The following is a 124572-nucleotide window of genomic DNA, read 5'->3' as shown; positions in this document are numbered from 1 at the left end:
CACCCCGCGTCCCCCCCCCCGACCCCGGAGCCCGCTCGCGCCGCCTGTCCCGCCGGTAAGGTAGGTGGTTTGATCCACGCTGGCGGGAACAGCATGACAGCAGCGGGACTTCGGCCCTCGCGGGCCGGAGAATCACCGGGGGACCGGCGCGGCGCGATTCCCGCCGCCACCGAATCTCCGGTGCCGGAGACTTCAGGACACGGCGGGGGCGGGATTGACGCCGGACCCGGCGATTCTCCGACCCGGCAGGGTTTGGAGAATCCCGCTCCTGATTCTAATTGTCTCACCGTTGATTATCATCGATTCCTTACAATGCAGAAGGAGGCCATTCAGCCCTCCGAGTCTACACTGCCCCTCCGAAAGATCACCCCACCCAGGCCCAATTTCCTGTCCTATCCCTCTAACTCCACCTAATATTTGGACACTAAGGGCAATTTAGCATGGCTAATCCAACTAACCTGCAGATCTTTGGAGTGTGGGTGGAAACCAGCGCACCTGGAGGAAACCCATGCACACACGGGGAGTACGTGCAAACTCCACACTGTCACCCAAGGCCGGAATTGAAGCGGGGTCCATGGCGCTGTGAGGCAGCAGTGCTAACCACTGTCGGACAACGGCAGGAAAAGGCAAACAGCTCCGTACCTTTGGTCACTTGTCCTATACCTCCTTAAATGTCTCAGTATTAAATGTTGTTTGCAAAGAGGCCATTTTCTCCTTGTTGAAGAGTCTAGAACTAGAGGAAATAGATGTCGAGGCTCTAAAGGTGTCAAAGGGGTATGGGGAGAGCGTCGGAGTATTGCATACAGATAGAGAATCAGCCATGATCATATTGAATGGCGGAGCAAGCTCCAAAGGCGGAATGACATAGACATAGATATAGAACATACAGTGAAGAAGGAGGCCATTCGGCCCATCGAGTCTGCACTGACCCACATTAAACCCTCACTTCCACCCTTTCCCCATAACCCAATAACCCCTCCTAACCTTTTTGGAGACTAAGGGCAATTTAGCACGGCCAATCCACCTAACCTGCACATCTTTGGACTGTGGGAGGAAACCGGAGCCCCCAGAGGAAACCCACGCAGACACTGGGAGAACGTGCAGACTCCGCACAGACAGTGACCCAGTGGGGAATCGAACCTGGGACCTTGGCGCTGTGAAGCCACAGTGCTAGCCACTTGTGCTACCGTGCTGCCCAATAACAAAGGTTTGCTGGACAGCTGACACCGAGATGATGGACTGAATGGCCTGCAGTATTGTACCTGTGATTCATTTTTAAAATGTGTATGTGGGATGTGCTGGGCCAGCATTTATTGCCCATCCCTGGCCTGGAGTCACATGTCGGTAAGGGCAACAGAGTTCCTTCCCTAAAGGGGATTAGTGAACCAGATAGTTGTTTATGACAATCAACTATGAAATGAATGAAAATGAAATGAAATGAAAATCACTTATTGTCACAAGTAGGCTTCAAATGAAGTTACTGTGAAAAGCCCCTAGTCGCCACATTCCGGCGCCTGTTCATGGTTATCTTTAGACTTTTAATTGAATTAATTATTGAATTCAAATTTCACCATCTGCGCGTGATGGGATTTAAACACGGATCCCCAGAAAATGTCTCTGGGTCTCTGGATTAGTGGTTGAGCCACAATACCACTACGCTACCGCCTCCCCTTCTGCTCCTATATTCGACATTTCTAGGAGGTAGCGTCAGATCAGTTGTCAACCACTCAGGACTCAGATAAGGAATAAATTCTTCACTCAGAAGGTTACGGATCCTTGGAATTCTCTATCGCAGAGAACTGTGGACCTTGAGTCATGAAGTACATTCAAGACTGAGGTGGATAAATTCTTGGGATCGAAGGAAATAGATGGGAATGGGAATCAGGCGGAAAATGGAGTTGAGGTTCAAACAGCAGCCATGATCTTATAGACTGACAGAGTGACTCGAGGGCTTGCATGGCCCACTCCTGCCCCTCTTTCTTAGGTTTTAGAAAGAATTGGAGCAGAGATTTATTGTCTTCAGTAAGACATTAATCACATACGAATTACATCTGAACAGGTAGCGGGAGGAGGCCATTCAGCCCTTTCAGTCTCCTCCGCCATTTAATGGCTGATCTGACAGTGACCTCAGATCACCGACCGGCCGACCCCCAACAACCTTTCACCCCTTTGCTTACCAAAATCTATTCTTTAAAACTATTCAATGACTCTGCTTTCACAACCTCAGCAGGAAGAGAGTTCCAAAAACTCGCCACTCTCTGAGTGAAAATATTTCACCTCATCCCCGTTTTCTATGGCAGCCTCTCCCTTTTCAAGCAGTGACCCCTCGTTTTAAAGTATTCTGGAGGAATATATCTCATCAGAATTGTACCAAAGTACAACAAGTGCGAACACTGCGGTAGGGCAAATTCTGATAAATACCTGAGCTTGAATTGTACAGTGTCAGTGGGGTAAATGGACACAGGTGCAAACTAGGCAATTTGGGGTGGAACAGTGGTTAGCACTGCAGCCTCACGGTGCCAGGGGCCCAGGTTCTAATTCTAGCCTTGGGTCACTGTCTGTGTGGAGTCTGCACGTTCTCCCCGTGTCTGCGTGGGTTCCCTCCGGGTGCTCCGGTTTCCTCCCACAGTCCAAAGATGTGCGGGTTAGGTTTGGTCAAGCTAAAATTGCCCCTTAGAGTCCAACGGTGTGCAGGTTATTGGGGGTTAAGGGGATAGGGCGGACGGGTGGGAATAGTTGGGTGCTCTTTCAGAAGGTCGGTGTAGACTCAATGGGCCGAAAGGCCTCCTTCTGCACTGTAGGGATTCTATTGTTCTGTTGTGAAATAATTCTTCAGGCACATTTGGGATAGAATTTCACATAGACTCGGGAAGGCAAAGCCTATGTAATCTTTAGCAAAGGTTTGGATGTTATATAAAATGAGAGAGGAGGTGGGAAGTTGTAGAGCCCTTCAAGCTGCATGAATTACATGAATTCAGATGGAGTGAATGGCCTTTGACTTCAAAAGGCGAAGGACTGGATTGGATTTTACGTGCCTCTACTGGTTGCGTTTTCAGCCCTCAGTCCTGCCCTCAGTCTCGTCCTCGGTCCCATCCTCGGCCCCATTCTCTGTCCCAGCCTTACTCTCGTCCTCGGTCCCACCTTCAACTCCACCCTCAACTCCTTTAGCCCGTCAGTGTTATGACTGCGGAGCAGGTTTCTTCCAGTCATGTCCGACTCTCCTTCCAGCACGAGGGGAAGTGCCCCCTATCCCCCGCCCCTTGCAAAGCGCTGTGCTCCGCGAGAGGACAGGCGAGAGAAGCTGGGATTGTTCCCACTGGGCCAGCGAAGGCGAGAAAGGGAGATTTAATGCAAATTTTATGACGGGATTTGATAGCGCAAATGATGAGAACCCTATTCCTCTGGCAGGAAGTTCAGTAAGCGGTGGATACAGATTCAAAATATTTGGCTAAAGAACCAGGCGAGAGATTTTCTCAGCAAATCTCTGAAAATACATTGGAAGCAAATTGAGCTGCATCTTTCAGAAGAAAATTAGATAAATGCCGGAACAGACAAAACTTGCAGAGCTTTGTGGAAAGAGAAGGGGAGTTGGACCAATTGGATTGCTCGTTCAAAGAGCTAGCATAGGCACGGTGGGCCGAATGGCCTCCTGTAATGTACAACTAGTGGAATTCCAGTTGAACTATTCTTTGATGTGTTGGGCAGGCTGGGTCGATGTGGACTGCGTTTGATGCAGTGTAGCGAGAGACAGACTTCCAACACTTGATGAGATGCAACACGATTTTATTTAACATCTAAACTATCATACATGTTCAACTGTGAGTTGACACTATGTTGACTTGACTGGAGACCTGATGCTAGCCTGACCAGACTAACTGACTACCACATGGTGTTTGTACTGGCTGCTGCTCACGAGCTCTGACTGTCTCAGAGGCTGGGTCCCGAGAGAGCGGGAAAACTGGTGCCCTCTGGCTTTATAGTGGTCGTGTCCTGTCTGGTGATTGGCTGCTCTGTTCTGTGTGTTCATTGGTCATCCTGTGTGTCAATCACTGCCTGTCTGCACTCCATCATATACATAGATGTATATTATGACATTCTTGGCTGTCTCTCTTGTCCTATCACTTTTTGATAGCTAACAGAGTTTATTCTGCTGCAGTATAAAGTTGAAGATTGTGCTTGGATCAAAAACTCGGCGAAGAAGGAAACCTTTTCATCACAGTCCAGTTAGTAATTAATTCCGCAATCCCTTTTGAAGTCAGGTGACAGAAAGCATTTCAGAAAGGATTGTTATGCCCGACAGTTATTAGATTTCTGCACACTCGCTGCTCTCTTGGGTGGTCACGAGATATCAGGGAGGGCACTTGAATAATCCTTGCTCAGTCAGTAAAATAAAGCTACAGTCCCCCAGACATTTCCGTGAGTACATACCAGACTTTTAAAAAACATAAATTTAGAGTACCCAATTATCTTTTTCCAATTAAGAGGAAATTTAGGGCGGCCAATTCACCTACGCTGCACATCTTTTGGGTTGTGGGGGTGAGACCCACGCAGACATGGGGAGAATGTGCACACAGAGAGTGGCCCTGGATTGAACCCGGGTCCTTGATGCCATGAGGCAACAGTGCTAGCCACTGCACCACCATGCTGCCCCTCTTGGATCAGATCCCGGACAAGCCCTTTAATGTTGGGGTGGCACAGTGGTTAGCACTACTGCCTCACAACACTAGGGACCCGGGCTCGATCGCAGCCTCGGGTGACTGTGTGTAGTTTGCACATTTCCCTTGTCTGCGTGGGTTTCCTCCGGGTGCTCCGGTTTCCTCCCACAGTCCAAAGATGTGCTGGTTAGGTGGATTAGCCGCATTGAATTGCCCTTAAGGGTGGGGTTGCAGGAATATGGCGGGGGATTGGGCCAAGGTAGGATGGTCTTTCGAAGGGTCGGTGCAGACTCAATGGGCCGAATGGCCTTCTTCTGCACTGTCAGGATTCTATGATTCCATGAAATGCAAGTTGTTGTTTTGGAAATATTCCGCTCTGTGCACAGTGTGCTCTTCGCTGTTTGCAATGCATGTTCTGCTTTGTTGTCACTTCATCAGGTCAGTACCTCATTTTCAGGTTGTCTTGGCGTTGGTCCCAAAATGCAGTTCTGATCTCACTGAACCATCTGGCTTGTTGGTGATGAAGGAATGAAGGCTTTACCGAGCCATGACCATACGAACATGTGAATTGGGAACAGGTGGAGGCCACTCGGCCCCTCGAGTCTTCTCCGCCATTTCATAAGATCAAGGCTAATCAGATTACAACCTCAACCCCACATACCAGCCTACCCCCAATAACCTTTCACCCTTGTTGATCAAGAATCTATCCAGCTGTGCCTGAAAACTATTCAAAGATTCTGCTCCCACTGTCTTTCGAGGAAGGGAGTTCCAGAGGGTCACCACTTTCTGAGAGAGAAATTCCTCCTCATCTCCGTCTTAAATGGGCGACCCTTATTTTTAAACAGTTACCCCTAGTTCTAGATTCTCCAACAAGAGGAAACATCCTCCCCATATTCACCCTGTCAACGCCCCTCAGGATCTTAAAGATTTCAATCAAGTTGTCTCTTACTCTTCTGAACTTGAGTGGATACAAACTTAATCTCTCCAACGTTTCCTCATAAGAAAACCCACCCATTCCTGGTATTAGTCTAGTAAACCTTGATGGATCTTAGAATTCCTAAAGTACAGGAGGAGGCCATTTGGCCCATTGAGTCTGCACCGATGCTCTGAAAAAGCACCCTACCCAGGCCCAGAGCGGTATCCCTGTAACTTGCACATTATTTGACCGTGGGAGGAAACCAGAGCACCCGGAGAAAAGAGACAGATAGACAGACACTCAAGGCAAGAATTGATCCCTGGCCCTTGGTGCTGTGATGCAGCAGTGCTAACCACTGTGCCACTGTGATGCCCCTTCTCTGCAACGCAGTTACCGACGGGATTCTCCGATCGCTGACGGCGAAATCGCACTTGGAGATCGGGAGCGGCGCCGTTCTTCCGATGCTTCACCCCCAAAAACGGCGTGCTGAAGGAGTAGGCCCCACGCCGTCGAGACGGCCTCAGGACGGCACCTGAGGCCCTCTCCCGATGCTCCGCCCCCAATGGGGGGGGGGGGGGTGGGGTGCGTGTCCCCTCACTTTTCAGGGACCTGATGAGGCGGCTGCAATCTGTGTCCAGCGCCGCCATAGTCGGCGGGGGGGGGGGGGGGGGGGGGGGGGGGAACGTTCCACTGGCAGGGTTGCGAGGGGGGTTACAGGGGGACAGTTTTTGGCAGGCCGGCCAACGCCATGTTGTACGGCGGATCCGCCGCAGGCCGTCGCCATGCGCGTGCGCGATAATAGACCCAGCAATACAGCATCCGTATCAGCAGGTAAAGTCAGGGGCTTTATGGAGCGCAGCAGCTAGCCCCCCACCGCAAAATTGGAGAATCCAGTCCTACATCTTTACTTAAATAAGGAGACTAATACTGTACACAATGTACAGATTTTACATTTGAGTGTACATTCTGCTGCGGCTGATGGCCTTACTGATGCTCAGTTTGAACTGCAAAGACTGTTCTTAGCCCATCTTACTCAGTACATCGTTAGTGCTGCAAGACTCGATGGAGGGTATCTTCAGTTTGAAAAAGGCCTATACAACGTTTGTGCAGTGGTTCCTCCTACTAATGCTGTCATTGGCAGATGCATCTGCAAACGGTAAATTGATAATCGTGTGTTAGTTCTCTCAGTAACTACTCCAGACATTGCGCAGTGGCTATATCATTCAGGACTGAACCAGTTTGATCAGCAGTGTTACTAACAAGCGCCTCTTGGACTTGAAACCTCCCAAAAAAAAGAACAATCTGCCCTTGCTATCTTCAGTCCATGTTGACTATGGAGCGATACTGATTTAACATCTTAGAAAGGTATTATTCAGCAAGAGGCTTCTTTGTTTATGTTTGACAGCCACTGAATGGCAAGTTGTCTTTTTAAACCCCACTGCTTAACATTATTCAATTGTTCGTACAACATTTAAAACTGTTCGTAACTGACCATTGTTAATAATTATCGGTGTACTGTTTATTTGGCAGTCGATTCAAATTCATCGGTAGCAACAGGCGGTGTGTGAACTTTTCCCTCCGTTGCCCTTTTACTCTTCATGCTGTGGACAATAATCTTGCTTTTTCTCTACAATGTTCACTGGGGTCTACGGGGACTTTTCAAGACTAAAGTGTACTGCCAGTCCAATTGCCAGGATGAGTGGGCCTGAAAGGAAGGCCAGGCCACGACGAATGATCAGTTGTTTTGTGGTCAAGATTTCTCCAACCGTGATGACTCCAGCGTTCACAATGGAAGTCTCTTCTGTCACCCGGTCATTGGTTAACCGTTGTTCCAAATCACAAACATTGGGCAGCAAAACCATTGCATTGGGCTCTGTGTCCTCCTCTGTGAAGGAAAGTCACATTGAAAAGTTGTAAGTACATGATGGTACCAGGGATTCAATACTTTACACGAGGACTGGTGATCAGGCCAATGATCTCCTCCATGACCATCAACCATTGGCAAAACCACATGATCTACACACAGGAGATCGATCATGTCAAAAGCATGGTGATCAATCGGAGCTCTTGAACTCCTAGCTTTACATCATTTCAATGCAGAGGTTCACTACTGACTGAATACAGAAGGTTGACTATGTAGTCCTGACAAGGTTTAAAGGATCACCTCAACATATCACTTCACAGTAGTTTAACCTGGACATTGTCCTTTCTTTTCTTTTTGAATTTCTACCTACTGTTCAGAACCCTCCACAACCCAACTCAAAGTTGAGCTACTAGTTGGCTGCCAGCTGAGAACCATTATCACAAAACCAAAGCATCACACAGTCAGCAATCCGACAAAAGGTTGGAAAAAGACCAATGACCATATCATTGATAGATTTGACCATCAATGACCACAGGCCAATCTGAGTTTGCTTTATTCATTGAAGAGATGTCAATGTCATTGTCTCGACCAGCATTCATTGCCCATCCCTAATTGCCCTCGAGAAGGTGGTGATGAGCTGCCTTCTTGAACCCTGCAGTCCATATGGTGTAGGTACACCCACAGTGCTGTTAGGGAGGGAGTTCCAGGATTTTAATCCTGCGACAGTGAAGGAACGGACGATATTTCTCCAGGTTGGGGTGTGGAGTGACTTGGAGGGGAACCTCCAGGTGGTGGTGTTCCCATGTTCCTACTGCCCTTGTCCTCTGGATAGTCGTGGTCATAGATTCGAAAGGTGCTATCTAAGGAGACTTGTTGAGTTCCTGCAGTGCATCTCGTAGATGGCACACACTCTGCTACCATTTGTGGTGGTGGAGGGATTGAATGTCTGTGGAAAGGGCAACAATCAAGCGGGGCTGCTTTGTCCTGGATGACGTGGAGCTTTTGGAGTGTTGTTGGAGCTGCACACATCCAGGCAAATGGAGAGTATTCAATCACACACCTGGCAACAGAACTATCCCTAGCTGTCCTGAGAAATACTGGTGGGCCATCTAGTTGCACCCATGCTGTCCTTGTAAAGATGGTGTTCGCTGGAGAATTCTGGAATACTGAGCGGAATTCTCCATTTTTTTGGTAAGCGTGGTGGTGGGCCGTTCTGGTGGCCACATCCCCGCTGGCCAAAACGACGAGAAATCGCGCACGATTCTCCGCTGGCAGCCTCATTAATTATGCATCAGCGAGTATCTCTCTGAATCGCCTGGCGGGCTGAGAGTTGATTAATTTAGTCGCTGCTAGCTAGGGGTTCGTATTTAAAACACCGGTCCAGCCTAAACATCACTCTCTCCAGCCCACAAGACCTTGGAGGATGTCCAAAACTCAGAGGCAAAACGCCAGCTGCCTCAGGAAGGAGTGTGTACCCTACTCCAGCCACCATGCCCGCAAGGCCTTGATTTGAGGAGTCTCAGTGCAGAGGCTCGTCCTCTACCCAAGGGAAGGGTCCAGGAAGCATAGAAACCTCATCTCTCTGGCCTGGGAGGCCGTGGTCCAGGAGGTCAGCATGACTGGCATCCGCGCAACAAGAATTGAGCAGTGCAGGAAGAAGATGAATTATCTCATCTGTTTCATCAAGGTAAGTTCTCTCCCAGCTCCCTCCCTACCAAACTCTCATAATTGCATCATGTACTAAACAACTTTCCTAACGGATCTCACACATCCATTACGGACGTTCATTCTCTTATGGGCATTTCCATCTCTTCTCCCACTTTGCTCAGTTCCATACTCTGGTCCTTCTGGGGGGGATCACCTCTTTGCATAGCCAGACCGAAGAGCACAGCAAACTGTGATTGTAGAACCATAAAATCCCGACAGTGCGGAAGGAGGCCATTCGGCCCATCCAGTCTGCTCCAACACACTGAAATGAGCACCCTACCTAGGCCCACCTCAGCTTACCCCCTTAACCACACCTAGCCTGCACAGCCCTGGACACTAAGGCGCAATGTATCATGGCCTAACCTGCACATATTTGGATTGTGGGAGGAAACCAGAGCACCCGGAGGAAATTCCGCAGACAGAGGGAGAACCTGCAAACTCCGCACACACACAGTCACCCAAGGCCGCGATCGAACTCAGGTCCTTGGTGCTGTGAGGAAGCAGCGCTAAGCACTGTCGGACAATGCAGGAAAACACAAACAGCCTCTTCCCTCTCTCATATGTCTTATAAGTTGCCGATGCCTTCAGTGACCTCCAGCAAGGTTTGGACTTTAAACTAAGAGGATTAATGAGAGGATGACTGGCTCCGTTGTAGCAGATTTCCAGAACATTTTTGACAGGGAGAACTTTGCGTAGCACAATTTACGTTGACAGATTAACTAAGTTATAACTTTGAATGATTTCATAAAAATGGTCCAAATCTTCCAGTCTGTGGATCATCAGAGACTGGACTTGTGGCCAAAGATGTGTGTCAGGATCTTGCAGAAACCCTGACATACTGACCTTTGTGGAAATTGCCGGGAAGCTTCAACTTCCAATGGGAAATCCCATTGCTACTTGGGCCTCTACTCGAATATCTTTGACTCAGAGTTAGAGTTGGAGACTTAGTTCAGTTCAAGTGTACTTACCTGGATAGTTTCCCAAGAAAATGTTACACAGATTAAAACCTCGTCCTAGAGTAACTCCAGAACTGATTCCCATCCCGCCCACAAATACACACACTGACACCCCCCCCCCCCCCCCCGACATGGGGAGGCAGTGGTAATGTCTCTGGACCAGTAACCCAGCCACAAAGGGTGATGCTCTGGGGCCCAGGTTCAAATCCCACCAGGTGAAATTTGAATCAATAAAAAATCTGGAATTAAAAATCTAATGATGACCATTGTCGATTGTCATAAAAACCCATCTGGTTCACTAATGTCCTTTCCTTACCTGGTCCGGCCTACACGCGAATCCAGACCCACAGCAATGTGGCTGACTCTTACAAAATGGCCTCAGGGTTGGACAATAAATGCCGTCCCAGCCAGCGACACCCACCTCCCATGAACACATTTTTTTTTAAATGGCAACCCCCGACTTGACTAGCAACCTGACTACCCTTCTGAGCTCGCAACTACACAATCCATCCAATCACCCTTAGACTACACCCCCCCCCCCCCCCAAATCACCCTGGTTCCTTTCCGCAATCAACCAACTAAACCCTCGGTCAGATTGCCAATCTGATTACACTCTGCCCCACCCACTCATCCACCTCACCCACTGGCCTGTCTCCCCATCCTACCCAATTGCAAACTCACCCACTTGAGAACCTTACCAGCCCACCCACTGTTGTGTTTACATAGATTTACATAGAATTTACAGTGCAGAAGGAGGCCATTCGGCCCATCGAGCCCGCACCGGCTCTTGGAAAGAGCACTCTACCCAAGGTCAACACCTCCACCCTATCCCCATAACTCAGTAACCCCAACCAACACTAAGGGCAATTTGGGCACTAAGGGCAATTTATCATGGCCAATCCACCTAATCCGCACATCTTTGGACTGTGGGAGGAAACCAGAGCACCCGGAGGAAACCCACGCACACATGGGGAGGATGTGCTGACTCCGCACAGACAGCGACCCAAGCAGGAATTGAACCTGGGACCCTGGAGCTGTGAAGCGATTGTGCTATCCACAATGCTACCGTGCTATATGTTATGCTGCTTCGTGTAGCATAAGCTGCTTCCTTGATGTATGCTTTGACAAAGGATGCTCCAGACTATGAAATGAGTCCAACGTGTTTATTGAACTATTAGCACAGTTCTTAAATGAGTTTGACTCTCTGCTAATCTAGCTGCAGTAACCCAGTCAATCTTTACCAGCATGCTCTAAGCCACGTGCTGGGTGTGATGATGTTGATCAACCCTGATGTACTCTCCAGATGACTTTCTGTGGAAAGAGGCAGAGCATGTTTGCCCTGTCCTTTTATATGGGTCGTGTAGTGCCCCCTTGTGGTAATGCCACCTCTGGGTGTCCTGATTACTCATTGGTTGTGTCCTGTTGTAATGACCCATTGGCTGCATGTCATGACATCTCTGGTGCTCCCTCTAGTGGTTACACAGTTGTAGTTTATTTACATTAACCCCTAGTGTATATACAGAGATGTATATCACCACACCCACCTAACCACCCTACCCACCTACCCCCTTGTCCATTTGTTCATTCATTTACAGTGAACGTTTGAACTTCTTACATGTTAACAGCTCTTTTTACCTGTTGCAATATCCTTGCTTTGGCCACCAGGGGTGCTGCTTGTGATGTCCATTTTATCTCTCACCATACCCGCATTAACCTGGGCCTTTCAATAAAGGACAAAATCATCATGAAAGATGAAGCAAGAGAACAGCACCCTCAGCCCTCTCTGGAGATCTGGCATTTCAAGTCTTCCTTCATGAGATCGCCCAGTGATATATTGAGTAGAATTCCAAGGTATGGTGGGAGGGAAGAATTTTGTTGGGAAATGACCATTCAGACCAGTCTGAGGACCAACGTTACAGCTGAGGTCTGTTCAAAAGCAAGTCACTGAGGTGAACAAGGATTATGAGGGTCAGATCTTACCCGAAAAGGAAAATTGATTGGGACTCCCCTCTTTGAGGCTGTTAGCAGAAGTCAGGAAAATTCACATGCTGTCCCACCCGTCTTGGGGGGGGGGGGGGGGGGGGGGGGAAGTGCCGGTAAAGATGGGATCTTCATTGCCGGGGGGAGGGGGGGGGGGGGGCTGGAGTCAGGCCGGCCGATCTGGGGAAAAGTTTGGAGGCAGTCACAGGGGCTGGCAAGTGCAGAACCCAGCTGTTTGAAGGTCAATCTTGGTGCTGTGGGACCCTGTCCCAGTTGAAATGAAAACACAATGGCCCTCCAGCCCTCACCAGCCTCGCCCTCCAAATATTCCCAATGCCACACTAATGCAACATCATGTCCACATCCATCCCTATGGTCCCTCATGCCCTTACACCAAATCCTGCCCTTCCACCCAACCCCCATGGGCCCTCGAGACCCCATGCCAGGTTCCGCCCTTCCACCCATCCCTCCATGACCCCCCCCCCCCCATGCCAAGTTCTGCCTTTCTGTGCCCCAGATTTACAGCTGTTTGATTAACAGCTCAGGTCCCCTGATCTCTCTGTCAATTTCACAATGTTTATTGACACAGTGAAGTGATTTCAAGAGCTTGCGATTTTTGTGATTGATACTTTAAAGGGTCTGGATGAGCAACATTTTTAATTGCTGGTACTGAAATGGCTTACTTTTCAAAATAAGAGAAAGTTATGAATGAATGACTTTTCATAAAAGCTTATTTTTACACCTACCCTCTATACACTACAGCTTTCATTGATTGTAGACAATGTATAGTAGGCCAATGGGCATGGAGTAGCCATAGCTAGGCATAAGAAGCATGATCGGACATAGGAGGTGGGTAGAATGCAGAGTTTGGCATAGGGGGCAGGAGGAGGACCTTTTGAACTTATCTTTTAAAAGCTCCCCTCATGCGAAGAGGATTCAGGTCTCCTCTGAGGGACTATAAACATTACGTTTCACAAGATGGTCCAACATCATGAAAACTGCGGCGGAGTAGAACGTGCCAATCGTAGGCGCAGGGGGGCACTGAAGTGTGGCATCAACAGAAGGGACCAAATTTTCATTAATTTTAATTCATAGTACTTTTCTCTTATTTAAAAGTTTATCGGTTCTTCCCTTCTCAAAAGGGGGCCATTGTGAACTCTTAAAGTTGATGCCAGATTGGGAATTTACATCAAAGAATTTACATTTTCATCATGGGCGGCAAAATAACCAAGGGACTCTCTACCCCCTCCTGGTGGCCAGATGAGGAATGATGTTGGGGGATTTACTAATCGTTCACTCTGCCAATGGACTGCAGTGCAAGGTGTGAGGAGACAAGGGAGTTGGAAGAAAATAAATACTTCTTTAGAAAACGATTGAATAAATCATCACCACCAGACTGATTCATGGGAGGGCAGGTCTAATCTGTAAGGAAAGATTCAGTCAGTCTCTCTCTCTTTTCCTTTATTGTCAGAAGTAGGCTTCAAATGAAGTTACTGTGAAAAGCCCCTAGTCGCCACATTCCGGCGCCTGTTCGGGAAGGCTGTTACGGGAATTGAACTGTGCTGCTGGCCTGCTTGGTTAACAAGCACATCTTTCGGGATTTGTGGGAGGAAACCGGAGCGCTGGGAGGAAACCCACGCAGACACGGGGAGAATGTGCAGACTCCGCACAGACAGTGACCCAAGCGGGAATCGAACCTGGGACTCTGGCGTTGTGAAGCAATAGTGCTAACCACTGTACTACTGTGCCGCCTCGTTAGGATTGTATTCACTGGCGTTCAGAAGAATGAGGGGGGGGGAATCTCATAGAAACCTATAAAATACTAACAGGACTAGACAGGGCAGATGCAAGAAGGTATGTTCACGATGGTGGGGGAGTCCAGAACCAGAGGGTCACAGTCTGAGGATACGGGTCAGACCATTTAATACTGAGATGAGGAGAAATGTCTTCACCCAGAGAGTGGTGAGCCTGTGGAATTCGTTACCACAGGAAGCAGTTGAGTCCGAAACATTGTATGGTTTCAAGAAGCAGTGAGATGGGCAGCACGGTGGCGCAGTGGTTAGCACTGGTGCCTCACGGAGCTGAGGTCCCAGGTTCAATCCTGGCCCCGGATCACTGTCCGTATGGAGTTTGCACTTTCTCCCCGGGTCTGCTTGGGTCTCACCCTCACAGCCCAGTGGATTGGCCAGGCTCAATTGCCCCTTAATTGGAAAAAAAAATAATTGGGTAATCTAAATTTATTTAAAAAAAGAAAACAAAAAGAAGCAGTTCGATATAGCACTTCGGGCGAAGGGGATCAAAGGATATGGAGGGGAAGCGGGATCAGGTTATTATGTTGAATGATCGGATATGATCATAATAAATGGTGGAGCGGGCTTGAAGGGCCGTATTTTCTATGTTCTCCTATTTTTCTATGTTTCAATTTTTCTATTTTTATCATCTATTCTTACCTGATTGGATGTTTCTTTCCAATTGATTCTGTAAATCACTGTCAGAAAAAAAGTTACTTGTACAATCACGCAAATGAGCATTCCGGACCAGAAACCTGCAAAATAGTAACGGTGCAGTGAGTACGGAGACAAATGAAGTTGAGTTTTCCTTCCGCCTCTTTTCCTCTGTGGAATATCTCATCTTTATCAGATAGCTGGTGTCAGCCTGCACAGAGCGACTTGTCCCCATTTGGCCTCCGCACCCCTGGAATCCATAGTGAAGAGTTAAGAGAGGGGTCCCATGCCTGATTAGCATGTAACGATCTGTGTTGGAAATGATGTGGAGATGCCGGCGTTGGACTGGGGTGGGCACAGTAAGAAGTCTTACAACACCAGGTTAAAGTCCAGCAGGTTCATTTCAAATCACTAGCTTTCGGAGCACTGCTCCTTCCTCAGGTGAATGAAGAGGTAGGTTCCAGAAACATATATATATATATATATATAGACAAAGTCAATGATGCAAGATGATACTTTGAATGCGAGCATTTGCAGGTAATTAAGTCTTTACAGATCCAGAGAGAAGGGTAATCCCAGGTTACAGAGGTGCGAATTGTCTCAAACTAGGACTGTTGGTAGGATTTTGCAAGCCCAGGCCAGATGGTGGGGGGTAAATATAATGCAACATGAATCCAAGGTCCCGGTTCAGGCCGTACTCTTGTGTGTGTAATTTGGCTATAAGTTTCTGTTCGACGGTTCTGCTTTGCCGCGAGTCCTTAAGACCGCTTTGGAGAACGTTTACCCGGAGATCAGAGGCTGAATGACTTCTTCCTGTGTTGGAAATGTACGTGTGTGAAAGTTGGACGAGACCCTTGACTCGTTTCAGCTGTGATAACTCACTTCCAACATCTATGGTTAGGTGAGAGGTGGCCATGAAATCAAGGTACCCTCTCTAATTGTTCAATTATCAATGTGTTAGCAACTGCATCCTTTGGCAATGACATTATTAAGCCAATTGCATTGTTAAAGGCAGGTGATGATCATTGGCAGAGCTAAACAGTTGGGTGTGGGGAAGTAGACTGTTACTGTGGGGGACATTGAAAAGAGCGCGAGGTAGAGACAGCCGGGACCTTGAAACAGCGCGAGAGGTAGACAGTCGGGACATTGAAAACAGCGCGAGAGGATAGACAGCAGGGGACATTGAAAACAGCGCGATAGGAGAACAGCCGGGACATTGGAAAACAGCGCGAGAGGAAGACAGCTCGGGACATTGAAAACAGCGCGAGAGGAGAGACAGCCGGGACATTGAAAAAGCGCGAGAGGTAAGACAGCCGGGACATTGAAAAGACGCGAGAGGAAGACAGCCGGACATTGAAAAGAGCGCGAGAGGAGACAGCCGGGACATTGAAAACAGCGCGAAGGAGACAGCCGGGACATTGAAAAGCGCGAGAGGAAGACAGCCGGGACATTGAAAACAGCGCGAGAGGTAGAGACAGCCGGGACATTGAAAACAGCGCGAGAGGAGAGACAGCCGGGACATTGAAAACAGCGCGAAGAGAGACAGCCGGGACATTGAAAACAGCGCGAGAGGTAAGACAGCCGGGACATTGAAGAACGCGAGAGGAGACAGCCGGGACATTGAAAACAGCGCGAGAGGAGAGACAGCCGGGACATTGAAAACAGCGCGAGAGGTAAGACAGCGGGACATTGAAAACAGCGCGAGAGGAGAGACAGCCGGGACATTGAAAACAGCGCGAGAGGTAAGACAGCCGGGACATTGAAAACAGCGCGAGAGGTAAGACAGCCGGGACATTGAAAACAGCGCGAGAGGAGAGACAGCCGGGACATTGAAAACAGCGCGAGAGGAGAGACAGCCGGGACATTGAAAACAGCGCGAGAGGAGAGACAGCCGGGACATTGAAAAGCGCGAGAGGAGAGACAGCCGGGACATTGAAAACAGCGCGAGAGGAAGACAGCCGGGACATTGAAAAGACGCGAGAGGAGACAGCCGGACATTGAAAACAGCGCGAGAGGAGAGACAGCCGGGACATTGAAAACAGCGCGAGAGGAGACAGCCGGGACATTGAAAAGAACGCGAGAGGAGAGACAGCCGGGACATTGAAAACGCGAGAGGAGAGACAGCCGGGACATTGAAAGAGCGCGAGAGGAAGACAGCCGGACATTGAAAAGAGCGCGAGAGGAAGACAGCCGGACATTGAAAACAGCGCGAGAGGAAGACAGCCGGACATTGAAACAGCGCGAGAGGAGAGACAGCCGGGACATTGAAAGAGCGCGAGAGGAAGACAGCCGGGACATTGAAAACAGCGAGGAGGGAGGGGACATCATGAAAGCGCGAGAGGTAAGACAGCCGGGACATTGAAAACAGCGCGAGAGGAGACACAGCGGGACATTGAAAACAGCCGAGAGGAGAGACAGCCGGGACATTGAAAACAGCGCGAGAGGAAGACAGCCGGGACATTGAAAACAGCGCGAGAGAGAGACAGCCGGACATTGAAAACAGCGCGAGAGGAGAGACAGCCGGGACATTGAAAACAGCGCGAGAGGAAGACAGCCGGGACATTGAAAACAGCGCGAGAGGAAGACAGCCGGGACATTGAAAACAGCGCGAGAGAGACAGCCGGGACATTGAAAACAGCGCGAGAGGTAAGACAGCCGGGACATTGAAAAGACGCGAGAGGAGAGACAGCCGGGACATTGAAAACAGCGCGAGAGGAGACAGCCGGGACATTGAAAAGCGCGAGAGGAGACAGCCGGGACATTGAAAACAGCGCGAGAGGAGACAGCCGGGACATTGAAAACAGCGCGAGAGGAAGACAGCCGGGACATTGAAAACAGCGCGAGAGGAGAGACAGCGGGACATTGAAAAGCGCGAGGAGAGACAGCCACATTGAAAACAGCGCGAGAGGAAGACAGCCGGGACATTGAAAAGACGCGAGAGGAGAGACAGCCGGGACATTGAAAAGAACGCGAGAGGAGAGACAGCCGGGACATTGAAAACAGCGCGAGAGGAGAGACAGCCGGGACATTGAAAAGCGCGAGAGGAGAGACAGCCGGGACATTGAAAACAGCGCGAGAGGTAAGACAGCCGGGACATTGAAAAGCGCGCGAGAGGAGACAGCGGGACATTGAAAAGCGCGAGAGGTAGACAGCCGGGACATTGAAAACAGCGCGAGAGGAGAGACAGCCGGGACATTGAAAACAGCGCGAGAGGAGAGACAGCCGGGACATTGAAAACAGCGCGAGAGGAGAGACAGCGGGACATTGAAAACAGCGGGAGAGGTAAGACAGCCGGGACATTGCAAACAGCGCGAGAGGTAAGACAGCCGGACATTGAAAAGAGCGCGAGAGGTAAGACAGTCGGGACATTGAAAAGCGCGAGAGGAGAGACAGCCGGGACATTGAAAAGAGCGCGAGAGGAGAGACAGCCGGGACATTGAAAAGCGCGAGAGGAGACAGCCGGGACATTGAAAAGAGCGGAGAAGACAGCCGGGACATTGAAAAGAGCGCGAGAGGAGAGACAGCCGGGACATTGAAAACAGCGCGAGAGGTAGACAGCGGACATTGAAAAGAGCGCGAGAGGAAGACAGCCGGGACATTGAAAACAGCGCGAGAGGTAAGACAGCCGGGACATTGAAAACAGCGCGAGAGGTAAGACAGCCGGGACATTGAAAACAGCGCGAGAGGAGAGACAGCCGGGACATTGAAAAGAGCGCGAGAGGAGAGACAGCCGGGACATTGAAAACAGCGCGAGAGGAGAGACAGTCGGGACATTGAAAAGCGCGAGAGGTAAGACAGCGGGACATTGAAAACAGCGCGAGAGGAAGACAGCCGGGACATTGAAAACAGCGCGAGAGGTAAGACAGCCGGGACATTGAAAACAGCGCGAGAGGAGAGACAGCCGGACATTGAAAAGCGCGAGAGGAGAGACAGCCGGGACATTGAAAACAGCGCGAGAGGAGAGACAGCCGGGACATTGAAACAGCGCGAGAGAGACAGCCGGGACATTGAAAACAGCGCGAGAGGAGAGACAGCCGGGACATTGAAAACAGCGCGAGAGGTGAGACAGCCGGGACATTGAAAACAGCGCGAGAGGGAAGACAGCCACATTGAAAACAGCGCGAGAGGTAAGACAGCCACATTGAAAACAGCGCGAGAGGAGAGACAGCCGGGACATTGAAACAGCGCGAGAGGAGAGACAGCCGGGACATTGAAAACAGCGCGAGAGGAGAGACAGCCGGGACATTGAAAACAGCGCGAGAGGAGACAGCCGGGACATTGAAAACAGCGCGAGAGGAGAGACAGCCACATTGAAAAGCGCGAGAGGTAGACAGCCGGGACATTGAAAACAGCGCGAGAGGAAGACAGCCGGGACATTGAAAACAGCGCGAGAGGAGACAGCCGGACATTGAAACAGCGCGAGAGGAAGACAGCCGGGACATTGAAAACAGCGCGAGAGGTAAGACAGCCGGGACATTGAAAACAGCGCGAGAGGAGACAGCCGGGACATTGAAAACAGCGCGAGAGGAGAGACAGCCGGGACATTGAAACAGCGCGAGAGGAGAGACAGCCGGGACATTGAAAACAGCCGAGAGGAGAGACAGCCGGGACATTGAAAACAGCGCGAGAGGTAAGACAGCCGGGACATTGAAAAGCGCGAGAGGAGAGACAGCCGGGACATTGAAAACAGCGCGAGGAGAGACAGCCGGGACATTGAAAACAGCGCGAGAGGAAGACAGCCGGGACATTGAAAACAGCGCGAGAGGAGAGACAGCCGGGACATTGAAAACAGCGCGAGAGGTAAGACAGCGGGACATTGAAAACAGCGCGAGAGGTAGACAGCCGGGACATTGAAAACAGCGCGAGAGGAGAGACAGCCGGGACATTGAAAACAGCGCGAGAGGAGAGACAGCCGGGACATTGAAAACGCGAGAGGAGAGACAGCCGGGACATTGAAAACAGCGCGAGAGGAAGACAGCCGGGACATTGAAAACAGCGCGAGGAGAGACAGCCGGACATTGAAAACAGCGCGAGAGGTAAGACAGCCGGGACATTGAAAACAGCGCGAGAGGTAAGACAGCGGGACATTGAAAACAGCGCGAGAGGAGAGACAGCGGGACATTGAAAACAGCGCGAGAGGAAGACAGCGGGACATTGAAAACAGCGCGAGAGGAGAGACAGCCGGGACATTGAAAACAGCGCGAGAGGAGAGACAGCCGGGACATTGAAAACAGCGCGAGAGGTAAGACAGCCGGGACATTGAAAACAGCGCGAGAGGAGAGACAGCCGGACATTGAAAACAGCGCGAGAGGAGAGACAGCCAGGACATTGAAAAGCGCGAGAGTAAGACAGCCGGGACATTGAAAAGCGCGAGAGGAGACAGCCGGGACATTGAAAACAGCGCGAGAGGAGAGACAGCCGGGACATTGAAAACGCGAGAGGAGACAGCCGGGACATTGAAACAGCGCGAGAGGAGAGACAGCCGGGACATTGAAAACAGCGCGAGAGAAGACAGCCGGACATTGAAAACAGCGCGAGAGGAAGACAGCCGGGACATTGAAAAGACGCGAGAGGAGAGACAGCCGGGACATTGAAAACAGCGCGAGAGGTAAGACAGCCGGGACATTGAAAAGCGCGAGAGGAGGACGCCGGGACATTGAAAAGCGCGAGAGGAGACAGCCGGGACATTGAAAACAGCGCGAGAGGTAGACAGCCGGGACATTGAAAACAGCGCGAGAGGAAGACAGCGGGACATTGAAAACAGCGCGAGAGGAGAGACAGCCGGGACATTGAAAAGAGCGCGAGAGGAAGACAGCGGGACATTGAAAAGCGCGAGAGAGAGACAGCCGGACATTGAAACAGCGCGAGAGGAGACAGGGGACATTGAAAACAGCGCGAGAGGAAGACAGCCGGGACATTGAAAACAGCGCGAGAGGAGAGACAGCGGGACATTGAAAACAGCGCGAGAGGAAGACAGCCGGGACATTGAAAACAGCGCGAGAGAGACAGCCGGGACATTGAAAAGAGCGCGAGAGGTAAGACAGTCGGGACATTGAAAACAGCGCGAGAGGAGAGACAGCCGGGACATTGAAAACAGCGCGAGAGGAGAGACAGCCGGGACATTGAAAAGAGCGCGAGAGGAGAGACAGCCGGGACATTGAAAAGAGCGGGAGAGGTAAGACAGCCGGGACATTGAAAAGAGCGCGAGAGGTAAGACAGCCGGGACATTGAAAACGCGAGAGGTAAGACAGTCGGACATTGAAAAGAGCGCGAGAGGAAGACAGCCGGGACATTGAAAACAGTAGCGAGAGGAGAGACAGCGGGACATTGAAAACAGCGCGAGAGGTAAGACAGCCGGGACATTGAAAACAGCGCGAGAGGTAAGACAGCCGGGACATTGAAAACAGCGCGAGAGGAGAGACAGCCGGGACATTGAAAACAGCGCGAGAGGAGAGACAGCCGGGACATTGAAAACAGCGCGAGAGGTAAGACAGCTGGGACATTGAAAACAGCGCGAGAGGTAAGACAGCCGGGACATTGAAAACAGCGCGAGAGGAGAGACAGCCAGGGACATTGAAAACAGCGCGAGAGGAGAGACAGCCGGGACATTGAAAAGAGCGCGAGAGGGAGAGACAGCCGGGACATTGAAAAGAGCGCGAGAGGTAGAGACAGCTCGGGACATTGAAAACAGCGCGAGGAGGTAAGACAGCCGGGACATTGAAAACAGCGCGAGAGGTAGAGACAGCCGGGACATTGAAAACAGCGCGAGAGGAGAGACAGCCGGGACATTGAAAACAGCGCGAAGGAGGTAAGACAGCCGGGGACATTGAAAACAGCGCGAGAGGTAGACAGCGGGACATTGAAAACAGACGCTAGAGGAGAGACAGCCGGACATTGAAAACAGCGCGAGAGGAGAGCAGCCGGGACATTGAAAACAGAAGCGCGAGAGGTAGACAGCGGGACATTGAAAACAGCGGGAGAGGAGAGGACCCGTGACATTGAAAAACAGCGCGAGAGGATAGACAGCCGGGACATTGAAAACAGCGCGAGAGAAGACAGCCGGGACATTGAAAAACAGCGCGAGAGGAGAGACAGCCGGGAACATTGAAAACAGCGCGGAGGAGAGACAGCCGGACAATTGAAAAGAGCGCGAGAGGTAAGACAGCTGGACATTGAAAAACAGCGCGAGAGGTAGAACAGCGGGACATTGAAAACAGCGCGAGAGGTAGAGACAGTCCGGGACTTGAAAACAAGCGGGAGAGGTAGAGACAGCCGGGACTTGAAAAGAGCGCGAGAGGAGAGACAGCCGGACATTGAAACAGCGCGAGAGGTAAGACAGCCGGGACATTGAAAACAGCGCGAGAGTAAGACAGCCGGGACATTGAAAACAGCGCGAGAGGTAAGACAGCCGGGAACATTGAAAACAGCGCGAGAGGAAGACAGCCGAGACATTGAAAACAGCGCTGAGAGGTAGAGACAGCCTGGGACATTTAAAAAGCGCGAGAGGAGAGACAGCCGGGACATTGAAAAAGAGGCGAGAGGTAAGACAGCCGGGACATTGAAAACAGCGCGAGAGAGAGACAGCCGGGACATTGAAAAGAGCGCGAGAGGAAGACAGCCGGGACATTGAAAACAGCGCGAGAGGTAAGACAGCCGGGACATTGAAACAGCGCGAGAGGAGAGAGACAGCGGACATTGAAAACAGCGCGAGAGGATAGACAGCCGGGACATTGAAAACAGCGCGAGAGGGAGAGACAGCCGGGACATTGAAAACAGCGCGAGAGGTAAGACAGCTGGGACATTGTAAAAGAGCGCGAGAGGAGAGACAGCCGGGACATTGAAAACAGCGCGAGAGGTAAGACAGTCCGGGACATTGAAAACAGCGCGAGAGGTAAGACAGCCGGGACATTGAAAACAGCGCGAGAGGTAAGACAGCCGGGACATTGAAAACAGCGCGAGAGGAGAGACAGCCGGGACATTGAAAACAGCGCGAGAGGAGAGACAGCCGGGACATTGAAAACAGCGCGAGAGGTAAGACAGCCGGGACATTGAAACAGCGCGAGAGGAGAGACAGCCGGGACATTGAAACAGCGCGAGAGGAGAGACAGCCGGGACATTGAAAACAGCGCGAGAGGAGAGACAGCCGGGACATTGAAAACAGCGCGAGAGGAGAGACAGCCGGGACATTGAAAAGAGCGCGAGAGGTAAGACAGCCGGGACATTGAAAACAGCGCGAGAGGAGAGACAGCCGGGACATTGAAAACAGCGCGAGAGGAGAGACAGCCGGGACATTGAAAACAGCGCGAGAGGAGAGACAGCCGGGACATTGAAAAGAGCGCGAGAGGTAAGACAGCTGGGACATTGAAAACAGCGCGAGAGGTAAGACAGCCGGGACATTGAAAACAGCGCGAGAGGAGAGACAGCCGGGACATTGAAAAACAGCGCGGAGAGGAGAGACAGCCGGGACATGAAAACAGCGCGAGAGGAGAGACAGCCGGGACATTGAAAACAGCGCGAGAGAGAGACAGCCGGGACATTGAAAAGAGCGCGAGAGGTAAGACAGCCGGGACATTGAAAACAGCGCGAGAGGTAGAGACAGTCGGACATTGAAAACAGCGCGAGAGGAGAGACAGCGGGACATGAAAACAGCGCGAGAGGAGAGACAGCCGGGACATTGAAAAGAGCGCGAGAGGTAAGACAGCCGGGACATTGAAAACAGCGCGAGAGGAGAGACAGCCGGGACATTGAAAACAGCGCGAGAGGAGAGACAGCCGGGACATTGAAAAGAGCGCGAGAGGTAAGACAGCCGGGACATTGAAAACAGCGTGAGAGGTAAGACAGTCGGGACATTGAAAACAGCGCGAGAGGAGAGACAGCCGGGACATTGAAAAGAGCGCGAGAGGTAAGACAGCTGGGACATTGAAAACAGCGCGAGAGGTAAGACAGCCGGGACATTGAAAACAGCGCGAGAGGGAGAGACAGCCAGGACTTTGAAAACAGCGCGAGAGGTAAGACAGCCGGGACATTGAAAAGAGCGCGAGAGGTAAGACAGTCGGGACATTGAAAACAGCGTGAGAGGTAAGACAGTCGGGACATTGAAAACAGCGCGATAGGAGAGACAGCCGGGACATTGAAAACAGCGCGAGAGGTAAGACAGTCGGGACATTGAAAACAGCGCGAGAGGAGAGACAGCCGGGACATTGAAACAGCGCGAGAGGTAAGACAGTCGGGACTTTGAAAACAGCGCGAGAGGAGAGACAGCCGGGACATTGAAAACAGCGCGAGAGGAGAGACAGCCGGGACATTGAAAACAGCGCGATAGGAGAGACAGCTGGGACATTGAAAACAGCGCGAGAGGTAAGACAGCCGGGACATTGAAAAGAGCGCGAGAGGTAAGACAGTCGGGACATTGAAAAGAGCGGGAGGGGACACATTGAGAGCGGCGGGGTGCCAGCGGGAGCAAAGATAATATAAGGCGGGAACCGGAAGTACGGCCCGCGGACTTCTGGGAAGGATTTTCTCCTAGCCAATAAATTGTGGTGGAGAGGATACCCGAGACACTACACGTGTAGTGTCTCCCACCCGGCCTCCTCCTCTAACCTAATAATAAGACCCATTGGGGTGAGCAGGTAAGTGCTATATTATATTATTATTTTTTTTATTTGTTTTATATTTGTTTACTAGAACTTGGTTGAAATTAAGTGGGATGGCAGGGAAGGTAGTGCAATGTTCCTCCTGCAGGATGTTTGAGGTGAGGGATGCCGTTAGTGTCCCTGCTGATTTTACCTGCAGGAAGTGCAGCCAGCCCCAGCTCCTACAAGACCGGGTTATGGTACTGGAGCTGGAGTTGGATGAACTTCGGATCATTCGGGAGGCAGAGGTGGTCATAGATAGGAGCTTCAGGGAAGTAGTTACACCAAAGACTGGAGATGGATGGGTAACTGTAAGAGGGACTGGGAAGAAGCAGACAGTACAGGGACCCCCTGCGGTCGTTCCCCTGAGTAACAAGTATACCGTTTTGGATACTTGTGGGGGGGGGGGGACTTACCAGGGGTAAGCCATGGGGTGCGGGACTCTAGCACGGAGTCTGTCCCTGTTGCTCAGAAGGGAAGGGGGGAGAGGAGCAGAGCATTAGTAATTGGGGACTCAATAGTCAGGGGCACAGATAGGAGATTTTGTGGGAGCGAGAGAGACTCACGTTTGGTATGTTGCCTCCCAGGTGCAAGGGTAAGTGATGTCTCGGATCGTGTTTTTCGGGTCCTTAAGGGGGAGGGGGAGCAGCCCCAAGTCGTAGTCCACATTGGCACTAACGACATAGGTAGGAAAGGGGACAAGGATGTCAGGCAGGCCTTTAGGGAGCTAGGATGGAAGCTCAGAGCGAGAACAAACAGAGTTGTTATCTCTGGGTTGTTGCCCGTGCCACGTGATAGTGAGACGAGGAATAGGGAGAGAGAGCAATTAAACACGTGGCTACAGGGATGGTGCAGGCGGGAGGGATTCAGATTTCTGGATAACTGGGGCTCTTTCTGGGGAAGGTGGGACCTCTATAGACAGGATGGTCTACATCTGAACCTAAGGGGCACCAATATCCTGGGGGGGAGATTTGTTAGTACTCTTTGGGGGGTTTAAACTAATTCAGCAGGGGCATGGGAACCTGGATTGTAGTTTTGGGGTGCGAGAGATTGAGAGTAGAGAGCTCAGGAGCACAGATTTGACTTCGCAGGAGGGCGGCAGTGTTCAGGTAGGTGGTTTGAAGTGTGTCTACTTCAATGCCAGGAGTATACGAAATAAGGTAGGGGAACTGGCAGCATGGGTTGGTACCTGGGACTTCGATGTTGTGGCCATTTCAGAGACATGGATAGAGCAGGGACAGGAATGGTTGTTGCAGGTTCCGGGGTTTAGGTGCTTTAGTAAAGTCAGAGAAGGGGGCAAAAGAGGGGGAGGTGTGGCGCTGCTAGTCAAGGACAGTATTACGGTGGCAGAAAGGGTGCAAGATGGGGACTCTTCTTCCGAGGTAGTATGGGCTGAGGTTAGAAACAGGAAAGGAGAGGTCACCCTGCTGGGAGTTTTCTATAGGCCACCTAATAGTTCTAGAGATGTAGAGGAAAGGATGGCGAAGATGATTCTGGAAAAGAGCGAAAGTAACAGGGCAGTTGTTATGGGAGACTTTAACTTTCCTAATATTGACTGGAAAAGATATAGTTCGAGTACATTGGATGGGTCGTTCTTTGTACAATGTGTGCAGGAGGGTTTTCTGACACAATATGTTGACAGGCCAACAAGAGGTGAGGCCACTTTGGATTTGGTTTTGGGTAATGAACCAGGCCAGGTGTTAGATCTGGAGGTAAGTGAACACTTTGGAGACAGTGACCACAATTCGGTGACCTTTACATTAGTGATGGAAAGGGATAAGTATACCCTGCAGGGCAAGAGTTATAGCTGGGGAAGGGCAATTATGATGCCATTAGACATGACTTAGGATGTGTAGGTTGGAGAAGTAGGCTGCAAGGGTTGGGCACACTGGATATGTGGAGCTTGTTCAAGGAACAGCTATTGCGTGTTCTTGATCAGTACGTACCAGTCAGACAGGGAGGAAAGGGTAGAGCGAGGGAACCGTGGTTTACCAAAGAAGTGGAATCTCTTGTTAAGAGGAAAAAGGAGGCCTATGTGAAGATGAGGCGTGAAGTTTCAGTTGGGGCGCTTGATAGTTACAGGGAAGCGAGGAAGGATCTAAAGAGAGAGCTAAGACGAGCAAGGAGGGGACATGAGAAGTCTTTGGCAGGTAGGATCAAGGAAAACCCAAAAGCTTTCTATAGGTATGTCAGGAATAAAAGAATGACTAGGGTAAGAGTAGGGCCAGTCAAGGACAGTGGTGGGAAGTTGTGTGTGGAGGCTGAGGAGATAAGCGAGATACTAAATGAATACTTTTTGTCAGTATTCACTCAGGAAAAAGATAATATTGTGGAGGAGAATGCTGAGACCCAGGCTATTAGAATAGATGGCATTGAGGTGAGTAGGGAAGAAGTGTTGGCAATTCTGGACAAGGTGAAAATAGATAAGTCCCCGGGGCCTGATGGGATTTATCCTAGGATTCTCTGGGAAGCCAGGGAAGAGATTGCTGAGCCTTTGGCTTTGATTTTTAGGTCATCATTGGCTACAGGAATAGTGCCAGAGGACTGGAGGATAGCAAATGTGGTCCCTTTGTTCAAGAAGGGGAGTAGAGATAACCCCGGTAACTATAGGCCGGTGAGCCTAACATCTGTGGTGGGTAAAGTCTTGGAGAGGATTATAAAAGATACGATTTATAATCATCTAGATAGGAATAATATGATTAGGGATAGTCAGCATGGTTTTGTGAAGGGTAGGTCATGCCTCACAAACCTTATCGAGTTCTTTGAGAAGGTGACTGAACAGGTAGACGAGGGTAAAGCAGTTGATGTGGTGTATATGGATTTCAGTAAAGCGTTTGATAAGGTTCCCCACGGTCGGCTATTGCAGAAAATACGGAGGCTGGGGATTGAGGGTGATTTAGAGATGTGGATCAGAAATTGGCTAGTTGAAAGAAGACAGAGAGTGGTGGTTGATGGGAAATGTTCAGAATGGAGTTCAGTTACGAGTGGCGTACCACAAGGATCTGTTCTGGGGCCGTTGCTGTTTGTCATTTTTATAAATGACCTAGAGGAGGGAGCAGAAGGATGGGTAAGTAAATTTGCAGACGACACTAAAGTCGGTGGAGTTGTAGACAGTGCGGAAGGATGTTGCAGGTTACAGAGGGACATAGATAAGCTACGGAGCTGGGCTGAGAGGTGGCAAATGGAGTTTAATGTGGAGAAGTGTGAGGTGATTCACTTTGGAAAGAATAACAGGAATGCGGAATATTTGGCTAATGGTAAAATTCTTGGTAGTGTGGATGAGCAGAGGGATCTCGGTGTCCATGTACATAGATCCCTGAAAGTTACCACCCAGGTTGATAGGGTCGTGAAGAAGGCCTATGGTGTGTTGGCCTTTATTGGTAGAGGGATTGAGTTCCGGAGCCATGAGGTCATGTTGCAGTTGTACAAAACTCTAGTACGGCCGCATTTGGAGTATTGCGTACAGTTCTGGTCGCCTCATTATAGGAAGGACGTGGAAGCTTTGGAACGGGTGCAGAGGAGATTTACCAGGATGTTGCCTGGTATGGAGGGAAAATCTTATGAGGAAAGGCTGATGGACTTGAGGTTGTTTTCGTTAGAGAGAAGAAGGTTAAGAGGTGACCTAATAGAGGCATACAAAATGATCAGAGGGTTAGATAGGGTGGACAGCGAGAGCCTTCTCCCGCGGATGGAGGTGGCTATCACGAGGGGACATAGCCTTAAATTGAGGGGTAATAGATATAGGACAGAGGTCAGAGGTGGGTTTTTTACGCAAAGAGTGGTGAGGCCGTGGAATGCCCTACCTGCAACAGTAGTGAACTCGCCAACATTGAGGGCATTTAAAAGTTTATTGGATAAGCATATGGATGATAAGGGCATAGTGTAGGTTAGATGGCCTTTAGTTTTTTTTCCATGTCGGTTAAACATTGAGGGCCGAAGGGCCTGTACTGCGCTGTATCGTTCTATGTTCTATGTTCTGAGAATAAACGTCAAGCTTCAGACTCATTGCTTCACCATATACAATTATTGGTGAACTAGTTTTAATGGACACGGGCTGTAAGATTACAGAGGGCTGGTTAAACCCTAAAGACAGCACTTCCATCTGATTGGATCCTCCAGTACTGATCGGGAGATGGAATGAACGCCTCCGCACTTCAAAGAAAATGGATGGTGGGTGATAATTGCCAATAAAGGGGAAAAAATTTAAATTCCTACCAAAGGCACCAAGTTTGGCAGCAAACATCAGTGCGATTCCAATGGGGAACCCAGTGAGGTAATATCCCACCAGGTTACCGATCGCCCCCAGTTTCTGCTTGCCAGCTCCTCTCAGCACTCCACCGCTTACACTCTGTAGAGTAGACAAACAGAATATATTACAGAGATTACACAACAACTTGCTGTGGTTTGCACCAAAACCTAGTGTCTTAACAGGTCCTCCAATAATTCAGAGTCAGTGGATTACACTTTGAAAAAAATGAAATGAAAATCGCTTATTGTCACGAGTAGGCTTCAATGAAGTTACTGTGAAAAGCCCCTAGTCGCCACATTCCGGCCGCTGTCCGGGGAGGCTGGTACGGGAATCGAACCGTGCTGCTGGCCTGCCTCGGTCTGCTTTCAAAGCCAGCGATTTAGCCCAGTGTGCTAAACCAGCTCCTGTGGGCTGGTCACCGGTGTTAAGTTGGGAATAGCTCGCGTGGTCAAATCACTTTCTTGGACTGTTGACAGTAAAGGACATTAAGATAATATAAAACAGGACAAGAGGCATGTGCAGGATGGACACAGGTATAGATCACTTGTTTCTGCAGGTGAAAACTTCTGGGTAAAATTGGATTGCATCGGTAACAAAGTGAGAAATGAAAGTCCAGGTGTGATGTCAGGAAGTGTGACCAATAGAATCCGACAGCTGTGTGGCTGTGAGTAAGAATTTATTGATATGATACAGATCATTTAAAATAAAAGAGTTAACAGTTAACAATAGTGAACAACTGAGATGCCATGTATAAGCTTGCTGCAAGACCGCGTGTGTGCAGGTTTTTGTCACCAACTTTGATTTCAAGGCCTGTATTTATTGAGACATTCCCTAACTGCAGGAGAAGTCAAAATTCCAGGTTTCGGGGTAGGGAAAGGGGATTGTACTTTGGAATGCTGCCTACGGTGACTGACGTCTTGGGAAATTAGACTATGATCCCAGGTTGCTAAAGGGGTGAACGTTTTTTGATTTTAAAATTTTTTTTCTCTTCTTTTAGGAAATTTAGTGGACCCAATTAATTTTTTTCCAATTAAGGGGCAATTTAACGTGGCCAATTAACCTACTGTGCACAATTTTGGGTTGTGGAGGTGAGACCCACGCAGATACGGGGAGAATGTGCAAACTCCTCACGGACAGTGACCCAGAGCCGGGATCAAACCTGGGACCTCAAAGAACAAAGAACAAAGAAAAGTACAGCATAGGAACAGGCCCTTTGGCTCTCCAAGCCTGTGCTGACCATGCTGCCCGTCTAAACTAAAATCTTCTCACTTCCGGGGACCGTAACCCTCTATCCCTCTATTCCCATCCTATTCATGTATTTGTCAAGATGCCCCTGAAATGTCACTATCGTCCCTGCTTCCACCACCTCCTCTGGCAGCGAGTTCCAGGCACCCACTACCTCGTACATCTCCTCTAAACCTTGCTTCTCGCACCTTAAACCTATGCCCCCTAGTAATTGACCCCTCTACCCTGGGAAAAAGTCTCTGATTATCCACTCTGTCTATGTCCCTCATAATTTTGTAGACCTCTATCAGGTCGCCCCTTAATCTCCGCCGTTCCAGTGAGAACAAACCAAGTTTATTCAACCTCTCCTCATAGCTAATGCCCTCCATACCAGGCAACATCCATACCAGGTAAATCTCTTCTGCACCCTCTCTAAAGCCTCCACATCCTTCTGTTACTGTGGCGACCAGAATTGAATACTATACTCCAAGTGTGGCCTAACTAAGTTCTATACAGCTGCAACATGACTTGCCAATTTTTATACTCAATGCCCCGGCCAATGAAGGCAAGCATGCCGTATGCCTTCTTGACTACATTCCCCACCTGTGTTGCCCCTTTCAGTGACCTGTGGACCTGTACACCTAGATCTCTCTGACTGTCAATACGCATGAGGGTTCTACCATTCACTGTATATTCCCTACCTGCATTAGACCTTCCAAAATGCATTACCTCACATTTGTCCAGATTAAACTCCATCTGCCATCTCCTCGCCCAAGTCTCCAAACAATCTAAATCTTGCTGTATCCTCTGACAGTCCTTATCGCTATCCGCAATTCCACCAACATTTGTGTCATCTACAAACTTATTAATCAGACCAGTTCATTTTCAAAGAAGAACAAAGAACAAAGAAAAGTTACAGCACAGGAACAAGCCCTTCGGCCCTCCAAGCCTGCACCAATCCAGATCCTCTATCTAAAACTGTTGCCTATTTTCTAAGGAACAAAGAAATTCCTCCAAATCATTTATATGTACTACGAACAGCAAAAGTCCCAGCACTGATCCCTGCGGAACACCACTAGTCACAGCCCTCCAATTAGAAAAGCACATTTCCATTGCTACTCTCTGCCTTCTATGGCCGAGCCAGTTCTGTATCCACCTTGCCAGCCCACCCCTGATTCCGTGTGATTTCACCTTTTGTACCAGTCTGCCATGATGGACCTTGTCAAAGGCCTTACTGAAGTCCATATAGACAACATCCACTGCCCTACCTGCATCAATCATCTTTGTGACCTCCTTGAAAAACTCTATCTAGTTAGTGAGACACGACTTCCCCTTCAAAAAACTGTGCTGCCTCTCGCTAATACGTCCATTTGCTTCCAAATGGGAGTAGATCCTGTCTCGAAGAATTCTCTCCAGTAATTTCCCTACCACTGACATAAGGCTCACCAGCCTGTAGTTTCCCTGGATTATCCTTGCTACCCTTCTTAAACAAAGGAACAACATTGGCTATTCTCCAGTCCTCTGGGGCATCACCTGAAGACAGTGAGGATCCAAAGATTTCTGTCAAGGCCTCAGCAATTTCCTCTCTAGCCTCCTTCAGTATTCTGGGGTAGATCCCACCAGGCCCTGGGGACTTACCTACCTTAATATTTTTCAAGACGCCCAACACCTCGTCTTTTTGGATCTCAATGTGACCCAGGCTATCTACACACCCTTCTCCAGACTCAACATCCACCAATTCCTTCTCTTTGGTGAATACTGATGCAAAGTATTCATTTAGTCCCTCAGCCATTTCCTCTGGCTCCACACATAGATCCCCTCACCTGTTCTTCAGTGGGCCAACCCTTTCCCTGGCTACCCTCTTGCTTTTTATGTATGTGTAAAAAGCCTTGGGATTTTCCTTAACCCTATTTGCCAATGACTTTTCGTGACCCCTTTTAGCCCTCCTGACTCCTTGCTTAAGTTCCTTCCTACTTTCCTTATATTCCACACAGGCTTTGTCTGTTCTCAGCCTTCGAGCCCTGACAAATGCCTCCTTTTTCTTTTTGACGAGGCCTACAATATCTCCCGTTATTCAAGGTTCCCGAAATTTGCCTTATTTATCCTTCTTCCGCACAGGAACATGCCGGTCCTGAATTCCTTTCAACTGACATTTGAAAATCTCCCACATGTCAGATGTTGATTTACCCTCAAACATCCGCCCCCAATCTAGGTTCTTCAGTTCCTGTCTAATATTGTTATAATTAGCCTTCCCCCAATTTAGTACATTCACCCTAGGACCACTCTTATCCTTGTCCATCAGCACTTTAAAACTTACTGAATTGTGGTCACTGTTCCTGAAATGCTCCCCTACTGAAACTTCTACCACCTGGCCGGGCTCATTCCCCAATACCAGGTCCAGTATAGCCCCTTCCCTAGTTGGACTATCAACTTATTGTTTTAAGAAGCCCTCCTGGATGCTCCTTACAAACTCTGCCCCGTTCATGCCCCTAGCACTAAGTGAGTCCCAGTCAATATTGGGGAAGTTAAAGTCTCCCATCACAACAACCCTGTTGCTTTTGCTCCTTTCCAAAATCTGTCTACCTATCTGCTCCTCTATCTCCCGCTGGCTGTTGGGTGGCCTGTAGTAAACCCCCAACATTGTGACTGCACCCTTCTTATTCCTGATCTCTACCCATATAGCCTCGCTGCCCGCTGATGTGTCCTCCCGTAGTACAGCTGTGATATTCTCCCTAATCAGTCGCGCAACTCCACCACCCCTTTGACATCCCCCTCTGTCCCGCCTGAAACATCTAAATCCTGGAACGTTTAACTGCCAATCCTGTCCTTCCCTGAACCAGGTCTCTGTAATGGCAATAACATCATAGTTCCAAGTACTAATCCAAGCTCTAAGTTCATCTGCCTTATCTGTTATACTTCCTGCATTAAAACATATGCACTTCAGGCCACCAGTCCCGCTGTTTTCAGCAACATCTCCCTGTCTGCGCTTCCTCAGAGCCATACTGGCCCTATTCCCTAGTTCTCCCTCAATGTTTTCACCTTCTGACCTATTGCTCCGGTACCCACCCCCCTGCCACTTCCGGTACCCGCCTCGGTGCCACGAAGCAGCAAGTCTAACCATTGTGCCATTGTTCCGGCCCAAAGAGATGAAAGTTGATTCGAGGAAAAAAATAAAAAGTTCACAGAGTTTCAGCAAGAGGTTAAAGGCAGGATATCTATGTGTGTGTCAGGTGTGTATACATTTGTGAAGCTAAGGGTGGAGTAAAGGAGTATTGCGTCACCGTCAAACTTTCCGTGTTTAATAAATGTCGTTTCTCTTGTTGCTAAAATTAGTTAGCGGTCCTGTGACTCTGTTCCTCACTGTCTTATGAGCTCGGGTTCCAGTCCATTCCATTCTTCCCACCGCTCTATAAGACCAACTGGGATTGGAACATAGAAAACAGGTGCAGGTGGAGGCCAATCGGCCCATCAAGCCTGCTCCGCCATTCATTATGATCATGGCTGATCATCCAATTCAGTAACCTGTTCCCGCTTGCTCCCCATATCCCTTTAGCCACAAGAGCCATAAGTAACTCCTTCTTGAAAACATACACTGTCTTGACCACAACTGCTTTCTTTGGGAGAGAATTCCACAGGCTCACCACTGTCTGGGTGAAGACATTTCTCCTCATCTTAGTCCTAAATGGTCCACCCCCATAATCACAGACCGTGACTTCTGGGCCGGGATTCTCCCCTACCCGGGGGGGCGGGGGGTCCCGGCGTAGCGGAGTGGCGCCAACCACTCCGGCGTCAGGCCTCCCCAAAGGTGCGGAATGCTCCGCACCTTCGGGGGCTAGGTCCGTGCCGGAGTGGTTGGCGCCACGCCGACTGGTGCCAAAACTGGCGCCAACGGCCTTTGACGCCCGCCCCCCGACGTCGGGGCTGGCCGAAAGGCCTTCGCCGGTTCGCGCATGCGCCGGTGCGTCAGTGGCCGCTGACGTCACCACCGGCGCATGCGTGGTAGGGGTGTTCTCTTCCGCCTCTGCTATGGTGGAGGCCGTGGCAGCGGCGGAAGAAAAAGAGTGCCCCCACGGCACTGGCCCGCCCGCCGATCGGTGGGCCCCGATCGCGGGCCAGGCCACCGTGGGGGCACCCCTCTGGGTCCGATCGCCCCGCGCCCCCCCCAGGACCCCGTGGGCCCGCTCACGCCGCCAATCCCACCGCCACCAGAGGTGGTTGAAACCACGGCAGCGGGATTGGCCTATCAGCGGCGGGACTTCAGCCCATCACGGGCCAGAGAATCGCCGCGGGGGGCCCGCCGATCGGCACGGCGCGATTCCCACCCCCGCCAATTCCCGGGTGGTGGAGAATTCCGGCCACGGCGGGGGCGGGATTTCCGCTGGCCCCGGGCGATTCTCCGACCCTGCGGGGGGGTCAGAGAATTTTGCCCATGGTTCTGGGCTCCCCCGCCATCGTGAACATCCTTCCTGTATCTACCCTCTCCAGACCTGTTCATATTTTATAGGCTTCCATGAGATCACCCTTCATTCTTCTGAACTCCAGTGAATATAATCCTAACTGACTCAATCTCTCCTCATGTGTCAGCCCGCCAGTCCAGGAAACAGTCTGGTAAACATTCGCTGTACCCTCTTGGTTAACCTTTATATACGTTCATCTGAAACTAAATCTGGTCAGTTGTCAAAAGCCATGATAACAATTATTCACCTGTCGCAATGTGATGACACTGATAACACTGCAATAATAATGCACAAATAATAAAATACTCACCGCTATGGAATCAAACAAATGAGCAATAATGCAGATTGGAAATATTTCTGCAGCTAACTGAACAAGTTCACTGGAAAGTGAAAAAAAGGGACATTAGACAGGTTTCACGTGATTTTGAATCCATTTTGTAAATGTGTCTTGTTGAGCTTGTGCGCTTGTCGGAGGTGTTCCTTCACTAACTTGTCATTGGTGAAGATATAGCCCAACACGTCTTTTAATGATCCAAGTAAGATAGAATTTACTAAGGAGAAAAACCCTGGGGGAAAGAAAAAGAGTAAAATATGAGGTACTCTCGTTAAATAGTCCAGTTGAAGTTCCAAGTAACATTTTATTTAAGGACGTTACTGTTCACTGCTTCTGTTTACCCTCCCTTGTCCCATCAGATGACATCCCCCCCCCCCCCCCCCCCCCCCCCCCCCCGCTGTACTGGGTCAGCTCCCTGTCTGGGTACAGTCTGATGGACCCTTGCCCCTAACCAAACCATTCCCGTGATCTGCTCCAGGATATCTCTCCCTGCTGAAGATTAGCCGGTGAATGTGACCACCATTTGACTGTGGTGTTGGGTTATCACTGTTGGGTCTGATCTGGTCTTAACCATCAGGAACTGCTTCCGTGACCAACCTTCCTCTCACTGATTCAGATTGCGGGGGCCAATCATAGAACAGTAACTGGCATCCTAGCTAACACGGCACAGATCAAGCACCAAACATGGGATCGCAATATATAGATGAAATGTAAAATAAAGCCCAGCATATGTGGAGGAAGAAACAGAGTTAGTGGGCAATATTTTCTCAGTTGAGGAGAAGTGGGTCAAATTCGGATCATGTGACCAAAGGTGGCGTGGTAGCACAGTGGTTAGCACTGTTGTGCCACAGCGCCAGGATCCCGGGTTCGATTCCCGGCTTGGGTCACTGTCTGTGCGGAGCCTGCACGTTCTCACCCTGCCTGCGTGGGTTTCCTCCGGCTGCTCCGGTTTCCTCCCACAAGTCCCGAAAGATGCGCTGTTAGGTGAATTGGACATTCTGAATTCTCCCTCCGTGTACCCGAACAGGCTGCCAGAATGTGGCGACTAGGGGATTTTCACAGTAACTTCATTGCAGTGTTAATGTAAGCCTACTTGTGACTCTAATAAAGGTTATTATAATGGGCCATGGTGCGACATTGTCAGAGATCTTCTCTTCCTGAACAAATTAATATAAGCAATATACTATGGATGTGGGGGGTTGGCAGGGGGTTGGGGGAAGGACTGCCACTACTCTTTGCAGAAGAAAGTTCTTCTGCCACATATCTTGAATCTTATGTCCCCTGGTTCTGGAATTCTCCACCAAGGGAAACTATTTTATTCTGTCCACTCTTTCTTTTCCCCTCACCTCTTCCCAACTTCTGGCTCACAGACAGGGACACTATCCACGTGCCAAAAGACCTCCACAAAGAATGCATTGCAAGTTCTTCAATAAAAGTAAATATAGTTTAAAACCATAGCCGAAGTGCCTTGTAGAACCATAAAGCCATTGAACCATTGTGTGTAGGCATGAGACCAGGACAGAATCAGTCTCAACTGAGATTACGGCATCAATTACTGCCCAGGCTCATACCCAAAGAATGTCCACTTGGGAAGGCTATGGATACTGTGAACACTTAAGGAGCTGTGTCTGAATGAGGAGCCAAGAGAACATTGGAGAGATTGTGAGGGCTCCATAATTCGAAAAATCACAGGTTTAGTCAGTGAGTTTAAACTGTTGGACTCACCAATGCAGCACAGAGCAACTTTAGCAGAGTTGACAGCCTGCTCTGGGTCATTGGCTCCCAGAGCGTTACCCACATGAACAGTTGCAGCCACACTGTATCCCAGAGGAACCTACAGGACAAAAAATTATCAATAATTACTTGCACTTCATTTTCCATTTCCTTCCCCCTATTTAATCTGTTGCTGATGGTAACTGCCCCATGAAATATAGCTGTGGTTGGAGTTATCGGCAAGCAGGTCAGGAATGTCAGAGGTCCACTGTCTCCTTTGTTGCCTGACCTCAGTTGGGAAGTGGTTGGTTTAACAATTAACCTCATTAACCCCCACCCCTTTCATCACCCTCCGGGTTTCTGAAAGGAATAAAAATCAGTTGGAGTTTCTGTTCCTAATTACTAACTGTTAATGGTCTTGCAATATGTGTCTTCAGCCATGCATTGGAGGCTTCCAGTCGTTAATAAAGAGTTTTATTGATGAAAGACAAAGGCAGTGAAGTAACAGGCACAGAACATGATACAACAGGTCTTAACACGTCTGTGTCCTGTTCCCAGGACTCCGTGCAAACTCCCCATTGGCCGGGGTGCATGCGCTCCTGTATGATTGGCCCCAAGCTGGTCACATGGTCCATGGAGCCCACACCCTTAAAGGAGGTGCGCTCTCACTCAATATTTCCAATAAATGACTGCCAAATGGGTGCAGGGCCTGTCCTGGTTGTGGCGCTGTTCTTTTCATCTTTGCATCCCACCTTCAAACCACCTTGTGAAACTCAATATAATCCCTCCATGGCTACCTCTGTTCTTCACCCTTACAACCAACCAAGAACTCTGTGCACCTTCACTTCTGACCTCTTTTGAATCGTCCAAGTGTATCACACCAACACTGCCGGTCATTACTTCAGTTGCCTTGGCTCTAATCTCTGCAATTCCCTCCCCGTACCGTGTGGGAAAGCCAACAGTTCAATTTGGCTGACACAATTTATTCCGCACATGAGGAGGCAGAGGTGGAAAGCAGCATCACAGTATAATATTGCAGTTTACTTTCGATACCAAGTTGAGATGCATGGCAAATAGAGAGAGGATACAGGAGATTGCAACGAGTGTAGGCAGGTTACCCGAGTGGGCAGGTAGATGGCAAATGAAGGTTAATGAGGGCAAAACTGGTAGCTGTACATTTTGAAACAAACATCAGGGAAAGGATATGTAATCAGATTGTTAACGCACGAGAGAACCAGAGACGTACAGAGTCTGGATAAATAGGTTTTAAAGTGTGGGAGCACATGAGAAATGACTGGAGAAAAACAAATGAGAATTTTTTAACAGCGACATATTGAACGTTAATTGATGTGGAAATTGGTTGGGTCACAACTAAAATATTGCATCCACCTGAAACATTGAATTAAAATTGAGATTTTCATTCCTGGAACAGAAAGGTTAGAGGAGAATCAGACCAAGGATTCTAAAAGTATGAAATGCCTTGAGACACTGGATGATGCAAATCCCTTGTTTCCAGTAACAATGAGGTGTGACTCATGATGAACCTTCCAAGAAGCGTTTTCAAAGGAAATGGTTATGAGAACAGAAGATACTGCTGAGGGAGAGACCATCACCTGAATCGGAATGGAATTGTGTAAGTATTAGAAAAACAACATCAAACCATGTGACAAAATGAGATGAGAGAAGATAGTTCCAGTTGTAGCATGGTAGCCTTGTGGATAGCACAATTGCTTCACAGCTGCAGGGTTCCGGGTTCAATTCCGGCTTGGGTCACTGTCTGTGTGGAGTCTGCACATTCTCCCCGTGTCTCCGTGGGTTTCCTCCGGGTGCTCCGGTTTCCTCCCACAGTCCAAAGATGTGCAGGTTAGGTGGATTGGCCATGATAAATTGCCCTTAGTGTCCAAAATTGCCCTTAGTGTTGGGTGGGGTTACTGGTTTATGGGGATAAGGTGGAGGTGTTGACCTTGGGTAGGGTGCTCTTTCCAAGAGCTGGTGCAGACTCGATGGGACGAATGGCCTCCTTCTGCACTGTAAATTCTATGATATCTATGAAGAGCTAACTAGCTCACAAATGGGCTGAATGGCCTCTTTCTATGCTTGAGTTTGAATGATCCTTTAAAGGTCTGATTAACAACTTAACAAATTGATTTGTAGTATTATTGCAGGGACATTTCGATTGCACGCCTGAGTTGTAAAGGGCCCGATCACATAGAACGGATGAATCCATTATTGTAAGTGCAGTGAAATAAGGAAAGATACAGGGGCAGGTTTAGCTCGGTTGGCTGGTCAGCTGGTTTGTGATGCAGAGCGAGGCCAGCAGTGCGGGTTCAATTCCTGCATTGGCTGAGGTTATTCATGAAGACCCCGTCTTCTCAACCCTGCCCCATGCCTGAGGGGTGGTGATCCTCCGGTTAAATCAACACCAATCAGCTCTCCCCCTCAAAGGGGAAAGCAGCCGATGGTCACCTGGCAACTTTACTTTAAAATGAGGAGAATATTTCATGTCATGTATGTGATGATATGCATAAACAATCATGTATATAACGATGTAAATGACTCCTGACCAGAAGCAAGTCTGTGCCTCGAGGAGTTGGGAGATAGTCGTGTTAGTGGATTGTCATACTTGCAGTAGCTCTTGGATCATGAAAATCGCTTATTGTCACAAGTAGGCTTCAAATGAAGTTACTGTGAAAAGCCCCTAGTCGCCACAGTCCGGTGCCTGTTTGGGGAGGCTGGTACAGGAATTGAACCGTGCTGCTGGCCTGCCTTGGTCTGCTTTCAAAGCCAGCGATTTAGCCCAGTGTGCTAATTTATCAGTATTAGCAGTTTGTAATAGATCTCTCATCGTTACCTCAACCACGCATTTATTTTATAATAAAACACTTTAACTAGTCAAGAACTAGACGTTTGATTTTGCATCATTCCTATTGGCCAAGCAGCAGAACATAACAATGTAATGTTCTTGGTGTTGAGACTAAAACTTTGCTCCCTTGTTGAGTTAAAATCGCTATGCCTCTGTAAACATGCATTAAGCAGGCAGTACTATATTTGAAACTACAGAAACTAGCCTTACCATGTAAGCCACTGTTACAATCATATAAAGAATAGAGTGTGCTCCAAGTTGAACTTCACTGATTGACCCTGTGAACAGGAAGGGAACAAACAGGAAATTAAAAGCAAACTAATATTAATAGAGAAAAATACACTTTGTGAAATTAACTTTTAATAAAGCCCAAACCAATTTTGTGTTCTTTAATGTTGTTGGAGAAGGGCAGGAGTTGCCAACCTCTGATAGCCCTCCCCTCAACTTTCTCCTCTCCTGGGACCTGCATGTGAGAGGGTGGGGAGCTGCCAGGGTTCCAGCTCTCTGCCAGTGTCGCTGTGAAGTCACTTCCAGGCTGCAATAAGAATGATCTGACAATGGCTTTCCCTCCAGTATCCTCCACCCAGCCCCCGGGGAGCGTTGTTTGATCTCCAAGCTGTTACTCCCAAGGGCAGTCTACACGTGAGTTCTTTAGTCCACCAAATTATAGCATTAATCCTTTAGGTGCCACATGCTAAAATAAATAATTTAGTTAATCATAGAACCCTACAGTGCAGAAGGAGGCTATTCGGCCCATCTAGTTAGCACTGACCCTCTGAAAGAGCACCCTACGTAGATCTACTCCCCCGCCCTGTCCCCATAACCCCGAAAATCCCACCTAAGCTTTGGACACTCAGCGGCAATTTATCACGGCCAATCCACCGAACCTGCACATCGTTGGACTATGGCAGGAAACTGGAGTACCCGGAGGAAACCCACGCAGACATGGGGAGAACATGCAGACTCTGCACAGTCACAGGCAACAGTGCTGACCACTGTGTTATTTCTGTCGGTTTATGTATGTGGATTTGTAACCCATTGTCAACGTCACTGTTATAAGAGGGTAAGGATGTCCTTGCTTGACTCCCTCGAGTCAATCCTGTTAAGTAATGGATTAAGAGACATTCCAATTAGTTGCCTCATTTATGTCAAGTGTCCAATAATTGACATTGATGTGTAAAGGGGCTTCAGGTGGCCTTTGTGTCAGGTGATGTGATGAGAGAGTTTTGTGCAGAGTCTGTTGAAGTGAAATAAAGATGTTTGTGAAAAGGAGCAGAATATTTGACTCTTGATACAACAGCAGCTAAACGTCTAACAAACCCATTTGCTTTACATTTTGTTAGCTGACACCAGTCGCCGTCTCATCCACTTCCCAAAAGTGAAAGGAGTGTTTTTCCTTGCCCCGGGGGGGTGGTTTATTTACCTAGAAGCAGAATTCCAATTTGATACGGCCACCATTCAGCACACACCATGCACAGGCTAGGAATCGCCAATCGTAGAAAGTTTCCCCACTCCTGCAGGCAGTCAGTTGACCATCCTACACAGCAAAAAAAAAATGGAGTTACAAGTTATAGAAAGTATTGGGGAAGCACATGAGGAGCAAGGAAGGTAGGAGAGACAGACAAAAACATCTATATGAACCAGCTCACTGCAGCTTGCACACTGGCCCCTGGGGGTTTCTCTGGCTGCTTCTGTCATGGAATGTGTCTACGTTAGGGGTGATCTTGTAATCTGTGGGAAACAGCACTCACAGAAAGCATTGCTCTGCTGGCTGGCCCAAGTTATGTGAGGATACATTTGCCTGAGATGTCTGTACTGGTTGCTCTTGAGTACCCTTGTCTAGACAGACAAAAATATTGCTATTCATGCAAGCATCCATAGGAATATGACATAGTATGTTTTGGCAGAAGGAGGCCATTTGGCCCATCGAGTCTGCACCAGCCCTTCGAAAGGGCACCCAACTTTTTTTTACAAATTTAGAGTACCCAATTCATTTTTTTCCAATTAAGGGGCAATTTAGTGTGGCCAATCCTATCCGGCTGCATCACAGCTTGGTATGACAACTGCTCGGCCCAAGATCGCAACTGCAGAGTGCGGTGAACTCAGCCCGACGCATCACACTAGCTTGCCACCCCCACATTGATTCTGTGTACACCTCCCGCTGCCTCCGGAAGGCAGACAGCATTGTCAGAGACCCCCTCCCACCCAGGCATTGCCTTCTTCCACACCCTTCCATCAGGCAGAAGATACAGAAGTCTGAAGACCCGAACATCCAGACATAGGAACAGCTTCTTCCCCACAGCTACATGACTCCTCAACGACTCCCCCCTTGGACTGATCTGTTCCCTGTAAGAACACTATTCACGACGCCCTATGCTGCTCTTGCTCATGTATTTGCTTTGTTTGGCCCCTTGTTCTCACTATAATCAATCACTGTTTGTCGATGTACCATTTGTCATTGTACTCTGTTGATTATTCTTTTTGTCTGCAATGTATGTACTGTGTACGTTCCCTTGGCCGCAGAAAAATACTTTCCACTGTACTTCAGTACATGTGACAATAAATCAAATCAAATCAATCCACCTAGCCTGCACATCTTTGGGTTGTGGGGGGTCAAACTCCACATGGACAGTTCTGAGGCGGGAATTGAACCCGGGTCCCTGGAGCTGTGAGGTAACAGTGCTAACCACTGTGTCACCATGCCACATGATTCATTGATGTCCGGCAGGAACTTAGGAACAGGAAGGCAGGAAGGATGGAAATGGAGGTGGATTTACATTTAATGTGGCCCTGTGCTCAGCTTCTTTTCTGAAGCCCACCAACCCGGAACCTGAAAACAGAAGCCCACCCCAGTAACACTCTCTCTACCCCCACCACCCTCACGGACACTCTCTCCACCCACCTTTGATGGTGCAGTGGGAAATTCTGAGGTGAAGGAGCTGGAAGAAAATGTGTTGGCCATATAATTTCTCAATATCATATTACGTTGTTTTTCTATGCATTAATCATTTGAGTCCACAAACGTCAGTCAAAGTATGCTTCTTAATTTAAAAATATTAGCTCCGGTTGGCATTTAATTTTGGTCCATGGATCATTAATCTTTAGTATGGCTAGAATTTCACTATGCAAATGCTTAATTATGCAAATCAAGCCTATTAGAATTTTACTTACTAGCTATGAAACAAAACTGGATGAATAGAGTTAATATACAAATCAGCCATAATGACAGAGCACACACAAAGTACTGGGCAGCACGGTAGCATGGTGGTTAGCATAAATGCTTCACAGCTCCAGGGTCCCAGGTTCAGTTCCCGGCTTGGGTCACTGTCTGTGCGGAGTCTGCACGTCCTTCCCGTGTGTGCGTGGGTTTCCTCCGGGTGCTCCGGTTTCCCCCCACAGTCCAAAGATGTGCGGGTTAGGTGGATTGGCCATGCTAAATTGCCCGTAGTGTCCTAAAAAGTAAGGTATGGGGGGGGGGGGGGGTTGTTGGGTTACGGGTATAGGGTGGATACGTGGGTTTGAGTAGGGTGATCATTGCTCGGCACAACATCGAGGGCCGAAGGGCCTGTTCTGTGCTGTACTGTTCTATGACTGAGTGGACTACTCCTGTTCCTAAGTTCCTGGTAGATATCAATGAATGATGCTTGGCACATTTGTGCATGCGTTCCGGAATCTAGCCCTTTCAACAGTCAATTCAAAGTAATCCAGATCTCAAAAAACTATTAGTCAGCTAAATTAATGGTTTATACAGTACCTTTATGATTTTCCACAGCATTCTAAGTTGAATATTACCAGGCCCAGCAACCTGATCAATTTTCAGTGCCTCAAACCAAGCTAAGGCCATTTATGCATTTACACCCGAGGAGTCAATATCTAAAGCATTTCTACCTACCACTGTATAATCTTCAATACTGAAAATGGACAATCACAGATTCCCCCCAGCCATGCTAGATACCACCTTCAAGAGATGGAGGCGGGATGGGGACACATTGACGGTCAGGGACATCTACATAGGGCAAGACTGGACAAACTGACGAGGAAGTGGAAACTAGCAAAAGGACAGGAATTGACACATCTTCAAATAAAGCACTTCCTCCGCAAAGAGACAGTGGGGTACCCCGGGGCCCCAGAAAGCACACTACTAGAGGACCTGATAGGCACAAGCAGCGAGAAGGGGGGGGCTATGTGTGAAAATATACGGACAGCTACTGGACAGAGCCCGAACACCACTGGATGGGACCAGACAAAAATGGGAGGGTGAACTGGGGACAGAGGTAGGATGGGGACTCTGGAGCAAAGCATTGAGCAGGGTGAGCCCACTTCCTCCTGCGCAAGGCTTAGCCTAATGCAACTCACAAGAGAAGAGGAAGGGTGCTGAAGGGCTAAAGTGGGGGTCCTGTTTTCAAGGGCCGGTGCAGACTCGATGGGCCGAATGGCCTCCTTCTGCACTGTAAATTCTAAGATTCTGTAGAACATAGAACATTGTGTTTCTCTCTCCGGTGAGCTGGCGCACACCACTGCTGTAGGCCACAATGGCAATGGCGGCTGCCCCTTGAAAACTTGCAACAGTCAGCTTCGTCACAATGCCAGGATCGGCACACTCCTGAAAGAGCTGGACCACTTCTTGGATGCAAATGGGTCTCCCATACACACATACCCGAATTAACTCTCTTACTCCCACACACACACACAGATGGCAATGAGCCGTTTTCTACTGGGGTGATTGGGGGGGGGGGGGGAGAGATGGGGGGGGTGAAGGAGAGGTATGGGGTGAGGCAGGTATGGTGGTGGGAGCTGAGGAGAAGGTGGTTGGAGTCAAGAGTGTTAAATGCCTGAAATCCCACTTCCCACTGCCTGGGGAAGGGATTTACAGTTGCGCACCTCGAATTCCACCCCACCCATGTGACCCGTGTCCCGCTCGCACTTTCTCAGATTCACATTCCTGAATGCTGGACACCATCCCCCACTGTGCTCCCATCAGACACTCAGGGCTGGGTTCTCCCCCCCCCCCCCCCCATTCCCCAACCCGGGGTTCCATACTGACGTCCTCGCAGGGCAGAAGCTCGGCCACAGGCATACCGTTCTGAATGAGTGAATGGCTCCATGGGGCCTGTGCGGAACTGAGAGACACAGCAGATCAGACGAGCCCAGCCCTCTCACATTTACTCGGAAGAGACTTTCGAATTGTGGCCGTGTTTACAATTTCTGTCTCTACCCGAATGATTATGAAAAACATCAATCAGAGGGCTCGCGTTTTGCAGCCCCCCCCCCCCCCCCCAAACCTCGGTGTTTATTCCCTGTGCTAGGGCACAGTGTGTTTCATTGTAAATCCATTAGCACCGTGGTTAGCACTGTTGTTTCACAGCGCCAGGGTCCCAGGTTCGATTCCCTGCTTGGGTCACTGTCTGTGGGGAGTCTGCACGTTCTCCCCGTGTCTGCGTGGGTTTCCTCCGGGTGCTCCGGTTTCCTCCCACAAGTCCCGAAAGACGTGCTTGTTATGTGAATTGGACATTCTGAATTCTCCCTCTGTGTACCCGAACAGGCGCCGGAATGTGGCGACTAGGGGCCTTTCACAGTAACTTCATTGCAGTGTTAATGTAAGCCTACTTGTGACAATAAAGATTATTATGATTATTATTATTATAAATCCGCCCTTGGTAGGAAATACAGCAATAAATGAGGGCCCTCAAAAGAAGTTGGTGTTTTACACAGAGAGGGGACTGAATAAGACTGTCCAATATTTCTTTCCGTGAATTTCACTAGAATGGGGAATTGGATACTACAGTATTTTCATTTCACAACATTGCCCAAGGTGTGAATGACCCCCTCTGAAACCTACCTGGCCAGGTGTTAACGTGCAGCTTTTTCCATCGAATGTATCCAAACAGGAGAATAGCCTGACAGTACTGAGAGATAACATTGGCAGCGGCCGAGCCTCTGAGAAATATCAAATTGTCACATTAAAGATGGTTTCAAATGAAGACAGTGTCATCATTCAGCGAAAATGTCATTCATCAGACCTTTTGAAAATGTTAATGGTGTTTTCTACTTACTCCACTCCCAGTGTCAACACATAGAGGAAGAGATAATTGATTCCAGCATTGATGATGTTGGCTATGAAGCCAGTGACAATCTGGGGCATGGTGATCCCCTGGGAACAAAACGATAAAGTCATTGCTGGAATTACTCTTCAATAAACCAACATGGTGCATAGCATGGTGCCTGGATAGAGGGAAGATGGAGTACAACTGCTCCCCCAATGTCCATGTTTGGAGTAGAACGTCCACCCGATCTAAGATCCTTTTATCCTCACTTGCATCAGGTGCTTTGTTGGAACTTAAGTTTGTAGAATTGGACAACATTCCCGCGTTTGCAGTTAGCTCATCAAATTCATAGTCCCTGTGTTCCAGGGAGCCACTCCATCTCTCACTGCGCTTCCCCAGGGAGCCACTCCATCTCTCACTGCGCTTCCCCAGGGAGCCATTCCATCTCTCACTGCGCTTCCCCAGGGAGCCATTCCATCTCTCACTGTGCTTCCCCAGGGAGCCATTCCATCTCTCACTGCGCTTCCCCAGGGAGCCATTCCATCTCTCACTGCGCTTCCCCATGGAGCCATTCCATCTCTCACTGCGCTTCCCCAGGGAGCCATTCCATCTCTCACTGCGCTTCCCCAGGGAGCCATTCCATCTCTCACTGCGCTTCCCCAGGGAGCCATTCCATCTCTCACTGTGCGTCCCCAGGGAGCCATTCCATCTCTCACTGCGCTTCCCCAGGGAGCCATTCCATCTCTCACTGCGCTTCCCCAGGGAGCCATTCCATCTCTCACTGCGCTTCCCCAGGGAGCCATTCCATCTCTCACTGCGCTTCCCCAGGGAGCCATTCCATCTCTCACTGCGCTTCCCCAGGGAGCCATTCCATCTCTCACTGCGCTTCCCCAGGGAGCCATTCCATCTCTCACTGCGCTTCCCCAGGGAGCCATTCCATCTCTCACTGCGCTTCCCCAGGGAGCCATTCCATCTCTCACTGCGCTTCCCCAGGGAGCCATTCCATCTCTCACTGCGCTTCCCCAGGGAGCCATTCCATCTCTCACTGCGCTTCCCCAGGGAGCCATTCCATCTCTCACTGCGCTTCCCCAGGGAGCCATTCCATCTCTCACTGCGCTTCCCCAGGGAGCCATTCCATCTCTCACTGCGCTTCCCCAGGGAGCCATTCCATCTCTCACTGCGCTTCCCCAGGGAGCCATTCCATCTCTCACTGCGCTTCCCCAGGGAGCCATTCCATCTCTCACTGCGCTTCCCCAGGGAGCCATTCCATCTCTCACTGCGCTTCCCCAGGGAGCCATTCCATCTCTCACTGCGCTTCCCCAGGGAGCCATTCCATCTCTCACTGCGCTTCCCCAGGGAGCCATTCCATCTCTCACTGCGCTTCCCCAGGGAGCCATTCCATCTCTCACTGCGCTTCCCCAGGGAGCCATTCCATCTCTCACTGCACTTCCCCAGGGAGCCATTCCATCTCTCACTGCGCTTCCCCAGGGAGCCATTCCATCTCTCACTGCGCTTCTCCATGGAGCCATTCCATCTCTCACTGCGCTTCCCCAGGGAGCCATTCCATCTCTCACTGCGCTTCCCCAGGGAGCCATTCCATCTCTCACTGCGCTTCCCCAGGGAGCCATTCCATCTCTCACTGTGCTTCCCCAGGGAGCCATTCCATCTCTCACTGCGCTTCCCCCAGAGTGCAGGAGATTTGAATTCACTGGTTTGTTCAAGAGCCTGCTGTCTCTGCGTTAAGTGAATCATTCAGCCAGTGCCCTCGATATGCTGCTATTCCACACTCTGAGCTGGGCTCAACAACGGAGCAATAGATAAGCAAAGAAAGGCAAGGGATCCTCCTTCGATAACTGGCTCCCAAATGGATGTGTGCACAGATCCAGTGGTATCAACTCTGAGTATACCCGGAGAGTAACGTACTGTCATGAAAAACAAAATGGCAAAGCGGGTCGCCTGCTCAGTGCCGAAGCCACCTGATTTTATCGTTTTGGTTTCAATGGCGTGAAAACTGGGTGACATTTGCATTGATGATCGAATCCACTCGCTTACTGTCCAGGTTGTGAAGGTGGAAATGATCCCTATGGGCTGAGAAACTGGTTCTGTTTCTTTACTTACAAGGAATAGTTGAGGTGAATAAAACAGACCCAATTCATGGGAAGCTAAAAAAAAATGCACGAGGGAGAAAGAAATAGAAAGAGGTCGAGCGGTATTCGACAGACAAAGGTTAGTCTGCTTTTGGGTGTGTTTGGGGAGGGAGGGGGGTGTTTCTCAGAGGCTGCAGCCTTGAGAATCGTCCCGCTATTCAACAGCACTTTGCCATTTCTTTTAGCCTCGGGGAGTTCCTTCCGGCCGAGGCCGCACTCAGAGAGTTTCCAGCCAGAGGACTGATTTTGCCAGCAGGAATGGCTGCTCGCAGATGGGAGACACCATTTGGATCGGCAGGCCTGATCTCCCCCCCCCCCCCCCCCCCCCCCCGCTTTATTGTCCCTTCCCACCCACCCCCTCCCAATGGGTAAGGCCCTCCCCGGCCCAAACCCTGACACTGCGAACCTGCAACCTGGGTGGCATTGCCAGACTGCCAAGACGACACTGCCAGTGTTCCAGGCTGGCAGGGCCAAGGTGCCAGGAGGAGTGCCAGGGTACTACCCTGCCCTGTCCCCAATCACCCCGGGGGATCTCTAATGGCCATGGGAGAGCCACCGAGATGCCATCACGTTTGTGACGACCAGCAGGAAAGGGCGCCCTGGCGAGCTATCGCCTGTTCAGCCACCCAGCGAGGGTGTGATCCAGATCGTGCCAGGCAGAGCGGGTCAGGTGACTTGCAATTGGCCTAGCACCCGGCCGTGGAGGCCTATTTGGGGCTCTCCCATCAGTCAACCGGCCCACCCGAGTCCACACCGAGCACCAAGCGCAACACAATTGCTGAATCGTGCCCATGCTGTATCAGGTTAGAGAAAGGATGGTGGGAGGGAGCTCATTTGGAGCATAAAACCTCAGCCAGGATCTATTGGGCCTAATGCCTGTGTTGTAAATCGGATACAAGTAAACTTGTAAACTTTCTAAACTAGCTTCTGAATTGTTTCGATTCATTTTCCTGAATGCAGTTGGCCATTGAAATATCCCTACTGAAATAATTATTGAATTTAATTCACACGCCATCACTCAGGGACTTTACCTGACTCTGAAGGTATCGGATCTCTAAGTCATAAAGAAACGCTGCCTAAGAAAGAATATTGACAATAATTAGTAGCAGACAGTGTATCAATCACTAGTGAAATAGAAAAGAAAGTTACATTCAGGCATTCTCCTCAAGTTTCAGGCAGACGCGTGTTGGGATTCCGTTTGGAATTATTGAGTATCTGCTTCACAGGTTCTAAGGTCCACGCTTTAGTTGCCGAGAAATCGCAAAGACCGAGCTCTGCCTGACCGTGTCAGTCAGGAGTCACACTTCCTTCTGAGTCAGATGGTGTGTGTTCATGTCCCATCCCAAAGCAGTGCCTGACACTCCCGTTTCAGGATCGAGGGAACGGCTGCATTGTTGGAGGTGCCAACTTTCAGATAAGATGTTAAAGCGAGGTGCCATCTGCTCCATTAGCTGGGTGTAAATAATCCCAGGGCAGTGATAGGCAAGTTCACTCGAGTGTCCTGGCCAACATTCATCCCTCAATCAACTCGATTAAGAAACCACACAGGGCGGAATCTGACGAAGTGCCAGAGTCAGACCAAAATCCGGCGTGTAGCTCTCCAGTTGCCCAGTTTTCTCTCCTAATATTGAGCCACTTGAAAGAAAAGAAGCAAAAATGAGTGGCGTGGTTTATGTCGTCACTCTGGCAGGGCGGGGCCTGATAGAGCTGGCAACCGGCCTCACAGATACTGGGGCTCGATCGTTAGAGGACGCCTCGATCAGCACTGCAAACTAACGGTTCCCAGCCCCTGCCGTGGAAGTACCGGGGGGCTCGACCCTGCCCACGGCAATCATCGCTAGCATTTCCCACCCCCCCTGCCCCCACCACACAGTGGAAGTATCACCATCACTCAGATTGGCACTATGCCTAGATATGTCCCATCGTGGGCGTGAACCCTGTTGCGTCGCTGACGAAGGACGGGAAATGCGGGAAACGCGATTCCTCCGGAAAGAATCGTGTTTCCCGATTCTCTCTGGATTTTCCGCCCACGTCGCCAATCGTGTGCATGGCTGGTCCGGGCTCACAATCACCCCAATAACCTTGTCACTTATCAAATTGCTGTTGGCGAGAGCTTGTAATGCCCAGATTGACTGTTTATTTATTTATTTATTATTACAAAAGTTGTAAAACCTCACTGTCAGCAAAATGCTTTGACATGTTCTGATGTCTGAGGTGCGATAGAAATTCATGTTTTTCTTCCTTTGTTTTATCTAGATTTAAGGAGCTTCCCAAATGGCTCAGTTGAAAAGTATATCAACCAGGAAGGCTGAGGTTTGGAGGGGACCACGGAAGACACATGGAACATTGTTTTAATTAGGACACGGCTGTTCAAACCGATAAATGTAAGAACAAAGTGTTATTTACAAACGGTATATTTACACTCCCCGTTAGACCCCTGCTGGGTCTTCACTGCTTGGTGCCTTGCTGGCCGACATGGCTCGCTGTAGGGTGGGTGGGTGAAAGACTATACGTAAGCGGCCACAATCAGAGTCCAGCGCTGGATCCTCGCAGACGCTACGGCGGGGACCACCTTGTCCTCACGGAAGATGCTGAGCAATGGCTTGTGATCGGTGATGATAAAACAATGGCGAATGTAGACGTATTGGTGAAATCACTTTACACCAAGTACGACCGCCAGGCCCTCCTTTTCGATCTGGGCATATTTTCCTTCAGCCGCAGCCAGCGTCTGGGAGACAGAAGTGATCAGAGGGTCACTGCTGTCGTCCATTCTATGGTACATAACTGCCCCAATGCCATAGGGCGAAGCATCGCGCATGACGTACACCGGTTTAGAAGAGTCAAACTGTGTCAATACTCCTGAAGAAGACAATCGCAGCTTCACCTCGCTAAAGGCCGAATCCTGGACCCAATCCCAAGGTTGGCGCTTTTTCAACAGCAAGCGGAGTGGGGCAAATTTGGGAGCCAAATCCGGAATAAAGCCCATAATCATAGTATCATAGAATTTAGGAGGCCATTCAGCCCATCGAGTCTGCACCGGCTCTCGGAAAGAGCACCCTACCCAAGGTCAACACCTCCACCCTATCCCCATAACCCAGTAACCCCACCCAACACTAAGGGCAATTTTGGACACTAAGGGCAATTTATCATGGCCAATCCACCTAACCTGCACATCTTTGGACTGTGGGAGGAAATCGGAGTACCCGGAGGAAACCCACGCACACACGGGGAGGATGTGCAGACTCCGCACAGACAGTGACCCAAGCCGGAATCGAACCTGGGACCCTGGAGCTGTGAAGCGATTGTGCTATCCACAATGCTACCGTGCTGCCCATAATGATTCACTAATCCATGAAAAGAGCGAAGTTCCGTGACGTCTCATGGAGCGGCGCCATTCTGATCACCCGCACCTTCTCAGCAACCGGGTGCAGGTCATCCCGGTCCACCTGATATCCTAAATATCCTAAATACCACTCCTTCTGCATGAAACATGCCTTTTGTGCAGCGCAGGTGGACCCCATATTCGGAAAACCGTTTCAACACCGCCTCAAGGTTTCGCAAATGTACATGTTCTGTTGCCCCTGTGACTAACATATCGTCGAAGTAAATCGCAACACGCGGAAATCCAGGCAGGATGTTTTCCATGATGCGCAGAAAGACTGCGTACGCCAAGGAGAAGCCGAATGTACTCATCCAGTCCCTTGTGCGTTTAATGGTGAAGTTATTCCAGCTCCAGCTGTAGATAAACATTGCTCATGTCCAATGTCGTGAATGTACATCCATCGGCCAATGTTGCATATAAATCCTTGATGCGAGTTAAAGGTTAACGGTCCAATCGTGGAACCATTTTCACTGTCAATTTATAGTCTCCTCAGAGGCGAACTGTCTTACCTGGCTTCATTACGGGGACCACCAATGCCGACCAATCAGCGAAGCGCACTGGCCGAATAATGCCCAGACTTTCAAAACGCTGAAGTTGGGTCTCAACCCCCTCCGCTATAGCGTAGGGAACCAAGTGGGTACGAAAATATCAGGACTGGGCTTCCCGGTCCACCTGGACTTTGCACACAGCCCTTTTAATGGTACCAAAACCAGGCTGGAAAACCTCCAGGAATTTGCTCAGTACCGTACAAAAACTCACTTGGAGGATATGCTGCCAATCCAATCATGGCCCAACAGGCGAGGGAGGTTTCCTTGCACAGCAATGTGGATATTGTTGATACCGCAGACCAAGCGATCGCGGAGCATCTCGGGCAAAGCAGTTCCATACTTACAAAGCTCTGCTATCTTCTGTAGCCAAGACACAAACTTCGTGACGGACTCACCGGAGGACCTCTCCGCTGTATTAAACCGCTATCTTTGATTATCGATGAACTTGGGTTAAAGTATTCTGCCACAAGTGTGACGAGCTGGTCGAATGTTCACGCATCCGGGATTGCCGGGTACGTGAGACTCCGGGTCACTCCTAACGTGTGCGGTCCACAGGCCGTCAGCAGCATGACCGTCTGCCGCTCGTTCTCTCACTCTCCTTGGGTAACAATGGTTACTTTGCAATCAAGACCGAATTAATCATTGATATAGACAGGCCAACCAAATGTGCAATAATAGTGCAGGGGACAAGTTAATGGAATACATTCAAAATAGTTTTCTAGGTCAGTGTGTAAAGGAACCAACAAGGTCAGTGGTTATTAAACGTTGTCACCCGTGGTCCTCTTAGCTGGGGAGAAAGTCCCCACGAACTGCCCAAATGGTCCTGAGCTGCCGGCTTTTTCTCGCTGTCTCAAAAAACTAAGAATTGTTTTCTGCTAAATGTAATAAATGTATATGGAGTCACAAAGGTCTGGAGCACATAAAAAGCCCTTTGGCCCATCGCACCTGTGCTGGTCAAAAACCACCACCCGGGGGCAGCATGTGGCGCAGTGGGTTATCCCTGTTGCCTCACGGCGCAGAGGTCCCAGGTTCGATCCCGGCTCTGGGTCACTGTCCTTGTGGAGTTTGCACATTCTCCCTGTGGTTGCGTGGGTTTCGCCCCCACAACCTGATGGAACCATCAATTCACTAGACACGTGCTTTCAGATATGAACAGTGGTTTTAATCTACTTACAACAGAGCCAGCCTGTTCCGCGTTGAACTCTCGATGAACTGAACGCCTGGCTCTGAGCATTGGTATTTATACAGCAGTCCAGGGGGAGGAGTCGTGGGCGGAGCCAATGGTGGAGCCCTGTACAAACTCCTAAGCATTCCCAGCGCTACTCCCCCTAGTGGTCGGGCAACGCAACTGCGCTTACAAATGCATGGTCTCATGTATATACAATACAGTGTGAATTACGGAGTTACATTCACCACACAACCCAAAGATATGCAGGTTAGGTGGATTGGCCACATTAAATTGCCCCTTAATTGGAAAAAATGAATTGGGTACTCTAAAAAAAATTTAAAACAAAAGAAAAAAAAACACCACCTAACCATTCTAATCTCATTTTCCAGCACTTAGCCCATAGCTTTGTCTGCTTTGGGATCGCACATCTAAAAACTTCTTCAATGTTACGAGGGTCTCTGCCTCCACCACCCTTTCAGGCAGCGAGTTCCAGACTCCCACCCCCCTCTGGGTGAAAAGGTTTTTCCTCACACCCCCTCTAAAACTCCTGCCCCCACCTTAAATCTATGCTCCCTATCATTGATCCCTCCACCAAGGGGAAAAGTTTCTTCCTGTCCACTCTATCTATGCCCCTCATAATTTTATCCATTTCAATCATGTCCCCCCTCAGTCTCCTCTGCTCTAAGGAAAGTCCATCCAATCTCTCTTCACAGCTAAAACTATCCAGTCTGGGAAAAGGGGAGACAGTGGCCTAGCAGGATTGTCACTGGACTAGTAATCCAGATACCTAGGGTCATGCTCTGGGGAGCTGTGTTCGAATCCCGCCAGGGCAGATGGTGAAATTTGAATTCAACAAAAATCTGGAATTAAAATCTAATAATGACCATGAAACCAATGTAGATTGTCACAAAAGCCCACCAGGTTCACTAATGTCCTTGAGGGAAGGAAATTTGTCATCCTTTTTGTTTTATAAATTTGGAGTACCCAATTATTATTTTTTCCAATTAAGGGGCAATTTAACGTGGCCAATCCACCTAACCTGCAAATCTTGGGGTTTTGGGGGCGAAACCCACGCAGACATGGGAGAATGTGCAAACACCACACGGACAGTGACCCAGGGCCGGGATTCGAACCCAGGTCCTCAGCGCCGCAGTCCCAGTGCTGTCCACTGCGCCACCGTGCTGCCCTGGAAATCTGTCATCCTTACCTGGCCTGGCCTACATGTGACTCCAGCCTCACAGCAATGTGATTGACTCTTAAATGCCCTCAGGGATGGGCAATGAATGCTGACCCAGCCAGCGACGCCCGCAGCCCATGAACAAATTAAGAAAAAACCATCCTGGTAAGTCATTCATATTTATTACAAATCTAAAGTCAATTATCGATTCATGTCAGAAATTAATGTACCACAAAAGAGCACATTTTAATTTGTATTATAAAATCAGCACAATAATCTTCTTCCAAGGAACAGATACTTATCTCACAGCCATATTAATCAGAAACTATCTAGAGCAACATAAACCTTGCTTATAAAACTGCATTGCTCGTGACGACTTGTGTCACGCACGTGGGAGCCTGTCTGGGTTGTGACACGCGCTACCTGGAATAATTTACTTACAGGCAGACCAGGAATATATATCTTCATGTAGAGTTGTGTTAACCTGCAAGAGAAGTAGAAAAAGCAGGTAACAGCAGGGAAACCATGGTGCATCACCACCTGGAACTAAAGGTAAACCCAAACTGAGGTGGCAATGTGCGCCATTTACGAGATGCATTTCAACGACTCCAGGTTTCTCCCAACTCATCTTCTAAACCTGGGACAGCTAGCATCTTGAAGCACAAGGGAAAATATGAACACGGTGCAGGAGCAAGCCATTCAGTCCCTCGGACCAGCTCCGTCATTTACTATGATAAATAAATTCTCCTTAAATGGGCAACCGCTTATTTTTAAGCAGTGACCCCGAGTTCTATATTCTCCCACAAGAGGAAACATTTTCTCCAAATCCACCCTGTCAATAACCCTCAGGATCTTATACATTTCAATCAAGTCGCCTCTTACTCCAGCGGATACCAGCTTAGCTTGTCCAACCTTTCCTCATACGACAGCCCACTCATTCCTGGTATTAGTCTGTTCAACCTTCTCTGAACTGCTTCCAACGCATTTATACCCTGCCTCAAATAGGATGACCAATACAGTGCACAGTACTCTAAATGTGGCCTCACTCTGTATGGTCTTGCTTTTCTTACATTCAATTTCTCTCGCAATAAATTATAACATTCTGTTAGCTTTTCTAATGACTTGCATTCAAACCTTTTGCAACTCATGTACTAAGACCAAATCCCTCTGCATCTCAGCGCTCTGCAATGCCTCACCATTTAGATAATATGCTTCTCTTTTATTCCATCTACCAAAATGGATAATGTCAGATTTTCCCACATTATATGTGATTTTCTCCCTCACTTAACCAGGATGTATTTTTGCAGCCTCTTTATGTCTTCTTCGCAACTTACTTTCTTAATTATCTTTGTGTCACTAGTTACTTTGCCAACTATCCCATGTATTCCTTCATCCAAGTCATTTATATAAGTCTCCCAACACCAATCCCTACGGCACGCCACTCATTATCATAGAATTTACAGTGCCGAAGGAGGCCATTCGGCCCATCGAGTCTGCACCAGCCCTTGGAAAGAATCATCCTTCCCAAGCCCACACCTCCACCCGATCCCCGTAACCCAGTAACCCCACCCCGCCTTTTTGGACACTAAGGGCTATTTAGCATGGCCAATCCACCTAACCGGCACTGTGGGAGGAAACCGGAGCACCCGGAGGAAACCCACGCAGTCACGGGGAGAACGTGCAGACTCCGCACAGACAGTGACCCAAGCCAGGAATCGAACCTGGGACCCTGGAGCTGTGAAGCAACTATGCTAATCACTGTGCTACCGTGCTGCCCCACCAACCTGTAAAAGACCACTTTATGTGTACTATCAGCTTCCTGTTAGCCAGCCAATCTTCTATCTATGCCAATATTTTATCTCCATATTATGAAACATTCTATAATAACCTTTGAAGTGACAGTTTCTCAAATGCCTTCTGGAAATCTAAGTATAGTACATCCACCAGTTCCCCTTTATCTACAGCGTTTGCTACTTCCTCAAAGAAAGTTGGTTAACCATGATTTCCCTTTCACTAAACCACATTGACCATGCCTCATTAGCTTAAAGTTATCCAAATATCCTGCTAGAATCCTTAATAATGGCTTCTAACATTTTCCCTGTGACATACGTTAAGCTAACTGGCCTGAAGTTACCTGCTTTCTGTCCCCATCCTTTTGGAATAAGAGTTACATTTGCTTCCAATCTGTTGGGACCTTTCCCAAATCTATTGAGCTTCCGAAAATTAAAACCAATGCATCAACTATCTCACTAGCAACTTCTAGAAGAAAGTGCCTTGTAATATAATTTACTCCAAGTTGCCCGCCAAATTACACACCGCCCTGACCTGGAAATATATTTCTTTCACTGTCGCTGGGTCAAAATCCTGGAACCCACGATCTAACAGAACTGTTGACGTACCAGTGCCACACAGGGGGGCAACAGTTCAACAAGGTGTCTCAGCACCATCATCTCAAGGGAACTTAGGGATGAGCAATAAATGTTGACCGTGGTCATAACACCCGCATCCCATGAACGAATAATACAATACACACGCAATCTATGAGAATGGTTTTAGGAACATGGAACTACACTTCAGTGGCCAGATTGGAGAAGCTGGAGTTGTGATCCTTAGAGCAAAGGTCAAAAGGAAATTGAGTAAATGATTGGGTAAGAAAAGAAAATACCATCCTTTTGGGGAATGGTCAGACAGGAGGGATAAGATTGCCCTCTTTTTGTGCTGTACTGACCCTAATCCAATGATCTGATTTATTTTCTAAATAGACAACAATCAGGTGCTCATCTCAACTTTGTATTGAATTCCCAATAAGGCATGAGTTTGAATCACAGGATCACTCCGTCGCAATTTCTCCATTTTCAGTCAGGCTGCAAAGGATTCTGGGAGAGAGAACAGTAAGTTGACCTCGTTCATGAACTCCACCCTGTCACACAGTGACCCTGGCAGAGTTTGCGGAGAGGTTGGGACGTCACAGGAACCCTCCTGGAATCCCCCCTGTCCCAAGGTCTGAAATCCACTTTCTTAAACCTGTCGTGTTTCTCACCCTGGGGTAACACGGACTGCAACAGGATGCAGTTGGACTGTAAAGCATACACCAAACGTAGGCGTTGGTTCAATACGATTAATTGAACTTCTGTAACAATGCACACAGCTGGCTGTGGGTTGACTCTCTACGGCTCTAAGTGTACTAACTCTAACTCTAACTATCTAGACCAGGCTAGCTCTGATCCACGTGTAGAAGGTGCTGACTGATATATACACCCTGACTGTCACTACAGTTGTCACCAGTGGAAAGCGGCAGAGTGCTGATGCCTCATGTGTTTTATAGTTGGAAGCCCCCCTCTGATGTTCTATATTGATTGGCTAACCTGGGTGTCTGTCACTGCCTGTTTTTACATCATGATGTGCATGGGTGCATATTATGACAAAACCTACAACTGGGCTTTTTGATGGCATTATTTTGAATTTTTAAGTTCATTTTCACACCCATCACGCCGGGTGGTGGCCACTGTAAGATGGTTCTCACTATTTCTTTGGCTTTCTCCCTATTGAAAGGACCAACTGATCTCTGCTTGCCACCGAGATTAGCCCCTCACTAGCTGTAAATATGCAAATTGGCACCTCCTTCCTGATATTCCTTGACCCAACGCTAACACACTCTGCCATTGGGTCAAATCTTTCACTCAAATCTCGTTATTTTAATCTCTTAGTAATTAGAAAATTAAACAAGGTTCTCACTTGGCCAATGCCGGAGACTGTTTGAAAGCCAGTAAAATGTGCTCGATGTTGATGAAGAGGGCCCAGCAGGGAAAGCAGGTTATCATGAGAATGAGGATCCCCCTTTGGAGAATCACTCCGATTCGCTTCAAGTTCTTGCTGCCAAATGTCTGAAAAATCAGAATAAATATTAAAGTGAATTCTGATGAACACCATGGCCAGAATTTTACAGAGAGAAACTTTCAGTCGGCGAGGGCGGGTACCAACGACATAGGTAGAATGAGGAAAAGTGGTTTGACCGAGGGATTCTGAGCTACGGGGCTACATTGAAAAGAAGAACCTCAAAGATAATGGGCGCGCTTCTCCGTTTCACTTTCACAGACTAGAGACGACGGGACAGAATCGGTGGACTTCTACGAAAGCAAAATTGGTGCTGCTCCCAGAACAATTTAGTTAAGGGGCTAGCGCCAGCGCCACATGGAACACGCTCGACTCCAATAAAAAACGCTGTCGGATTCACCAGGGTCGGGATTGGCACTCGAGAGGCTGACGAGCCACATATTAACACTCCACTCCCCGCACACACACCCATCCCAGCCAACAAGATGGCACTGATTGCGCTGGAGCGCTCCCATCCTGTTGATGGATCAGCTCGGGCCAGGGGGTACTGAAGGGGTGGCCTGGGGGGCACCCATATGGCACGTGGCACAAGGTCCGCAGCGCGCAGGCCGCGGCAATGGTGTTCCGTGCCGTCCACCCTAACCCAACGGCCCACATCCTGCAGCAACCCCCCCCCCCCCCCCCCCCACTCCCCACCCCCGCTACTCCATCCAGCCCTAGCAGAAGCACCCGGCCAGCGGCACAATTGCCAGCACACTATGGCGATGATCACTTACGGTGCCCTCCTCCCTCTCCCACTCAGCAGCCACGATGCCTGTTTCCTGGTTTTTGAAACCGTAAATGAACCTCACCATCAGTAAACCCTCCCGGCAGAGGCAGAGTATCACGGAGACCCCCCAGAGAATACCGGATCACGGATCAGGCTCGCTAATGATATGCCAATGGCATTTACTATACGTGCGGAGTAGAACGCATTGACGCTGCTGCCGAGGTACGGGAGCATGACATTCTGCCCGGCGCCCGGCGCCAGCCATCACTCTGGCCTCACGACAGATTTTCCACCCAATCGGGAGCCTTTCCCGCTTTCGGCGTTGGCCGACGGAGAATCCTGCCCAATAATCCTTGAATGACTCCTTGAGCCAGAAGCAACTTGGCGTAGGATAACTAAGATTAGAGGGTTAAATACTTGGCTCAAAGACTGATATGGGTCAAAAGGGTTTTAATTTATGAGGCAGTGGTACCAGTTCTGTGGAACAGGAAAGCTGCACTGTTGGAACAGTCGTCAAATAGACAATGTTGGGACCAATGTTAAAGTGAGTCACATTACTAGGGCAGTACAGACGGCTTTAAACTAAATATCGGGCGATCAAGTTTGGGAAGATGTGTCAAATTACTCAGAGAAGAAAAGGTAACAATAAGAGAAATGATGAGCAGAGGATGGCAGGAACGGTTAAGTTTACGTCATTGGTTGGGCGGGGCGGGGGGGGGTGAAATCCCACCAATGTGAAAGCCGGTCTGTCACTCATCCTTGATTCTCCGCTCCTCCTGCCACTCCCTTCTGCCAAAAACGGGAGATGCAAACTCCCCTCTTAGTCAAAAAATGGCAAAGTTGCGCCCACAGTTTTAGGTAATTCATCAAATCTGTTAGAATTCTTGGAGGAGGTATCAAGGAGGCTAGACAAAGGAGAACCAGTGGATGTGATCTATTTAGACTTCCAGAAGGCCTTTGGCAAGATGCCATGTAGGAGGCTGTTAAATAAGTTAAGAGCCCATGGTGTTCAGGGTAAGATCCTGGCATGGATAGAGGATTGGCTGACTGGCAGAAGGCAGAGAGTGGGGATCGAGGGGTCTTTTTCAGGATGGCAGCCGGTGACTAGTGGCGTGCTTCAAGGGTCGTTGTTGGGACCACAGCATTTCACAATGTACATTAATGATCTGGAAGAAGGAACTGTTGCTATGTTTGCAGATGATAACAGAGATATGCAGAGGGACAGGTAGTACTGAGGAAGCAGGGGGGGGGCTGCAGAATGACTTGGACAGGCTAGGAGAGTGGGCGATGAAGGGGCAGATGGAATACAATGTGGAAAAGTGTCAGGTCATGCACTTGGATAGGAAGAATGGAAACATAGACTATTTTCTAAATAGGAAAAGGCTTAGGAAATCAGAAGCACAAAGGGACTTAGGAGTCCTAGTTCAAGATTCTCATACGGTTAACTTGCAAGCTCAGTTGGCAGTTAGGAAGGCAAATGCAGTGTTAGCATTCATGACTAGAGGACTAGTATACAAGAGCAGGGATGTACTTCTGAGACTGTACAAGGCCCTGGTCAGATCCCATTTGGAGTATTGTGAGCAGTTTTGGGCCCCGTATCTAAGGAAGTTGTGCTGGCTTTGGAAAGGGTTCAGAGGAGGTTCACAGGAATGATCCCTGTAATGAAGATATTTTTAAAGAAGAGCAGTTGAAGACTCTGGGCCTGTACTTATTGGAATTTAGAAGGATGAGGGGGGATGGTATTGAAATTTACAGGATACTGAGAGGCCTGGGTAGAGTGGACGTGGAGAGGATGCTTCCACTGGTAGGAAAAACTAGAACCAAAGGACACAGTCTCAGACTGAAAGGGACGATCCTTTAAAACTAAGATGAGGAGGAATTTCTTCAGCCAGAGGGTGGTGAATCTGTGGAACTCTTTGCTGCAGGAGACTGTGGGGGCCAATTCACTGAGTGTATTTAAGACAGAGATAGATAGGTTCATGATTAATAAGGGGATCGGGGGTTCTGGGGAGAAGGCAGGAGAATGGGGATGAGAAGAATATCAGTGACGATTGAGTGGCGGAGCAGACCCGATGGGCCGAATGGCCCAAATCTGCTCCTATACCTTATAATCTAACCTCTACTTGTGTTTCCGTGTGTTGGGCCTGAATTACAGCTTTAAATTTAAGTTTTCTACAGTTGTGTGTCAGGGAGGCTTGAGTTTTAGTTTCATTGCCTGCCATTTGATGAGGTTTTACATCATAAATGGGGGAAAATTGCTGTTGCCAAGAAACCTGGGGCCCACAGAGGCAGTTTCCGTTCAGCTGGGGGTAATGCTCCATGGTGAAGGGAGCAGTTGCAGTCTCTCTCTCTAGCTGGACATGCTAGCAGATTGCTGGGGAAAGTAAGTCTAAGAATGTTAGATGAGTTGCTCTCGAGTGAAAGTAATAGTGAATGTCGAGTCAGTTCTGGATCTCAAGGGAGATACCAAGTGTTGTCAAGCTCCTGGGAATGTTTCTCAAGAAACAGCGGAAGTCTCAAGACGACTTTCGAGTCAAAAGGGAAGAACAGGAGTTTGGGAAAGGCCCTGTTAATTGAAGTTAAGAGTGAAAAACAGAGGCTTCGAGTTAAAGAACAGGGCTGCGGGTTTGCAGACCTGGAAAAACATAGGCTTATGCGAGGCCAGAGTTCCAAGGAGCCAACTGAAGGCCTGTGACTCCTAAATAATAATATTTATTACTGTCACAAGTAGGCTTACATTAACAGTGCAATTAAGTTACTGTGAAAAGCCGCTAGTCGCCACATTCCAACGCTTGTTCGGGTGCACAGAGGGAGAATTCAGCATGTCCAATTCACCTAACAACACGTCTTTCGGGACTTGTGGGAGGAAACCGGAGCACCCGGAGGAAACCCACGGAGACAGGGGGAGAACGTGCAGAGTCCGCACAGACAGTGACCCAAGCCAGGAATTGAACTGAGACCCTGATGCTGTGAGGCAACAGTGCTAACCACTCTGCTACCACGCCGCCGAGATCGGGCCATGTGAAGCAACGACGTTCTGTTGACACGGCTGGGTAGCTGAGAGATTGCGTAGGAGCCAATGCTTGAATGCATGTGGCAATCCAGGGGAGAAGAACACTGGAAGGAGAGGTTGAAACCCTGGAGCTGGATTCTTGGTGAAGACATCCGCGAGAAAACATCGTTTGGGAAAAGATTCCAAGGCGTGTTCTTCGAGAGTGGGCTTGGAAATCTTCGAGTGAAAGGCAGAGGCTGGAATTTGCTGTTTCCTTTCTCACCAGGCGGGTTCAACAACAGAAGCAGAAAATATCACAAGGTGTGCAAAGTCATGTTTTATGTTGACATAAACGCATGACATAATTTCCCTTCCCCCCTCCCCGTCAGTGACGTCAGCGTTTCCTGATGTTCAATGTCTGGAATATTATTTAAATATATCACCGTGCAAGTATCGGGGTCCAACGCTGGCGTTATCCTCTCCCCCGTCAAAAATATCTGTCCACAGCGGGGTGACGGCAGCACGGCGTAAGGACCAACAGGTCTCCGAAGGTGTGAATCTGGCGAACATACATGCCAAAGCAGTTCAGGTGAGTGCAGTGCGATGGCGAGGGTGGGGGGGGGGGATGAGAGAGGGTCATGGCCAGGCCTGAGAGCTGACACTACCCAGGCAACTTACCTGGCATTGCCCAGGTACCCCTCTGGCACTGCTTGGGTGGTTCCCGGACAGTGCCTGGGGGTGCCTGCGGGGGGAGAGGAGTGCCAGCGGGTATTTCCAGGGTGAACTGGTTTGGTCGCTGGGGAGGCCTTTAAAAATGGCGCACCCATCCTCGCTTCTCTAAGTTACTGGCGGGCAGGGCAGACCGGGGGCGGGGTGGTATATTGTGGGACCGATTCTCAAAGTTTTTCTTTCTCCGTCCCGGACTATATGGCGGAGAAAACCACCATTGCCGTCGGTGGCTTCAACTCCGCTTTTGCCGCCCAAAATCGGGTTTTGCCGTTTTCCAGGAGTTCCAGTGAGACCAGTTGACGCACAGTGCGACAAGCCTCTGAAATCCGTAGAGGTTGTTTTGAGTGGCCTCTGCCACTTGATTTCAGGGTGTGTATGTTTGATCACAGATCGCCGATAGGGTTTGCATGGGCCTTGTGAATGAGATAGATTTTGTAACTTGTATTATCCTTACAGATTTGTATTTATCTGTATAGGTATAGTTGGGATGAAGGAGTAGTTAATTATGTTTCATCTTTTCTCGTTTAATAAATGTTTAGTGGGCCCACTCGCGATTCTCTACCTCCGATAGGCCAGGTTTCCGACGGCGCAGTCCACGGTGTGCTCACAAATCGTAAACCTGGCGTGGTGTCTGCTGAAAGAGAGAGAGTGGCCATACTTCGTCGACAGTCATGCCGCTGGCTGGGGGGGGGGCTTCTGCAATAGCCGGGGGGAGTTGTGGAGGGTGGCCAGGAGGTGGGCTGTGGGGTCGGGATGAACGGGTACGCAACACCATTACCACAGCTGGCAAGGCAGCCATGCAGCTGCGCATGCCGCTGACAGCCCGCTTTAAACCTGGTCCCAGGATCGCATAGGTGACTCCCCCCAGGGCACCCCCCTAAGTACCCTCTGGCCCCAGCTGACCCATCAGCTGTATGGGCGCGCCCCAGCACAACCAGTGCCAGCTTGTTGGCTGGGATGAGTGTGTGTGGGGGGGGGGGGGATGGTAATGTGTATGTGCGGCTGCAGCTTGTCAGCCTCCCGAGTGTCAATCACGGACCCGGCGAATCCCACACCCTTTTTTATTGGAATCGATTGTGTTCCATGCGGGACCGGTGCTAGCCCCTTAATAGTAGCGGAATTGATCCAGGTGCAGCGCCAGTTTTGCTGTCATGAAAGTCCGCGCATTCTGCGTTGGCATCAACACTTAGTCTCAGAAACGGAGAATCCCGCCCACAGTCTTTTATAAAAAGTGTCTCCTATTTAAGACAGCGATGGGAAGAATTCTTATCTCTCAGAGGGTGAACAGTGTTTGGAATTCTCTTTCCCAGCGAGTGATGGAGGGAGTGTCATTGAATATTTTCAATGAGGTTGACAGTTTCTTGACTCATAACAGAGTCAGTGGCTACTGGGGTCAGTGGGAATGTGAGGCCACAATCTGGTCAGCCTTATTGAATGGCAGTGCAGAGTTAGTGCTTGGTATTCTCTCCTCACAGTGAACAGCTGAGGCTGGGGTAATGAATATACTCAAGGCTGACTGGGCTGAGCTTTCATCTACGAAGGAGTCAAGAGTTATGGGGGCGGGGGGGGGGGGGGGGGGGGGGGGGGAGGCGATGGGGGGCAGACAGGAAAGTGGGGAAGCGACCACATCAGATCAGCCATGACTTTTTTGACTGGCAGTAGATGCTCAAGGGGCCAAATGGCCTCCTCCTGCCACTAATTTGTACGTCTGTAGCAGGGACAACAGAACTCTGGACAAATAAGAATTGCACTGGGATCTTCACTAAACGCATCAAACAACTCAAGTATCTGCCCATTGTATTCACTTGATACATTCAATTACATCACCAATTGCAGTAGTCAGACAGTCCAACTTTGTGTTTTTGAGATCAACAACCCCCATAAAATATCCTTGTCCATGTACCCCAAACTTAGGTTAAATGTATTACCATATAAAGAGCGGTGCTTAGAATGGGAATAGTGTATGAAGGTGACTAAGACACTCAACCTTACGCAACCTGGAGTTAGCTTCACCTACCTGAGATACGAGTGTGTCACATGCTGTAGACAACCCGACATATATGGAGGTAGCTGATAGAGTTACCACCTGTCCAAATTAAGGGAAAAGAAGCACTTAGCAATATCATTCTCAATGCTACCAAGGTGTGCAAGTTAATACAAATGAGGATTCTTTAATGTAAATGAATAAAATATCTTTGTGAATATCTTTACAGCTCCGTATCCTTCCTTTTTCTCTCCTTCTTCTCATTGGCTGCCAACTCTTGATACTCCCAGACCTGTTAATTCCAATACTTTCCTGTCAGCCTCCAATCTTCCAAACTCCGTAAACTGGAGTTCATTAAAAACCCTGCTGCCCACATCCTAATTCCACCCAACCCTTCTTCGCACATCTCCATGTGCTCATTAACGTACAATGGCCTTCTGCCCTCTTCTGTCTCAAAGTTAGAACTCTGCTCCGAGGGTTCAAATCCTTGCCATTCCCTATCTCTATTACATGTTCCATCCCTACAGTCCTGCAGGAACTCTTGGGATTCTCCAATTCGGGCCTGTGGGTGCCCAGTTCCTTAGGGGGGTGCCCAGTTCCTTTTCCCCCACCATTGACAGCCATGCTTTTAGCTTCCGGGATCCTAACATAGAACAGTACAGCACAGAACAGGCCCTTCGGCCCTCAATGTTGTGCCGAGCCATGATCACCCTACTCAAACCCACGTATCCACCCTATACCCGTAACCCAACAACACCCCCCTTAACCTTACTTTCATTAGGACGCTACGGGCAATTTAGCATGGCCAATCCACCTAACCCGCACATCTTTGGACTGTGGGAGGAAACCGGAGCACCCGGAGGAAACCCACGCACACAGGGGGAGGACGTGCAGACTCCACACAGACAGTGACCCAGCCGGGAATCGAACCTGGGACCCTGGAGCTGTGAAGCATTTATGCTAACCACCATGCTACCCTGCTGCCCCCTAACCTCTGGAACTTGCATCCTAAACATCTCTGCCTCGTTAACTCGTTCCCGTCTCTGTCGTCAGTAAAATTGTCAGACACTCCGACCAGTTTATTACTCAATCATTTTACCCAGGTGCCCTTAGCTGCACGATGTACAAAGGACAAATACAAGGTTGTGATTCAACCAAACTTATTATTGAACACAGTAAAACAGTCACCTTCCTTAAATTATCCCAAACAATAATAATAATCCCAAGACTCTTAATACTACCCTTGCCGATTAACTCAAGTGGAGCTGGGGATCCGATTCGCTGAGTCTCGATTTCCTCAGAGCCTTCGTCCGCGAAGGTGGGTCCTGCCCCCTGTGTCCTTCCCTCTAATCTTCTCCGCTACCTCTGCGAGTCTTCACTGTGGAGGGTTCTTATGGTTGATATTTAATACCCCTCTTCTCATCTTGTCAGAAAGTTCTCTGGCCCTCAGCCAGCGAGGTCTCAGGATGGAGCTGGCAATACTCAATGATATTGCCGATTGCAACTCTGCAGAAACCCAAACCCAGGGGTCCATTCCGAGGTGTATTATTCGCATTCAACCTGATTCCATATAGGGTAACTGGGTGCCAAAAAGTCTAGCTTTATCTACTCGATCCAAAACAATCAATCTATATGCATCGGACCGATTGTCTCCTGATGGATGTTTGACAGGACAGGTCCAGACATGTCCTGGTAGTTTTTATGTGTTTAGTGTATTCGAACTTGGCCAATTTAGAATTCCCATCAGGCCTGCCTGTGGTTCTGACTATGATTTGATTTCAAATGTCCAATTCTTAATTTGAAGTGTCTGATTTTATCGGGCTTAAAATACAGGCCGCTGTCCATTTTACCACAGCTCCTACAGAGACTCCCCTTAAAACCTACCTCTCTGACCAAGTATTTGATCACCTAACCTGATAGCTCGTTCTTTCCCCACGCCAAGTTCTTTTGCCTGCTTATTCTCCGGTGGAAATCTGACTTTGTTTATGTTAAAGGTGCTACATTATTGGTGTCGATACAGTCCTTTGGGCCTCAGCAGCCCATGAATAACTTGCACAAGTGACCAGCCCTCATGTGTGAGCCAGCTGCCTGCCAGAGGATTGATTATCTGTCCGTGAAGAGTATTGAGGCTGAGCCCAGTCTCATTCCCACCTAATGTCCGCACACATCGGCCTTCCAGGACGGCTCATTGACAATGGTGATGAGCTGGAATTCCGAGCTGGCATTCCTGTTCTTTAGCCGAGAGCCACTGAAGTATCTCTTGCTCTCTAGTTGCCCCTCCCCTGACAGCAGCAGGTAAAGGCCAGACTTCTTTACAAGGAGCATTTCATCAGCTGATAAAGGCACTGAGCGCGAAACTGATTGGAAGCAATCCAATTCCACCATTATTTAATCATAGAGTCATAGAATCCCGCCAGTGCGGAAGGAGACCATTCAGCCCATCGAGTCTGCACCAATCCTCCAAAAGAGCACCCTATCCAGGCCCACTTCCCTACCCACACCACCCTAACCCCGTAGCCCCGTAACCTAACCAGCACATCCCCAGGCACCAATTGGCAATTTGGCGCGGACTACGCACCTAACCCGCCCACCTTTGGACTGTATCTTTGGTCTAATACAGGATGCATAAAGTTGAATAAATGTGCACATTCCGACGGAAAACTCACCGCTGTGGCAAGGCTAACTGCGTCCAATTCAACTTTTCCCAAATGCCCACAGAACGCGGAGCTGACAACATTTATAAGGAATATCATCAGCTGTGTTAAACACTGTGAAAGGAAAATGAATAAATATTATACGCTTAATTTCAATCAAACTTTTTTATATCCAAAAAATAATCAAACTAAAATGAGTATCTTTCTTACACAGTTGTTTTTTCTTTTCTTCAAGAAAGGTGAGCCTAGGCACATAAGAAGCAGGAATGGGAATAGATTTTTCAGCCCAATGCTGATCTGATGGCTGATCTGATATGGCCTTAACTCCACTTTCCTGCCCCCCCCCCCCCCCCGTCCCCCATCCCCCCGTCCCCCACTCCCTTACCCCATTACCCTTGACTCCCTCATAAAAAAAGCCACTTTGGCTTCTTATGTTTTTCTATAAATTAAACCTCACATTCTTTGAGGTTGGAGGACAGGTGGCGGGTGACAAGGGTCACCAGGAGGACCGGAGAGGACCTCATCGTCTCCAGATTCTCATGGCACGAGGCTGCTTCCATCAGCTCAACACCTCCCCCCCCCCACCCTCCAATCGCCCCCTGCCCTCAAGTCCCTCTTTTCACCAATCCCCCTGCTCCCTATTTACCTCCTTCACCCTCTCACAATCCCCCTCTCCTTCCCAATTTCCTTCCTTTCCTCCCTCCCCTCCGATCCCACCTCCCCCATTTCCACCTTCCCCCCCACCCATTTCTCTCCTCCCTCACTCCCCCCAAGTCCCCCTCCCATTCCCCTCCTTCACCCCACCCCCCAATATCTCCTCCCTTCCTATTTCCCCTCCCCAGCCCCCATCACACTGGCTCCTCCCCGACCACCCTGCACCACCCTCCAAGGGTCAGTGGAACATCACCCCAGGGTGATGGGCCTGTGTTGGCACTGACAGCGGGGTCACTCTACAAGGCAGGAGGGTGTGTCATGTGAGAGTACCTTTAAGAAATGGATGGTTAAGCAATGTACCTTTAAGAAATGGAGCAGCTCATGTTACTGAAGTGATGTCAGAGTGGGGAGCTGAGCTGAGATCAATTCTGCTTTTTCTGCTTTTAGTTTCAGTTTGAGAAAGCAGCTGAAAAGTGCCTGGCTGGTTTGCTGTGAGCTGTTTTGAAAGGAGAAAGCCGGTTTGGAGAAAAGAGCTTGGGTGTGTCTGCGTTTGCAGTGAGCTGGCTCTGCTGTGATCTCTGCCATGAAAGACTATCTCTGAATCATTTGGGTGATTTAAACTCATAATAGTAATGTCTTTATAACCTGATGTGTTTCTGTTTAAAGGTGTTAAGTCTTTTGGAGGTTTGAAGGAACATTTTGAGGGATTATTTAGTGCTGTATTATTTTCGGTCTTACCTTTGAAGGGGTGTTAAGGGATCCAATGTTTATTTAAGAAGGTTAAGTTGACTTCATGGAATAAACATTGTTTTGTGTTTAAAAACCCACGTGTCCATAATTGTAATACCACGCCTGGAGAACAAGCCGTGTGCTTCAAAAGCAACAATACATTAAAGTGGGGGTTGGTTGAACTCCATGATACATTTTGGGGTTCTGAAAATGCCGCTCCCATAACAGGTGATGATCTCTCGCTGTGAGGAAAGCTCTGTTGCTGCTCAGTATCTGCTGAAGTCTGATCCTGTCTTTCTGCTGACAGCGCGCTGACACCCACCCCCATGAAGGGGTTGTGCTGGTGTGTGCTGAGGAGCATGCATGAAGTTTGGATGTGGGGAGGATGCGGGGTGTCAGCCAGTGATTTGTAGGGGTGGCGATGGGGGGGGCGGGGTTTGAGAATTTGAGAATGGCAGGCGGACCTGATGCCAGGAGAGAGGTGGTAACCCACCCTTGCAGCTCGGTGGACGTCATTGGCCCTCTTCCGACATTGGATGGCGGTCCTCCTGGTCATGTTGCCTGGACTGACAGCCGCAGCAATTGCCTCCCTGCTGCGGGTCCTCCGACACCCTCGGGGGAACAGGGTGGCCCGTCTCTCACCACAACGTTGAGAAACTTGGTCAGGCGGGCATCGTCAATGCGAGGAGCAGGGCTGCGGGCTGCCATGCTTGTGTGTTGGCCGGGATTGAGTGATGAAGGAGCGTTTAAAAGCAGCTCCCCCTTGTTAGCAGTGAGATGCTGAGGCTCCAGTCAGGCGAATCAGATAGTGAGACAGCCAGTACAGTCAAGAACCGCGTGGGGGGCTCTTTCTTGGCACTAAGTGCCGTTGAATACGGGCCGTCATCTCGAGAATGCGGACATGAAGAAACATCCCGCCAAACACGCCCAAAATTACATTTTAAAATGTTTCCGTTAAATCTTGCCCACAATCTTTGAAGCATTAATTCAAAGTCAAGTTGAAGATTTTCACCTTTCGGCTGGGGGTAGGATGTTGGGGGCGGGGGAGTGGGTTAGGTTCACAGGGAAGTGGGTGGATGGACCCTTTCAAACTAGATTCCATGAATCAAATACTACAAATGGATTTAGTGCGAGACATTCTATATACAGGCACGTGAAGACAGTTGTATAAATGGATTTACCGAAGGGTGTGATACAAATGGGGCCCGGGAAGTGAATTATACCAATGAGTTTGTTGAAAGAGAATTTCTGAATGGGTGTGGTAGACAATTAGACATGTTGAAATTGAAAGAGGATTGTTGGAAAACCCCCCTCACTTCCCATATATTTAAAACTATCAATCCCAAAGAGCTGACATTGATGGAAAGGTGCGCCATTAACACCAGCGTGCCAACTCAGTCTATGGTAAATTACGCATTCGTGTTTTTGAGAAATCAAACTCGGCCCGAAATTGAAAATGTATCTGACAGTGTAGCTCCTCACACCTCTCCAGAGCGCTGAAACTTAGACAACTTCCGGACAAATGGGATTGGATCTATTGGGCTCCGATGTCAACGGAGTTTCTCGTTGAATGCAGCCCTCACCACTGGGAAACCTGCGGTGGGGATACACTTGTGGCGGGACCGGAAGACCCCGCCAGCGTAAACACCTGGAACCCCCCCCCCCCCCCCCCCCCCCCCCCCCCCCGCCAAATCGAGACCCTGCAGTAAGTGACCTCACCAAACTGCCCCAGGAGGATCTGGTGAATGAAATCGGAGGACAAAATAACAAACGTGATCATTCTCCAAGACCCAGAAATGCCAAGTACAGAGGCCATGATCACCACGGAAGCTGGAATGGAGGGGGTTGTCTTCAGAATAACTCCAAATAGATGCTCTACTTTGACCACACTGGGGCCAAAGGAAACATTGCAAAAACAATGGTCAAACGGCCCATATGGTCCGCTCTATTAATGTCGACACATGGGAAGCAAATGACCATTTGATACCAAAACGGTGATTTGTCTTTAAAAATGATGTTGAGGCCTTCCAATCACCAAGGGGACCCACAGAGAGGGAAACGTGAGAGAGATATGGGAAGAGAGAACAGCTGCCTGAACCAACAGTATACCATCACCTCTACTGGCCGACAACCAATATCATCACTGTGGGAGAGTTTGGAAGGCGAAGATAGCGTTCATAAGCCATCTGTGAATCCATAGCCAATACTGACATCTCACATCTACCCAGTCGTCCACATGGATCACTCTTTTTTTCGACAGGAGGGATAGATAGCTGGATTGGTTCGATGGACAGGCGGATGAACGGACCCTTTGATGAATGGACGGACAGATGGATAGAATTATGAAGAGGGTGGGTTTGAAGGATATTATGGGATATTAGGCGGGTTTAAACTCACCACTGGCCCAGCCAGTTTGGAAATGCGTTTCGTTTCCTGCCAGAAGTTGATGGGTTTCCATCTCCTTATTTTCCTCAGGAACTGGCTACCACAGCTTCCAGGGGTCTGGGCAACATTTTCAGAATTTGGTTTCTTTGTATTCTCCATTTTTTCAATTCTTCACCACAAAGGAGAAATAGACCAGTTACTATACATCCCTCCTTGAGATATCTCCCTCCCTCACAGATCCATCCAATCCCAAGCATGTTCCCCACTCCATTGGGTTCTATTACCCCCTTCTGATAGAACAAATGGTTACAATCCTAAATCTACTGCACCACCAGTCATGGTTAATTTTTGACAATGGTCCTTTAAAAGCTGAAGGAGTTGCACCATCTACGCTCTATCTTACAGGCTTTCTACGTATAAGTAATTAATTATTAATAATCTCAAGTTTAGAAACTTCCAACAGAGCTAACAATAAAGCTTAATGAATAAGTAATTCTTTAAAGTTGCAATGTTGACTGGCGTGCACGATGAGGTAGAATAAAGTTGAAGACCATGGTCAATGTCCTCCATAGCCTGTGAACTACACTGAGGAGATCTATTTATGTATAATGAAGTGGCTTAAAGTTCAAAGGTAATTTTTCATAAATTTTGACAGAGCTAAATCTTTGTTTCTATGGTAAAGTCACTGTCATAATATACATCCATGTATATGATGGAGTGCAGACAGGCAGTGATTGACACACAGGATGACCAGTGAACACACAGAACACAGCAGCCAATCATCAGACAGGACACGACCACTATAAAGCCAGAGGGCACCAGTTTTCCCGTTCTAGAACATAGAACATAGAACAGTACAGCACAGAACAGGCCCTTCGGCCCTCGATGTTGTGCCGAACAATGATCACCCCACTTAAACCCACGTAACCCGTATACCCGTAACCCAACAATCCCCCCATTAACCTTACACTACAGGCAATTTAGCATGGCCAATCCACCTAACCCGCACATCTTTGGACTGTGGGAGGAAACCGGAGCACCCGGAGGAAACCCACGCGCACACGGGGAGGACGTGCAGACTCCACACAGACAGTGACCCAGCCGGGAATCGAACCTGGGAACCTGGAGCTGTGAAGCATTGATGCTAACCACCATGCTACCGTGAGGCCCCAAGTTCTCTCGAGGTCCAGCCTCTGAGACAGTCAGAGCTTGTGAGCAGCAACTAGAACAAACACCATGTGGTAGTAAAATAGTCTGGTCAGGTTAGCCTCAGGTCTCCAGTCAAGTCAGCATAGTGTCAACCCACAGTTAAAGCATGTATGATAGTTAAGAGTTCAATAAAATCGAGTTGCATTTCTTCAAGTGTTGGAAGCCTGTCTCTCTCACCACTGCAGTCAACGCAGTCCTCGCAGACCCAGCTTATCCAACATATGATGGTACCAGGAGTGCGGTTTTGCTGTGCCGTTTCTGCCGCCTTGATATGGGAGTACCGGTTGTTAGCATTCTCGTGGAGGATGCAGGTCTCGATGGCGATGGTAAGGGTGAGCTGCTTAAATTGTAGGAGCTGCTGGCGGAGGGGATCGGAGTGGACCCCGAAAACGTTCTGATCCCGGATCATGGAATCGGAAGTGGAGCCATGGTTGCAGGACTGCGCGAGGATGCAGAGATGGGTTAAAAAGGACTGAAAAGGTTAATCCTTACCCTGAAACCTCTGTTGGAACACATAGCATTCAAAGCTCTCATTGACTTCGATGTCACAGTGGCTGTCGAACTTCAGCAGGACTGTTTTAAACTTTGTCTTGTCCTCGCCTTCAGCAAAGGTGAGGGAGTTGAAGATGTGGATAGCGTGGTCCCCAGCTATAGAAAGGAAGAGAGTGATCTTCCTGGCATCCGATGCGGCTTCGAGGTCAGTGGCTTCAAGATACAGCTGAAACTTCTGCTTGAAAATCTTCCAGTTAGCACCGAGGTTGCCAGCGATGTGGAGCTGCGGGGGAGGGCGGACGCTGTCATTGTTACCAGATGCAGATTATCTCAAGTAGGTCCATCAAACTCGAGCATAACTCACTGGTACCATGATGTATTTGTGTTCAGTGGCATTTGTTTATTTGCTTTTTATTAATTCTCATGATATGGGCACGGCTGACAAAGTCCATCAGTTTCAAATCCTACTTTTATCCAACGGTTCAATTTATTTGGGAAAAGAAATGAAAGGGAGTGAGAGTTTGAATAAGACCTTAAAGCCATAGACGTGAGCCATTCAAGGCCATCGCGTCCGCTCCACCATTCAATGAGATTGTGATTGATCTGATGTGATAATCCTGATCTCCACTTTCCCGCTTTATCCCATTACTCTTGATTCCCTTACTGATAGAAAATCTGTCTATCTCAGCCGTGAACATAATTAATGATCCATCTTCTACAGCTCTCTGCGGTAAAGAACTCCACAGATCCACTATCCTCTGAAGGAACAAATTCCCCCTCATCCCTGTCTCAAAGGGGCAACCCTCACTCTGGTCCTAGACTCTCTCACAAGGTGAAACAGCCTCTCAGCATCTCTCCTGTCAGGGCCCCTGAGAATCCTGCATGGCTCAATAAGGTCACCTTCATTCTTCTAAACTCCAATGAGTACAGCCCCAATCTACTCAACCTCTCCTCATAAGAAAGTTCCTCCATAACCGGGATCAGCCGAGTGAACCTTCTCTGGACTGCCTCCATTGCCAGTAAATCTTACAGGTATCCGGTATCATTGTAATATGGCCAATAGAGGTAAGGGGCTGGATTCTCTGATTTGGAGACTATGTCCCCACCACCGGCGGGGGAATGGTAGCGTTTTACGGCAGGTAACGGCCACCGATTCCCTGTTTTGCTGGGGGCCAGCAGGGAGTCAGCGTAGAGCACACGGTTCTAGCTGCTGATACGCCCCGGAGAATTGCCGGGTCCGTGGCCATGCACAGTGCCCCCAGCCCCGAAAATGTCCGACTGTGGCGGCGCTGGACTGAGTCTGCAGCCACCACGCCAAGTTCCCGGCGGGTGAGACCACACGTGTCCCACGCCATCGGGAACTCGGGGGAGGAGCATCGAGGGATGGGCCTCAGGCAATGGCATGATGCCATGGTTACGTGGAGGGGGTGGAGCATCGGGGGATGGGCCTCAGGCAATGGCCTGATGCCATGGTTACGTGGAGGGGGTGGAGCATCGGGGGATGGGCCTCAGGCAATGGCCTGATGCCATGGTTACATGGAGGGGGTGGAGCATCGGGGGATGGGCCTCAGGCAATGGCATGATGCCATGGTTACGTGGAGGGGGTGGAGCATCGAGGGATGAGCCTCAGGCAATGGCCTGATGCCATGGTTATGTGGAAGGGGTGGAGCATCGAGGGATGGGCCTCAGGCAATGGGCTGATGCCATGGTTACGTGGAAGGGGTGGAGCATCGCGGGAGCGGAGCCGGCCCCGATTCCGTCGGGAATTTGGATTCTCCGACCCGTTGCCGAACGCGGTTGGAGAATCCAGCCCAAAAATTGTATTTGCTCATATGACAACCCAGGCGTCCCTTGTAGGTGAATAAATGCGAGTTTATTGCAGACATGGAAAACGGCTGCTACGGCAGCTCACATTCTAGAAACCCCTGTCAGGACTGACCAGAAGGCCAGTCCCTGACCAGGCCGGCTTTTGCATAGCCCGCTAATGAGCTCCAGCTGGGCGGGCGCACTAACGGGGAAGCTCGCATTCCACGAGTCCCACGGGGAGATCGATTAACGCATCTCCCTGGGCCTTGTGAGGGTTATTGCAACTAAAAACAAAAATAAAAAGATGTGGAAGATGTTTTAGGGAGGGTCAGCCTTGGAGAAAGCCACCTGGAAAGAATCACCCAATCACAGTTAACTGTGAAGAATCGTATTGCGCCAGTGCACCATTTGGTATGGGGTGGCGCACCCCGAAAGTTACAATCACAGCTCGCTGTGATAAATAGGAAGTCATAAATCTCAGATGCCAAGAAGTGTCACATTCAAGTCCAAACCTTAAGCTCTGTTTCTCTCTGCACAGAAGCTGCCAGTCGTTGCTGCTGAATCTTTCCGGCATTTTCTGTTTTTAATCCAGATTTCCAGCCCCTGCCGCATTTTGCTTTTATTTCAGGGACATTGAAACTTGCAACCAAAGTGTTATACAAGCAGCATGGCCAAAAATAGTCACACGTGTAATGTAACAGAAAGTCACGGCAATTTAGCCAACGGTTTCTGATGTGTTAGGCAGGTTGGTTCGACGTTGACTGCAACTGGATGCAGGGAAGCTAGAAACAAACGTCTGACACCGGAGATGATCCAACACTGTTTTACTTAACTAGTGGACTGCTGTACATGTTCAGCTGTGGGTTGACACTCTACTAATCCAACTGATGATCTCTTACCGGCTCGACCAGACTTACTAGCTACCGCATGATGATAGTGCTCACGAACTTGTCGACTCTGACTGTCTCAGTAACTGGGTCCTGAGAGAGGGAGAGCCTTAATGCCCTGTGGGCTTGATAGTGGTGGTGTCCTGTCTGGTGATTGGTTGTTCTGTGTTCATTGGTCATCCAGTGTGTCAATCACTGCCTGTCTGCATCTCATTATATACATGGGTGGATATTATGACAGTTTCTAAGGGGGTTTTTAACTGTAGACCTTTTCCATTTTCAAATCTGTCATTTTGTAGCGCTAACGTGTGTAAATGCGGATGGAATCATATATATGCAATAATACACATGACGACAATTCAACGCTCTTGCATTTTCCCCAAAGCCTGAATGCTATGTTAGTTTATCCTAATCTGCATCAATTATGGCTTGTTTGCCGACTCCAGAAGCGCAGGCAGTTTTGGCTGCCAATTTCCGCTTGTCCCCCACAAGTCAAATGCAGTAAGTTCCTGTTTGCACGGTGGGATTGGGGGGGGGGGGGGGGAGCAGCGCTCGTCAGCGATCCAAGAGTGGGACGAGAAACGCCAAGGAGAGCCGAGTGTGGCTTATCCTTGCCCACGGTGTAGTTCCGCGGTTCCCCCTGCCCAGTCCGACCCCCCCCCCCCCCCCCCTTCCCAGTGCAACCGACCTTTTCCTTGATACGAAGTTGAGCAGTCTTCTGTGTCCCTCTGCCACAATGCGTGCGGATCGGAGATCGTTGACCGCTGGAGTTCGATCTCCAAAACCGTGTGCACACAAGACAAGACCAGTAAGGGTACCTGTTCATTTACGATCCGTGCCTTCTCGGCCTTAATTAACTTGGTTGACTTATTAGGAGCGGAGGCTTTCCAGGTAAAAGGAGCTGTGGTGGTATGCACGCCCAAGCCCTCTCTTGGGTATTTGTGGGTAAAACTGTTTCAAGGCAGACAAAAGGCTACTTGCGGGTTGCTTTGTACTTTGAAACTTGCCCGTTATTTATTACATCGTAGGAAGTTCAGTTCACAAATGCATAACCTGTCAATTGATATTTAAATTCTTTTAAGTTAGAAAGAAGATAAGAAAAAGGAACAATCAGCTATATTTGAGAGGAAGACACTTGTATAAAGCCAACCTGCGCTTCTCCGGCAAGGTAATGATGACCGACTCCTCGGGCGGGATTCCTGGGTCCCTGAGACTGAATGTTGACGCCAGGGCAGGATTCGTGGGCTTTCACGACAGCAGCGACCCTGGACTGATTCAGCAGTTATGGAGGGGCTAGCACCGGTGTACCACGTGGAACACGATCGACTCCAGGTGCGAGATTCGCCAGGTCCGTGATTGACACTCGAGTGGCTGACAAGCTGCAGCCGCATATACACATTACACTTCTTCCACACAAACTCACCACAGCCAACAAGATTCCACTGGTCGTGCTGGAGCGCGCCCATACAACTGATGGGTCGGCTGGGGCCAGAGGGCACTGAGGGGTGTGGCCTGAGGGGGGGGTGGGGAAAACCTGTACGACCCATGGCCCTAAGTTCACAGTGGGCTGTCAACTGCATTGCTGCCTTGCCGTCTGCGGCAATGGTGTGCCGTGTCCACCCCGATCCCACAGCCCACCTCTTGGCCACTCCCCCCCCCCCCCCCGCTTTCTCCCCCAGCCCTGGCAGGTGCCCCCCGGGCCAGCGGCACAGCTGTCAGCAAACTATGGTGATGTTGGACACTTTCCCTACCCCTCTCTCCCTCAGCAGCCACAAAGCTAGTTTCACGACTTTTAAAAGCACAGGTGAACCCCGGCATTGGGAACGCGGTCCATCCGGGGTGGAGAATCGCGGAGAATATTGTCTCAAGCCCGCAAACGATATGGAAACGATGTATACTGTACGTGCATTCCGGTACGCATTGACACCGCTGTCAAGGTGACGGAGAAATGCGATTCGGTGTCAAAGCGATTTTGCCATCGGAACCTATTCTCCGGCCAATCGTGTTTCCTGGCTTCGGTGCCAGCCAACGGAGAATCACGCCCCTCCAATTCCGATTCGGCAAATCCAAGCCTTCCGGACACAACTTTAGACAGTAAACTCCCCATACTAAATTGCCCACCCCCTCATTTGTAGTTTGTTAATTGTGTTGCAGCTCCCTGGCCTGCCCCACCACAACCCCACCCCGCCCCCACTTGGCCACCTGTCCCTTACTGTTCAGTCGCCCCCATTAACACGTTCTGTTATTTCACTTTTTGCCACTATTAGAAGTCTTTATCCCGTAATGGCAACATGAATACTCCCCTTTGTCTTATGCCCATGGCAAAATTTGGCAATAGCCTTTCAGCAGCCGCATTACCCGCGGATGGCAGTGCCGTAATGGTCAATACACCTCGTGAGCAGCCAAAAAACAGGAATTGCACCGGCGAGATCTCAGTTTGAGACCTTCCCCAACCCCCCCCTGCCAATAATTTTGAATACATTTTAATCTAATTAATGGGATTGACACCATAATGTCTGCCCACAACGTCACTTCCCCTGCCTGCCCGGTGGCACGATGTCACACCAGCGCGAATCACTACAGGTTTTCAGGCCGGGAATATGTGGGCCCTGGGGTTGGGGGACGTGCCTGGGCATTTCCCGCTGGCACCCTGGCATATACCCCCTGGCATGAGGCACTGCCAAGGGGGCACTGCTAAACGGACACATGAAGGAGACACTGGCATGAGGCACTGCCAAGGTGGCACATGAAGGGAGTCTTATTGGATTGGATTGGATTTGTTTATTGTCACGTGTACCGAGGTACAGTGAAAAGTATTTTTCGGCAAGCAGATCAACAGATCATTCAGTACATGGAAGAAAAAAGAATTAAACAAAATTCAAGAAAATACATGAGAATACATAATAGGGCAACACAAGATATACAATGTAACTACATAAGCATTGGCATCGGTTGAAGCATACAGGGTGTAGTGTTAATGAGGTCAGTCAATAAGAGGGTAATTTAGGAGTCTGGTGACAGTGGGGAAGAAGCTGTTTTTGAGTCTGTTCGTGCGTGTTCTCAGACTTCTGTATCTCCTGCCCGATGGAAGAAGTTGGAAAAGTGAGTAAGCTGGGTGGGAGGGATCCTTGATTATGCTGCCCGCTATCCCCCGGCAGTGGGAGGTGTAGATGGAGTCCATGGATGGGAGGCAGGTTCGTGTGATGGACTGGGCGGTATTCACGACTCTGAAGTTCCTTGCGGTCCTGGGCCGAGCAGTTGCCATACCAGGCTATGATGCAGCCCGATAGGATGCTTTCTATAGTGCATCTGTAAAAGTTGATAAGGGTTCATGTGGACATGATAAATTTCCTTAGTTTCCTGAGGAAGTATAGGCGCTATTGTGCTTTCTTGGTGATAGCGTCTCCATTGGGGGGTTCCCATTCTGCATGTGGGTTGGATTGCCTTATCTATGGGGCTGTTGAGGGTCTCCTACTGCAGTAGGGGTTGGTGCATTTTCCACTTGCTCATGGTGGGGGTTGGGGGGGGCGGTTCCCTGATGTCCATGGTGGGGTAGACCCTCATGTCTGTGCGGCAATGGCGGGGGGGGGGGGGGGGGGGGGGGGGGCTGATATCCTTGGGGTTCAGCCTTAAATTTAACTTTGAGATCCGGGCGCCCTTTAACAATGGTATCCCGATCTCAGATTCCCAGCATTGCCAGTCTGTTTATACCCTGCCTCTGCAGCTGGCTGTGTGATCCTCGCCAGCACTTTGAAATTACACAGAAAACCGTTTAATCAGGCGAGAGAAGGTGGCTGTGATGCCGATGGATTTCACACAGCTTTTCTCGCCTGATCCAACACTCTGTGCCATTTTGGGAAGATTGCAACCAATATTCCCTTTGCCCAGGCCTATCTCTGGTCTTCCATCCTGCCCCACCTCCTCTACCCCCTTTCCAACTATATAATTCTGTACCGTTCAGACGGAGGCCATTCGGCCCATTGAGTCTGCACCAACCCTCCGAAAGAGCACTCTATCCAGGACCATTCCCCCACCCTATCCCCATACCCTCTCAGCTCCCACCTAACCTTTGGACATGAAGGGGTAATTTTAGCATGGCCAATCCACCTAACCTGCACATGTTTGGCTTTCAGTTCTGTCGGAGGATCATTTAGATCCAAAATGTTCGGTGCGATTAAACGGCCCCGTCAGGCTCCAACGTGGTGTCGAGACGAGGCTGTTGAACCTTTCGGAAGGACTGTCACAAGATTTGCAACGCTTGAAACGTCTCACAAGATTTAACGGAATCCTGCGAGACATCGCGACCTGGATCTTTCCCTCAAATGTGGACCAGTCGTAATGGCACCTGGCGGGGGTGGGTGGGTGGGGGGTGGGGGTGAGTCTCCCAGGCCTTTAGACGCTTTTGAGTGGTCGGGGATAGAGGAGCGTGGAATCCTGGGTGCCCGGATGGCAGGTTGGCACTGCCAGTGACCGAGCCTGGGGAAGGTGGGGGGGGCCTTACCAGATGGAAGGGGTGGGGGGTTCTTGAGAGCCTCCCAAAGTTTGGAAGGATCGAAAACCCGGGTGAGGGGCCTGAAAGGGGGAGATTGGGGAATCAGGGATATCTCCCTTGATTCACTTTGAAATCATGGGTTGTGGTGTTCTTTGTGTTGCTTATTTAGGATGGTTGGCGTAGTGTTCCACAAAGACCACAGTTTAGCTTTTACTTAAACAAAGCTATGATTTTATTTACACTACTGGGTTTCGACACTTAGTCCCAGAAGGGGCTGGTTTAGCTCACAAGGCTAAATCGCTGGCTTTTAAAGCAGACCAAGCAGGCCAGCAGCACAGTTGGATTCCCGTACCAGCCTCCCCGGACAGGCGCCGTAATGTGGCGACTAGGGGCTTTTCACAGTAACTTCATTGAAGCCTACTCGTGGCAATAAGCGATTTTCATTTCATTTTTTCATTTTTAGAATGCAGAACTGATCAATAACATCTCACTACGCTCACCTACTGCTAATTTCACTCACTGGGATAAACTATAGTCTAACCTTCTTACACTATCTGCTGTTATGAACTTCATTAGCTGTCTCCTGCATACACTCCTCCCCTAAGGTCTAGCATCACTGCTTTGTAGAGAAGTATCTGCAGCTCCCTCTAGTGGCTATTCGCGGTACTACATTAACCCTTGTAATGCTGATGGTTATGATAATACCACATTCCCCTTTCTTTGAGAAAGAACATTTTATTACAGCGGTTACAATATTTCCGTTTACTTCTGACCTTGTAGGCGAATTGCTGTCTTAATAACTAGTAACTACCACAATCTCATTACAGTATCATATAATACAGTATTTATGTGATGGCAGTTCTATCACTTCGATGAGTATAGGTTAAATTACAATCACAAGTTCAGTCTCTCTGGGGGTCGTATTCTTCTGGTAGAATGCTTAAGTGGAATGTTCAAGACCTTGGTTGCTCTATCCCATCTTCTAGCGGTGTTAGTGCTAAACTTGAATCTGGTAAGGCAATGTCTTTGAATATGTTGTCATGTGGAACAAATTTTTCCCGTTGAGTTTGAACCTTGTGCTTGACACATAGTAAAGCTCGTCTGTTTCTCCTCAACAGCGATCTTTATTATGTTTGTACTAAGTAGAAACTAGGTGTTACCTGTCTCAGAACTTTGGCAAGATTTGGCCAACCACCTTCTGGATTTCGAATCCTCACAAATTCCCCTTTGTGAAGCTCAACTAGAGTCTTGGTATTTCTTGTTGCTTACTCTCTGCGTTCGTGATTCTTTCACATGTCTTATTATCAGTTTCTGGACTGGTGATTTGTGGTGAAGTGGTTCGTAGTCTTCTCCCCATCAACATATGTGCAGGTGAGAGACCCGTCGATAACGGTGTTGCTCGGTATGCTGACAAAGCTAATGACATGTCTTGACCATCCTGACTCGCCTTGCGGAATAATCTCTTAATTATCCCTACTCCTCTCTCTGCTTTTCCGTTAGACTGTGGATAACATGGGCTAGATGCCACATGGTTGAAATTATATTGCTGTGCAAACTGGGTCCACTCCCAACTCGAGAAACACGGACCATTGTCAGAAACAACGTTCAGCGGAATACCATGGAGTGCAAAATCAATTTTGTTGCCTTTATCACTGAATCTGGCAGTCGAATCTTTCAACAACATCACCTCTGGAAAGTTGGAGTCATAGTCTATGACTATCAAGTAGTCATGACCCTGGGATTGAAATAGATCCGTGCCCACTTTGTTCCATGGACTGGTCACAATTCCCATCCGTTGCATGGTTTCTTTGCTCTGTACAGGCTGATGCATCTGACAAATTGGTCATGCTTCAAGATGCTGAGCGGTCTCTCCGTTTATTCCCAGCCAATACCTCTCTATGCTTAAATGTTCCCTCATAAAATGGGTTGCAGGAAAATAACTTATTTATGGAAGGGTTAACAGTACAGGTCAATAACTATGTTCTGCTGACTGTCTTGGTTTACATGAAAAATGGACATTTATGGAAAGTACTACTCTCGGAACAGTGACAGACCCAGCTCCTCTGCAGGGTGCTGGTCATGGCCACATGTAGGCGCACGTTCATGTCGCTGTTGCTGCAGAATGCCTAGATGTAAACTGGCAAGTATGACAACCCTGTCTCCCTTTAGCAGGACACAATCAATTGTAGTCAGATTGTCTCTAATGTTTTGAAAGGGTGATTTGCATCCAGCAGGCCATCCTTCTCTGAGGTATTGATTTACCTTCTGAAGCATCGGGTCCTTTTCAGTTTCAGATTTTATGGTCTGTAGTTTGCGATCAGAAACTGGTAGTAGCTCAGAAATTAAATGAGCTTGCAATTCCACTATTCGGACCAACTCGGGTTCTGATGATTCAGCATCAGTAGTAGCTATGTAGTCTGATGTTTCAGCATCATCGAAGCTTTGTTGACTGATGGTCCATCATCAGTGTTGGGCTGTGGAGAGGTCGTTCACATCAGCTAGGTCTTCCCTGGACTCTTCACCTGTGTCATCTGAAGTACCAGTTGAGTGAGTCCTTTCAACTATCTGCAATCTTTCACAAGCAGCAACACCAATCAATGAACATTTCTGACCCTCTACTACCTCAAATTCGATGGGTATCTCTATTTTCCCATTTTTCACAATGAGACAGCATGACCCCTTTGTAGCTATCGTGTTACCTTTGGAATCTTTGAACTCACAGGCGGACTGCTATAACGGAGGCTTTCTGATTACTTGCTTTAAAGATCAAAACGTGATAATATTTGCGTGCGCTCCTGTGTCAATCTTGAATGGGATTAATTCACCATTTATTTCAAGTGAGACAGTCACTTGACCTATACTTTATTATCTTTGAGAGTGTTTATTGCTCTTTCTTCTCGATCCAATAAATCAATCTTGGTAATAGCTTCTGTCATGAAGGTTTCTGAAAGTGAATAGGATGAGCAATCCTGTCTATCCTTCATGATTTTGGACTTTATCTCAACACTGTGCACACTTTGGATCTCTCTGCCATCACTATAATGCTGTTTAAATTTGGACACTGGAAGAGTTGGTTCTAAACGACAATGTGCTGCGAAGTGATTCAGTCTACCACTCGTTGGACAATTTTCTGTTTCCCTCTCGTTGGACAATTTTCTTTTACTGTGGGCGTGTCCACAGCTTGTGCACGCCATCACATTCATGATGTCACAATCAAAATGGCCACTGGCCGTTGTATGCAGTTTCCTGTGCTGCGATGCAGCATTAATGGCATCGGCCACGTTTATCGATTTCATGCTTTTTTCTTAGCCACAAATTCGGCATATTCGCTGGGTGCCTGCTCGCTGGCCTTACACATATTTATTACGTCTTCAATCGACAACACAGGCTTTCTCAACATTTTCTCGCGCAACCCTTCACAGTTTATTCCGAACTCAACTGGGTTCCCGCAGCATAGATTCGGAGGCTGAAGCTAAATTACAGGACTGCGCTCGGAGCTTGAGAGCTGTGACAAAAGAATCCACTGACTCTCTCCTCAGCTGCAGCCTTTTCCGAAGCGTGCAGTGCTCATAGGTCTCATTTACCTGTTTCTTACAGTGTGTGTCAAACTTTTGGAGCACATGCTGTATTTATTTCAGTCCTCATCTGCACTGAGTTCAAACAAATTGGATAACTCCAATGCTTCAGGTCCAGCCACATTTTGTAGGAGAGCTACCTTACCTTGACCTGATGCATTTTCTAGAGTGGAGGCTAGAAATAAAGACTTTGAACTGTCGCTTAAAGAAAGTCCAGTTCTAGCATAGTTTACCATGTGTCTTGAAGTGGTCAGGCTTCTTGAGACCTTCCATCTTCTGCTCAGTCTTTATGCAGATTTGTTCTGAGTTGTAGCCTCTGGATTGCTTTCTTCAATCTCCAATGCTATTTTACACTAATCTAATTACTGTTTCTTTCAAGGAATAGACTCCTGGTACCATGTGGAGTTCTTTGTGTTGCTTATTTAGGGTGGTTGGCGTAGTGTTCCACAAAGACCACAGTATAGCTTTTACTGAAACAAAGCTATGATTTTATTTACACCACTAAACTGGGTTTCAACACTTAGTCCTTTTGGAATACAGAATTGATCAATAACATCAAACTACACTTACCTACTGCTAATTTCACTACTGGTATAACCTATAATCTAACCTTCTCACACTAACTGCTTTCATGACCTTCACTTGCTGTGTACTGCTTACTCCGCCCCTGAAGTCCAGCATCACTGCTTTGTGGAGTAGCATCTGCAGCTCCCTCTAGTGGCTATTCATGGTACTACATTAATCTTTGCCATGCTGATAGTTATAATACCACAGATCTTTTACATCCATATCAGAGAGCAAACAGACCTTATCTGAAAGACAGCGGGTGAGACTCTCCATTAGCCATTGCTGAAATCGGAAATGCCAATTGGGCAGAGAATGGCTTCCGACGCCAATATGGCGGCAGGAGCCGGTTTGATGCCAAATCGCGAGTTTTCATCACCTCGAAAATGGCATCAATGCGTTGCACTTTGCGCGTACTTTAAACACCGTTTGCATATCATTAGCGGGCCCACCCGCGATTCTCCGCCTCCGACGGGCCGGGTTCCCGACGGCACGGTCCACGTGTGGCTCTCAGAAACCGTGAACTCGGCACGGTGACTGCTGAGAGAGAGAGAGAGAGGGCGTACAGACAGTGTCCAACACCGCCATACTTCTGTCTTTCAGATAAGGTCTGTTTGCTCTCTGATATGGATGTAAAAGATCTGTGGTATTATAACTATCAGCATGGCAAAGATTAATGTAGTACCATGAATAGCCACTAGAGGGAGCTGCAGATGCTACTCCACAAAGCAGTGATGCTGGACTTCAGGGGCGGAGTAAGCAGTACACAGCAAGTGAAGGTCATGAAAGCAGTTAGTGTGAGAAGGTTAGATTATAGGTTATACCAGTAGTGAAATTAGCAGTAGATAAGTGTAGTTTGATGTCATTGATCAATTCTGTATTCCAAAAGGACTAAGTGTTGAAACCCAGTCGTGCCGCTTGCCGGGGGGGGGGGAGGGGGGGTGCCTTCTTCCAGGACCCGGGGGGGGGGGGGGGGGGGGTGGCCAGGAGGTGGGCTGTGGGGTCGGGGTGCACGGGTACACAACACCATTACCACAGCCGGAAAACAGCCAAGCCACTGACCGGCCGCTTTAAGTTCAGTGAATTCAGCGATGTCCGAAAGCTCTCTCGACACCGTCCTCTCCCACTGATGAGAAACTACTCACCCAGTTTTGGATCTATGAACGTTAATCAGGACTAACCAATTGGTTGGCTCCTCGGCTGAGAGTATATCAACAAAACCATTCAGAGTTGATAGAAATTGTTGTTGCTCGATATTAAGACTGTTGGGGAGATTTTCTCCTTTCATTGCAGTCTGTAGCCAAGGGCTTTATTTAAACAACACCTGGTTTATCATTGTGCAAATTCAGATTAAGAGATTTTATTTGTTCCTTTAAAATATACTCAGTAAAATTAATCAAACAGTGAAGAGAGCCAACTGGCTACAGGAAGCTTCGTACTGTGGAAACCATAACGATCTTGTGGCAAGGTTGCCATCATTGATGCTGGATTTAGATTCCAGATTCACTCATTGAATTGAAGTTCCACCAGCTGCTGCAATGGGATTTGAACCTCTGCCCGCAGGACATTACCTGGGCCTCTGGATTACTAATCCAGTGACATTAGCACTATGTCAACGTGTCGCTGACAAACTCTGGCCCGCATGGCTAAAAATCACAGGACGCAAAGGTAGCTGTGCACCCGTTCCACGAAGCACACTTCGAAGGCTAAGGGGTGATCTGATCGAGGTATTCAAGATATTAACAGGGAAAGACAGGGTAGATAAAGATGAACTATTTCCACTGGTTGGAGATTCTAAAACTAGGGTGCATAGCATAAATATTAGGGCCAGACCGTTCAGGAGAGATGTTGGGGAAGAACCTCTTAATTCAAAGGTCGAGGTTTAGAACTCTCTCCCAAACAGCAGCAGAAGCTGGATCAGTTGTTAAATTAAAATCTGAACTTATTGTCACAAGTAGGCTTCAATGAAGTTACTGTGAAAAGCCCCGAGTCACCATATTCTGGTGCCTGTTTGGGGAGGCCAGTACGAGAATTGAACCCGCACTGCTGGCCTTGTTCTGCATGACAAGTCAGCTGTTTAGCCCACTGTGCTAAACCAGCCCCGCTATTATGCAAAAATAATAAGGGAGATGGGTCAAAAGCAGGTATATGGAGTTAGCCCACAGATCAGCCATCATCTCATTGAATGGAAGGACAGGCTTGAAGGGCTGAATGGCCTAGTCCTGTCCCTATGCTCCTAAGTGAGGACTTGCAGTGCTGTGCATGGAGAGCCTATCCTTCCGACCTAATGAAGGCTTTGTGTGTCCTGTTTAAAGGTCATGCAGCTGTGATGAAAGATGTGGATACCTCCCCACAGCACTTCAAACCGACGATATTTTAGCAAGAGTAACAATTGTATGACAGCCTTTAACACGGCACAGTAGTTGGCATGTTGCTTCACAGCACCAGGGACCCTGGTTCGATTCCTGGCTTGGGTCACTGTCTGTGCGGAGTCTGCACGTTCTCCCCGTGTCGGCATGGGTTTCCTCCGGGTGCTCCGGTTTCCTCCCACAGGTTCCAAATGTTGATGGGTAATTTGGACATTCTGAATTCTCCCTCTTGTGTACCTGAACAGGTGCCGGAATGTGGTGACTAGGGGATTTTCACAGTAACTTCATTGCAGTGTTAATGTAAGCCTACTTGTGACACTAATAAAGATTATTATAATTAGATTATTAACTTAAAAAATATAGAGAATTCAGTTTTTCCAGTGGTGTGGAAGTGCAGGGAGGATGATGGGTATAATTGAAATGGCCAATTTCCACAAAATTGCAAACTTTTCAACTTCACTTCATGGCCCCATCTTGTTGATGGTGTTAATAGTTCACTCTCCTCAGCTTCCATTCCCCTCCCTTTTAAATCTGACATCAACACCTGTCTCCTCAAAAATAAAATGCCAACTACCCCATGTGCATCCCACCTTTCCCCTCCAGCCTTTGACCATGTTGTCATCTCCCAGATCCTCGCCCGGTTCTATTCTTACGTATCCAGTTGTGACAAGAGAAGCTTCCTACTCCTGCACCATTATCTCGGGTGGCCCACAAGGGTCTATTCATGGATTGTCCTATTTCTCATCTTGTTGCCCCGCAGTGTCATCACCACAAAGCACAATGCCTGTTTTCATACCGGCACTGGTGCCTCCCAGGGTCTCTCCTATGCTGCAACTTGGCGACAACTTAGAATAGAATAGAATAGAACAGTACAGCACAGAACAGGCCCTTCGGCCCTCGATGTTGTGCCGAGCAATGATCACCCTACTTAAACCCACGTAACCCGTATACCCGTAACCCAACAATCCCCCCATTAACCTTACACTACAGGCAATTTCGGATGGCCAATCCACCTAACCCGCACATCTTTGGACTGTGGGAGGAAACCGGAGCACCCGGAGGAAACCCACGCACACACGGGGAGGACGTGCAGACTCCACACAGACAGTGACCCAGCCGGGAATCGAACCTGGGACCCTGGAGCTGTGAAGCATTGATGCTAACCACTATGCTACCGTGAGGCCCCGTCTTGATACCATTTTCTACACGTACTCTGCTGGCGCCCAGCTCCAACTCAGCATCACCTCTCTGGACCCAGCCACTGTCGCTGAATTGTCAGACTGCAACTCCAATACTGGAAGAGCAGGGATTTCTCCCAATGAATATTTGGCAGACTGAATCCACCGTCTTTAGTCCCCGCCACCAGCTCCATCTGTCTCACTGTTCACAACGTCATTGTCACATGCTTTTCATCACATATCTGCGCCATCAGTAAGACGACTATTTCCACCTCTGTAACATAGCCCGACACCACCTCTGCCTCTGTAAAAATCCTCATCCACCCTTTTGTCATCTCTAGACTTGAATATTACACTGCACGTCTGGTCAGCCTCCAATGATTTACCCTCCAGAAACTTGAGGGCATCAAAAGTTTCCCATGTCCAATCTCACACCAAGACCCGTTTATCCATCCCCCTGTGCTCACTGACCTACATCGGCCCGCAATTAAACAATGTCTTGAGTTTAAAAAATCTCACCCTCGCTTCTAAATCCCACCACGTACTCACTCTGCCCCGTCTGCCTAATCTCCTCCAGCCCGACAATGCTTCAGATTATCTTCATTCCAACAACTATTGAAGATCCCCCATTTTAATCCTGGTGCTTTGAGCGAACCGCTCCCGGTGATGGACATAGAAACCTCTCAGACAAAGTACATTTTGTGCCCTTCCTTCCCTCAGTGTTCCTCCGCACGGTACTCGCCATGGAACATTCCAGATTCATTAGCTAAGCTGGGGTAGTAGATTGCCATCTACGGGAGGTTCCCTTGCTTCTACAGGACCTGAAGCTATAAGCCTGCATGGGGTCCGGCGTCTCGTTGAAGACTCACCTCTCTACTGGGCCGTTCACTATTGTGTCACTAACTTTGGGTGTCTGTCCTGTTACGTGACAAAAATATATCCAGGGAATGAGATGAGCCAGCGGGGACGTTGATTAAATAGCTAAAGCAGGCAATTGCTATCTCGTCGGAGACACGGAAGGGAAAATAGTTTTTTCAAATCCAAAAATTAAAATGAATCGGCTGAGATGACAACTATGTGGTTGGAAAAGGTCAAGTTTGTTTTGTGGCGCTTGGAGGATGGGTTCACCTGTGTTTTAAGCTTCTGGGTTGCCGTAAAAGAGACAAGAGTTCTGCTTCTCCACAAAACACCATTATTTCTTTAATCCACCTTCACACACAAATATCCATCGCGGGGCAGCACGATGGCACAGTGGTTAGCACTGTTGCTTCACAGCTCCAGGGACCCATGTTCGATTCCCGGCTTGGGTCACTGTCTGTGTGGAGTCTGCACGCTCTCCCCGTGTCTGCGTGGGTTTCCTCCGGGTGCTCCGGTTTCCTCCCACAGTCCAAAGATGTGCAGGTTAGGTGGATTGGCCGTGCTAAATTGCCCATAGTATCCAAAAGGTTGGATGGGTTGGAGGTGTGGCCTGAAGTAGGGTGCTCTTTTCCAGGGTCTGGTGCAGACTCGATGGGCCGAATGGCCGCCTTCTGCACTGTGAATTCTATGATTCTGAGACATATGGAAATCTGTTAACAATTTCACAATTCTTTCTTTATAATTTTTTTTGACAGTTGATTGGAGTTCATCAGTAGCAATAGGTTTTGCTGTTAACTTTTCCCTCTATTAAGGCGGCACGGTGGCGCAGTGGGTTAGCACTGCTGCCTCACAGGGCTGAGGTTCCAGGTTCGATCCTGGCTCTGGGTCACTGTCCGTGTGGAGTTTGCACATTCTCCCCGTGTCTGTGTGGGTTTCACCCCTACAACCCAAAGATGTGCGGGGTAGGTGGATTGGCCACGCTAAATTGTCCCTTAATTGGAAAAATGAATTGGGTACTTTAAATTTAGAAAACAAAACTTTGCCCTCTGTTGTCCTTTGAACACAGCCTGACTGTTAATGATGCAGACAATAATCTGGCTTTGTCTCTACAACGTTCACTGGGGTCTACAGGTCCTTTTCAAGACTAAAGTGTATCGCCAGTCCAATTGCCAGGATGAGTGGGCCTGAAAGGAAGGCCAGGCCACGACGAATGATCAGTTGTTTTGTGGTCAAAACTTCTCCAACCGTGGTGACTCCAGCGTCCACAATGGAAGTCTCATCTGTCACCCGGCCATTGTTTATCTTTGATTCCAATTTACAACCATTGGGAATGGGATTCGCTGCACTGTTTCCTGTGACACCTGTGAAATAAAGTCACATTGAAAAGTTGTGAGAATATGATGGTATCTGTTAATCCAAATAATTTTAGGAGGGCTGTTGATCAGGCCAATGATCTCCTCCAGAAGAATCAGCCATGGGCCATACCACATGATTTATAGACAGGTGGTTGATCTTCTCATAAGCACCATGACCACGAAGCCAGGGAGATAAAAGAGCAAGAAACACAGTGCGACTGGGAGCGGAGTGCTGACTTGGAGTTTGGAGTGACTGAGGTGATGCCGGATTCAGAAGTGACACGAGGGGTGGGATTCTCGCCTATCTGCGGGGGGTCCCGGCGGGACGGAGTGGCATGAACCACTCCGGCGTCAGCCCGCCCCAAAGGTGCAGAATCCTCCGCACCTTCAGGGGCTAGGCCGGCGCTGGAGTGGTTTGCGCCACGCCAGCCGGGGCCGAAACAACTCCGCCGGCCGGCGCGAGTCCATGCATGCGCAGGAGCATCAACGGCTGCTGATGTTATCCCCTCGCATGCACGGGGGGGGGGTTCACCTGCGCCTCAGCCATCGTGGAGGCTGACACGGCCGACGCGTAGGAAAAGAGTGCACCCACGGCACAGGCCCGCCCGCGGATCGGTAGGCCCCGATCGCGGGCCAGGCCACCATGGGGGCACCCCCGGGGCCAGATCACCCCGCGGCCCCCCCAGGACCCCGGAGCCCGCCTGCGCCACCAGGTCCCGCCGGTAAGTCTAATCTACGCCGGCGGGACTGGCATAGAACCAGCGAGACTTCTGCCCATCGCGGGCCGGAGAATCACCCGGGGGGGCCACTGTGAGCGGCCGCCGACTGGCGCGGCGCGATTCCCGCCCCCTCCGAATCTCCGGTGTCGTTCACACCGCCCCCCCCCCCCCCCCCCCCCCCCCCCCGGCGATTCACTGAATCGGCGGGGGGTCGGGTAAGTGGAAGCAGCTTGTAGGTCTACAATTTGTGGTATATAGTTTGTAACGGCTATATTCTGCAGTAATGAGGACCAGGGAAGACCACCCTGAGAGTAATTGATGGTATTTGATTTAAGTATCTTCCAAAAGGTTTAATTAATTAATTAAGTTCTAATTTTTTAAATTAAGGGGCAATTTAACATCGCCAATCCACCTATCCTGCACATCTTTTGGGTTGTGGAGGTAAAACCCACGCAGACAGGGGGTGAACATGCAAACTCCACGCAGACAGTGACCCCGGGCCGGGTTCGATCCTGGTTCCTCGGCTCCGTGAGGCATCAGTGCTAACCACTGTGTTACCCTGCCACCACCAAAAGGTTTAATTCAAAGGTCTAACTCGCGCAAGAGAATGCAAAGCCAGGGTGTGCTCCTCCTGCTCTGCGTGGGAAGCTAAGAACACCTCCAGAATGGAACGTGAGGAGCCAGCAAGTGTGCTGGAAGTGCCTCAAGTTGAAGCTTTTAATTTTTATCCTGGACTTTGGAGCTGGGGCAGCGACTGGAGTCATACCGCAGCAACATCTACATGGAGAATATCCTGGATAGCAATGGTCACACCACAGGCTAAGACTCCACAGGCAGGCAGTGCAGGGTTCTGCTGTGGCCAATCCTCTTCATGGATCAGTGACCCTAAATGGTGAAACACCAATCTTCACGAGCAGGGACCACATCAAAGATCATTCCAAGCACTAAGTAAGCATGTGATTGCGCTGCACCAATTTCCCTTTGATGTGGTCAATGTTTGTAAACATTGGCATTTCCCCCACATAGAATCACTGATCCAAGAAGGGAGATGAATGAATCAAGGCTGCGGCTGGTTTGTGGAAGCTGTCAATCACAGCCAAGTGGAAGTTATGAATTGCTTGCAGCTAATGGATCTGTGGGTTCCAGACGCAGGTACCTGCTCCCCTTCCACGAATGGACAGATGGAGATCCAAGGTATGTGCTGCAGCTGTAAATCTTTTCAGTGCCCCTGCCTGGACTACTTTCTAGCTTCCAGACAGGGCTCTCTTGTTTGGGGGGGGGGTGGGGCTGTGTGGCGGATACCTTTAGTCAGAGCGGGGATCCTATAGCCGGGGGTTCCTTTAGTCATGTGGTCCCTTTCGTCAGGGTATCCTTTGGGGGGGGGGGGGGGGGTCTGCCTAACACAGGGATCGCTGGACGGGTCTCTCTATTGCAGGGGTCCCTAGTTGGGGGGGGGGGGAGAGAGTCTCCCTATAACAGGGGTCCCTGAGGGGGAGGGGTCTCCCTATAACAGGGGCCCATGGGGGATGTCTTCCGATTAGGTAGAGAAGGTGTAGAAGCCCGGTATTTCTAATACACCTAATATAGGTAGAAGATAGATGTTTAAGCGTAAATATTAAGAACCAGTTTTAAATTAAAGATTAAAAACACATATTCTGCAAATTAATTTAATCATTTTCTCCAACACAACTTTTAGGTAAGTTAGTTTTAGGTAGGTTTTGTTGGTAGGTTTTGTTAGTAGGGTAGGGTAGGTAGGTTTCAAATTGTAATCAATAGAAGACAAATAAAACAATTCTTATTTGCACCTGAGAAGTTTTAACTTAAATTTCGCATGAGTTCCAGTAATCGCAAAGTGCTGCTGGTAACCGAATGGTTTAAAATCGAGCAGGAGGGCTGGGCAGGCAGGGCATTGTGGGTCAGGGGTGGCCCTCGGATGGACTTGGGGGCAACCCCCCTCAGGGGCCATGCTGGCAGAAACCACAAGTGATCTGCGTCTACGTGATTCCCGGTCCCGAGGACCGGTGAATAATGGTAGGCCGCAGCATAGGGTGCCGGGCCCGCTAAATGAACGCAAGTCATTTATAGGGGGCAGCACGGTAGCATGGTGGTTAGCATAATTGCTTCACAGCTCCAGGGTCCCAGGTTCGATTCCTGGCTGGGTCACTGTCTGTGTGGAGTCTGCACGTCCTCCCCGTGTGTGTGTGGGTTTCCTCCGGGTGCTCTGGTTTCCTCCCACAGTCCAAAGATGTGCGGGTTAGGTGGATTGGCCATGCTAAATTGCCCGTAGTGTTCTAAAAAGTAAAGTTAAGGGGGGGGGGGGGGTTGTTGGGTTACGGGTATAGGGTGGATACGTGGGTTTGAGTAGGGTGGTCATTGCTCGGCACAACATCGAGGGCCGAAGGGCCTGTTCTGTGCTGTACTGTTCTATGTTCTAAGTCGGTCATTAAGTCCCATCTGCATTAATTTACTTCCCTCCACCGCCTCGCAGACGTGGACTTCAAGACAGCCCCCAGCACGGCGTCGGGGCTGAGTCAGCGCGGCTTTGTCAAGGGGAGGTCATGTCTGACAAATCTGTTATAGAGTTCTTTGATGAGGTAACAAGCAAGTTAGACAAAGGAGAACCAGTGGATGTGATTTCTTTAGATTTCCAGAAGGCCTTTGACAAAGTGCCGCATAGGAGACTGTTAAATAAATTAAGAGCCCATGATGTTTAGGGTAAGATCCTGGCATGGATAGAGGATTGGCTGACTGGCAGAAAGCAGAGAGTGGGGATAAAGGGGTCTTTTTCAGAATGGCAGCCGGTGCCTCACGGTGCGCCTCAAGGGTCGGAGTTGGGAACACAACATTTCACAATGTACATTAATGATTCGGAAGAAGGAACTGAAGGCACTGTTGCTAAGTTTTCAGATGATACAAAGATAGGTAGAGGGACAGGTAGTATTGAGGAAGCGGGGGGGGGGGGGGGCTGCAGAAGGACTTGGACAGGCTAGGAGAGTGGGCTAAGAAGTGGCAGATGGAATACAATGTGGAAAAGTGTAAGGTTACACTTTGGAAGGAGAAATGGAGGCATAGACTATTTTCTAAATGGGGAAATGCTTAGGAAATCAGAAGCATAAAGGGACTTGGGAGGCCTAGTTCAAGATTGTCTTCAGGTTGATGTGCAGGTTCAGTCGGCAGTTAGGAAGGCAAATGTAATGTTTGCATTCATGTCAAGAGGGCTACAATACACGACTAGGGATGTACATCCGAGGCTGTATAAGGCTCTGTTTGGGCCCTGTTTCTAAGGAAGGATGTGCTGGTCTTGGAAGGATCCAGAGGAGGTTCACAAGAATGATCCCTGGAATGAAGAGCTTGTCATATAAAGAACGGTTGAAAACTCTGGGCCTGCACTTTTTGGAGTTTAGAAGGATGAGGGGGGGGATCTTATTGAAACTTACAGGATACCGCGAGACCTAAATAGAGTGGGCGTGGAGAGGATGTTGCCACAAGTAGGAAAAACTAGAACCAGAGGACACCATCTCAGATTAAATGGACGATCCTTTAAAACTGAGATGAGGAGGAATTTTTTCAGCCAGAGGGTGGTGAATCTGTGGAATTCTTTGCCGCAGAAGGCTGTGGGGGCCAAATTACTGAGTGTCTTTAAGACAGAGACAGATAGGTTCTTGATTAATAAGGAGATCAGGGGTTATGGGGAGAAGGCAGGAGAATGGAGATGAGAAAAATATCAGCCATGACTGAATGGTAGAGCAGACTCGATGGGCCGAGTGGCCTACTGTTGCTCCTATTTTCTGCGATTCATGTTTTTATCCTATAAACTACTTCAATACACAAGTTCTATAATCCTTGTCTGCACAGGATACAGTCTGCAGCCTCTTCAACAACGTTAAGAGGCTCAAATGAACACAACATGGGATCGGAAATTGACCTGTACCACATCCGTTGTTCATTTTTCTCCTTTTCCATTCCTATTTATTGGGATGGAAATTGTGATGAACTAAATTACAACTTGGAATAAACTCCTTATGGGGAATGGTTTAAAGTCAGCAAAACTTCCTCCTTTACCTGTTGACAGATATTGGGTTTGACCAGCCGAGGTTCCGGTCGAAGTGTCCACATCTCTCATCACACCTGCGTTAACCAGAGCCTTAAACAAAACCCCACAAAAACCATCATTAAAGCAGTGGAGGGACATAACAGAGGAAACGCTTTCTGCACAAAACAATCTCCAGACCGTGTTGTAGTGCATTTTTAAACCCTCATCCGTCATCCCGTACCAGCCTCCCCGAACAGGCGCCGGAATGTGGTGACTAGGGGCTTTTCGCAGTAACTTCATTTGAAGCCTACTTGTGACAATAGGCGATTTTCATATATTTTTCATTTCACATCCAGAACGGATACTCAGATCAAAGAGTTTACGCATTCCTATTGGGTGGCAAAATAACTAGGAGATTACCCGACTGTTCATTCTGCCAACGAGGAGCTGGGTGGGGACAAAAGAATATTTTATACAAAAACTTGGTGTAATAAATAATCTCTACTATCTGCTTTTACCTCATCAGATACTTTGTTCCAGTTCATCCTGGAAATCGCTATCAAATAAAATACTAATTGGACAAACACGCTAACGAGCATTCCGGACACGATAGCTGCAAAATAACAATGGTGCAGTGAATATGGAGACAAGGATGTTGTGTTCCTCTTCCACTTCTATTCCTCTGTCAAACCCTTTCATCTATATCAGATGGCTGGTGTCCACCTGCGTGGAGGTGCCTGTCCAATTTTGGTCTGCATTCAGGCGATGAAGAATTCTGCCAGGGATGCTGTTGTTGGTGAATATCCAATGATCCGTTCATGCATGAAAGTTGGACATGACCCTTGGGCAGCTCGCCTCCCGCTAATATCCCAGTGTCTCTGGTTCGCCATGAAAAATGACCAGGGGAGGAAGGTTGCCCTGTCTAACAGTGCAGAGTGAGGATGGGTCATCATTGGCCCCAAAATTGCACACGGACTGGTCAGACCCGAGTTGGGCCCCAGAGACGAAGTTTCCACCCAAGTACACATTTCTTTTTCCGGTGATCTCGAGAGGGAATGGGATCTTCAATGCTTTGAAAGAGAGCAACTGGGGCAGAGGGGTCATAGTTGTCAGTAAAGAAGAAAGGAAGGTATTTAAATTCCTACCCAATACACCAAGTTTGGCAGCAAACATCAGTGAGATTCCAATGGGGAACCCAATGAGGTAATATCCCACCAGGTTGCTGATAGCCCCCAGTTTCTGCTTGCCAGCTCCTCTTAGCACTCCACCGCATACACACTGAGGAATAGACAAACAGAATATATGACAGAGATTACACAACAAATTGTTGTAACTTCTACAGGAAGGAAACAAAACCTGGTGTCTTAACATGTCCTCGAATAATTCAGAGCCAGTGGATAACACTCTGAACACAGCCACCGATGTTCTGTTGGGAATAGGTGATGTGGTCAATTCACCTCCGTGTTTTGCCAAGTCCTTATCGCTGTGTCTGTATGTCGTTGAACGTCATTGTTGTTCGCAGTAAACCACTTTGTTATATAAAGTGATGCCACGCACTTTAACAGTATCAAAAAAATCTATTGAATACTGTCTGGAAAGCTCCAATTGTCCCTCCACATTTGTAGCATTTTGGGGGAGATCCCATCAGTGGCTGGGATTTCCTGTTCGTATCAGTGGCGGGGACTATCGTGGGTGGGACTGGAAAATTTGGAGAGAGACCGAAAGCCAATTGGGTTTCCCATCCCGCCTGTGACGATGCCCATCGTTGGCTGGGCTGGAAAATCCAACCAAATGTGTCTGTTTCGATTCTGAAAAGAGTTACCTTTGATGATGGCAAGTTTTGGCCCACTCACCTAACCTATCTATATCCATTTGTAATTGTTTTATTTCCTCATTGCAACTTACTGTCCCACCTGTTTTGGTGTCACCTACAAATGTGGCTATAGAACCTTCTATTCCTACATCCAAATCGTTAATATAGATTGTAAATAGTTGGGGCCTGAGGACCAAACCCTGTGGCACCCGACAAGTTACATCTTGCCATCCAGAAAAAGATCCATTTATCCCTTCTCTGTCTTCTGTCAGTTCGCCAGTCTTCTATCCAAGAAAATAAATTACCCCTAACCCCATGTTATCTTATCTTGGGCATTTACCTTTTATGGGGCACCGAATCAAATACTTTGTTGAAGCCCAGATATACTACATCTACAGGATCCCCATTATCTACTTGGTTTGAGACATCTTCAAAGAGCTCTAGCAAATTAGTCACACATGATTTACCCTTCAGAAAACCATGCTGACTCTGATGGATTGCATTTTGACTTTCAAAATATTCTGCTTTTACTTCCTTAATAATGGATTCTAACAATTTTACAATGACAGATGTTAAACTAACTGGTCTATAGTTTCCTATTTTCCCTCCCTTTTGGAATAAGGGCAACATTAGCATTTTCCCAATCCACTGGAACCTTTCCCGTATCCAGGGAATTTAGGAATATTATAACCAATGGATCCACTATCTCCCCTGCCGCTTCCAATGAGACCCTGGGATCTAGCCCATCAGGCCCTGGGGACTTGTCAGCCTTCGATCCTAATAGTCTGTTTAGTACTTTTTCCCTATTGATGATTTTTCCAGATTACTCCCTTTCTATTATCTCTGTATTACCTGTTACTGTTGGAATGGTAAGAGAGTCCTCCACCCTGTAAACCGAGGCAATAAAGATTATTATTATGGTCAGGGAGTAGTGGGGTGGTCAGGGTGTAGTGGGGTGGTCAGGGTGTAGTGGGGTTGTCAAGGTGTTAGTGGGGTGGTTAGGGTGTAGCAGGGTGGTCAAGGTGTAGTGGGGTGGTCAGGGTGTAGTGGGGTTGTCAGGGTGTAGTGGGATGGTCAGGGTGTAGTGGGGTGGTCAAGGTGTAGTGGGGTGTCAGGGTGTAGCGGGGTGGTCAAGGTGTAGCGGGGTGGTCAAGGTGTAGCAGGGTGGTCAAGGTGTAGCGGGGTGGTCAAGGTGTAGCGGGGTGGTCAAGGTGCAGCGGGGTGGTCAGTGTGTAGTGGGGTGGGCAAGGTGTAGGGGGGTGGTCAGGGTGTAGGGGGGTGGTCAGGGTGTAGTGGGGTGTCAGGGTGTAGTGGGGTGTCAGGGTGTAACGGGGTGGTCAAGGTGTCGTGGGGTGGTCAAGGTGTAGTGGGGTGGTCAGGGTGCAGAGAGGTAGGGTAGTCCTGTGGTCAGGGTGTAGTGGGGTGGTCAAGGTGTAGTGGGGTGTCAGGGTATAGTGGGGTGGTCAAGGTGTAGTGGGGTGTCAGGGTATAGTGGGGTGGTCAGGGTATAGTGGGGTGGTCAGGGTATAGTGGGGTGGTCAGGGTATAGTGGGGTGGTCAAGGTGTAGTGGGGTGGTCAGGGTGTAGTGGGGTTGTCAGGGTATAGTGGGGTGGTCAGGGTATAGTGGGGTGGTCAGGGTATAGTGGGGTGGTCAGGGTATAGTGGGGTGGTCAGGGTATAGTGGGGTCGTCAGGGTGTAGTGGGGTTGTCAGGGTGTAGTGGGGTCGTCAGGGTGTAGTGGGGTTGTCAGGGTGCAGTTGGGTCATCAGGTTGCAGTCAGGGTGTAGTGCGGTGGTCAAGGTGTAGCCGGATGGTTAAGGTGTAGTGGGGTTGTCAGGGTGTAGTGGGATGGTCAGGGTGTAGTGGGGTGGTCAGGGTGTAGTGGGGTGGTCAGGGTGTAGTGGGGTGTCAGGGTGTAGTGGGGTTGTCAGGGTGTAGTGGGGTTGTCAGGGTGTAGTGGGGTTGTCAGGGTGTAGTGGGATGGTCAGGGTGTAGTGGGGTGGTCAGGGTGTAGTGGGGTGGTCAGGGTGTAGTGGGATGGTCAGGGTGTAGTGGGGTGGTCAGGGTGTAGTGGGGTGGTCAGTGTGTAGTGGGGTGGTCAGGGTGTAGTGGGATGGTCAGGGTGTAGTGGGGTGGTCAGGGTGTAGTGGGGTGGTCAGGGTGTAGTGGGGTGGTCAGGGTGTAGTGGGGTGGTCAGGGTGTAGTGGGGTTGTCAAGGTGTAGCCGGGTGGTTAAGGTGTAGTGGGGTTGTCAAGGTGTTGTGGGGTGGTCAAGGTGTAGTCAGGGTGTAGTGGGGTGGTCAAGGTGTAGGGTGGTCAGGGTGTAGTGGGGTGGTCAGGGTGTAGTGGGGTGGTCAGGGTGTAGTGGGGTGGTCAGGGTGTAGGGTGGTCAGGGTGTAGTGGGGTGGTCAGGGTGTAGTGGGGTGGTCAGGGTGTAGTGGGGTGGTCAAGGTGTAGGGTGGTCAGGGTGTAGTGGGGTGGTCAAGGTGTAGCCGGGTGGTTAAGGTGTAGTGGGGTTGTCAGGGTGTAGTGGGATGGTCAGGGTGTAGTGGGGTGGTCAGGGTGTAGTGGGGTGGTCAGGGTGTAGTGGGGTGTCAGGGTGTAGTGGGGTTGTCAGGGTGTAGTGGGGTTGTCAGGGTGTAGTGGGGTTGGCAGGGTGTAGTGGGATGGTCAGGGTGTAGTGGGGTGGTCAGGGTGTAGTGGGGTGGTCAGGGTGTAGTGGGATGGTCAGGGTGTAGTGGGGTGGTCAGGGTGTAGTGGGGTGGTCAGGGTGTAGTGGGGTGGTCAGGGTGTAGTGGGATGGTCAGGGTGTAGTGGGGTGGTCAGGGTGTAGTGGGGTGGTCAGGGTGTAGTGGGGTGGTCAGGATGTAGTGGGGTGGTCAGGGTGTAGTGGGGTTGTCAAGGTGTAGCCGGGTGGTTAAGGTGTAGTGGGGTTGTCAAGGTGTTGTGGGGTGGTCAAGGTGTAGTCAGGGTGTAGTGGGGTGGTCAAGGTGTAGGGTGGTCAGGGTGTAGTGGGGTGGTCAGGGTGTAGTGGGGTGGTCAGGGTGTAGTGGGGTGGTCAGGGTGTAGGGTGGTCAGGGTGTAGTGGGGTGGTCAGGGTGTAGTGGGGTGGTCAGGGTGTAGTGGGGTGGTCAAGGTGTAGGGTGGTCAGGGTGTAGTGGGGTGGTCAAGGTGTAGGGTGGTCAGGGTGTAGTGGGGTGGTCAAGGTGTAGGGTGGTCAGGGTGTAGTGGGGTGGTCAGGGTGTAGTGGGGTGGTCAGGGTGTAGTGGGGTGGTCAGGGTGTAGTGGGGTGGTCAAGGTGTAGGGTGGTCAGGGTGTAGTGGGGTGGTCAGGGTGTAGTGGGGTGTCAGGGTGTAACGGGGTGGTCAAGGTGTCGTGGGGTGGTCAGGGTGTAGCGGGGTGGTCAGGGTGTAGTGGGGTGGTCAGGGTGTAGTGGGGTGGTCAGGGTGTAGTGGGGTGGTCAAGGTGTAGCAGGGTGGTCAGGGTGTAGTGGGGTGGTCAGGGTATAGTGGGGTGGTCAGGGTGTAGTGGGATGGGGTAGTCCTGTGGTCAGGGTGTAGTGGGGTTGTCAGGGTGTAGTGGGGTGTCAGGGTGTAGTGGGATGGTCAGGGTGTAGTGGGATGGTCAGGGTGTAGCCGGGTGGTTAAGGTGTAGTGGGATGGTCAGGGTGTAGGGGGGTGGTCAGGGTGTAGTGGGATGGTCAGGGTGTAGGGGGGTGGTCAGGGTGTAGTGGGGTGGTCAGGGTGTAGTGGGGTGGTCAGGGTGTAGTGGGGTGGTCAGGGTGTAGTGGGGTTGTCAAGGTGTAGCCGGGTGGTTAAGGTGTAGTGGGGTTGTCAAGGTGTTGTGGGGTGGTCAAGGTGTAGTCAGGGTGTAGTGGGGTGGTCAAGGTGTAGGGTGGTCAGGGTGTAGTGGGGTGGTCAGGGTGTAGAGGGGTGGTCAGGGTGTAGTGGGGTGGTCAGGGTGTAGGGTGGTCAGGGTGTAGTGGGGTGGTCAGGGTGTAGGGTGGTCAGGGTGTAGTGGGGTTGTCAGGGTGTAGCGGGGTGGTCAGGGTGCAGTGGGGTGGTCAGGGTGTAGTGGGGTGGTCGGGGTGTAGTGGGGTGGTCAGGGTGTAGTGGGGTGGTCAGGGTGTAGTGGGGTGGTCAAGGTGTAGTGGGGTGGTCAGGGTGTAGTGGGGTGGTCAAGGTGTAGGGTGGTCAGGGTGTAGTGGGGTGGTCAAGGTGTAGGGTGGTCAGGGTGTAGTGGGATGGTCAGGGTGTAGTGGGGTGGTCAGGGTGTAGTGGGGTGTCAGGGTGTAACGGGGTGGTCAAGGTGTCGTGGGGTGGTCAGGGTGTAGTGGGGTGGTCAGGGTGCAGAGAGGTAGGGTAGTCCTGTGGTCAGGGTGTAGTGGGGTGGTCAGGGTGTAGTGGGATGGTCAGGGTGTAGTGGGGTGGTCAAGGTGTAGTGGGGTGGTCAGGGTGTAGCGGGGTGGTCAGGGTGTAGTGGGGTGGTCAGGGTGTAGTGGGGTGGTCAGGGTGTAGTGGGGTGGTCAGGGTGTAGTGGGGTGGTCAGGGTATAGTGGGGTGGTCAGGGTGTAGTGGGGTGGTCAGGGTGTAGTGGGATGGTCAGGGTGTAGTGGGATGGTCAGGGTGTAGTGGGATGGGGTAGTCCTGTGGTCAGGGTGTAGTGGGGTTGTCAGGGTGTAGTGGGGTTGTCAGGGTGTAGTGGGGTGGTCAGGGTGTAGTGGGGTGGTCAGGGTGTAGTGGGATGGTCAGGGTGTAGTGGGGTGGTCAGGGTGTAGTGGGGTGGTCAGGGTGTAGTGGGGTGGTCAGGGTGTAGTGGGATGGTCAGGGTGTAGTGGGATGGGGTAGTCCTGTGGTCAGGGTGTAGTGGGGTTGTCAGGGTGTAGTGGGGTGGTCAGGGTGTAGTGGGATGGTCAGGGTGTAGTGGGGTTGTCAGGGTGTAGTGGGATGGTCAGGGTGTAGTGGGGTGGTCAGGGTGTAGTGGGGTGGTCAGGGTGCAGAGAGGTCGGGTAGTCCTGTGGTCAGGGTGTAGTGGGGTGGTCAGGGTGTAGTGGGATGGTCAGGGTGTAGTGGGGTGGTCAAGGTGTAGTGGGGTGGTCAGGGTGTAGCGGGGTGGTCAGGGTGTAGTGGGGTGGTCAGGGTGTAGTGGGGTGGTCAGGGTGTAGTGGGGTGGTCAGGGTGTAGTGGGGTGGTCAGGGTATAGTGGGGTGGTCAGGGTGTAGTGGGGTGGTCAGGGTGTAGTGGGATGGTCAGGGTGTAGTGGGATGGGGTAGTCCTGTGGTCAGGGTGTAGTGGGGTTGTCAGGGTGTAGTGGGGTTGTCAGGGTGTAGTGGGGTGGTCAGGGTGTAGTGGGGTGGTCAGGGTGTAGTGGGATGGTCGGTGTAGTGGGGTGGTCAGGGTGTAGTGGGGTGGTCAGGGTGTAGTGGGGTGGTCAGGGTGTAGTGGGATGGTCAGGGTGTAGTGGGATGGGGTAGTCCTGTGGTCAGGGTGTAGTGGGGTTGTCAGGGTGTAGTGGGGTGGTCAGGGTGTAGTGGGATGGTCAGGGTGTAGTGGGGTTGTCAGGGTGTAGTGGGATGGTCAGGGTGTAGTGGGGTGGTCAGGGTGTAGTGGGGTGGTCAGGGTGTAGGGGGGTGGTCAGGGTGTAGTGGGATGGTCAGGGTGTAGTGGGATGGTCAGGGTGTAGTGGGATGGGGTAGTCCTGTGGTCAGGGTGTAGTGGGGTTGTCAGGGTGTAGTGGGGTGGTCAGGGTGTAGTGGGATGGTCAGGGTGTAGTGGGGTGGTCAGGGTGTAGTGGGATGGTCAGGGTGTAGTGGGGTGGTCAGGGTGTAGTGGGGATGGTCAGGGTGTAGTGGGGTGGTCAGGGTGTAGTGGGATGGTCAGGGTGTAGTGGGGTGGTCAGGGTGTAGTGGGTGTCAGGGTGTAGTGGGGTGTCAGGGTGTAGTGGGGTGGTCAGGGCGTAGTGGGGTGGTCAGGGTGTAGTGGGATGGTCAGGGTGTAGTGGGGTGGTCAGGGTGTAGTGGGGTGGTCAGGGTGTAGTGGGGTGGTCAGGGTGTAGTGGGGTGGTCAGGGTGTAGTGGGGTGGTCAGGGTGTAGTGGGGTGGTCAGGGTGTAGTGGGGTGGTCAGGGTGTAGTGGGGTGGTCAGGGTGTAGTGGGGTGGTCAGGGTGTAGTGGGGTGGTCAGGGTGTAGTGGGGTGGTCAGGGTGTAGTGGGGTTGTCAGGGTGTAGTGGGGTGGTCAGGGTGTAGTGGGGTGGGTGTAGTCCTGTGGTCGGGGTGTAGTCAGCGTCAAGGCTGTAGTTGGGCTGGAACACGCCGTCAAGTGACGGGATAGTTGTTTGGGGGGAGAGAGTAGTCGGGTTGGGGAGCAGTGGGTTATGGCTGGTCAGTGGGTTATGGCTGGTCAGTTGGTTAAGGCGCCCAGTTAAGTTAATCTTGTCTGTAGCCATTTAAGATGGCCACCTGCAAAGGACCATGGGAATTATGGTGAACCCAGGACTCAGACAGATACACAGCCTATGTGTATCTGAAACACAGGTAACCAGACCTGATCGAAACCCCCGCTCATTTGCATTTTAATGGCCCATTTTCCCAGGACAATAGAACTCCAATCAAGCAACCGGTACAGTCACAGACTGATCGGCGCCACTCCACTTACTCAGAAAGCCCAACTGCCAAGGTCAATGACCGCTAAGGACCTGCCCAGCCACCAAGGCACCCGCCCCTTTATTGGCCGAAATCGCAGACAGTGATCAGAGCCCTGTCGAACTCTTGGGTCCAAGGTTAAGGACCGCCCCAAAGAGCGCAAAATCCCAGAGGGATAAAAGAGGACACAGCCATGTGTTCTGTCTCTTTTGGATCCGACCTGTGCCAACCCAACTGTAGCAGGAACAGCCAGTCAAGTTCAAGACCAACCATCGCTACCTGGCGGATAAGCCCAGCAGAGACAGAGCCACTTTCTTCGAACCAGCCAAGTGAAATCCAGATAAAGGCCTTATCCATTTGCACAGTGCCGGTCGCCCTAAAGATAAGTGTAGGTTATTGTAGCTCATAGGTGTAGTTTAACTGGTAGTAGATATTGTGTTTGCATGTCGACATTGTCATGATATGCAAACATGCAACCAATGAACAATGAAGGAATCGATGGGCACTGCGAAAAGTTGCTTGCCCACAACCACTTTCCCCTCCATTTCCACATGTCGAATTGCCTCCTTCAGACACCTCGAACCATGAGGCCACCAGCCGTGCCTCCCACTCGCCTGTCAAGACACCGTCATCCCCTCCGCCACCTCTCCGGCGGTCGACGAGGATCAGACGCAAGCCTCAGAGACTGGACTTATGAGGAATGGTTTTGTTTGTTCTGTTCAGTATTCCTTACTCAGTCACATTAGACAGACACATTCACATATGTATACATCTAAAAAAAACAAAAAAAGGGGAGATGTCATGATATGCAAACCTGCAACCAATGAACACTCAGAAAAGGACACAACCAATGGGCAGTTAGGACACTCAGAGGTGGCATCACCACAAGGGGGCATGACATAAATACTATAAAAGGGATGAGGCACTCACACCCTGCCTCTTTCCACAGACAGACATCTAGAGAGTTAGACAGGGTTGATCAGCAGCATCACACCCCAGCACGTGGCTTAGAGCAAGCTGCTACAGTTAGACTGAGTTACTACAGTTAGATTAGCAGAGAGTCGAACTCATTTGAGAACTGTGTTAATAGTTCAATAAAAACTAATTTCAGAGTCTGGAGCATCCTTTAATGAAGACTGCATCAAGTAGCAGCCTGTGTTATCCGAAGCAGCAGAACACAACAGGCTCTTGTGTATGTAAATAAACCATCTTTTGAACTAACTAACTGGTTGTGTGTTCATTTGATCGATATAAGGGAAGGCTTGTGGTCACCAACATTATAAATAGAGCAACAGGTCAATCACTAATGTATTTTTAAATTTAGAGTACCTAATTATTGTTTTCCAATTAAGGGGCAATTTAGTGTGGCCAATCCACCTAGCCTGCACATCTTTGGGTTGTGGGAGTGAAATCCACACAGACACGGGGAGAAAGTGCAAACCCCACACGGACAGTGACCCATTTGGAGAGGGCCCTGGGCAGTGGAAGGTTCTTACTTTCCAGGCAATCTCAGCACAGATGTACGTCAGGATCTCCTTCGGGCCCTGATGTGTATCCCCCATCATAAATCCAATCCCCAAGGGCAGCACGGTGGCCTAGTGGTTAGCACAGCTGCCTCACGGCGCTGAGGTCCCAGGTTCGAATCCCGGCTCTGGGTCACTGTCCGTGTGGAGTTTGCACATTCTCCCCGTGTCTGCGTGGGTTTCACCCCCACAACCCAAATATGTGCAGAGTAGGTGGATTGGCCATGCTAAATTGCCCCTTAATTGGAAAAAATAATTGGGTACTCTAAATTTATAAAATAAATAAATAAATAAATCCAATCCCTGACAGTCTGGATACCGGAAGGTTTGGATCTATACATTTTGAAGAAGGGCATTGAATTTCCCCCTGGCCAATGTTTATTCCTGTAACCAATAGCACTAAAAAAAAATGATCTGGTCAATCTCGTATCACAGCCAATGTTGTTGTATTGAACTGAGTAAAGCTGTCACCTGCTCAACTGCAGGCAATCCTTACTGAACTAACGTCATTTACAGCAGGGAGGACGGGAGACATGAATCACAACACACTGCAGACATTTGTACCCCCTCCGATTCACTTTTCTACAAGCTGCAGAATGTACTGGCATCTGCAAAGATTCAGCACGCCCTGGCAGTGCTGAAGGCCAGTGCACCAGAGATAACTGCTCTCCAACCCAAGCATTTCAGTACCACTCTGCCAGTGGCTTCAACCAATAATTTGGGGGCGCTGCTACCCCCCCCCCCCCCACCCCCCGCATTCATAACACAGAGAAAAGCAACCCACAACCAGCCCAGCTGTGGCCTTCACAGCTGCCTCGCACTCTTTGTATTGGCTGGAAGATTCTATGTAAAATTGGATTTCATCTGGGAAACGAAGGTTCAACACGATGGAGCGTGGTACTCAGTACCTGATGAATGGGTGCTGTAGCAAAGAATCGTAGAATTTACAGTGCAGAAGGAGGCCATTTCGGCCCATCGTGTCTGCACCAGCCCACACCTCCACCCTATCCCCGTAACTCAGTAACTCCACCCAAACCTTTGGGAGACTCAGGGGAAATTTAGCATTGCCAATTGAAATAAACCAGCTATTTCCAATAGGTTAAAGGATTATTGATTTAGCCATTTTGATGTAAATACTAAAGCCCATGTCAAAACTCATTTTAAAAATGAATTCCATCATAAGACTGCAAACACAACCTCAGATTTCAAAGCATACGGCTTGCAATAATCAAAGCGTGGATTTGAAACATTTTCAGTCTAACTAGAAGCAAACAAAACAATTCAATGAAGGTCAAAAAGTGAACCATAAGTTAACATGACTCAACCGTTGTTCAAAATGTGAATAAGTATAGCAGTCAGCAGAAACCAGATCTGATTAAAAGTGTAAGTCACATTCCAACACATAGCAAACAATCAAAGATGCAACATATTCACATCTACGTTGCACATTGATGATTGACAACTAACCATCCAAGCCAATCAACACATTACAGGGGTAGGAACTGATGGGGTCAGACTGATAATATTTTCCTTAAAGATAGAGGTCCAGGCAGCCATTTTCATTCCAGGGTCACTCTATATCTTTTACCTAACTACTCGCTATCCTTATTTCGTATTTTCATATTTCTACTCTAACTCTTGAGTCTGCGCAAGCAGTTTGCTTTGAGCAAGAAACCATTACAGTATTTTGAAAGTTCAATTTGTTTGCAAGCCACTAAGTTAATTATATCTCTTCAGGCCTTCTGCAGGGGCTTTCTTGAGAACATTTGATTTGTAACCACAAGAAGATTTCAAACTCTCAATTATAATCAATAGACACAATAAAAGATTTAATTTTGCATCCAAGACGTGGAGCTTAAATTTCTACTGAGTTAAAGTGTATACGAGACTACACTTAACCGCATGGTAGATTTCAACACCAATCCACCTAACCTGCACATCTTTGGACTGCGGGAGGAAACCGGAGCACCCGGAGGAAACCCATGCAGACGCTGGGAAAACGTGCAGACTCCGCACAGACAGTGACCCAAGCCGGGAATTTAACCGGGGACCCTGGAGCTGTGTAGCCACTGAGCTAACCACTGTGCTACCGTGCTGTATCCTATTGGTACCATAGGACAAGTCTAAAATAATGAAGTTAACATTTAGAAATAGCAAACAAAAGAAAGGTCACATGGACACCTGCATGTACTGAAATACTCACTGCCATGGATTGAAATATGTGACAAAACGTACATAATGAAATTCCTTTCGCAGCTAAGTGGACAATCTCTCTGGAAAATAAAAAGAAGGCTCTTAGGGAGCTGTCACATGATTGTGAACCCATTTTGTCAACGTATGGCGATCCGTTTGCCACTTGCAAAAGGTTTTGTTCCACTAACCGATCATTGGTGAAGATATAGCCCACCACATCTTTTGCCGCTCCGAGCAGCACTGCAATTATTAAGGAGATACACCCTGTGGGAATAAGAGGAAAACATGAGGAATTCTCATCAAATACCCCAGCAGAAATTCCAGATAACGGGCAGGGTTCCCCCATCGAGTCAATTCCAGCTCCCCGCCCGGCGTAATGGGAAAATCACGGGAAGGGGCCCCCCCCCCCCCCCCCCCCAAGGGGCTGTTTAGCACACTGGGCTAAATCGCTGGCTTTGAAAGCAGACCAAGCAGGCCAGCAGCACGGTTCGATTCCCGTAACAGCCTCCCCGATCAGGCGCCGGAATGTGGCGACTAGGGGCTTTTCACAGTAACTTCATTGAAGTCTACTCGTGACAATAAGCGAATTTCGTTTTTTTCATTTTTCAATTGACTCCACATCACGGAGCACAGTGCGACCTGGAATAAGCCCTCGCTAGGCACGATCCAGATAATGATATTCAAATGAGCCATGAGTTAAATATCCCGATGCTCCATTAACATAACGCCCAGGGGTCAAAGGCGCCTCGTCTCATTCACAAATAATGTCCAATTGGGAAGGTTACGGAGGATGTTGACATCCAGGGAGCTCTATCACAATGAGGAGTCAAACCCTTCAGGAGGGTTTAACATGGGAGAATATTGGAGAGATTGTGAGGGTTCCATTGTTTGAATAACCACAGGTTTAGTCAGTGAGTTTAAACTGTTGGACTCACCAATGCAGCACACAGCAACTTTAGCAGAGTTGACAGCCTGCTCTGGGTCACTGGCTCCCAGAGCGTTACCCACAAGAACAGTTGCAGCCACACTGTATCCCAGAGGAAACTGCAGGAGAAAGAATATAAACAGGTATTAACCAATTTCTTCTGCCCATTTGATGTGTTGCCGAAGGTATCTGCCCTTGCAATACAGCATCACCAACCAGACCAGGAAGGTCAGAGGTCCGCTCTCTCCTTTGTGCTGAGTTACCTGGAGCGCGATTCAGCAGGACAAATGTTGTCAGGTTTTGGGAGTATTTGGTGGGATGTTTCTTGACGGCTGCAGTGCCGAGATTGACACTACTATTCAAAGGCACTTTGACGACTTTCGTGCCTCGGGAGTTTCTCCCCGTCCTGCGGAACTGAGCTCGCCAGCAGGACCGGCTCCTGACAGACTGGGGCACCATTTTGAATGGGGTGCCATTTTGAAATGGGCACCATTTTGAATGGAGCACCATTTTGAATAGAGCACCATTTTGAATGGTGTGCCATTTTGAACGGGGCGCCATTTTGAACAGGGCACCATTTTGAACGGGCCGCCATTTTGAACGGCTGCCCGATCTCAACATGTCCTCTTTCACTCCACCATGCTCTCCACCCCCGCTGATGCATGGAATTTAAAATGAGACGGTACACTCTGAAATAGCCATAAATAGGTAAATAAAGTTCTGAGTTTTATATAAACACTAGGAATTAATGTTGAATTCCTTAAATATAATGCTTTGGTGACAATTTAAATTTTGCGTCAAGTTTAGAAACCTGATATTAGATCCAGAAATCAGACAATGCAAAGGTTCGCTGAGATTAGACGAGGAATGAGTGGTTATCGACGAGATTCTCTATTCCAGAAACAAAGGGCGGGATTCTCCGATTGCCAATGCAGAAATAGCATTCGGAGATTGGCAGGAGAATCCCTTTTGACACCGAAATCGGGGGGGGGGTGCCCCGTTTTTTGGATGCTCCTCGCATTCCAAAACGGCGTAATCGCTGAGTACGCCACACACCGTTGGGTCAGCCTCGGGACATTACCTGAAGGCTCCCCTCCCCCGATGCTCCGCCCCCGATGGGCCGACTTCCCGACGGCATGGAGCGCGGTTGCACACAGTTTTCGGGGACCTCGCGTGGCGGCTGCAGACTGTGTCCAGCCACAGTCCAGGGGGGGGGGGGGGGGAGCCGTTCCACTGGCCAGGGGGTGGGGGTTTAGCTGGGGCTAGGAGACTGGTGGGGGGTGGTTTAGGAGTGGCGAGGGGGAGGGGTTACAGGATTACAGGGGGGCACTATCTGGCAGGCCGGATCCGCACGCGGCCGCGCCCCCCCCCCCCCCTCAAACCGGGCAGAGCATCGGTGCGGGGGCGGCACCGACTTTCTGGTCATAAGACGAGACACAAGCTCCGGACATCGCCTCAGAATCGGAGAATCCAGCCCTGTGTGTTTGATACCGGGACTGAAGGGGTGGTGTTCTACGACAGGAACATTGGCGGCGTTCCCAGAGCAATTCATCGACCGTTAGTGGGCTAGCACTGGCGCCGTCTGGAACAGGGCCGAATCCAATTAAAACTGTGCCTGATTCGCCGGAGTCAGGATTGACACTCGAGGGGCTGACAAGCTGCAGCTGCATATTAGCACTCCACTCGCTGTAGTGATCCCTGTATGTAGTAACACGTGATCAAGTAATTTATCATAGAATTTACAGTGCAGAAGGAGGCCATTCGGCCCATCGAGTCTGCACCGGCTCCTGGAAAGAGCACCCTACCCAAGGTTAACACCTCCACCCTATCCCCATAACCCAGTAACCCCACCCAACACTAAGGGCAATTTTGGACACTAAGGGCAATTTCTCACGGCCAATCCACCTAACTTGCACATCTTTGGACTGTGGGAGGAAACCGGAGCACCCGGAGGAAACCCACGCACACACGGGGAGGATGTGCAGACTCCACACAGACAGTGACCCAAGCCAGAATCGAACCTGGGACCCTGGAGCTGTGAAGCGATTGTGCTATTCATAATGCTACCGTGCTGCCCTTAATGTAAAGCAAGTACAGGCAAATGATCACTAGATGACCACACAACCAAGATCAATAAAAAGCTTTTCCTGCTCTTTCCTCAGGGAGTGTGTCAGGAGTGCAGACGGTACAGAAGGAAGACAGCAAGAAAGAAGAAGCTAATAGATATTAGTATATTGCAGTATCTTACTTAATAGTTTAACCTACAGTTATTTGTTTGTCAACTGGTTCAGTATTAAGTAAAAAGAACTCATGAGATAATTTAATATTACTCCTTAAATTACTTTATCATCACTGGAAGACTACATTTATATTTCCACAGCTCGGCTAGACAAAAAGAGTAATATATATAATATAACACTCCACACACACACCATCCCAGCCAATAAGATGGCAGCAATGAGAGCAGCATCCCGTTTCATAGAAACTGGACACACCTCTGGATGCAGTGGAGGAGAGGCAGGCGACACTGTACGTCCGGGGGAAGGGGGTGGGCAGGAGGTTGCCACCCGCTGCCGTGCACTGGAACTGGGTGCAGTTGGGGGAGGCCGTGAGCACCGTGGCAACACCATCCAGACTGGCCAGCAGAGCCGTAAGATATCCTCAGGGCGGCCAGAGTGAGGGAGTAACACTGTGCCCATGGCACTAACCCACGGCCCACACTGTACCAAAGTACAGTGAAAAGTATTTTTCTGCGGCCGAGGGAACGTACATAGTAGACAAAAAGAATAATCGGCAGAGAGCATTGACAAACGGTACATCGACAAACAGTGATTGGTTACAGTGCGGAACAAGGGGCCAAACAAAGCAAATACATGAGCAAGAGCAGCATAGGGCGTCATGAATAGTGTTCGTACAGGGAACAGATCAGTCCGAGGGGGGAGTCGTTGAGGAGTCTAGTAGCTGTGGGGAAGAAGCTGTTCCTATGTCTGAATGTTCGGGTCTTCAGACTTCTGTATCTTCTGCCTGATGGAAAGGTCTGGAAGAAGGCAATGCCTGGGTGGGAGAGGCTCTGACAATGCTGTCTGCCTACCTGAGGCAGTGGGAGGTGTAGACAGAATCAATGTGGGGGTGGCAAGCTTGTGTGATGCGTTGGGCTGAGTTCACCACACTCTGCAGTTTCTTGCGATCTTGGACCAAGCAGTTCCTGGTCCAGGCTGTGATGCAGCCAGATAGGATGCTCTCTATCGCACATCCGTAGAGGTTTGTGAGAGACGATGCAGACATGCGGAATTTCTTTAGCTTCCGTAGGAAGTACAGACATTGTTGGGCTTTCTTGACTGCTGCATCAACGTGTGTGGACCAGGACAGACTGATGGTGAGCCCCAGGAACTTAAAGCTATCGACCATCTCCACTTCAGATCCATTGGTGCAGACATCCTTGCGGGGCCCCGGTGTTGATGACTATTGTGGAGGAGGTGCTGTTGCCTCTCCTGACAGATTGTGGTCTGTTGGTGAGGAAGGCAAGGATCCAGCTGCACAGGGAGGGGGTCTAGTCCAAGATTGCAGAGTTTGGTTATTAGTCTTGTCGGGATAATGGTGTTGAAGGCGGAGCTGTAGTCGATGACAGCAGTCTTACATAGGTTTCCTTGTTGTCGAGGTGTTCGAGTGTTGATTGTAGAGCCGGGGAGATAGCATTTGCCGTGGACTGGTTGCGGTGATAGGCAAACTGCAGTGGATCTTGCAGGATCTCCTGGCGATGAGGTGGGCCCTTCTGGTGCCCCCCCCCCCCCGCCGACCCCCAACCACAACCCGAGGAGGTGGGCGGGAGGGAGGAGGAGGATATGGAAAATCAGACTGAGGAATCCAAAATATTATGACAGTAAGGCGTGTTTCAGGATTAACATGAGAAGGAGAAAGGGGAAACGATATTAGAATTTTTTGTTTAATTCTTTCATTGGGTGTGGGCGCCACAGACTTTTTTATTGCCCACCCCTAATTGCCCTTCAGCAAGTGGCGATGAACGGCCTTCTTTAACTGCTGCAGACCATATGGTGAGGTACATCTACAATGCTGTTAGGGAGATTGTTCCAGGATTTTGACCCAGTAACAGTGAAGGAACAGTGGTTGGAGTCTTGGCGATTTTGCTGCAGTGCACCTGGCAAATGGTACTCGCAGTTACCACTGTGCGTCGGTGATGGGGGGCAGTGGATGGTGGAAAAGCTGGATGGGGTGCCAATCAAGCAGGTTACTTTGTCCTGGATGGTGTCAAGCTTCTCGAATGTTGGAGCGCCACTTTTCCAGGCTAATCGAGACTATTCTACCACACTCCTGACTTGTGCCTTGTAGATGGTGGACAGACTTTGGAAAGTCAGGAAGTGATTTACTCTGCAGAATTCCCAGCCTCTGACCTGCTCTAGTAGCCACAGTCTATATGTAGCTGATCCACTTAAGTTTCTTGTTAATGGTATAACCCCAGGATGTTGAGAGGGGGGATTCAGCAATGGTAACATCATTCAATGTGAAGGGGTAATGTATCTCTTGTTGGTGATAGCCATGGTCTGGCACTTGTGTGCTGTAAAAGGGCAGCACTGTTTCCCAGTGGTTAGCACTGCTGCCTCACAGCGTCAGGGACCCGGGTTAGATTCCGATCTAGGGTGACTGTGCAGAGTCTGCACGTTCTCCCCGTGTCTGCGTAGTTTCCCTCAGAAGCTCATGTTTCCTCCCAGAGTCCAAAGATTTGCAGGTTAGGTGGATTTGGCCATGATAAATTGCCCGTAGTGCCCAGGGATGTGCAGGTTAAGCTACAGAGTTATGGGGATAGGGCAGGGTGGGCGGGGCAGTGGACCTAGATAGGGTGCTCTCTCAGAAGGTCGGTGCAGATTCGATGGGCCGAAAGTCATGGGGGGATGGGCCGGGATTTCGGAGTGTTGACGAAAGTGTCAGAACCGGTGCGAGCGACCCGGCATCAACGGGCCTCCAGGCCCAGTTATTCTCCCCGAGCTCGAGGGCTAGAACGGCGCTGGAGTGCTGTGCGCTGCTCCGGCGCCGAAAGCTAGCCAGTCACGGCCGTCGCGGATCTGCGCATGCGCGCCACGGCCATCTCCGCGCCGGCCCACGGGCAACATGACGGTGCCCAACAGGGACCCGGCGCGGAGGAACATATGCCCCCCCCCCTGGAATTAGCGCGCCCGCCGATCGGTTGCCCCCGATCATGGGCCTGGCCACCATGCAGCCCCCCCCCCCCTCCCCCCGGAGTCAACTCTCCCACCCCCCCCCCCCCCCACCAGGACGGCCACCGCAGCCAGAACGCCGAGGTCCCGCGGTGTAGGACCATTCGAAAACCCCGCCGGCGGGACTTGGCAGGCGCTCGGCCCGTCGAGCGCCTAGAATCACCACGGGGGGGGGGGGTGGCGGCGCTTTCTACGGCCCACGACTGGCACCGCGGTGACTGCAACGGTGCGATTGGCGCCAATTCTCCGGTCGCCCCCAGCGATTCGCCGACCCGGCGCGGGCTCGGTGAATCCCGGCCATGATTACATAATTTAGAAAGGAACTGAGTAAGTATTTGAAAAGAAAGGATGTAAAACTGAAGTATTCCGCCTTCGCTCGTGATTTGGCTGGGGTCACAAATTTTCCGTTCTCGCTCGCAACCGCTACCATCATGGATGAGATTGGGGAATCTCTCCCAGGGTGGCGGATGGGGAGAGAAATGAGAGTATAGACGCTGGATCCAGTTGCAGAGATTGCATCATTGCTAGTTTAATGCACTGAAAGGTCTCCTTCTTGGGCTACATTTTCGTGACTCGTCTAGGGGACAGTTAGCAAATGGATCAGTGGTATTAGCTGGGGCTGGTTTAGCACAGGGCTAAATCGCTGGCTTCAGAAGCAGACCAGGGCAGGCCAGCAGCACGGTTCAATTCCCGTGCCAGCCTCCCTGAACAGGTGCCGGAATGTGGTGACTAGGGGCTTTTCACAGTAACTTCATTTGAAGCCTACTTGTGACAAGAAGCCATTTTCATTTCATTATTGAAGGTGCAGAGTGATTGTTCAGCTGGGTCTGGGGTGAGCTATAATGGGCCAGATGACACAGAATGGACCAGTCCCTCATTGGAAGAACAGTGAAAAGAGAAGAATGTTTAACCCTCATTTAATGGATTTTTCTAAGTCGCTAAGAGCGACTTTATTCCCTTCCTGTGTTAAAATTGCCAATCTGTAGTCAAGCACGCCTTAGATACGTAAGCATTGAATTTCATTTGGAGACATTTCACTTGGAGACATGTGGTCATGAAAAGGACTAAATAAATGCAAGTCTAAGCAAATCTAAATACAACAAATGTACAGAATTTTCATCCTTACCCTGAAAGCTATTATTAATAATTGTAAAACAATGATGTAAGCTCCAAGCTGAACTTCGTTAATTGACCCTGTGAACAGGAAAGGAACAATCAGTAAATTAAACTGTCTTAAAGCAAACTCATTTCAAGAGTGAAAAATGTCTTGCGTGGAATTAAACTTTCTACAGAGCAAAACAAATTTCTTTCGCCTTTATTTTTCTGGATGTGTGCGAACCTCTCATTTCCCTCTCCTGAACTTTTTCCCCCTTGGATCCTGCCTCCAAGGCGATGGGGAGTTGACGGTTCCAAGGGACGCGATCGTCTGGCTGTTCGCACCGGCGGAACATTCCGGTCCCGCCGATGGTGCACCCCCGCCACGGATTTCTCAGCAGTGTGGGGTGGTTTCAGTGGGGAATCCCACTGACAGCGGCAAGACTGGAAGATACCACCACCGGCCAAGAGGGGTGGGCCGCCTCCTGCCGCCGGGAACCACGCTGCGGGGAGGCCAGAGTATCGTACCCATGGGGCGATATTCTCCGTAAATGCGGAGAATCGTAAAGGCTGCCATGGGACAGGCCGTGACCCACGGCAGCCTTCACGGCCACTTCCGGGGCCGATTCCCCCCCCCCCCGGGCGAGGCTAGGAGCGCGGTCGTCAAGGCCGCACGTCAAGCGACACGGCCGATGACGTCAGCCACGCATGCGCAGGTTGGACAACGCCAACCCGCGCATGCGCAGTTGCCGTCTTTCTCCTCAGCTGCCCGGCAAGACGTGGCGGCTTGATCTTGCCGGGCGGCGGAGGGGAAAGAGTGCGTCTGTTTTGGACGCTGGCCCGACGATCGGTGGGCACCGATTGCGGGCCTGTCCCCTCCCGAGCACAGTCGTGGTGCTCCCGTGCCAATCGGGTCTCTAGATGCCCCAAACGGGCAAATGGCGCCCGTTTCACGACGGCAGCGAGCAGGTGTGTTTGCTGCCGTGGTGAAACGGGTGAGAAGGCCCGGCCGCTCGGCCCATCGGCCTCGGAGAATCGCCGCTCGCCGTAAAAAACGGCGAGCGGCGATTCGTGGCGTGGGTCGGGCGTGGGGGGGGGGAGAATAGCGGGAGGGCGTGAAAAATGTCGGGAGGCCCTCCCGCTATTCTCCCACCCGGCGTGGGGGGGAATCGCACCCATGGTGTCTGCCAACGTCGCTCAGAAACCACTGCCAGGAGAGTGTTACAATGCAGAAGGAGGCCATTCAGCCCATCCCATCTGTGTTTGTGATTTGAAAGAGCAGAGCAAAGAACTCTCACCGCAAACTGCAAGGGTAAAATTAACATAGGACAATGATATGACCTTCTGAATATTACAAATACAAATTCACATCAATAGTTCAACGGCAAAAAGGACAGGATAGTCCCTTAAAGGAACGACTGCTCCCAGGGCTGGGTTTTGCAAACCCTTCCCCACCTGACTCCCACCCGCCCTCGACTCTGTAATGGAGAAACTCCTCTCGAACTCCTCTCGAACTTTGCTCATCTTTATTTAATACAAACATTGGTACAGGGTCAACAGTGAAATATGAGCAATACTAATCAAAACATTTATTGATGCCAAGCCAATGAAGGCAATGTCAAGAGGGTTGATCAAAGGCCAGTGAAGGAACAAGGTTTAAAGGAGCATCTAATTAGGCCGAGATATTTAAAGCCGGAATTCCAGATATTCAGGTGAAGTTAGCTGAAGGCTGGGCCATCAGCCATGAGGGTGGCGAAGAATTGGACCGACTGAAAGACACTGAAGTACTTCAATGGTTGCAAAACACTTTGGGACATCCTGAAGTTGGGATAGATGCTGTATGGATGGAAGTCGTCCTTTATGATTCTGACTTACACCCACAGATCATGGGGATAGAGTGGAACTCGCTTTACCTTCTAATTTGCAACAAAGAATAAGCAGAGTGCGCGATTCAACCACCACGTTGCGGCCGGCACAGATCGGGGCGCAGCAGGTACAGAGTGGGGAAGGCCAAAAATCCAGATTCGGACCGAGCGAGCCAATTTGCAATTCACCCGGCCGGCTGCTGATGGCCAATTCCGGATCACGCCCCAAAATGGCGAGTATATCATTAATCCTCATTTGCAATCATTTCAATATCACCAATGAGTTTGAAGTTGAATTCAGCAATCGTAACGGAATTACCCACCTCGCCAGCGAGAAATTCCGCAGGCGTCATTTTGTACTCCTTTTGAAATATGTGAAGCTGGCGCAATGGTTACGGAGGGGAAGGGAGGAGGTGAGTAGCAAGTTGCATTTTCTGGCATGCAACTCAAATGCACCAGAGCTGCCGCCCAGTGCTCCGGGGGTGGGGGACTGCTCGGGGTGGGTGGGGGGGGGGGGGGGTTGGTCGGGGGTTGCCCCTGGGCCCAGGGACATTGTTGCCTGTGAGACCTTCAGGCCATCTTTAAATATTGTAGAGACCCATAACCGGGGCAAGCTGCAGTCTGTCTGTCCACCTAAACACTCCCAGCACAGAACCTTGCTGTGCATTCAATGCTGAAATTCAATTTCACTCCCTACGACTGTGAATAGCCTCCTGCTTCACAGCTCAAGGCTATTGCAAATGACCAATTAACCTTGTTAGCTGCGCGAGCAACCCTTCCGCCATGCTCTGCATCGGTGTGACTTTCTGATGCACAGCGCCAGAGTCGCAGGTTCGATTTCCGACTCGGGTCACTGTCTGTGCGGAGTCTGCACGTTCTCCCCGTGTCTGCATGGGTTTCCTCCGGGTGCTCCGGTTTCCTCCCACAAGTCCCGAAAGACACGCTGTTAGGTAATTTGAACATTCTGAATTCTCACGCTGTGTACCCGAGCAGGCGACTCGGGGCTTTTCAAGGTAACTTCATTGCAGTGTTAATGTAAGCCTACTTGTGACAATAAAGATTATTATTATTGCTGTGTTACCCCGAGCAACTCTGCGGGAGGGGGAGAGAGCGGCAGGTTGATTGAGGTGCTGGTTAATTCATTGTACAGCTGACTGTTTGATGTTTAACGTGTATTTGGTTTTCTTTATATAGTCCCCTGTTGTAGGTGTGTGTTTGTACTGATATTCTGTACCAAAAGGTATGTGTATGGCACGGTGCCCTTTCCTTGTTGGTTTATGGTTAATGTGATATGCGGACTGTTAAGTGATTTGTTTTTATCTTTTTTGGTTAAAGCCGTTTAATAAATAAAATATTCTCGACTCTCTGGTGACTCTCTCCAGTGGATCATTAGTGCACTCTGAGAGTCATAGTAAGGGTGGGGGGGGGGGGGGGGGGGGGGGGGGGGGGGGGAGGGGCGTTGGGGGGGTGGGGGGGGGGGGGGCGCGGTGGCAGGGCTTCTGGGATTTGAGGTTCCCGGGATGGAAGCCCTGATCTATTGTCAGTCTCTCGCCTGCCCCAATTCCTTCCAGATTACAAAATGTTTGCTGGTGTGGATCGCACAGAAGGCGATGCTGGTGACAGCTGAGGCAGGCAGTCGTCGGAGAAGGCGACAGCAGCAACGATGCAGGGTGGAGGTGGGGCCCCTCGCTCAGGGCGCCGCCGCTGACCCTGAAGACCCGGCCACCCATTTAACATTAGTGGGGGATGTGTCGAGTTGAGCAGTGAGTTTGTTTATTTACCTACAATGAACATTCCAATCTCAAAGGCCCACCATTCAACACATAACATCAGCAAGCTGGGGATCGCCAGCCGTGTAAAGTGGCCCCACTCCTGCAGGCAGTCAGTCGACCATCCTACACAGAAATAAGCAACAATGGAGTTACTAACACAGTATAGAGAAAATCATCCATAACATCCAGATCACCTCAGCTTTCAAATTGACTCTGGGTTTTGTTGTGATTGTTGCTTTAATGTGTGTATTGGAATGTTCCAATTAGCATATCCTGGAATTAGCATCTGGTTAAATACATCATCACCACAGGAAGTGATGCGTGGCAACATGTTCAGAGCAATTTGAGCAATCCCGTGTTAGCGTACGGATATAGGCCTCTCCTGTTACTCTGTATATAGTCTATTGTTCATCAGTAAAGGATCCAAACACTTCTATCGTTCATCAATGTGTGATTGGTAAGTTAGTGTTCGAGGTGACTGACGGAACAGTTATCTATCCACCTTTTTGCCATATACCACACCGTAGGTCTACAAAATTATGAGGGGCGTAGACAGAGTGGATAGTCAGAGGCTTTTCCCCAGGGTAGAGGGGCCAATTACTAGTGGGCATAGGTTTAAGGTGCGAGGGGCAAGGTTTAGAGGAGATGTACGAGGCATGTTTTTTTACACAGAAGGTAGTGGGTGCCTGGACCTCGCTACGATAGTGACGTTTAAGGGGCATCTTGACAAATACATGAATAGGATGGGAATAGAGAGATAGGGACCCCGGAAATGCAGAAGATTTTAGTTTAGACGGGCAGCATGGTCGGCACAGGCTTGGAGGGCCGAAGGGCCTGTTCCTGTGCTGTATTTTTCTTTGTTCTTTGTGGGGTGTATGATGAGGGTCCAATCAGATATTGTCCATTACACACCATTGCCCAAGGTGTGAATGACTCCCCTCTGAAACCTACCTGGCCAGGTGTTAACATGCAGCTTTTTCCATCGAATGAATCCAAACAGGAGAATAGCTTGACAGTACTGAGAGGCAACATTGGCAGCGGCCGAGCCTCTGAGAAACAAGTATGCATGTTAAAGGCAGCTTCAAATAATGTCTGGGCCCTTGTTCAGTCATTTATCAGAACCGGGATTCAAATATATATTTGACGTTTAATATGTTAAAACTCATTTGCTACTTACTCCACTCCCAGTGCCAACACATAGAGGAAGAGATAATTGATGACAGCATTGAGGATGTTGGCTATCAGGCCAGTAAAAACCTGAGGCATGGTGATTCCCTGAGGTGGAAAAAAATCGATAAAGTCATTGCCGGAATTAGTCTTCAATAAACCAACAGGGTGTGTGACATGGTGCCAAGGTAGTGGGAAGATGGAGTATACAACTGGTCTCCCAATGGCCATGTTCAGGACACAATGTGCCCCCCATCGAGGACAATCCCTTTACCCCCAGTTGGATGAGGATCATTGCTGGAACGTGTCTGATTGTTGGTGTGGGTGCCATTCCCACATTTGCAGTCAAATCATCAAATTCATGTTCCCTGTTTTTTCATCTCCCACTGTGCTTCCCCAGAATGAGAATGGAACTGTGTGAATGGGAGTGGGTGCATTCCCGAAAAGAAAGGGAGTTGTGTAAGTGTGGCACAAGAGGGATGGGTTACACAAAGACCCATGGAGTGGGGTGGTGGCGGGTGGGGGGCAGGGGGTGGTGGAGAATGTGCCGTGCTCAGTGTAGCCATCTCAGGTGGCCACCTGCAAAGGACCATGGGAATTATGGCCAACCCAGGACTCAGACACAATCAGAGCTTGTGTGTGTATTTGCAACCCAGATAGCTAGACGCGATCGAAACCACCGCTCGTTTGCATTCTAACGGCCCATTTCCCCAGAACAAAAGGACTGTACTCAGGTAACCGATACAGATGCAGACTAGCCGGCGCCACTCCCTTTGCTAAGAATGCCCAAACAGCCAAGGTCAATGACCGCTCAGGACACACCCAGCCATCAAGGCACCCGTCCCTTTATTGGCCAAAATCGAAGGCAGTGATTGAAGCCTGTTGACCACCCTAAAGAGCGCAAAATCCCAGAGGGATAAAAAGAGACACAGCCATGTGCTCGGTCTCTCTCGGCCCCGGCCTACGCCTAAACCAAGTGTAGCATTACGACCAGAAGACAAGTTCAAGACCAACGATCGCTACCAGACGGATGAGCCCAGCAGAAACGAAGCCACTTCTTCTACCCAGCCACACAAGATCCAAACAAAGGCCTTGTTCATCTGCCAAAAAACTGGTTGCCCTGAAGTTAAGTATAGGTTATTGTAGTTGTTAAGTGTAGTTTAACTTGTAGTGTTTTATGTTGCATGTCAAAGTAATCCTTGTGTGTAAATAAACTATCTTTGAACTGAAACCGACTAACTGATTGTTTGGTCTTTGATCGATATCCAGTAAAGCCTTGTGGTGGTATCATTTGAAACCTGGCGACTCTAATTAACTGCCATATCTAATTAATTTGGCAACATTATTGGTGCCGATTGGCAACATTATTGGTGGCGCTGGTGGGATAGTATTCCACTCATTAAAAAGATCAACATTACTGGCGTCTCCGGTGCAAATTGGCAACATCAGCCAGGAAGGAACAGGAGAGTTCATGGAAAGGTGGTCATTGTCCCTGCTCTGGGACAAGACATCAGGGCGAGAGATTAAAAGCAGTACTGGGGCTCTGTGGCCATCTTCCATTGGTCTGCATGACATGCATGTTATGGTCCTGCTCCAGGGATGGGCAAGACCTGTGCGTAAAGGGTCTAAAACTGTAATAGATGCTGTGTATAGACCCCTTGGTATCAGCTCGGAAGTGCTAGATTGTGTAAATGCAGAACTTTGGCAGGTGTGTCGCAAATGCACAGGAATATCAATGGAGGATTCTAATTTGAACATAGATTAGGAGAGGCAGTCAAGCATCTCTCAGAAAGGTAGTGAATTTCTGGAATGTGTCAGGGATAGTTTTCTTCAGCAAAGTGTCAGGATGCAAAAAGGGGACGAGCAGTATTCAGTAATGAGCTGGATTTAGTGAGTAACCTAATTGTGCGTGAACATTTATCAAATAGTGATCATAACATGATTGAGTTCATAGAACATAGAACCGTACAGCACAGTACAAGCCCTTCAGCTGACAATGTTGTACCGAACTAGTCTGAAACTAAGATCAAATCAACCTACTCCCAATCATTCCAGTGCACTCCATATGCCTATCCAATAACCGCTTGAAAGTTCCTAAAGTGTCCGACTCCACTGCCATAGCTGGGAGTGCATTCCACGCCCCAACCACTCTCTGAGTAAAGAACCTACCTCAAACATCCCTTCTATATCTCCCACACTGAATCTTATAGTTATGCCCCCTTGTAACTGCTACATCCACCCGAGGAAATAGTCACTGAACGTCCACTCTACCTAGCCCACTCATCATCTCATACACCTCAATTAAGTCACCTCTCATCCTCCTTCACTCCAATGAGAAAAGCCCTAGCCCCCTCAACCTTTCCTCATAAGACCCACCCACCAATCCAGGCAGCATCCTGGTAAATCTCCTTTGCACCCTTTCCAATGCTTCCACATCCTTCCTATAATGAGGTGACCAGAACTGCACACAATACTCCAAATGTGGTCTAATCAAGGTTTTGTACAGTTGCAGCATAACCCACGGCTCTTAAACTCAATCCCCCTGTTAATAAATGCTAACACACTACAGGCTTTCTTCACGGCTCTATCCACTTGGGTGGCAACTTTCAGAGATCTATGGATATGAACTCCGAGATCTCTCTGCTACTCCACATTCTTCAGAACCCTGCCGTTAACCCTGTAATCCGCATTCAAATTTGTCCGACCAAAATGAATCACCTCACACTTATCAGGGTTAAACTCCATCTGCCACTTTTCAGCCCAGCTCTGCATCCTATCAATATCGCTTTGCAGCCTACAACAGCCCTCCACCTCATCCACTACTCCACCAATCTTGGTGTCATAAGCGGATTTACTAACCCAACCTTCAACTCCATCATCCAAGTCATTGATAAAAATCACAAATAGCAGAGGACCCAGCACTGATCCCTGTGGTACACCACTGGTGACTGGGCTCCAGGATGAAAATTTACCATCTACCACCACCCTCTGTCTTCTGTGTGATAGCCAGTTACTTATCCAATCGGCCAAATTTCCCTCTATGCCACGCCTCCTTACTTTCTGCATGAGCCAACCATGGGGCACCTTATCAAACGCCTTACTAAAATCCATGTATACGATATCAACTGCTCTACCTTCATCTATGTACTTAGTTACCTCCTCAAAGAATGCAATCAAACTTGTAATGTAATGTCATTCATTGCAATGTAATTTCATTCAATGTAATGTTTGAAAGCAAAAAGCACAAATCAGCTACTAGAATCTTAAATTTAGATAATGCCGATTTTAATAGAGAAGAGGCAGACTGCCCACAGTGAACTGGGAAAATCTACTGATGGGTAAAACAACTGAAAGACAGTGGAAGTTTAAGAGCCGTGAGGTTATGCTGCAACTGAACAAAACCTTGATTAGACCACATTTGGAGTATTGTGTGCAGTTCTGGTCACCTCATTATAGGAAGGATGTGGAAGCATTGGAAAGGGTGCAAAGGAGATTTACCAGGATGCTTCCTGGATTGGTGGGCGGGTCTTATGAGGAAAGGTTGAGGGGGCTAGGGCTTTTCTCTTTGGAAGATATTTCAGGAAACATCGAACGCAATACAGAACCAGTTTATACCCCTGAGGTGGAAGAGCTCCACCTCACAGAAAAAAAACAGCCATGGACAACAAAAGAGATAAGGGACAAGATGAAAATAAAGGAAAGGCTTGTAAAAATGCAAAGATCCGCACAGATACTATCAAATGGGCAGGACATAAAGAACACCATAGAGCCACAGGGCAGTGTGGAAGGGTTAATAAAAGGGATTATGAAGGGAAACTTACCTGGGGCATCAACATTAATAAGAAGTTTTATGTTTGCGTCAAGGGAAAGCAGGTGACCAGGAGCAATATTAGCCCGTCAAAGCCTGAAAATGGAGATATTTTCAATGACCATGAAGTAACGGCAGATAGTTTGCCTCAGTATTTACAGTAGAAAAGGAGGATAGCTTGCTGGAAGTCCCGAGGACATTAATAGTGGATCGAGGAGAGGCACTAAATAAAATGAACGTAAGTCAAACGTTGACCTTGAGGAAATTAATGGAACTAAAGAGTGAAACATCTACCAGACCTGATGGTTTCCACCCGAGAGTATTAAAGGAAGTAGGGGTGTACATTGTTGATGCCCCAACTTTAATCTTTCAGAGTTCCCTCAGTTCAGGAGTTGTTCCTCTGGATTTGAAAATTGTTCATGTCACTCCGCTTTTTAAGGAGGGCGAAAGAGGAAAACCAGAGAATTTCAAACCAGTTAGACTAGCTTCTGTAGTGGTAAAATAGTTGGAGTCTTTAATCAAGGATAGGGTAACTGAACACCTTGAAAATGTTCAGTTAATCAGGGAGAGTCAGCAGGATTCATGGTAGGTTGGTCATGCCTGTCAAAACTCATTGAATTTTTTGAAGAGGTGACTGAAGTGGTGGACATGGGAATGTCTCTGGATGTTGTTTAGATCGACTTCCAGAAGGCATTTGGTGAAGTTCCACATAAGAGACTGTTAACTACAGAATTGAGGGCAAATTACTGACATGGCTGGGAAATTGATTGGCAGGCGAATGGGTAGGTACTCAAATTGGCACCATGTGACTCGTGATGTCAGGGGCAGCAGGGTAGCATGGTGGTTAGCATAAATGCTTCACAGCTCCAGGGTCCCAGGTTCGATTCCCGGCTGGGTCACTGTCTGTGTGGAGTCTGCACGTCCTCCCCCTGTGTGCGTGGGTTTCCTCCGGGTGCTCCGGTTTCCTCCCACAGTCCAAAGATGTGTGGGTTAGGTGGATTGGCCATGCTAAATTGCCCATAGTGTCCTAATAAAAGTAAGGTTAGGGGGGGGGGGGGTTGTTGCGTTACGGGTATAGTGTGGATACGTGGGTTTGAGTAGGGTGATCATGGCTCGGCACAACATTGAGGGCCGAAGGGCCTGTTCTGTGCTGTACTGTTCTATGTTCTATGTCCCACAGGGACCTGGGTTTGGGCCACAATTGTTCACATTATTCTTGGATGATGGCATGGAAAGTCACGTACACAAATTTGCTGATGACACAAAGTTGGGTGGTATTGTAGGTAGTCCAGGTGACATCATAAAATTACAAAGGGATATTGATAGACTAGGTGAATGGGGAGAACTGACAGATGGATTTCAATGTAAGCAATTCTGACCTTATCCATTTTGGACCAATAAAGGATTGATCAGGGGACATTCTATATAGTATGAAGCTAAATTTAGCGGATTTCTAAGGAGACCTAAAGGTTAAATGTGCATAGATCTTTAAAATGAAGCGAACAAGTGCAGAAAGTAATCAAGAATTCTAATGGAATGCTGGCCTTTATAGGCAGAGGATCTGTTGTAGCTTTACAATGTCTTGGTTAGCGCGCACTTGGTGTCACCGTGAACAGCTCTGGGCACCACAGCTTAAGAAGGATAGTTTGGCCCTGAAGGGGTTGTAACGTAGGTTTACAAGAACAAGAACGGCATCACGGTAGCACAGTGGTTAGCACACTTGTTTCACCGCTCCAGGGTCCCAGGTTCGATTCCTGGCTTGGTTCACTGTCTGTGCGGAGTCTGCGCGTTCTCCCCGTGTCTGCGTGGGTTACCTCCGGGTGCTCCGGTTTCCTCCCACAGTCCAAAGATGTGCGGGTTTGGTGGATTGGCCATGATAAATTACCCTTAGCGTCCAAAATTTCCCTTAGTGTTGGTTAAGTGAGGTTACTGGGTTATGGGGATAGGGTGGTGTGGGCTTGGGTAGGGTGCTCTTTCCAAGAGCCAGTGCAGACTCGATGGGCTGAATGGCCTCCTTCTGCATTGTAAATTCTATGACATTCTCTACTTCACGGGTTATGAGGAGACATTTTTAAAAAAATCCATTTGCAGGATGTGGACATCGCTGGTTAGGCCAGCATTTCTTGCCCTTCCCTTGTTGCCCTCGAGAAGGTGGTGGTGAATCACCTTCTTGAACTGGTCTGCAGTCCTTGAGGTGTAGGTACACCCCAGTGCTGTTAGGGAGGGAGTTCTAGGATTTTGCCCCAGCGACAGTGAAGGAATATATTTCCAAGTCAGGGTGTGAGTGATTGGAGGGGAAGCTCCAGGTGGTGGGGTTCCCAGGTATCTGCTGCTTTCGTCCTTCTAGATGGTAGTGGTCTTGGGTTCGGAAGGTACTGCCTAAGGAACCTTGGCGAGTATACACATATACACACCCATACACATACACATACAGGCATGCACACCTATACATACACACACATATACATCCACACACAACACAGACCCACACACACACCCACACACAACTAGATAGACACATAAACCGACACATACCCACCACACACACATACACACATACACAACCACACATATACACGCATACATACACATCCATACCCACACATACACACATACAGACAGACACAGAGTTACTGCTGTGCGTCTTATAGATGGTACACACGGCGGCTGCCACTGTGCGTCGGTGGTGGAGGGTTTGAATGTTTGTGGAAGGGTTAGCAATCAAAAATTGGTTTTGCACTGAGTGCTGAGCTTGTGGCATTTGAGTGCTACAGTGAGAGTTTGGTGACTGAGGGAGTTAGGTGAGGAGGGAG

The 124572-nt window shown here is 49.3% G+C and overlaps 1 protein-coding gene and 1 long non-coding RNA gene across 6 annotated transcripts; both read right to left on the bottom strand.

Moving 5' to 3' along the window:
• Positions 1-6939: 6939 nt before the first annotated feature.
• On the bottom strand, positions 6940-75508 carry LOC119975072 (multidrug and toxin extrusion protein 1-like). Of its 5 annotated transcripts, none has more exons than XM_038814572.1 (18): positions 75403-75508; positions 70203-70359; positions 66435-66536; positions 63802-63870; positions 57196-57344; positions 53902-53944; positions 48217-48261; positions 45048-45145; positions 44834-44931; positions 40418-40531; positions 39205-39272; positions 36144-36252; positions 34575-34650; positions 34395-34464; positions 28370-28502; positions 14529-14623; positions 11734-11818; positions 6940-7456 (listed from the first exon to the last, which is right to left on the bottom strand). In XM_038814572.1, the coding sequence occupies exons 1-18, from the start codon at positions 75408-75410 to the stop codon at positions 7218-7220; spliced, it is 1758 nt and encodes a 585-aa protein (XP_038670500.1). In that variant the 5' UTR covers positions 75411-75508; the 3' UTR covers positions 6940-7217. The 5 variants fall into 5 exon arrangements, with proteins under 5 accessions (XP_038670500.1, XP_038670502.1, XP_038670503.1 ...); XM_038814574.1 differs by having other exon boundaries at positions 75273-75450; XM_038814575.1 differs by lacking the exon at positions 75403-75508 and adding an exon at positions 74597-74675.
• Positions 75509-88916: 13408 nt separating this feature from the next.
• LOC119975073 lies at positions 88917-94454 on the bottom strand. Its single transcript, XR_005462648.1, has 3 exons — positions 94246-94454; positions 93757-93838; positions 88917-88981 (listed from the first exon to the last, which is right to left on the bottom strand). It is a non-coding gene; the product is annotated as an uncharacterized LOC119975073 (long non-coding RNA).
• Between the last annotated feature and the right edge of the window lie 30118 nt (positions 94455-124572).

This window comes from Scyliorhinus canicula, chromosome 12 (genome assembly GCF_902713615.1).
Source record: "Scyliorhinus canicula chromosome 12, sScyCan1.1, whole genome shotgun sequence".
Taxonomy (NCBI): domain Eukaryota; kingdom Metazoa; phylum Chordata; class Chondrichthyes; order Carcharhiniformes; family Scyliorhinidae; genus Scyliorhinus; species Scyliorhinus canicula.
This window is presented reverse-complemented; position numbering and strand designations above follow the sequence as displayed.

Excerpts from the sequence above, each read along its gene's own strand:
- LOC119975072 (XM_038814571.1), bottom strand. The coding sequence starts at position 74,271 with ATGCCGGAAAGATTCAGCAGCAACGACTGGCAGCTTCTGTGCAGAGAG. Across the intron at positions 70,360-74,209 it reads AGAGAGAAACAGAGCTTAAG|AATTGAAAAAATGGAGAATA; the intron begins GTTTGGACTTGA and ends TTTGTGGTGAAG. Across the intron at positions 14,624-28,369 it reads TGCCAAACTTGGTGCCTTTG|GTTTCTGGTCCGGAATGCTC; the intron begins GTAGGAATTTAA and ends ACTATTTTGCAG.